At 36.7% G+C, this 117833-nt stretch overlaps 1 protein-coding gene and 1 pseudogene across 3 annotated transcripts; one reads left to right on the forward strand and one right to left on the reverse strand.

Moving 5' to 3' along the window:
* Positions 1–7350: 7350 nt before the first annotated feature.
* Positions 7351–100357, forward strand: RFTN2 (raftlin family member 2). 3 transcript variants are annotated; one of them, XM_074215394.1, is made up of 9 exons: positions 7351–7748; positions 20982–21165; positions 23831–23942; positions 34691–34991; positions 39946–40149; positions 54540–54658; positions 61981–62084; positions 81828–81906; positions 97540–100357. In XM_074215394.1, exons 1-9 carry the CDS (start codon positions 7610–7612, stop codon positions 97804–97806), a joined length of 1509 nt encoding a protein of 502 aa, XP_074071495.1. In that variant the 5' UTR covers positions 7351–7609; the 3' UTR covers positions 97807–100357. The 3 variants fall into 3 exon arrangements, with proteins under 3 accessions (XP_074071495.1, XP_074071496.1, XP_074071494.1); XM_074215393.1 differs by having other exon boundaries at positions 7353–7748; positions 97537–100356; XM_074215395.1 differs by lacking the exon at positions 39946–40149 and having other exon boundaries at positions 97537–100357.
* LOC141510769 (U6atac minor spliceosomal RNA) lies at positions 85565–85635 on the reverse strand (annotated as a pseudogene).
* Positions 100358–117833: the final 17476 nt, after the last annotated feature.

The following is a 117833-nucleotide window of genomic DNA, read 5'->3' on the forward strand; positions in this document are numbered from 1 at the left end:
ACCCAGTGAGGCAGTTCTCCTACTCAAGGTAACCTGGAAAAGAGCAGAAAGGCTCTGCTCTCTGAGATCGGAGAGGTGGCCTGCCAGAGGGGTGGCCCACCAGAACAAAAGAACTTCAGCCTCCCCGAGGCAGCCCCAGGCCAGTGGGAGCCTTAGCTCCCAGCAGCAGGGGAGTCTCCTGAGCTGCACCCCAGGGAGCACCAAGCACAAAGTTGGTGGGAACAGCAGGGGACCTCTGCCAGAACAAGAGCACATGGAGCCCAGCCCTCAGGGCACACAGTGAACAGTAGTCTTTCAGCAGCCCAGATCTGGAAACAGAAGCAGGCGGAGCTGGTAAGCAGGAGCCCCCAGGGCATGAGCCCATTGAGCTGAGGGAGGGGAGTGAAGAGAGACTGCAGAGCTTTGTCCTCTGCCCCTGGAACAGGACTCTGGAGCTCTAACCACATTCAGATCCTGATCGCAGTCTAGGCCCCCCCCATAGAACAGCAGGGCCCCCCCCTCCTCAGCCCCGTGGCAGAGGGGGGCGCTTATGGTCATTCACAGACCAGGAGGGAGGACAGAACCTCACACACTGAGACCCTTGTGGGAGTGCCCCAAAAGCTCAGGAAGCACCCCCAAAAAACAGGCTTAGGCTGGGAAAATGAACAAAGAAACAAGAGGAAGACCATTGAGAAATATTTTGCAAATGAGCCCAAGAAGGATCAAAATACTCAGTCTGAAGATGAGGAAGCACAAGCTCCTGCATCTAAAGACTCCAAGAAAAACAGAAATTGGGCTCGGGCAATGACAGAGCTCAAAAAAGACTTTGAAAATCAAATGAGGAAGTTAGAAGAAAAACTGGGAAAAGAAAGGAGAGAGATGCAGGAAAAACATGAAAATGAAGTCAGCAGCTTAATCAAGGAAATCCAAAAAAATGCTGAAGAAAATAGCATGCTAAAAAACAGCTTAGGTCAAATGGATAAAACAGTTCAAAAAGTTATTGAGAAGAATGCTTTAAAAAGCAAAATTGGCCAGATGGAAAAAGAGATAAGAAAACTCTCTGAGGAGAATAAATCCTTCAGACAAAGAATAGAATTCAGGGAGATTGATGAAATTACCAGAAATGAGGAATCAATACTTCAAAACCAAAAAAATGAAAAATTAGAAGAAAATGTGAAATATCTCATTGAAAAAACAACTGATATGGAAAACAGACAGGAAAGATAATTTGAAAATTATTGGAATACCTGAAAGTCATGATCAGGAAAAGAGCCTTGACATCATTTTCAAAGAATTACTACAGGAAAATTGCCCTGATATTCTAGAAGCAGAGGGCAAAATAGAAATGGAGAGAATCCACCGATCCCCCAGAGAAAGAGATCCCAAAAAACCAACCCCCAGGAATATTATAGCCAAGTTCCAGAATTCCCAAGTCAAAGAGAAAATATTACAAGCAGCTAGAAGGACACAGTTCAAATATCATGGAGCTGCAGTCAGGATCACACAGGACTTAGCAGCAACTACATTGGAAGCTCATAGGACTTGGAATACAATATACTGGAAGGCAAAAGAGCTTAGAATGCAGCCAAGAATGAACTACCCAGCAAGGCTGAATGTCCTCTTCCAGGGAAAAAGATGGACTTTCAATGAACCAGGGGAATTTCAAAGGTTCCTTTTGGAATGGCCAGAGCTGAACAGAAGGTTTGATCTTCAGATACAGGACTCAGGTGAAGCATGGAGATTGGAGGAGAGGGGGAAAATATGAGGGACTTAATGAGGATGAACTGCATGTATAGAAAAATGATACTGATAATATTCATATGAACCATCTCAGTTAATAGAGCAGGTAGAGGGAGCTTTTATAGTTGAAGCACAGGAGAAAGCTGAATCCAAAGATAAAATATGGTGTAAAAATGGAGTCAATAAGAAAAAAAGGGAAATGGAATGGGAGAAAGAAAAAAGGAGAGGGGGAATAGTCCAAGCTATTTCACATAATAAGATTTTTTTTATTACAATGAGTTATTGCAATGATATGGAAGGGGGGGAGGCAAGGGGGAATGAGGGAACCTTTGCTCTCATCAGAGATGGCTAGGAGAGGAAACAGCAAATATACTCAATGGGGTATAGACAACTGGAGTAAGAAGGAGGGGGGGAGCAGGGGGAAGGGGTGGGGATGTGAATAAAGGAGGAGAGGATGGACCATGGGGGGACAGTGGTCAGATATAACACATTTTCTTTTTTTACTTCTTGCAAGGGGCTGGGATTGGATGGCCTACCCAGGACCATAGGGCCAGATGGATTCTGGGCCTAAGGGGTGGTATGGAGGCTCAGGGCTTCTTGGCCCCGGGACCAGGGATCTGTCTGCTGTGCCACTCAGCAACCCTACAGCAGAGTCAGAGTGAAAGGAGAGAGAAAATAGAGTACATGTTAGTGAAGAAATAAGAAAGGAGGGAGTTGCGATCAGCAATGGCAAGGTTGGAAAAATATGGAAGTAACTTTTGTGATGGACTTATCATAAAGAATGTGATCCACTCATGACAGAGTTGATGGTGTTGGAACAAAGACTGGAACACATTTTTTGTTATGATTATTTGGGGGAGGGTGCAGGGCAAATGGGGCTGGGTGGCCTGCCTGGGGCCACATAGCAGGGTGATCATTGGGTGTCTGGGGCCGGATTCGGACCCAGGTGCTCCTGGCTCAAGGGCCAATGCTCTGTCCACCACCCAGCCACCCCTACTATTGTTACTATTTTATTTTATTTTGGGTCTTTTTTTCCCCTTCTTTTTGGTTTTTGCAGGGCAGTGGGGATCGGGTGGCTTGCATGTCACATGGCTGGGTGATTATTGGGTTTACGAGGCTGGATATGGACTCGGGTGCTTGTGGCTCCAGGGCTGGTGCTTCGTCCATTGCACCACCTGGCCATACCTACAATTATTACTATTATTTTTTTAATTTTAATTTTTTCTCCCCCCTTTACTTTTTTGCCCAAGCAAGTCTATCTATATTCATGGGGGGAGGGGTATTTTGTTTACTTGCAAACAAGTATATTTTATTAATGTAAAGAAAAACATTTGTACAAAATGAGAATAAAAAATAAATTTAAAAAAACTATAAAAAAAATCTGACCCCAGACACTTAATTACCTAGCTGTGTGGCCTTGGGCAAGCCACTTAATCCCATTTGCCTTGCAAAAGCCTTAAAAAAAAAACAACAGAGAAAGGCTCACTGTAGTAGAAGGTAGGATTTTTGTTGAAGGAGGCCTGGAAAGCTTCAGTCATTGTGAAATAAGTCACCTTTTTTTTTTTCAAGGTAATGGGGTTGTGGGGAGGTTGAATTTGAACTCAGGTCCTCCTGACTCCAGGACTGGTGTTCTATCTACCTAACTACCCCTCCATCAACTCTTGAACATAAAACCTATACTTCATGTTATGGTAAAAGGGAGAATAATATCAAAGTTCTCCATATCAGGAAAGTACAGTTTTACAATCCAACCATAAACCTGGGTACACTCTCCCATAGTTGCACACAATGTCCATGGAGAAAGTGGACATACACTTACATACACTTAGAGATCCCTGAGGAGGCCCGTGAGTCTAGAGGTTATGTGTCCCCTGGTGGTACAGTGGTGAGAGAACCAGGCCTGGGTCAAGAAAGCAAGTTCAAATGATGTGACCCTGGGGAAGTCACTTAAGGTTAGTTTTCTCTACTGTAAACCTGGGATGATATGCTTATCACAATGCCTAATACACAGTCAGCATTCTGTAAATGTTTATCACCTTTTCAGGTGCTCAGACCAGCTCACAACTAGAAACAACCTTAGAGTCTTGTTCCCTCAGCATTTATCTGTGCAGTATGAAACCCCTTCTCTTCCCTTCAGATCCTGACCACTTTCCTGTAGGGCAGATTCTTCTCATGCTAATGGAAAAAGTGACAAGTTCTTTCATTCACTTACCAGCCTTAAAACCATTACCTTAATCCAGAGAACTGCAAAAACTTCAACAGAACAAACTCAACCAGCTTTTCCCTCTGTAAAAGTCTACCTTAATCCTATCACTTTCGAATCTCTTCTTAAGCAAAGAAGGTTTTACAGGGTCTTTCCCTTCTTCCCAACTAAAGAAATCAGTAAGGAACCAGATAGGAGCTTTGAGAAGTTTCCCGTTCTCAAACAGTAGGTGGCACAGGAGAGCAACAGAGCTAACTGCTGAAGTTCGGGCCCCTTTCATTGAGTGCCCCTGCTTTTTCATTTTAGTCACTCCTCTCCTCCAATCAACACTGGGTGTTCTAACACAGCAGCTGGAACCTTCTGGTCAACTCACTCTCCTCCTGGCTTTCCTACACACTTGTTGACTTCTTTGTGCTAGCATTTCCTCCAGTTCCAGCCTTCCGGTGGTCAGTGACTCACCTTTCTATGAGTTAGAAAACTTATTTAATCTTCTTATAAACTCCAAATATTTGATTTACTACTCTGTGAATTATGATCTTCAAAACTGCAAAAACTAATCACATTATTACCTGAGGACCACCATGCCCTAAAGCTCCAATCATTTCTCTGCCCTTAAATAAGTCCTTTCAGGCCATTCATCTGGGGGACAGTTGTCTAACCAGTCCTCCTAAAAGTCTTTGTCAATCATTCTCCCCACATTTGATCTGAAAACTTTCTTCATACATGGGTTTTATTCATTTTTTTCATTCACAAAAGCCCCTTTGTCCCTTTTAAGTCATAATGTTCATATATGATAGGACCATTATTTTACAAAATGTTGACAAAAACTGATTTGGAAGTGGTCTCTAGTCCAAGCTTTCATAGCCACAAAGTGGCCCAACTGGATTCAAACTCAAGTCTTCTAGTTTAAGGACTTTTTATTTACTGGACCTGGGTCAATGTTATTTCCCACACACCAACCTGACTCATTTCTACCTCCCCTTACCTTAGGTGACTGAAACCACACTTTTCTACTATTTCCTGGCTATTTCCACAAAAATTGTGCCTACACTCTAACCATCCTCCTTAACCACCACCAACTAGAACTTTGGAATCTGCCCCTGGGAAGCCAGTCTCTGTAGGTGAGTTTTTGACTGTGCCCAAATTTAAGACATTAAAACCTTATGTGTTCCGAAATCAAATCTCCCAGTCATTTTCAAATCATGCCCTATATGTGTACATTCTTTCTCACCTTTTTATGCATTGTGTTAGAAGATAAGCTCCTTAAGGGTGGGAACTGTCTTTCCTGCATCTATTTTCATTTTCATCATTTAGCATTGCACTATTAGTCAATAAAGAGTGCTGAATATAAGGTAGGCCATTAAGAAAGTTTTTAAAATCATTTTTAGTTTTTAAAAAATTTTTACTCACTACACTACTGTAACTTAAAAAGTTTTTAAAATCATTTTCAAAAATTCAAAACCCTAAGCCAAGTGATCAAAGTTAAATGCTTCAAAGTGTTCTGCCACAAGAGTGACCTGTGTCACAAATACACCATGCAAAACATTTTCATTTGATCTAGAACTGGGGTTGTAGAAATCATCTAGATCAGGTGAATCCAACCCATAACCTGTGGGCCTCAAAAGCCTTTCACATTAAAAATAGCATGTTTTTATTTTTTGTTTTAGAAAGTATGTAATTATACTCATTTTTATTATACTTTATTATATTATTTTATTCTTATATTCATTGATAATTTGGGTTCATTGTAGTCATAAATAAATATTAAATTCTGTTTGCAACCCTTGACAAGTTTTTGTTGGACCAGAAGAGCTAAGGCTAGACACCCATAATCTAGTTCAATCTTCTCGGTTTACAAGTGAAGAAACTGAGGTCATAGAAGGGGAAGTAACTTTGTTCAATGTGACATGGAGGCAATAAATGTCAGAGCCAAAATTTAAACTCAATTCTTCCTATTCCAAATCAGTCATTCAGTAAATCAACATTTATACAGTGCTATCAAGAGCTAGGTATACAAACACTAAAAAAGAAAGACAGTCCCTGCCCACAAGGAAATTATCATCTAATGGGAGAAAACACACAGGAGGAAACTGAAAAGCAGAGAAGGGAAGAAGGTACCCAGGGCTGAAGCATGACCCTGTGGGAAATGTAGAGATGTTAGGACTTGGACACCGTCCAAGCAGAGGGGAAGAGAGGACTGGTAAGACTTGAGTACCTTGGCTTAGTGGATCTCACAAGGTGATATTTTCCAATGATGATGTTCCAAGGGAACTTGATGGAAAAGTCCAAAGAACCCCAGAGGAATGCAGCCATATAGGAAATGAAGAAATCTGGGACTCTTTCCATTACATGTTTCAGATCTGTAAGCTTTGCTAAATTATCCTCTAGAAACTGAAACTTGATTTTGACTATTAAGTATAAGCTAATTAGAATAATGTAGATGTAGTTATAAACAGTTGAGATCTTATCAAATTCAGAATCTGACAAGCTATGTGACCCTGTATATTCCCTGAGCCTCAGTTTTGCTATACTTGCATTTCTTATTTTGCATCGTTATTTTTAAGAAAAGGACTTGTAAACCTTAAATGCCCTTTTGATATTTGGTATCTAATTATTTAAAATATTTTTTACTAAAATTTTCATTTCATTCCCCTATATAAAAATGTAACAGTCTTCTCCGCAGATAATAAAACGAAATCAATAGTCTTTACTATCGATCCAACATAAATTGTGCCTGGTCAAAATTAAAAATCTGCCAGTGTTCATTAACAATGATACTTCTGATACTATAGGGTTGTGATTAAGTATCCTAAGAGGTTTGGTAATAGAGAAGTACTAGTCTATTTTGAGGAATGGGGGGGGCATTTGGAGGAGAATCAACAAAACTCTCTCCTTTGAAATGAAGTTGTTCTAATGTCCACACTTCCATTAAGTTTGAGATTTTCATCATTCTTATTCTTAAGTGTGATAAGGGTATAAGCTGGGCCTTCCAAGCAAAAAGGAAATCCATGTGAGAAAAAAAAACAGGAAACAAATTCTCCAATTTCAAGCAGGGACTGAAATATTTTTCTTTTCTCTCCTTTGCAAGGCAAGAAACTGTTTCCTCTTAAAACCGACTTCCTTTCTGGAAATGATCTTCATTTCCAATCACGTTGAAAATCTGTTTTTTTCATCCCTTCACTCCCACTAAGCCTTCTCCCCCCACCCTTGCCCCCTTGGTGGTGTAGAAAGGGAAGAAGGGGTGGGAGGGGAGGAAGAGGGGAAGGCAGGTAGTGATCCCCAAGCCTCCTCTCGCCTCCCTCTCGCATCGCGGCGGCACCCCGGAGGACTCCGCCAGCGCGGACGGGACAAAGCGCTCTCAGTGCGCGGCGCGGCCGGGCCCCCGCCCCCTCGGGAGGGGGCTGGCTACAACTTGACGTGGCATGGAAAATCTGGGCCGAGTGGCCCCGGCCAGCGCTCCAGGGGCCGGCCTCGGCATCATGGGCTCCGTGCCGCTGCCTCAAGATGGGTAGAAGGCGCCGTCGGCGTCCTGCCGGGGCCCCCAGAGCCTTCTCCCTGGGCTGTTATGGCTTGGCCCTAAGCGAGAGCCGAGCGTCCCCGTCGGCGACCCTCTCCCCGCCGCCCGAACGGTGGCACGGGCAGCGCCCCCCTCGCCTCCCCGCAGTTTAGCTCCTCGCAGACCCTGCCATGGGGTGCGGACTTCGAAAACTGGAAGACCCCGAGGACAGCAGCCCGGGAAAAATATTCTCGACCCTGAAGAGACCCCAAGTGGAAACAAAGGCAGACTTTGCTTATGAATATGTGTTGCTGGATTTTACTTTAGAAGGTATTTTCCATCTACTTTTTGTCTCCTGTTTCCAAGAGAAGCCGCTACTGATTTGTCAGAGGTTTGGTTTATGCTTGTTGTTGTTTTGGGGGGGTTTCTTAGCCAGATAGATAGGCACATCCTGCTGGGTCATTCCCATCGCGTTGGTGTGAGCCATCTTCTGAAGTCTTCTTTTACACTAGTTTAAGTCGTGCTTTCTAGAAGTTGAGCCAAAGCCCGTGTACTTAAGGTCCGACCACTTTCAGGAGTGTCCAGGTAGATGTTCAGTAACCTAGTGACAGCCTGAGAGAGAGAGAGAGAGAGAGAGAGAGAGAGAGAAGCCCGAGATGCATTTTCCCGCAGCCTTGCCAAAAAAAAAACGCTTCTAAAGGTTTTAAAATTGGTTCCTTTTTCTCAGCGTAATTAGCCTTGTAAGGGACCATTTCGTGCCTGGACTAAGGTAAACTCCGGAGTTCATCCGGATGGCTTAGCTCGGGGTAGGGTGCTTCCTTTTGCGGGTGTCCTGTCTGCAACAGAGAAATTCCCTGTCCCAGAAAGTTGAAAACACAAATAAACAGCCCCAGATGGCAGCCCTCTGGGAACGAGGCTGCTCTACTCCACAGATTCGCTATTTCTCCAGCGGCGGATGGTGCTGATGAAAGTGACCATTGGGGGACTTTCTTAAAGCTAAAATTATTGGGGGATGGTGAATTTTCAGATTATAGCGATTTTACAACTTTTACAGCAAAGGTTTCTGTTGTTAAATTTTAACCCACTATACAATTATTGATCCATGATGCTTAATACTAAGCTAAATGATCACAACAGTCACAAAATATTAACTTTTCTCAAAATAAGAGCATATTATTAATTTGCTTGATTTCTCAGGAAACAACACGCCTTTGTGCAAGAGTAATTCCTTACTACTACTACTACTACTACTATTACTACTACTACTACTATTACTATCAATGGTATTAGTGCCCTATGTTTCCTTGTCAAAAATTTGATTGGCTAGTATACAAATTCCATTATAGTGTTTTGCTATAAATAATGGTTAAATGCATGTAGATACCTATATGTATACAGGGTTTTCAAAAACCACACTAAAACTTTTGAAACAACCTGTATTTTTTAAGGTATATTTAAAAGTGCCTGTTTTATTTTAACTGTAAAAGTTCTGATGATTGTAGTCAATTGTAAATGAGAGATTTGGGCACTAAAGTACATTTTTTTCTAAAATAATGCATAAATTTTCCATAATGTTTTTCCCAGAAATATCACATATGGGAAAAATTATAATATTGTTTATATTTTAAAAGTTGCTCTTTGAAATTTAAGAGTAGTTTTCCTAACACAAGAGTGTACCTATTCACATTCAGTAACCCTCAAGAAATTTCAACTATTTATAAGAATGGGGCTAGAACTATCTTGAAATGGCACTTTAGGACTAGTTATTTGCTTTTTCCCTTATGAAATTTAACATCTAGCTCAAAATCTCCTGTGAAGGCTTCAAACTTGTCCCAGATGCAGCATAACAATCTTAAACAAGTTTGTGTTAATATGAGCTATCCTAGGATCAAAAATATGAATGTAAACCATTCTCCCTGGAAACTGTAATTCCTATCTTTGGAGATTAATAGGCTATTTAAAGGAAAATGATGCTCTTTGTCATTAAGGGGTGGAGTGCAGGTTTCCATATGAACATATACATACATGCATGGATGCCTATGACTACTGACCTTTAATGCATGCACTCACATGTACACCTGGTTCCCATCTGGTACAGGCGCCTAACTCTGCATTCCTCACATTACCTCTTCCATATATGATTTTTTTTTCATGTTGGCCCATGCCTGCAAATTGGAAAGTATTATCTAGGTCTCACAACTTTCCCATTCCATACATTGTCTGAGCTTTTGCTAACCTGTTCTATTTACAACTGCCCAACCTTACCTCTATGGACAAAATGGAAATGGAGAGATGTGTTTAAAAATCACTGCTTTCTATTGTTTACTGAGCAGAGAGGTCCATGTGGCAAATTCAGTATTTCAATATGTTCTCAATTACACAAAAATGGATTATTGTGACAGCTGCTGTCAGTCAGTCAAAGACTGATTTTAGAGCAACCTTTTGGGAAGCAAAAGAGATAGTTTACACCTTTGAGCAAACTGAACCTACTTCCACCTCATTCTGCTTCATCATCCTTATCAGCCTGGGCTAGCTTTTCCTTCTCCACTCTTCATTCCAAAAGGCAAGGCTAGGCCTGGGCTCCCAAAGAAGGCAACCTGCCTTTTGAAACTCCAATCATCATATGTTGTTTTGATCATAATTTCAATGAATTGTTTATTTTTTAATCTGTTCCATGGCCTTTGGCTTTGTCAACTGTTACAGGTTAAATTTCTGATAAAATTAAATGAAGTTTCCACTGTGCTATTTTGAATGAATGAAATGTTTCATCATTTTTAACACATAATTTCCTATAAGGCATTAAAGTCTAGAGAGGTTCATAACTGTCTTTAAAAAAATCAAACCTGGGGTGGCTAGGTGAGATAGAGCACCTGCCCTGGAGTCAGGAGTACCTGAGTTCAAATCCAGCCTCAGACACTTAATAATTACCTAGCTGTGTGGCCTCCGGCAAGCCACTTAACCCCATTGCCTTGCAAAGAAAAACTAAAAAAAAAAAAAAAAAAAAAAAAAACAAACAAACTTAAACTCCCTCATCATCTATTTTTGAGCAGATATATACACTGACAGAGCATTTGTTACTCATGCTACACCCCTTCCCAATACTTCCCACTCTGGAAATTCCCTTTAATTCCCAGTACATGTCTATATTCTACTGCAACCAGAAAACCTCCTTACCAAGGAAAAGACTTAAACTGCAGTCTACCAGTGTCTTCTGCCCTTAAGTTATTTATTTATCCTTTCAGAATATTCTTCTGACTTCTCTCCTCCTTCAAAACTCAGGTCTTCCAAGAGATCATTTTATATTAATCTTTCTTTGTCAAAGCTGTCCAATTACTATTACTTTTATACTCTTGTTCATTTATAATTATTTATATGTCTCTTTAAAGTATGCCTTTTGTTGGAGGAACTCTTTTTCTTTCACTTAACATTCACTTACCAAACATTTGAGTATTTCCTAATGGAATAAAATTAGATGCTGGGAAGCTTATTCAGAAGTTTGAGAAAATAGTATCCATGTCCTCAAGGAGTTCAGAGCAGGATCATTGTAGATCTACTTTGCCTTAAGTTATATGCCAGTTGATACCATCCTAATTTGATTACTGGAAAACATTGGTTTTCCAAAATGCAGGTTCTTGGTTCTTTATTAATCCTTTTCTGACAATATACTTTCAAGATAGCAGAATGCAGTGATAGCTTTTAAGTTCTCATTTATTAAAGGAGATTGTGAGAGAACTGTTTGCCAAATAGAGGGATTTGATATTGGAATATTACTCAGTAACACTGCAAAATAGCCCATATATTCGTGTGTCCTCATTTTTCTTCTTCAAACTAGATTTCCAGAATGTAGTTGATCATAGCAAAATTAGATATATGATTGTTTGTCTTTAGAATTTTTATAAATATTCATTAGCTGCTGAAGCAGACATAGGACATAATAAAAGATCAGATCATAGGTTCCTTTTTCTGGCTTTTAGGAAACATAAAATCCACTAAATGAAATATTACTAAGCTTCTAATTTTCTCCATTTGAAGTAAAACAAATTCTCATCATCATTAGCAACAATAAAAATTAAAGAAATCGTTTATAGATAAAGCATTGTGCTAAACACAGGAGAATACAAATGAGTAAAACACATGACTGACTGCCTTCAAGAATTTTAGATTACATAGCAGAAGAGGCAGAACCCATATGTGAAAAATATATTGTAGCATATAAGTGCCAAATAAATATACATAAAGTGTGCCCCAGGAATTCAGGAAATGAAGCTATCGTTGTGAGCTCAGATAATTAAGAAAGACTTCATAACAAAATCGGAACTTGAATTGGCCTTTGGAAGAAGAGTAGAATGAAGTTGTTTGTCAAGGCCAGAGTTGTATAAAAGAAGTAGTGAGAAGTAAGGTTAGTTAGTTAGTTGGATCAGATTGTGAAAGGCTTTGAATGACAAGTTTAAGGATTTGGATTTTCTTCTTTAAGCAATGTTTCTAGAAATCATAGTTATAAAATTAATAGCAACCTGAAATATTATTTGTTCCTTTTCTTAAAGAATTGTGAAAATAGGTGGTCATTGTTGAATTCACAAGGGCAAAGGGGCTTATATACTTAGCACATTCCAGCCAAAAGAACTTATTCCTCAGTTTTCCACTATTTGAAAAAAGAGTCATTCAGTGATGTTGTTAGCATAGAATTAAGATTATTAAGTAAAAGGCTCAGACTTACATGTAGATCCTTTTATAAAGAAGTGAACATTTTGATGGACTTTGATGTCTTCTTTTCACCTACCAATGCCTTGTATCCTTCCACTTCTGCACACCTTCATTCCCACTAAATCTTTTCTTTTTGTCTGCTTGTTTGGTTTTGGTTTTTACAAGGCAATGGGGCTAAGTGACTTGCCCAAGGTCGAAGATAGGTAATTATTAAATGTCTGAGACTGGATTTGAACTCAGGTCCTCCTGACTCCAGGGCCCATGCTCTATCTACTGTGCCACCTAGCAGCCCCAGAATCTATTCTTCACTCTTACAGTAACTGCATCCGGTCCTACTCTGCCTTTCCTTGGCTTCAGACCCAGCCTTGATCCCATAGTTGCCACTGTAATTTTTCACAAGCTGCCGCCATAGAATCCATACCCATGCTTGCCCCATCCCTGCCATTCCAAAGTTTCATCTATGGGTAATGCTTGCCATCCAATTTCTCTGCTCCTGCTAAAAGAGCTGCTGATGGGCATGCTGTAGAAAACTGGAATCGAGCTGACCCACTACAAATTCATGCCCTGTACAAAGTCTGGCCTTTCAATTCAGGAATATCTTGATACTAAGACTGCTTGTAACATACTAACTGTGTGACTCTCATTACCCCCTGGCAACTCTAATCCTGTGAATTATAGATGAATTGAAGATCTATATCAATGGAGAGGGTTTCCACACTGGAAGTGCTCCACAATGATGAAATCTCTCTCTCTCTCTCTCTCTCACATACACACACACACACACACACACACACCCCCTTCAATTCTTTCTACTGCCTGATAATCTTTCCATGATTATCTTTAACTTTCTATCCCATTCCCCATAGGAATTGTTCCATCCTTTGTTTCTTAATGCTAGCTAATACCTTGGACCCAAACTCAGAGTATATAGCCTAGATGTCTGCTTTACTGAAAAGACTGAGATGAGACATCTAAAGTGAACTTCTTCAATTGCCTTCCTCTGTTTCTCAGAACTACTCAGCTTCAACAGATTGATATACCCTTTGCTTTCTTACCTCTAGATAGAATCCCTTTTTTCCACCAAATCTAATCACTCTACCTGTACCCTTGATTCTATTCATTCCTTCCTTCCCTAGGTCCTGGGTGCAGCTGACATTTTCTGTTTGTGTGTGTCTTTCTCTGTTTCTCCAACTCTCCCTTCACCTGTTTCTTTCCACCTTCTCTTTACTTCTCTTTCATATCTTCAGTCTCTACTTTTCCATTAGCTTTTTCTTCTTTTAAATATTTTCGTCTCCCCATCTTTAAAAAAAAAATTCTCTCTTTGGTACTTTCTACCCTATCAATATACCATCCCCTTCAGTGTAAAATATTTTTATACCCAATCCTTCATCTTCCCTGCATTATTACTGAAATTTCTTTTGCAAAAGTCAGGGATAACCTCTAAATCACCAAATCCAATTATTTTTTTTTCAGTCCTCATCCTTGTTCTCTGTAGCTTTTGATACTTTTGATCATTCCTTCCTTCCAGATAACTTTCTTCTCTTTTGGCTTCAGAAACTTACCTCACCTGATTCTCCTTTATCCTCTCTCTCTCTACTTACTCTGTCCTTCCCTGGGGGAGGGTCCTCATCCTCCCAACAAGTCCTTAACTTCAAAGTCTGTTCCTGACCTTCCCACATCCTGAGCAATGTGATTCACTTCAATAACTACCTCTTTGCAGATAACTCTCAAAATTTAACTCTCCAATTCTGATCTCTCTCTTATTTATTAACTTTGGACCTCCATCTCCATTGCCTTTAGAAATTTCTTTCTTGTTGAGTTGGCACAGTGAATAGAGCACCGGCCTTGGAGTCAGGAGTACCTGGGTTCAAATGCAGTCTCAGACACTTAATAATTACTTAGCTGTGTGGCCTTGGGCAAGCCACTTAATCTCATTTGCCTTGCGCAAAAAAAAAACCTAAAGAAATTTCTTTCTTGTCTATCTCACCAAGATCTCAAATTCAACAGCTATAAAATAAAACTTACAAACTTTGCCTCTAAACTTGTTCCTCTTCCTGAATCTATTTCTGTCTGTGACAACATCATTAATCATTCTTCACATGTTCAGAATCTTGGGATTATTATTGACTTACTTCTTCCTTGTCTTTCATATCCAACAAATTATCATGTCCTATAAATTCTGTCTCCAAAATATCTCTCACATTTATCCCATTCCCTCTATTGTACCTTCCACTAAATGATTAACCAGCTGAATCTTTTCAAGAGTCTTCTTACAAAATAGATGCTTTTGTGATTTTAAGGTTTGGAATTAAGAACCATTACTGGGGACATTTGCTCCATGTCACCCAGTTCTTTGTCAGATCCTGTTTTATAAATTGATGATAACAAATATTATATTCAAACTAAATATTTTTCATTTGTTCATTCATTTGATAAGCATTTATTGATGTTTATCTATGTATTATGTACATTATTCTATACCAGGATCAAATCAGGGGAAGGATATAATAAGAAAAAGAAAGTTCTCTAGAGCTTATAACATAATTGAGAAATAAGCAGCACATAAGGGAAATGTTTTAGTAATCATGTAAAACTATTTGTGGCTAAGAACCAAAGTGAATGATTTCTCTGTGATTGTTAAATACAAGGTATTTCTGGCATGAGCAACATTTTTTCATTCAGGTACTCATAAAAATTCTTTAGTTTATTGAGAACTATAAGGAGATATGAACTCAACAAAGAGAGACAACGTTATCTCCATTGCAATCCCCAAGAACCATAGCACAATAAGTGCTTAAACAAATGCTTGTTAGCTACCTTGACTCACTTAACTTTTATCAGAATTACTGAACAATAAGGGGCTCTATCTGAATGAATTTTTCCATATAACTGATGTTATTCTTTAAAAACCATTTTACTGGGCCTTAACTAAGATATATAATATTGACTTTTAGACTTCTGCAATGGAAAATATTGAACGTAACTGTTAGGAGAGAAATACAAATTATGTGGATCCAAACTGTGTCAGTAACAGAGTTCAAACATAGTTATTAATGGGAAGGTATCAATTTGTAGCATATTATTTACTGGACTGGGGCAAGAGATCTGTGGTTTTGTGTTATTCAGCATTTTTGTCATTAAAGCATAGATAACATATTTATCCAATTTGAAGATGGTGCAGAACTAGAAGGGATAGCAAACATGAAGGGTGGCAGAATAAAGATCCAAAGAAAATCTTGATAGTTAAGAACATAATAAGATGAAATTTGACATGGATAAAGGTGACCTGAAAAAATCAACTATTCAAATGTGAGATGGGAAAAGAACGGTTAGATAATAGTCTGAGGAAACAATCTGATTCTCTGCATACTTTGGTAATGACACTATGACATGGCAAGCAAAAAAACTAACAAATTCTTTGATTATTTTTCAGAAATTAAGGGTACAAAACAAGGTAGTGATAACCTGACTGCATTCTTCCCAGGTCAAAACCTGTCTGGAATATCCTTTTTGGTTCTAGATATCATATACTAGAAATTATGTTAGCCAAGCTAGAGCATGTCCAGAAGAAGGCACCCATAATGGTGAGGATCCTAGAACTAATGCCATCTGGAGACCAGTGAAAGGAAATAGTGCTATTTAGTCTAGAAGAGTGAAGGTATTATATCTAAATATATTATATTATTCAGAAGAGGAATGATGATGATGATGATGATGATGATGGTTTTCCTTTGTTCTCAAGACATCAGGAGGTGATACCATGACAAGTATATTAATTAGATTTGAGTGAAGGGGGTGCTTTGCTAAGTCACCAGTGGATTTACTGACCAGATATGAATCAGAGCAACTGGAAATGTCCCTGGATGCAAGGCAATCAGGGTTAAGTGACTTGCCCAAGCTGGTAAGTATCAAGTATCTGAGGCTGGATTTGAACTTGCATCCTCCTGATTCCCTGGCCAGTGCTCTATACTGTGCCATCCAAAGCCATCTCCAGTTGTCCTGATACATATCTGGCCACTGGACTCAGATGGATCTGGAGGAGAAAGTGAGCACAGCACCCCCTCACTCAAATCCAATTCTTGTGCTTGTCATGATATCACCTCCCTGATGTTATGGTCTTCCTCAAGAACAAGAAAAGAGGAATTAAACTTGGCACCAGAAGACAGAAGTAGGAGTAGTGGGGTGGAATTGAAACATTTAGCATGATGAAAAAATTTTCAACAAGAATATCAATATTTTTCTCATACCTCATTTGTTGTAATTATTTTTATTACTTACCCCCAATTCTCTACTGCCTCTTTCACTCACTTTACCTACCTTCTGTAAATTAGAGGTGCCCTTTGGCTCTTTGGCCATTACCAGTATTTCCAAATGAGTAAAAGTAGATTAGGCAGGTATGTCTTAAAGCATCACAGTTGCCCTCTCTTTTTGACTATTCTTTCTCAATTATTGGCATGGCAGTACATAATGCAGATGGGTAAATACATTCATATAATAGCAGAATTTAGGACTGAGACCTTACTGATCAAAAAAGCTTATATGGAGGAAATCTTGTTATAATCTAATTCATCTTAATACTACCAAATTCCTTCTGCAAAATCCCTGACAGATTGTATCTATTCTCTACTAGAAGAACACCAGTGATGGAGAGCTCACTATTTTGCAAAACATCCCATTCCTTTGTTGGTCAATTCTAATCACTAGAAACTTCTTTCCCATATTTAGCCAAATCTACCTTCCTATAAAGTCCAGCTGTTGAGTCTAGGTTATCCCCCAGACCAATATAAAAAAAAAAAGCCCTCTATCATACAACCCTTCAATTATTTGATTACTATTATCATATGTCCCATAAGTCTTATCTTTTGTTCAGTCATTTGCAGTAATGTACAACTCTAGAGTGGTTTGCCATTTCCTATTCATTTTATAGATGAGGAAAATGAGGTAGAGTTAAGTGATTTCCTAGGGTCACACAGCTAGTGAGTGTCTGAGGCCAGATTCAAACTCAGGAAGAGGAATCTTCCTGAATGAAGGCCTCTGCTCTTTCACTATAGCACTTAACTATCCAATCTTATCTTTATCATGCCAGATATCCCCATTTTCCATAACTATTCTTTGTGTGACATGGTATTCAAAGCTACTCTCCATCCTCATTTCCCTCCTTTAGAGTTACTCCAATATGTCAATACCCATCTTAAAAATGTGGCTTTCACAACACTGGTCACAACAACCTGAATGGGATCTGAAGTAATGTAGTGTATTATGGAACTATTATTTCCCTTGGTCTGAATGCTTTCTTCAAAGGTTCTGCGATTTCATCTTCTGCCAGCAAAGATGGAGACACTTCTCTGTTTTTTCTCCCTGTCTCATTTTTGTCTGCACTTTCCCATAACACTTTCATTCATGCAAGTCTCTGGAGACTCTTCTTTGTGCTTTTTGTATCTCGTGCATAACAATGTACCAATACCAATTTTCATTCGTTCTTTCTCCTCCCTTGGTTTCCCTGACATGGTGCTCTCCTGGTAATTTTCTCCAGTTCCTTTGGGTGCTCCTCCATCTTCTTGGCTGGTCCTCTTCTTCATCTTATCTACAGGGTATGGGCTCTCTTTTCTTCTCTCCTCTTCTTTTCTCCCTGCATTCTTTCTCTTGGCAGTTGTCCCCTCCCCTGGTTTTAGTTATGACCTCCTTGCAGATGAAGCCCAGTTCTCTCTGAGACAGATAAACAGAACCTTCTGAGTCTGAAACCAGGGAGACCCGAGTTCAAATTTGACCTTAGCAGTGCAAATCTCAGCGAGTCGTTTAACTTAAGTCTCCTTAAGGAGATAATATTTGTAAAGAGGTTTGACTAGCACTTAGTAGACACCATATAAAAGCTTATACCTTTAAGTTGCCTTTTCCTTTCTCTATCTCTAGGCTACTTGGATGTCTCTCAAAAAGAAATTATCCTTCACTCTTTGAATCTCTTAGACTGTTCCGTTTGATTTTTTCCTATGAATTTAAACATTTACCAAGTAGTATCAGTTATTTACATTTATGCCTCATTCCTCTCCCCAATCCTTCTGGATTGTAAACTTCTTAGGGGCATAAACGGTATCATTTCTATCACAGTAACAAGGAGAAATTGGTACCTTCTCTAATTAACCTCTGAGAAAGAGCAACACTCAGAGTATAGCAGTCTTTTTACTCTCCTGTCAAATTTTAGCATAATTGTTTTCATTTTGAAGATCCAAGAGTTTGATTGGAGTTCAACTGTTTGTTTTCTCTCTTTACATATTGCACGTTGGTGGACTCCCAACTAGGCTATATGCCAAGATTGAGAGGTGCTTCAAAGGCCCTTAGAGATCAAAATACAGAAAAGGAGTAAAATAACTAGGCTGACATCCAGGAGGGATTCTGAGCCCAGTCTAATGAACAATTATAGCAAAGTACACCCACTTGTATAACCAGCTTAATACAAATGGCCAGCAACAAGGGTGGTATTTATGAGAGCCAGAAGACATATAGTAATTATAAGCAGCTTTTCCAAAAGTAATATTAACTCTTATTATTTTTCTAATTTTTATATACATATTTTGTAATCTCAGCTGCCTAGTAAGCTGAAATAACAAGTATTTTTTAAAAGAATCAAATTTCTTTTAAAAGCATATGGGTTTTTTTTTTAAACTTAAAATGAAGTTGGCTATTTCAGCACTTCAAAGATCTGTGATCGGGGCAGCTAGGTGGCACAGTGGATAAAGCATCGGCCCTGGAGTCAGGAGTACCTGGTTTCAAATCTGGTCTCAGACACTTAATCACCTAGCTGTGTGACCTTGGGCAAGCCACTTAACCCCATTTGCCTTGCAAAAAAAAAAAAAAAGAGATCCGTGATTTAATCAATGTAGATCTTCCCTCCACCCACCAACTCACAACTCCTTGGCTTTAGCAGTCTTTGTGAGTTGCTGTAACCAAAAAGAATTATTATCCTGTGGACATTTGGGTAATGAGAGTATCCCAGTTTAGCTAGGCTGGTTCTCAGTCATCACACACAAGTTATTCCAAGCTCACACTTTAAATCCTTCCAAGTTAGTAGAGAATGCCAGACTTGTGCTTTGTTGGTATGGTTTTTAAGAAGCCAAGACTTGGGCCACCCTTGCCATGAAGTAGGACTTTAGGTGCCATGGTGCATCTTAAAATATATCCATTATCCAACAGTTTTAATTGAGTCATAAAAGTTATATGATAGATGCATAGTAATTGAAATACAGATCTAACTGTTGGAGCAAATAAAAATACATCATACTTGAAAACATTTTTAAATAGCCTGTATTTGCTAAGATCCTATGGTGCTTTCTTTGGCTATCATATGTTCTTAAAGTCAGTTTTTTACATTTTTTCCCTTAATCAACCACGACTATGCTTTAGTTCTTTTTTTTTTTTTTTTGGTTTTAAATGTATTTATAAATCAGGGCCAATACAACCCAAAGTAAAAACAAATGGATATTTTAAAGAATGTAACTATAACCAAACAGGGCTGCCTTATTTAAATGAAGCCCAGCTGCTTCTTAAAAGTCCAACATTTTCTCTTTGTTTTCATTTCTGCTGCTAATGATGAAGAGGAAATACTTAAATACACAATTACTTTAAAGCAAAAAAAAAAGTGATTAAAAGTTGTGGGAAATGGAGAAGCCTGGGTTGATATGGCTTTCTGTTTTGGATGTTTGTGAAGGTTCAGCAGAAGTTGGTATATACTCCAATTGGTGATGGCTTTCTACTTCAATTGCATGGGTCAGAATTCATGGGTGTTGGATGGGTGGTAGGAGGGGGTGGAGTATTTCCTCTGATCCTTTTTTCCTCATCTGTTCCTTAACCTCCTTCCTGTGCTAATGCATCCAACAGCATTTCTTTGCTATATGGCACTGGCAGTGCTTCATGGGGCAATGTCTTAGATGACTTTACCTGGAAATTATTTCATGTTTTATTATTCAAAGAGATCATAAAATTTCAATTCTATTTCCAGACACTGGTTCTTGATTATTTTCCAGGATAATTAAAAACTCTGCTAGGGCTTTTTTTTTTAAAGTTGTTTTTTTTTTAAAAAAAAAGTTGTTTTTGTAGTTGCATTGCTGGCATAATATTCAGAACATTTTCTCTAATTTTATAGCCTTCCTGTTTTGTATTTTATAGATAGTGCTAAGTATAGCTACCTAAGGTGTTAGTTAAATTGTATATTATATACATTTATATTCCTTTGTATATAGAATTATGACTTATTGAAAAGTACTTAATGAGATTTTTTTTATTGAAAATTATTCAGGGGTGTCTAGGTGGTGCAGTGGATAAAGCACCAGCCCTGGAGTCAGGAGTACCTGGGTTCAAATCCAGTCTCAGACACTTAATAATTACCTAGCCGTGTGGTCTTGGGCAAGCCACTTAACCCCATTTGCCTTGCAAAATACCTTAAAAAAAAAGAAAATTATTCAGGCCCTTTTTTAGATTTTCTAGAACAAATTACCAGTTGGATCCGTATTTCAATTACTTTTTTCATTATAACCTAATTTGAAATTATGGTGCATCTGTGGCAGTCATATGCCATAGATTTGCCAGCACTATGTACACAGTTCAAGAGAGAAAGTGTACCTTTAAGAAGAAAACATTTGTCAGACTATGTGTCCTGATTTTTTAGTTAAAAAAAATATGATCACTGTAACCATGTTGAAATTTCTCTTTTGTTATTATAGATACAGACAATATTGTATAATCAGATTTTATGACTACTTTATGACTATGATACTTTACACATTTAGATTGCTTAATCAATATTGAATTGAACTGAATAGAATAGAACTGAACTATGATGTTTTATCTTTTCTTTGCATATTTCAGCATCCTCAAATCCAGAAGTTATCAAGATCAGCTCAATTCTGGATATAGTGCCAAAAGTTGAAGAATATTACGTTAAAGGCTATATTGTAGGAGCTGTTCATCCTGTTATCTTATCTGTTGGACGAAGAAGACTTTTGCCAGCAAGTCATCTGTATAGAGTTGTACTGTCTCGTTTAAAATTAAGGTATGTTATGCCAGAAATAAGAATTATTCCAAAATGCCATTACTTATTTTTAATTGGAAGAAATGATGAATTTCTACAAATCCATTTCATAATGCAAAGATTATCTTATAGATCCTTTCTTCTCTTGACCCAGTGATAGCTATTACGGTGATGCTCAATGTTCTACCATTGAATATCATTAATCTACTTTATTCCCAAGCCTTGGTTATCCATTATTCCCATCCTGCTGACACCCATCATTTCCATCTCCACTCTCACATGAGATCAGTCAAATGCTTCTAGAGAGAATTAAGAAACTATGAGAAGTCAGTCTTCTGCAGATCTGTGCAGTTTGACTTCAATAGATCTTCATTGCTCTGGGACAACCCTTGTATTTCTTTTATAGAAACTATTCCTCTTTCCTCAAGTCTACAACTAGATTCTCTTTCTCCTCATTCTTAGTTGAGTTTCCTCAAATCACCTCCTGACTTGCTGTGTTTTGAGAAAGAGGAATGAATGTTCCTGCAACTGGTCAGTATAGGGGTTAAACTCTAATGACGTTTCGACAGTTGTAATAACTTGTAATAAATTGTAATAACTTGTCTCTTGGTTACCACTCTCTTTAACCTTATTCATATTGCTACTCCAATAATCTTCCAAATGCTCAGTTCTGATTACTTCCCTCATTAAAATAACCTTCAATGGCTCCTAATTATCTACATAATAAATTACAAATCCTTAACCTGCATCCAACATCCCCCTTTTACTCTAACCTACTTTTCCATCTATAGTTAATACTGCTCTGCCTCACATATTCTATATTATAGCCAAAGTAGACTATTCCCTATTCTCTTCTCTTATTATGTTCTCTTTCATTTCCAAACCTTTGTTATTATCCCTAAAGCCTTCAATCACTGCCATTTCCCCCTGTCAAAATCCTGTGTTTCCTTCAGAGTTCAACTCAGGTGCCATCTTCTTGCAAAAACCTTTTGTGATCTTATTCCAACCCCTTCCAAAGTTCTCACAGAACTTTACAAAGCAATTATCACATTCTAATTAATATTGTATGATTTATGTGTGTGTCTTATTTTCCCTGCTCAATGTTTTTACTTGACATCTGAGAATGTGACTTTTGTTTATGTGTGCAATTCCAATGCCCATCATAGAGTCTTATTCTTTGTAAGAGCCTAATAGGGTAGCTAAGTGGCACAGTGAACAGAATACCAGCCCTGGAGTCACAAGGGCCTGAGTTCAAATTTGACTTTAGACACTTAATACTTACTTAGCTGTTTACCCTTGGGCAAGTCACTTAACCCCATTGCCTTGAAAAAAACAGAGTCTAATAGATGTGTTTAATTGAATTGAATTAAATAGTCACAACTGAAATTAGCTTTAAATTATAAAATTAATTCATTGAACTAATGAGAAATTTCAGATTTTTGCAAATATAGATTAAAACTCAATTTGGCTTATTTTCCCAGTATAGGTTACAAGGGGCAGCTAGGTGGTGCAGTGAATAGAGCACTGACCCTGGAGTCAGGAGGTCCTGAGTTCAAATCCTACCTCAGACACTTACTAATTACCTAGCTGTGTGACCTTGAGCAAGTCACTTAATCCTGTTGCCTTGGGAAAAAAACGCAATATAGGATACAAAAAAAATTACCCATCATATTTAGAAAATGATTTACTTTCAAACTTTTTTTACTTTTTTTTTACTTTTTTTACTCGTACACAGTTAACAATCTCTATAGGAAAATAATAAAAATCTATCATAATAATTAGTCCCAAGCCTAGGTACATATCTGAATTTAACAGTTTTTTAAACACAATTACTCAGATTTCATCTAAAAATCCATGGCAAACCCTTCAGATTTTGTTTAGAGGAAGGATTAGCAACCTCTTTAGCCAAGAATAACCTTGTGGCCCTGAGCAACATCCTTATGCAGCCCAGCAATAGGAAAGAAAGAGGAAAAAATGGAGAGGGAAAAGAGAGGACAAAAAGAAAAACAGAAGAGGATAAAAACAAAATCTGGAAATATTTTTGGTAAAGACTTTTATGAATTAAGTTGTTATCCTTTTAAGGAGGATTATTTTTCATTAAATGATTTCCTATTTATCTACATAATTATGCTTCATCTTCCAATAGAATACTGGGTCCTAACATATATAAAGTAACTCAAGCTTTACTAAACAAACATGACACAGTAGCAATGCTTGTGTCCTAATTACAAATCTGATCAGTGATGTATAAATAATTTTTCCATTCTGATTTCAAATAAATTATTTCCACATAAAATCTTCCTCTGTGTCTAAGTAGCATTTTATTTATACTCTTGATTCATTTTATTATATGAAGATTAGACATTGGTCTTAAAATTTAGTCAGAAGTTTTTTGATTTTTTTTAAATATTGGAGTATTAGATTTGAAATCAGCTTGGTTTAGAAAATGGAAAGGTTTTAAGCATTATTATGATGTGTTTTTAAGATGTTTCCAATAAGAGTGTGACTTCATCAAATCATGTATAGAATAATGGAAAAACTAATGCTAGGATTTTATGTATAAATTGGTCTACAGATAATTCCTAGGAATGTAAGCATTCATCTATAAATATAAGTATTTTGATGGGCAAATGTTAGTTGAAAGGCAGCAATAGAGCTCTAACCCAAGATCTTCTCTCTGTCACAGCCAGACACAGACAACACCCAAAGGACAAGGCCGACCCAGGCTCGTAATCGAGGAATATCCCTTGACATATGAAACTCTAACAAATGAAGGAGCGAAGGGGTTGATAGAAAAGGTACTGCTATTTGTCTTGGCCATTTCTATTCTTTTGTGATATTTTTTCTATTTCCATTGTGATTTTTTTAACTTTAAAAAAGGTCAACCTCCATTACAAAAGATTTCCAAACTCTAGTTGTTCTCTCATTTTAAACATTATTTAAAATAACAGAATTTTAAAATTTAATTTAATGTAATATTAATTTAATTTAATAAAAATTTTTTAAAAACTTCAACTGTCCTTAGAGTTTAATGTAATGAAATTTAGCCTGTAAGGACAACAATATCACACATTAAATCCTACTTCATTACCTCATCCCACCTAGAGGTGTCCTGGGGGTCCTAGAATACCATGAGACCATAGTTCAAGCTTGAGAGTTCTACCCTGCTGGAAAGACTTCAAGCATGGTCCCAATAACAGACTGACTAATTCCTGAGGACTGACCTATGACCTAACTCACCACAGAGACTCATCAGCAGGGGCAAGTCATAGAGCCTTTGACCATGACCAAGCATGAGACCAAAATATAAAATGACCTCCAGAGTCAGGTGGCTTTTTTTCACTTTTGCAGTTGTAAGGCCTCCCCTATCTAACTCTCCCCATACACTAATAGAATGGATTCCCAAATGGTAGTTAACTACTCCTGCACTTATCCTATTGGTAATTCAGAGGACTTATGCTTTCTTGCACTCTATCCCAAGTCTCCATCATGTATGGCTCTGCCCATCCCAAGGGATAGAAAGGAGAGGAAAAAAGATCTCCATATGGGATATAACTCCACTTTTTGTCCATACTCAGACCCAGGAAGAGTGGGTTCAAGCTGAAAGTATAAAGATATCTTAAGAACAAGTCTATATCATGATTCTGGCTCAAGGAGTCCCTTCTTCCCCTTTATGGAAGCCCCAGCAGTCTCTCTTCCAGGTGTGAGATCATTGGTAAATGAGTAGTTTCTTACTCATCTGGATTAGCTCCTTTTTGAATTCCATGTTTGGACTAACAGGACAATCCTCTATTAGGCTGAGTCAAGCAGATCATTCCTTAGGCCTGGATCCTTATGAAACTAAACTGGTGCTGTTGCCAAACCCAGGGGTCTTTGCTACCAACTCAGATTGCTCTGGGGATCTTTTGAGGGTTTTTTCTAACATGTCAGTGCTCATAAAGTTATGACCTGGTCATTTCTATCTCCAGATATTCATTCACTTGTGATTAAGAAAGGATAAACACAAAAGAGACAGAAGAAATATGGGTGTATTATGGGGTGGGGGGAGGGAGGAATGGGGCTCATATGCAAAAACCCTGAAAGGTCATCTCCTTAAACTTTTTGTATGCACCCTTAGGCAATTAGGAGATGTTTAATTACAATAATACTAGATACTCTAACATTCATGATCAAAATAAACACATCAAGTCTCTAAGATTGGTCAATTTGTTCACTGAACAGCAATTGAAGTAATTGAAACAATTGAAAAGGAACAGAGGATACTAAGAATCACATAATTTTCAGGGAAAAAAAGATACTGGGGAGTTGTAGAGATTTCTGTGACAGGGGCAGTTAGGTGGCACAGTGGATAGAGTACCAGCCCTGGAGTCAGGAGTACCTAAGTTCAAATCTGGCCTCAGACACTTAATAATTACCTAGCTGTGTGGCCTTGGGCAAGTCACTTAACCCCATTGCCTTGCCAAAAAAAAGAAGAGAGAGAGAGAGAGAGAGAGATTTCTATGACAAACTTCCCATCAGTGACAGTGGAGCTACCCCATTTAGATTCTAGCATCACAATCCCAAATATGCTGAATCAAGAAGTAGAAAAAGCAGTCAAGAGAACAATGATGGAAAGAGAGACTAAAGCTATACATAAAGTACATTTTGCTAAAGATAAAAACAATCTGGAAGATTCTGAGGAATGAATCCTCATGACATTGAAAAGAGAGTAAAGTGCCAGACGATTTGGGTGTGGGAAGGACTCATAGACTTTATTATTGTCCCCAAAAGGATAATCAAAAAACTAAAAATTCCTGACCTCTTCACCATTTCTTCAAAATATTTATGAGATATACCTGCATACTTGCCAGGAGCATTCTTGATAAAATTCAAGAAATGAACAATCACTTTTGCAAGCAATATTCTATAGCAGTCTACAACTTTGCAATCCCTAATTGGCTGAAAGGTATAAAGAATATAAGAACCTACTGCATTTATTGTTGATTTTTAAAAATAGTTGATTTGATGGAGCAAAATGTCATCCTACACAGCAAATGTCCCATGGATATGTCGAAATCATACAATGTTTCTTGCATGACATAGCAATATTTAGAACTCTGTTCAACAACTCTATGATTATTAACATCAATCAAGATAAAAATCAGAAATGTGTGTGCTTGCCAAAGGTATTTGCCACTGTCATAGATTATGTCCAGGGCAGATCTTACATGAAAGATTCTCTGCAGATGACAGCATCCTCCAGGTGTTGTTGTAGCGAGCTACAAATCATTGTAGTGCTATATTTGTATACATGTGCACATGTATCTGTCTATATACGTATGTGTATTAGGCTCTGTAATATATGTGTCTATGTCTTTATCTATTTCTATATGTTATAGAAAGACATAAATATAGATATAAATTCACAAATGTGTGTGTGGACAGTGTGTGTTGTGCAGTTCTTTTCATGACAATCTCCTACTACCACCCCCATTACTACTAAGGTTTCTCCCCAAAACAAAGCCTCCATCTTTTTAACAATATTCTTCTGATGATGCTTTATGTGGGATATCACAAAGTCCAAAAATTAGTTTTATCTTATTCAAAAGGAATTCTAAAGGGACATGGTGAGTGTGAATAGGACGCCACATATTATCAGTGAAGAAAACATAGGAGTGGCAGCATAAAGAGTGTCATGAGGAAGTTTTTATACTTGGAAAAAAAGAGGGGTCAATCATGTAGTTGGAGCAGAGAATAACTGATGAATAGACTTTGTGCTCCACTGGTATCCCTTTCCAACTAAACTTCCAAGCATTTAAATGTTACTACAGAGAGTGCAACTACTATGGGCTGGCCATGTTGTTAGAATGCTTACCAAAAAGACTATTTTATGTAGAACTCACACAGGGAAAGTGCTCACAGCAGGATTAGAAGAAGCAATACCAGGGGGCAGCTAGGTGGCACAGTGAATAGAGAATGGACCCTGGAATCAGGAGGACCTGAGTTCAAATCTGAACTCAGACACTTAATAATTACCTAGCTAGGTGACCTTGAGCAAGTCACTTAACCCCATTGCCTTGCAAAAGAAGGAGGAGGAGGAGGGAGAATAGATACCAGGATACCCTCCAAGTTCTCTCTTAAGAAGTTTAGAATTGATTATCCAAGGGGGAACTAGCACAGGACTGCCCAGCATGGCGCACCCTCATCAGAGGGCATTACTAATAGTAATCCTCTATGAGGAAATCAGAATTGAAGCAGCTCAAAGGAAACATGATATGCAAGTTTAGAATAAATACTCCAAGTGTTCATATGGACTATTTATGCCTGACCTTTGATAGAACATTCTGAGTTCATGTTGATCTGATCAGCCTCAGTCAGACACATTGTAATTTGTCTCAAACATAGTGATATCATTTTGGTGTTCTTCGAAAACAAGGGACAAGAGCCAATCAATCTCATCCCAAGAGATCTAGAGGAATGTACCCATGACATTGAGTAGAGGATTTATAGGAGAATATGAACAAGAATCACACAGGATGAGACGGAATGAAAGGGTTGCAATCTGTTCCACTGAAAAGAGTACTTACCTTGATGAAATCCCAAGTCCATCAAAGTACTTTTGTTCACTCTCCCTGTGTTTTTTTATGTCATAAGCTGCTAGATTTCATGGGCAGTGTTTAATATTTTAATATTATTGCACCATGTGTTTAATAAATGCTTTTGATTGTGATTTTAAAATGTGATTTAATTCATATTTTGGTGGATGGCAAAAACTCCTGAGGTTTTTGTTTTCTAGGTGAGAAAGAAGTGTGACATTTTCCTATAATTTTGTGTTTCTGTTGTTCCTTTGACTTAGATGAAGATAAGTAAAAGGTATCAATAGAAAGATATATACATATGAACATATAGTCGTAACTGGTGGTAGCTAAAATGTGATGGCTATCAGTACATATGTATATGCTTCTACTGTGGAAATGAAAATTATATTTACAAATATTTGGGAAACACATTAGAGTAATACATGAAACATGAGATTAATCACTATAAATAAGATGCTCATGAAGATAAACTCATCATGTCTGAAAATGTTTATCTCTTGGAAGAAAATGTCCATTTGAACAAAAATTTATTTGAATTTTGAAAACTGAACTCCTAAAATATTCCTAGTGGAACAAACTCAGAGACCTTATTTTATCTCTAACTTCCTGAACATAGTTGAAGACATATTTAAACAGGAAATTATTGTTATTTCAGCATTTATAATAATGTAATTATCCCAGAAAGAAAGACATTTCAGGAAATGAAGTACATAAAACATTTGAACATCTCTAAGTATATGACTAATAGTAATGGATTTCAGCCATTTAACATCTTAGGAAAACAATATTGTATAAGGCAATTAAATTCTAAGATAGGATTTAACCTCATATTTATACCACTTAATTTTGAAAAGTCAGAATAAGGTAATTATACAATATTCTTAAAAGAAAATAAAATTATTGAATAATATTAATGTTCTATGGTTAAAAATGAAAAGGAATTAGCATTGTTTCTTTATCAATACCCAAAGTAAAACAGGCTACCCTTAGAGTATTTTGTCACTCAAAGTTATGAACTTAACATTGTAGAAAATAAACATAAAATGAAATATCTCTACTTACAGCATTTCTCTACCTTCCCCTTTATTTTCTGATTCCTCCCCTTTCCCATTTTAGGTACATTTCTATCATTAGGAGAGAAAAGTCTTCATGAATTGTTCTATTTTCAATTTTTCCATTTGCTATAAGAAAATGATGATAACCTACTATAATTCTTTGTCTACTCCATTTATTCTATCCCCTTTTATTTTCTGCAATTCCTCCTTTCTTCCTGAGTTCTCTCCAACTTTACCTTCTTTTTTCACCCCTACCCAATTTCATCCCATTCTCCTTTTTCCTTTCCCCTTCACTTCTTTTTTTTTTTTAGGTTTTTGCAAGGCAAATGGGGTTAAGTGGCTTGCCCAAGGCCACACAGCTAGGTAATTATTAAGTGTCTGAGACCGGATTTGAACCCAGGTACTCCTGACTCCAGGGCCGGTGCTTTATCTACTACGCCACCTAGCCGCCCTTACCCCTTCATTTCTAAAAGTGTGATAGACCCACTGTACTCTGCCCTATATGGACCATATCTGGAGTATTATGTTCAGATCTGGATACCACATTTAGTGAAAAACATTGATAATCTGGAAATTGAACAGGGCAACTAGGATGGTGAAGGACCTTGAGATTATATAACATGAGATTCAGTTAAAGGAACTAGAGGTATTTAGCCTAGAGAAGAGAAACTCCCATTTAGAAGACAGTTTGGGATAATAGGGCATAGGACTTGGAGTCAAGAAGACATAAATATAGAGAGAAATCTTTTAAGCTAGTAAAAAGTGGGTAATGAAAAGTTAAAATTTTTTCATTCTAGGGAAGGTTTCAAGGAAGAGAAAGACTTAAACGAATATTGATGGCAGTGGGAGGGAAGTTCATCTTAAGGTTGGGGAATCAATATGAAGAAAAAACATGGAGACAAGGGTTAGACAACACAAGAAGAAAGACCAAAAGTTGTCCCATGACCAGTAGTCTCATGTTCCTGGAACATAAAGTATATGAAAAGGAATAGCATGAAATAAGACTGGAAAGGTAGGTTGGAACCTGACTCTGGCAACCCTTTATTGCCAGGGTAAGAAATTTATACTTGATTCAATAGCTATTGGAGAACCATTGAAGGATTTTAAGTAAAGTTATGACAAGATATGCCACTTGCTACCTGTGTGACCTCAGATAAATCATTTCAATTTCCTGATTCCCAAGTCCCTCCCTGAAAATGCTATAGCCTTCCTTCCAAATTCTACCTTGTATTTTTTTTTATTTATTGTCTGACTCCATTTCATCAACTGTAAAATGAGGATGATAATATTACCTTCCTCCCAAGGTGATTATGAGAATCAAATGGTGTATTTGTAAAGTACTTAGCACAGTGCCTAGCACATTGTAGATGTGCTATTATCATCATTATCTTCTTCATCATCATCCTCTTCAAAATCATTATTACCATTACTACTGTTATCATTATCTATGCTTTTTGTGTATATGTTACAATGTAATTTGGGGGATAGAGACTGTTCAATTTTTGTCTTTGTAAGTGCTTAATAAATGATTGTTGATTTATTGACTGAAGATAAGGACTATGCATTAGAATGATTATTCAGACAGCAATAAGAAAGCTTGAAGAGAGAAAAGATTGCTAGTAGGAAGAATGGTTATAGTGCTATTACAATAGTCTACGTAAAGGGGCGGCTAGGTGGCGTAGTGGATAAAGCACTGGCCTTGGAGTCAGGAGTACCTGGGTTCAAATCTGGTCTCAGACACTTAATAATTGCCTAGCTGTGTGGCCTTGGGCAAGCCACTTAACCCCGTTTGCCCTGAAAAAAAAAAAACAATAGTCTAAGTAAGAAGAAATGAAGACCTGAACAAGGGATGTTGCAATGGAAATCATTGGAGAGTTATTTCAGAGGTAGACTTACTAATATATGCAATTGACTGAAATTTGGTATTTGAGAAAAGAAAAAGTCACAGGTAACAAAAGGTTTTGGGGCAGCTAGGTGGCACAGTAGATAGAGCACTGGCCCTGAAGTCAGTAGGACCTGAGTTCAAATTCAGATTCAGACACTTAATGATTACCTAGCTGTATGACCTTGGGCAAGTCACTTAACACCATTGCCTTGCAAAAAGCAAAAAAACAAACAAACCAAAATAAAAAGGTTTTAAGCTTGAATGACTGGCAGGGTGTTAGTATTATCAACAGAAAAGGAAGAAGGAGCAAGAATTTTGTTGAGTTTGAGATGCCAATCGAATTTCCAGATGGTGCTATCTAGTAGGTAGTTTGATATATATGATTAGATCTCTGAGGAAGCTTTTTGCTCATTCATTTCAGTTGTGTCCAATTCTTCTGGGGTTTTCTTGGCAAAGATATTGGAGTGGTTTGCCATTTCTTTCTCCAGTTCATTTTTCAGGTGAGGAAACTGAGGCAAATAGGGTTAAGTGATTTGCTCAAGGTCACACAGCTCTTAAGTGTCTGAGACCAGATTTAAATTCAGGAAGATGAGTCTACCTGACTTCAGGCCTGGCACCCTATCCACTGAGCACTTAACTGCCTTACAAGGGGAAGCTAGAAAAGATTAAGATTAGTGAAGAATCTATGAGCAAGTGATCATTGAAGCCATGGAAATAGATGAAAGTAGCAAAATACATAGTATTGAAGGTGAAAAGAAGCAGGGAAGGACAGAACCTACACTACACATCCAGAATTAAGTGCCATCATAAGAGACAGAGTATGTCACTCAGAAACTTACAAATATAGTAACACTACAATATCATGAGAGCCAAAAAGGGGGGAAAAAAGTGAAACTTGGTGATAAAGAAGGTTATTAATGGCCTTAGAGAGAGCAGCTTCAGTGAAATGGGAAGATAAATGATAAGGTGTTAAAGAGTAAGCTGATATTAAGAAAATAGAATCTAATTGTTTATGTGAATAGTAGAATCAAGTAAGGAATGATCTGTTTCATTTTTTTATTTGTTTTTTAGGTTAGAGAAGTCCTAAACATATTTTTAACATACAGACAAGAACCAGTAAAATGGGAGATATTGAAACTAAATGGGAGAAAAGGAGAATGATTGATGGATCTGGGTAATTATTTTTAGAAGTTTGGAAGAGAGTTGAGGAAATTAAAATCAGATGATTTTAATCTCTTCATTAAAATAGGAATTGAGATCATCTCCCGAAAATGAAAATGGAGTGGGTGAATCAAGTTGAAGTCATGAGGAAAGAAGTGAAGGCACCTGTTGTGGAGAATGTATAAGGAGTGAATACAAAGATTGCTATGTTAGCCATGAAGGCCTACTTGAGATTAGAGAGAACAGCTTTGTAGTGGACAGTGGTCTTGTGTTTTTTTTCTCCAGCAACATTTTTGCTACTTGAGAATAGAAGTAAATTGAAATTAAATAAACATCTATTAAGAACCTACCTATACCAAACACTATGGATACAAAGAAAAAAATAACCTGTCCCCAAGGACTTTACATTCTAATGAGAAGACAACACATGTACAAACAAATGAATAATAAATAATTTGGAAAAGGAAAGAACAATAACATTTATCATGGAAAGTTTCATGAAAATCATGGAAGGGAAGTGGTCCTGGTCTGGACCAAACTAATGATTCTAAGAAATAGGTGAGGAGGAAGTAAATTCCAGGTAAGAGAGAGGGAAGATAACTTGTAAAAAGGAATGTAGGTGGGGTGGCGTAGTGGCGTAGTGGCATAGTGGCTAAAGCACCTGCCTTGGAGTCAGAAGTACCTGGGTTCAAATCCAGTGTCAGACACTTAATAATTACCTAGCTGTGTGGCCTTGGGCAAGCCACTTAACCCCATTTGTGTTGCAAAAAAAACCTAAAAATAATTTAAAAAAAGGAATCTAGGTACACAATACAATACCTAAACTGAATGAAAAGCATCAAGTTGGCTAGTTTGGCTGAAACATAAAGTGTAAAAAGGAGAATAAAGTGAAATCAGTCTGGAACTAGGCAGTGAAGACTTTAAATACTAAATTAAGAATTTTCATACTTTACCCTAGAGGTAATAAGGAGCCATTAAAAATTCTTGAGTGATATTGTCAGACCCATGCTTTAGGATAATTATTTTTAACACTTATGTGGAAGAAAGATTGAAGAAATTAGAATTTGGGATCAGGGAGACCAATTAAGAGGCTATTGCAATAATGCAAGTGGAAAAGTTAATGAGGTAGATGGTGTCTATGTTAACAGAGGAAAGTAGAGCTAGAATTGGCAAGACTACATATATGTATATATATATATATATATATATATATATATATATATATACATATGTGTGTTATATAACCTATATCAACTTACTTGCCTTCTCAATACGGGGAGTGAGGAAGGAATTTGGTACTCAAAAATTTTACAAATCAATATTGAAAATTGTTTTACTACTAAGTGGGGAAAATAAAACACTTTAATTTTTTTAATTGCATATGTGTGATGAAGGATATTAAAGAATTAATTAATAACTCCAAGGTTACAGAGCTGGGGATTAGCAAGATAAGGAAAGATGGGAAGAAGGAAGGTCAAGAGCTTTTAGTGTGGAGGAAGGAACAGAACTAAAATAGCTAATCACTGAGTTAAGACTTGGATAGGGAAGCAAGAACAGGAAAAAAATGGGATTATTCATTATTAAATGCTTAATTCTTTTGGTTTCAAGAATGACTGATTTCATTACTTTGATTTCATTGAAGCAAATAACAAGATCTATACACCCTAAAAGACAGTTATCATAAGTTGTTCTGACCAAAACCAAAGTTTATCATCTGGCAGCCAATTTTCTGGGAATGAAGAACATTTTAAGGATTTAGCTAGACTGTTTCTTAGGCCATTATCAAGAATATACTTGAAACCTTCCCAACTTTTTATATAAGATCTTTTGAAACTTAGACTCCATTGGCTTAGTCAAAAACCCATTGTGTGTGTGTGTGTGTGTGTGTGTGTGTGTGTGTGTGTGTGTGTGTTTTGCTAAGTTCAAGAGAATTTGGCATCCTGGGGCGTAAACCTCTCCAATACAATGCTCCCTAAAGCTGCCTTTCCTCAGTTTGTCCTCTCTCACTACCCAACTGAAAGCATTGGTTGTTATTGGTTTGTTTTTTTAGATGACATAGATAATTAGAAAGATAAGAGGGGGGGAGAGAGAGGAGAATGCTACTTTCCCTCAGAACTCTCTCCCCACCTCCTTTTACTTACCTCTGGTTATAAAAACAAGAATCTGCCTGCTCAAAATGCATTCCCAAAGCTTGCTCTTGAAGCAATTGTTGGAATCATATCCTCTCTTATATACATAGATCCACAGCTGTATCTAACTCTTTCTTTCATGTATTCTTTTTTTTTTTTTTTTAGGTTTTTGCAAGGCAAAAGGGGTTAAGTGGCTTGCCCAAGGCCACACAGCTAGGTAATTATTAAGTGTCTGAGACCAGATTTGAACCCAGGTACTCCTGACTCCAGGGCCAGTGCTTTATCCACTGCGCCACCTAGCTGCTCCTGTATCTAACTCTTTCAACCAATCCCAATATAGCTTTTTTAAAAGTCTGGTTTCACCCAGTGGTTAAATTTTTTTACTCCTTCACATGTTAACTACATTTTTCCCCTCATCTAGTTTATGCTTTTGATTTTATTTCTCAATCAAAGGGGAAATTTCACTAGATGAATATGTCAGGGCATAGCAAATCTCATGAGTTATATTAATTGGGATATATAATAAGAGATACCCCACCCCTGTAAAGGAATTATAAAGTAAAGAGACTTAATAGAGAAATCTACTTGGTAAAGATACTCAATAGCTAACAAAGATCGGTAGACTCTGATCTATTCCATGACAAGTTCTAATTTTATTAATAAAGTGTTTATTAGCAAAATGAAAACAGGTATATAAGTGTTATTCATTTTCATTATTCATCTTATTTAAAAATACAGATAAATGAAGCTGCTAAAAGAGGAATGAAATTTGTTGGATTTGTAACACAACATTGTACTCAGTCTAAAGTTTGCAATGGTACCAGCCCTGATGGAGATGTAGAATCAGAGCAAACTCTATGCAGAATTCAAGGGCACCAGAGACACAATTCAGACGAAAACTGTAAAATTTGGAATGAAGGAACTTTGAGTGGGCAGTCTTCTGAAAGTGGAATTGAAGAAGAAATTCATCATGAAAGTGGACCATGGCAAATGGGAAGAGAAGAAAGTCCTATTCCCTCTAAATCAAGAAAAGGAGAAGGTGAGGAGAAAGGGAATAGGATACTTTCCTAAGTTAAATTTAGAAAAATGTAATTTTTTTAAAAGGGGGAGGAGGCAAATGGGTAAGAGAATGAAGTTTGAAAGATTTTTTTAAATTGATATTTATGTATTAATCCTTCATGTACATAATTTCATTTAGTGCTCACCCTACTCCTGACACAGAAAAGTACTACTATGATAATCCCCAATTTACAGATGAAAAAAATAAGGCTGAGTGATTAAATAACTCATCTATGATGACCCAGCTAGTAAACTAAGAGACAAGACCCAACTACTGGTCTCTACAGACTCCAGTATTGTCCTTTCACAAGTTCTAAGCAGTTTGGGGGTTTTTTAGGCTTTTGCAAGGCAAATGGGGTTAAGTGGCTTGCCCAAGGCCACACAGCTAGGTAATGATTAAGTGTCTGAGACCGGATTTGAACCCAGGTACTCCTGACTCCAGGGCCAGTGCTTTATCCACTGCGCCACCTAGCCGCCCCTTCTAAACAGTTTTAAAATACTCAGAACTGAAAGGAACCTTAAAAAATCTCATATACAACCTCTTCATTTTATAGACAATACAATGTTTGTTCTTCATTCTCAAAGAAGACATGAAATCAGGGAGGTGATGCCATGACAAGCAAATTAATTAGATTTGAGTGAGGTGGTGCTGTGCTAAGTCATCAACCTCACTTTTTCCTCCAGAATCATATGGGTCCCATGTCCAGATATGAATCAGAATGACTTCATATGGCCCTGGATGTGGGGCAGTCAGAGGAATAATGTTTTATCCAAGGTCACACATCTAGTAGGTGTCAAGTCTATTTTTGAACTCCTGACTCCTAGGCTGGCACTCTATTCACTGTGCCACCTAACCGCCTTCAGGAGTGTTTTGCTAGAGATCCTAGGGAAGGGGGCCTCCTGATTTCCGCCAGGTCTCAATGTAAACCTCTGGGCTTTTTAAAAAAGCTATTACAGGGGCAGTTAAGTGAAGAGAACACTGGCTCTAGAGTCAGGAGGATCTGAGTTCAAATTTGATCTCAGACACTTAATAATTATTTAGCTATATGACCTTGGGCAAATCACTTAACCCCATTGCCTAATTTAAAAAAAACAACAAAAAAGTCATTATAATCAAAAAGTAGATCTCTTTATCATGCTTTTTTTTCAAGTTAGCTCCATTTATAAATATACATAATAGGCAGCTGTGGCCCATGTAAAATAATTGTTCTTCAAAATTTCACTAACTGACCTGTGTAACTTGTATATCATATACAAAAAAAAAAAGAAATTACACTATTCTGAAGAAAATTTAGGTTTGTCACTAATGTTCAATCTTGTAAAGTCAATTTTTTAAAAAACTGGTATGACTTCACAAAGATCTTTTTAACACTAATTTAATTTAAGAATACTTCAAGGGGCAGCTAGGAAGCACAGTGAGTAGAGCACTGGCCCTGGGGTCAGGAGGACCTGAGTTCCAATTTGGCTTCAGACACACACTTAATACTTACTTAGCTGTGTGATTTTGGGCAAGTCACTTAACCCCATTGCCTTATTAAAAAAATGCTTCAAAGCATTGAACTATATCATTTGGGGCAGTTCATTGGGGGTTTTTTTAATAACCATAAGGCAAAGAAAATAGAAATAATGGAATGAAAATTGTTATTTTAAAGTAAAATTATAACATCTGCTTATAATTATTTGCATTTAAATAAATTTGCATAAATAGTAGAATTTATAGTAAAAATTAAGAAATAATTGTTTTTAAAATTTATGCATCAATTAACACAATTGTTGCAACACTTAGGATTTTTTAACTATACCTTTATCAAGATGGAGAATAGCTGCAAAGCAGGAAGGAATTTTAGTCTCTTTCCAGGAAAGATTTGCCTCCTATATGCATTTGTCTTGTGCATATGTGCCAAAGGAAACTGTATTAGAGAAATGGAGAAAAGGAAGAAGTGAATCAAAAAGACTAAGATATTCTGAAACTCAATGCCATTCTAGAAGAATGCTCATGTTTAAAATTTGGGATTTGATTACAAAGAGAAACTTAGGGTTATGAAAAACATTGCATGCTTTCCCATAATAATCAAGACTATTGTCTTTTTCAGGTCTGGGTACAAATAATTTTCAGCTTCTGCCAAGATTGGGTTACTCATGGATTAGCTCTATCAGTTGTCTATCCAATTGCATGTTATAGGCATTTTTTACTCATTCATTTGATTTTTCCTATGTGCACTGGCAGGGAGAACTTTTTCAACATGTATTTAATTTTGGATGGACAGCTGATAGAGCTGGTCCATAAGTAGCCAAATCTTAAGCAGAAGTTGCAGGAGGACAATGATTTGCCAACTCCTGCCTGGACCACTATTAGTGTTCCCTTTTCTTTGAAGTTCTTTTTCACACTTATAAAAGTCAAAAGGGCAAATACATAACCCCACTCCCTACCTTTTTCTTGCTGGAAGCCTTTTTTTCCTCCAATTCCACTGATATTGTCCAATTGCCAGAGTTTCTTCTTTATCTCGAGGCCCAGGATTTGTGAAGTCAGGTTAGAGATCAAATCCTAACTTTGCTGCTACTCTGGGTCTGAGATCAGTTTCTTTACCTCTCTGGGCCTCAGTTTCTTCATCTTTAAAATGAGGAGGTCTAGACTAGATGATTTATAAAATCTCTTCCCACTCTAAATTCATGGTTCCATAATTCTGAAATGCAACTTTTAGGACTGCATTTATTATTCATAAGGTCTCCCACTTGATAAATAATTTTCATACCCTTCCCTAGATTTATTGGCATTCTGTGAATATTAAGCAAAACATAAAAACACTAAAAACTATTTGAAGAAATATCTAGTCTGGATTTCAGATCCATCTAAAAGGATTTAAATATGTAACATGAGCTCTGGACTCCTCTTCTAAGTTGCTACCTCAGGGTTCAAGTGTACCCTGAGGGGTTGAGGGGCAATCTTCTTTCAGTTGCTATAGACTCAATCCTCCACCTTCTGAGTTCTTCCCTTTTTAGACCAATGACTAGTACCTCAATTGGTTTTTACATTTAGAGTTTCAAAGATATAGCAAGAACAAACCTTTCCCTGAACTCCTCAGGTCAAAATCCCTCCCAACACAGCCCCCACCCACTCCCTAGCTCCCACACACACTATCTCAGTGGGTGGAGGCAGGGGAGAATTAAGCTAAACATTTCACTCAATCCCTTGATTCTACCAAATTTACACAAAAGTTCCATCAGCCCAGAGGGACTGGAGTTTGAATATGACCTCAGACACTTGACTCTCACTTGCTCTGTGACCTTGGCAAGTTACTTAACCCTGATTGCCTCACATCCAGGGCCATCTCCAGTCATCCTGATTCATATCTGACCACTGGACCCAGATGACTCTGGAGGAGAAAGTGAGGTTGGTGACTGAGCACAGCACCCCCTCACTCAAATCCAATTCACCTGCTTGTCATGGCAATCACCTCCCTGATGCTGTGGTCATTTCCTCCACTGGGTTCCTCTCACTCCCAAAGACCTTCCCCTTTTCTGATACTTGAGTGGTTACAACACCCAGCTTGGAATTTAATCCCATATTCCTGTAATTCACTCTCCTGGCTCAGATCTGAGATTTCACTTCCTATACCTATAAGAGAAAAGACTGAAGGTGGAAAGGCACCAAAAGAGAGGCAAAGAGGAAGTTGTGGAAACTGCAAAGCCTTGTTTAGTTCTCCAAAGCCAATCAAAAACCTTCCCTTCACTGTGTGGATTAACCAAACTGAACCAGTTACTACAGATCCATGCTTCTGTTTCCAAAGCCCTTCCTTCCCTTCCATGTCATCATGATACTCAAAAGTTGATGTGCCATACCTGAATTATGGTTGATTTTTGGGCTTTGCTTCCAGTGATCAAGAATGACCAGCTTTCCCTGAAATGGAAAATACTGAATATACATATATTATCAATTGTTTAGGGGTACCTAGTTTCTCCTTTAGCATGAAAGAAAATACCCTTTTAAAAAATCAAAGGTTAAAGTAAACTGATATTGTTTCCAGATGATCTCATGGAATTTTATTATAATGCTAGTACTGATAGTTGAAAGCAACATTTAAATCATAAAATTTCTGAATCACAGTGAGAAAAATATACTGTAAATCATTATTCATGAAGGAGGCTTGATTTGACCTTCAGTATCCTTATATCAAGAGTATAGCTTAGTCCTTCTATAAATTAAAAATCAATAAAAATGAAAAATTAAAAGAGCTCTCTCCCAAACTTTACTCTCTATCAACTATACATCTGTCCATTTTTCAGTCACTACCCACCACTCTCCCAGCTCTGCCTACCTCACTGCATCTCCCTCTCTGAACTTTCTTTTTCCCTGGATTCTTTTTTTTTGGATTATGTAACCAAATAGAGTCACTCAGGAATGTAAGAGTCAAAGGGCATGTTCAGAGAGAGTGTCATCCCTCCTTCCCATACCTCATTTAATCCTATATCAGTTTTTTTGGCCTCATCATCAACATCCATTTCTGATTACTATAAAACCAATATTTTCTATTTCTTTCTATTGTAAATCCAAGATGTTGCTGATTTAATCGAAAACTTCCGGAAACCATTTACCAGAGTTGTCATTGTTCAGTCATGTTTGACTCTTTGTGACCCATGAGTCAACTGTCCATGGGATTTTCTTGGCAAAAATTCTGGAGTAGTTTGCCATTTCTTGCTCTAGTTTTATGTAGCCAGGGGTTAAATAACTTGCTCAGGGTCATACAGCTAGTAAATGGCTGAGATCAAATCTGAACTCTGAACTTTCTGACTCCAGTTCCAGAGCTCTGTCCACTGTGCCACCTAGCTGCCATTTGTTAAAGTAGCTTGCTTTTGTTTAAATTACTTTTGACAGATTTCCTTAAAAGATGCAGTTGTTTATTTTTCTTTTTCCTCTCTTGGATATTTATCCTCAGATAATAAATTATATACAGTCTTCAATGTTTTTGATGATGAATCAACATGTTGGACTTATCAGGAAGGCATTCTATCAATGAAAGTCACAAGAAAAGGATCTGTAATTAGTACACTAGATGCTGACTGGCTGGAACTGACTACATTTTATTATAAACAAGGATTGTCCTTAATTGATTCTTTTGTATCCTGGGAGACTTCTAGAGGTAAGACTTATTTCAGAAGGTAATCTTATGTTATAAAAATATTTTGCAACTCTGTCAAAAATTGTATTTTAATCAGCTTTAAGTGCTTAAGGGCAGAAACTGTTAGATTTTTTTTTTCTTTTTTTGGACTTTGGTCTCATTTAGTCTTATCACCTAACATATTGCCTTTTACATGGCAAGTTCTTAATAAATGTTAAATGAATGAAGTACTATGACCAATATGAGGAGATGTAATTTTTTTTTTAGGTTTTTGCAAGGCAAATGGGGTTAAGTGGCTTGCCCAAGGCCACACGGCTAGGTAATTACTAAGTGTCTGAGGCCAGATTTGAACCCAGGTACTCCTGACTCCAGGGCCGGTGCTCTATCCATTGTGCCACCTAGCCACCCAGAGGAGATGTAATTTTTAAGGGAATTACATGGCCAATTACACAGATGTATGCAGATTTAATTCAACAATTCCTTCAACTGCTATGGCTAGCAAAATAGACATCTGTTAAACAGGGGAGCACTTATTTCTAATATATACTTGCCATTTGATAATTTCTTTTTTTAAATAAACAGACCACTGACCAAAACAGGTGAAGTTGGGGTGGCTAGGTGGCACAGTGGATAGAGCACCGGCCCTGGAGTCAGGAGTACCTGGGTTCAAATCTGGCCTCAGACACATAATAATTACCTAGCCGTGTGGCCTTGGGCAAGCCACTTAACCCCCACTGCCTTGCAAAAGCTAAAAAAAGAAAAGAAAAGAAAAAAAAACAGGTGAAGTTACAATAGCCCCAACTAATGAGTCATCACCAACACTTCAGTCAAGAATTCATAAACTATAATGACTTGGGGGCGGCTAGGTGGCTCAATGAATAGAGTACCGGCCCTGGAGTCAGGAGTACCAGGTTCAAATTTGACCTCAGACACTTAATAATTACCTAGCCCTGTGGCCTTGGGCAAGTCACTTAACCCCATTTCCTTGAAAAATCTAAAAAACAAAAAACAAAAAAAACCTATAATGACTTGAAAATTGAAAGCTATTGATCTAGAAGATAATTAGGTTAAATAAAACTCATTATCCTGGTTTTAAGTATTTTGAATTGAACCTTTTTAATTTAGAGGTTTAGTTGTACCCTCCTTGAAGAAGTTTTGCTTTTCTTTCTTTCTTTTCATTTTTAAAAAATTTTAAGAGAGCTTATGTTAGAATAATGAATAATTGTCTTTGGAGCCTTTATGAAATAACTCAGTATAGAGACTACTTGTCTCTATACTTTTAATCTAGGGAATTATCCTAGGTCAAATTGTCTTTATGAATGTTTTATCATGCATGTATCACCATATGTAGTAATTAATTCCAAGTCTATAATATTATCCAGAGTTTGGAGATGTTTATGTTATATTATAGTTGATAGTTGATGTTTGACCTTTTCTATAAATTGGATTTTAAATGTAAGTATTGGTGAAGAACATTTAGTTCAAGGTGTGACCTTTGAAGCTGCTTTCCTTCCTTTTTCTTAATCTATCAGTATCTCAAAAAACCCTAAGTGATTTTTTTTAAGAGAAAATGTGAAAAAAAGCAAAAATTGGTCAGGTGGGTGAGGAGATTCAGAGGTAGTGGGGAGGTTAGAAATGTGAATAGAGATACATAGTAGCAAATAGAATTACAGTTAGGCCTTATGGTTTTGATCCCTACTCCGATAGCTGTGTGACCTTAAAACAATTACTTATTCTATCTAGGTTTCATTTCTTCATCATAAATTGATGCACTACATTTCACAGGATACTGTTAGGAAGGATCCCAATTATGAGTTGTTATTATTCTAATTGAAAATAAAGAAAAGCAGGATAGGAGCATTATCTCAGTGATGATAAAGGGATTAATGAAAAAGTTAATTAAATTAGAACAACCCAATTTGCATTGCAAAGTTAGTTGCAGATTTATTTAAATAGAAATATTTTACATTAGTGTAACTTAAAAATTTTAGAAGTCAGTATTTAAAACTGACAAACATTCACAGTTCAGTACATCCTTCTGTTCAGTAACTAAAACTCATGTATGAAGCCTTTAATAGGATGAAATATATAAATAACATATTCCAGACAGGAGACTGCTGACCAGTAAAGAACTTTTCTATTAGGGCCTTTTAGGACATGAAGCTGAAATATTTCTATTCACAGATCATCTAGTTAGACAACTGTTTACCTTTCATAAAATGACACGCACAATTCAAGAGTCAAATTGGTGGCCTCTTTAGTTAGTTTCCTAATTTTGGGAGATGATCTTTTTTTCCCTGAAGAAAAGTATTCCCTGCTGACTCTCTCCCGTGGCCCTTGCTTTGGTTCCTTGTCTGATTGCAACAAAATTAGCCTCAGCAGATGCCTCCCAAAGAGGCTCTGTGGGTCCTTTGTGTTTGAAAACCTCCCAAGCTATTTACAGTCAGGGCTTAAGGGAAAATCATCACTCTCAGAAGCTATGGAATGTCTCATTAGACACTTGACATAGCTTGCTTTACAAGAGTGGAGGCCCTAACTAGCCTCAGCCTTTTGGCAGTTTGACTATTGGGTGTGTCATTAGGGACTTCACTGAGAATGTGTAAAGAGTCTCCAGATGCCCCATTATGGAGGGAGACTGTGAAAAAATGTGGGGGACATCTGGAAAAGAACTTTAAAGGGACCACAGCTGAACTCAGTTACTGAATTCAGTGTTGTTTGATATTCTGTCACTGAAAACTACCTGGGTGAGCTATTCATTCATATTTTCTACTATTTGTTTCAGGACTCATGAGCTGTACTGTAAAAGAGTTAAATTAATGGATGTTAGCAAAGTTAGCCCATTATGCAATAAATATTTCATGTCATGATAAGATCAAAAAACCTGATATTGTCTTTAAGATTAAATCTATTTCTCTTAAAACCTTTGACCCTGGGGCAGCTAGGTGGTGCAGTGCATAAAGCACCGGCCCTGGTGTCAGGAGGATCTGAGCTCAAATCTGACCTCAGACACCTAATAATTACCTAGCTGTGTGGCCTTGGGCAAGTCACTTAACCCTACTGCCTTGCAAAAATAAAAAAAGAAACCCTTCAACTCTATGTGGAGTGTCTGGGAAGTAGGAAGACCTGCAACCAAAATGGGATGTTTTCCCTCCCTTCTCACCTTTCCCCTTCACTGCTTTCCCCAACCTGGACCACCATCTTAGCTGCTTTACAATTCATGAAATTTGGATGAGAAGAACTACCAAAGGCTAACACTATTTCCTAAAATTCTCCAGACCTTAGCCTCTCCTCTGATTCTATGCCCTGAAGACCCCTAGCATTGTTATCTGACTCTCTGATGTAATTTAATGACCCTGGGCCTGCCATATGCCCCTCCACTGAGAGACCCTTTCAAGTAGCTCTAATTCTGAGCTTTCTTTGATGTGTTGTCTCCCTCAATTAACGTGTGGTTCTTTGAGAGCAGGGACTGTTTTTGATTCTTCTGTCTTTATAATCAGTCCTTAACCTAATGTGAGACACATAGTAAATGCTTTAATAAAGGTCTTTTTACTCATTCATCCTCTTTTCAAAAAACAATTCTTTCTCATATGTGATGACTTTTTAGGAGAGGAAGGAGAGATACAAGTGAAAATGTAGGCAATGTAAATACAAAAGATATTAATAAAAATTTGTTTTAAAAAGGAAGAGAATTTTGAAGTGTGCTTTATTAGATCAAAAGCTTTTTAAAAAAATTTATTGGTATAATAGTGTCTTGTGTCTCCTCTACAATTGTCATTTAAGGTAGACTGGTACAATATGGAGTGTCATTTGGGAAAAATCTAGCTATTCTATATAGGGGTTGGTTTGTTCAGTCATTTCAGTTGTATTCTCTTCTTTGTGACTCCTATTTAGTTTTCTTGACAAAGATACTAGAATGGTTTGCCATTTCCTTCTCCAGTTCATTTTATAAAGGAAACTGAAGCAAACAGGGCTAAGTGATTTGCCCAGGGTCAAATAAAACTAGGAAGTTTCTGAGTTCAGTGAGTTCATATTTGAACTCAGATCCTCCCGACTCCAATCCAGCACACCACCTAACTGCCCCATAGGGGTTGGTAACTATTGATGTTTTCTGAATTTCAGTTTTTTTAGAGAGCAATAAGATTTATGATTTTTTTCCCCAAACACTTGGTATCCTCTTTTCTCTCAAATATCTTAAGAATCAAAACCTGAATGTCCTCAGAATTGTGTCATCTTAAACTTCCTTTGTACTTGGTTCTTCTTGTCTTTGTTTTCTTTTGTGCAATTTCTGCTTCTTCTGTAGCTCTTAAAGTCCTATGATATTAGAATCCAAATAGGGTGTTTCCACTATCATGATGGAGAACATGTGATAATAATTTTGATAGATTTTTGCCACATTTTGTATCTTCCTTCCAGATTTTTGACCTTTTAACCTTTAAGGTTAAATACTTGAGTATTTATATTGAATACATTGAATTGAATATATTATATTGAAATTATATATTTAACCTTAATGATCTAACATAATTGAGTTTCTTACAAGTATTTCATAAAGTTATGTTTCTCTCTCCCACCTCTCACTGTGCTTGCTTTGATGGCTTTCATATTTCATTGTTGTGGATGTTGCCTCCAATGAGATCGATATTCTGTCATGGTTCTGATTAGCTGTAGTTCTTCCTGAGGGATCTGATGCAATCAACACTGTTATTCTTGACAATGGTGCAGATTGCAGCTTATTCATACTTTCTCATCCTCTGCAACTTTTATTCCTTGTCCTCCCATAAATCCTTTAGAAGGGATCCATTCAGCCTACTAGAAGACTTCCTCTAGATCTCTTGACTTTGAGGTCCACCACCAATCATCTCTCACTCTCACTGTGTGAGATAAATGCTTACTTCCTTTTGTAGTCATACTTTAAGATCCTTTATATCAGTTACATTGCACAATCATCATTGGTCATTCATAGTAACTAACTCACCCTGATGCTTTTGCCTTGGAGAACTCTGAATTTACAATCAATAAAGACTGGAAGATTTCATGACCAAAAGGATCATGAGAAAATATAGTTAGGCCTTTGCATGAAGGAGGAGCCCTAACAACTAGGGCTTCATTTTGCCCATTTAAAATAATTTCCCTTCAAAGTTTCTCTTGATGTTTATTTCCACTTAGTTTCAGTCTACCTCAATTCAGTCAGCAGAGATTTATTAATCACCCTATGTGGCTAAGATGTTCTGGTAGATGCTTGGGGTACAGAAATGAAAAGCAATATACTTCTTGCCCTTTAAGGATCAAATAGGGGGTGGAGCCAAGATGTCCATAGGAGAAGAGCCTCTCTTAGGTGCTCTCTCTCAAAACTCATAAGGATTCTAACTAAATTTTCGAGAGACAGAACCCAAAGAAAGATCTAGTGAGGCAGTTCTTCGGCCCAAGGTAATATGGAAAATAGTAGAAAGGCTCCGCTCCATGGGGTTAGAAGGGCAGCCTGCCAGAGTGAAGGAACTTCAGCCTCCCGGAGGCAGCCTCAGGGTGCCTGGGAGCCACAGCTCACAGCAGGGGGGGGGGGGGGGCAGTTTCCTGACCTACACCCCAGGGAGCACTGAGCATAACTTGGAAGATTGGGGGGGGGGCGCCTCATGAAACCCAGCCTTCAGGGCACTAGGCAAGCAGAGTGGCTGCAGCAGCCCAGATCCAGGAAATGAAGCAGGCAGAGCCAGTAAGCCACAACCCCCAGGCAACTGAGCCTCAGCTTAGCAAAGGGAATGGAGAGAGGCTTCTGAGGTCTGTCCTCTGTCCCTGGAACAGGACTCTGGGGCTCTGACCACATTCAGATCTTGATCACAGTCTAGGAGCCCCATAGAACAGCTACCCCTCCCCCCCACCTCAGCCCTGTGGAAGAGGGGTGTGCTTGTGGTCTTTCACAGAGCAGGAGGGAGGACAGAGCTTCATACACTGAGATCCTTGTGGGGGGGGGGGGTCCCAATGATACTCAAAAGCTCAGGAAGCACTCCAAAACCAGGCACAGGCTGAAGAAATGAGTAAACAGAGAAAAAAAAGAGGAACACCACTGAGAAATACATTGTCTATGATCCCAAGAAGGATCAAAATACTTAGTTTGAAGATGAAGAAGTACAAGCTCCTGCATCTAAAGACTGCAAGAAAAATGGAAATTGGGCTCAGACTATGACAGGGCTCAAAAAAGATTTTGAAAACCAAGTGAGGAAGATAGAAGAAAAATTGAGAAAAGAAATGAGAGAGATGCAGGAAAAACATGAAAAAGAAGTCAGCAGCTTAGTCAAGGAGATCCAAAAAAATGCCAAAGAAAATAACATGTTAAAAACCAGCATAGAGCAAATGGATAAAACAGTTCAAAAAGTTATTGAGGAAAAGAATGCTTTAAAAAGCAGAATTGGCCAGATGGAAAAAAGAGATAAGAAAGCTCTCTGAGGAAAACAAATCCTTCAGAAGTAGAATGGAACTAAAGGAAGCTGCTGACTTTATGAGAAGTTAAGACATAATACTTGAAAAACCAAAAGAATGAAAAATTAGAAGAAAATGTGAAACATCTCATTGAAAAAACAACTGATCTGGAAAACAGATTCAGGGAAGATAATTTTAAAATTATTGGGATACCTGAAAGTCATGATTAGGAAAAGAGCCTTGACATCATTTTTAAAGAATTCCTACAGGAAAATTGCCCAGATATCCTAGAAGCAGAGGGCAAAGTAGAAATTGAGAGAATCCACTGATCTCCCCCAGAAAGAAATCCCCCCCAAAAAAAAACAACCCTCAGGAATATTATAGCCAAGTTCCAGAACTCTCAAGTCAAAGAGAAAATATTACAAGCAGCCAGAAGGACACAATTCAAATATCATGGAGCTGCAGTCAGGATCACACAGGACTTAGCAGCAACTACATTAAAGGCTCATAGGGCTTGGAATATAATATTCCAGAAGGCAAAAGAGCTCAGAATGCAACTGAGAATCAACTACATCCTCTTCCAGGGAAAAAGATGAACTTTCAATGAGCCAGGGGAATTTCAAATGTTCCTGTTAAGATGGCCAGAGCTGAACAGAAAGTTTCCTCTTCAAATATAGGACTCAGGTGAAACATAGAGAGTGGAGAAAGGTAAAATATAAGGGACTTAATGATGATGAACTACATGTATTCCTGCATAGAAAAATAATACTGATCATACTCATAAGAAACTTTTCATTTAATAGAGCAGGTAGAAGGAGCTTTTATGGATGAGGCACAGGAGAGAGCTGAGTTTGAAGCTATAATATATTGTAAAAATGGAGTCAATGGGGGCAGCTAGGTGGCGTAGTGGATAAAGCACCGGCCCTAGAGTCAGGAGTACCTGGGTTCAAATCCAGTCTCAGATACTTAATAATTACCTAGCTGTGTGGCCTTGGGCAAGCCACTTAACCCCGTTTGCCTTGCAAAAACCTAAAAAGATAAAAAATAAAAAAATGGAGTCAATGGCTAAAAGGGAAATGTAATGGGAGTAAGACAAAGGAGAGGTGGAATAGGCTAAGATATTTCATATATGATTTTTTTTTAATTACAATGAGCTAATGGGGGAGAAGGTGAGGGGGAATGAGGGAACCTTCACTCTCATCAGAGGTGGCTAGGAGAGGAAACAGCATATATGGGACATAGACATCTAGAGTAAGAAGGAGAGAAGAGGGATGAGGGAAGGGGTGGACCATGGGGGAGAGTTGTCAGATATAACACATTTTCTTTTTCACTTCTTGCAGGGGGCTGGATTTAGATGGCCTGTCTAGGACCACATGACCAAGTGGTTGCTGGGCCTTAGGGGTGGTAGGTGGGCTCGGGGCCTCTTGGCCCCAGGGCCAGTGATCAGTCTGTTGTGCCACTCAGCTACCCTACAACACATTTAAGAAGAGGTACAGAGTGAAAGGGGAGAGAAAATATAGTATATGGTAGTGGAGAAGTATGAGTTGTGATCCCACAATGGCAACAGTGGAAAAATATGGAAGTAGCTTTTGTGATGGACTTATCATAAAGAATGTGATCCATCCATGACAGAGCTGGTGGTGTTGGAATACAGTCTGAAGCACATTTATTATTATTATTATTATTATTATTATTATTATTATTATTATTATTATTATTATTTGGGGGGGTTGCAGGGCAAATGGGGTTGGGTGACTTGCCCAGGGCCGCACAACTTGGTGGTTGTTGGATGTCTGAGGCTGGATTTGAGCCCTGGGGCTCCGGGCTCCGGGACTGATGCTCTCTGTCCACTGCACCACCTAGCTGCCCATATCATCATCATCATCATCATCATCATCATTATCATTATTATTACTATCATTTTATTTTATTTTTGGTTTTTGCAGGGCAAGTGAGGTTGGGGTGACTTGCCCAGGGTCACACAACTAGGTGATTGTTGGGTATCTGCGGCCAAATTTGGGCTCAGGTGCTTCTGACTCCAGGGCTGGTGCTCTGCCCACTGCACCACCTAGCTGCCCCTATCATTATTATTATTATTATTATCATTATCATTATTATTATTTAATTTTAATTTTTGTCTTTACTTTATTGCTCATGAGGGTCTATATTTTAGGGGGAGGGGTATTATGTTTACTCTTAAGAATATTTCAGTAATGCATAAAAAAATCAATTGTGCAAAGAAATAAATAAAACTAAAAAAAGGAAAAAAAAAGAAATTTAAAAAAGGATCAAATAAAATAATGTTTGAAAAGCTTTTACTACAATGTCTGGCAAGCAAAAGGTGCTTTAAAATGCTGTTCCCAGGGGCAGCTAGGTGGCACAGTAGATAGAGCACTGGCCCTGGAGTCAGGAGTACCTGAGTTCAAATCCAACCTCAGACACTTAATAATTACCTAACTGCTGGGCAAGCCCCTTAACCCCATTGCCTTGCAAAAAAAAAAAAAATGCTGTTCCCAATTGTAAAACTCAAAATAAAGAAAAACTTTGATACTAAAAATGCTGTTCCCTCTCCTATCAATTGAGGAACAGACATGTATAAATCAAAGGTATAAATAAAGTGAAATGTGATAGTGGTACATAAGAGATTCAAAGTACCCTAAGAAAATCTGAGTAGGAGAGAACATTTTCAACTTGGGGCCTCAAAGATGGCTTTATGGAGAGGGTGGAAGAAGTAAGGAAGAGAAATATTTCAACAGGTGGATATACACAAATGCATGATATGGAAGAGGACAAGACAGGGAAAGGACTGTAGTCCATTTGTCAAGAATGTAGATTATATAAAGTGAATTTATATAATATATAATTTATATAAATTATATGATAAGACTGGAAAGGTAGGTTATCACCAGCTTGTGGGGGGCCTTAACTGCCAGGCTAAATGATTTGGTTATCATGCCTTAGATAACAGGGAACCACCAAATGTTTTTCAGCAATGAAATAATATGATCATATACCTGGGCATTTTAAAAATCATTTTGACAATTGTATATGGAATGTCCATTTTATAATTGCTATGAAATCTTTATAATAATGATTTATATACATATGGAAGACATTCTTAATGATAATATGAAAAAGCAGGCTTTCCAAAGTGATTTTCTACAGCAGAAGATATTCTTATTAACATCTAGTTAATTGACTGAAAGTATTTCAAATCTAAGATCTTGCTGCATTTATTACTTACTGATTTTTAAAAGAATTTGACTTACAGCAAAATGAAACTTTTTTGAGTCCTCTAGCAAAGTATCTCCTATACTTATCAAAAATCATATGATTCTTTGATAAATGAATGCTCATTAATATCAAATGAGGAATAAAACAGAAAAATTTATATTCACTAGTAGCAGATTTTCTTTGTAAAAAATGCCCTATGCAGACCTGAAATAAGAGAAGGATTTTCCATGATGGTTAGAGCATCTAAATGTTTTTGTTTGCAGGAGAGAGAGAGAGAGAGAGAGAGAGAGAGAGAGAGAGAGAGAGAGAGAGAGAGAGAGAAGTTATATTTATTTATTTTGAATTTTACAATTTTTCCTCCTAATTTCACTTCCCTCCCCCCACCCCCCACAGAAGGCAACAGAAGGCAGTCTGTTTCCATGGTATACATTGATCTAAGTTGAATGTGATAAGAGAGAAATCATATCCTTTTTTTTTTTTAGGTTTTTGCAAGGCCAATGGGGTTAAGTGGCTTGCCCAAGGCCACACAGCTAGGTAATTATTAAGTGTCTGAGACCGGATTTGAACCCCTGTACTCCTGACTCCAGGGCCGGTGCTTTATCCACTGTGCCACCTAGCCACCCCAAGAAATCATATCCTTAAGGAAAAAAATAAAGTATAAGAGATAGAAAAATTACATAATAAAATAACAGTTTTTTTTTTTTAAATTAAAGGTAATAGTCTTTGGTCTTTGTTTAAACTCCACAATTCTTTCTCTGGGTACAGATGGTATTCTCCATTTCAGATATACCAAAATTGTGCCTGATTGTTGTACTGATGGAATGAGCGAGTCCATTAGGGTTGATCATCACCCCCATGTTACTCTTAGGATGTACAGTGTTTTTCTGGTTCTGCTCATCTCACTCAGCATCAGTTCATGCAAATCCTTCCAGGCTTCCCTGAATTCCCATCCCTCCTGGTTTCTAATAAAACAATAGCATTCTATCACATACATATACCACAGTTTATTAAGCCATTCCCCAATTGAAGGACATTCACTTAATTTCCAATTCTTTGCCACCACAAATAGGGCTGCTATGAATATTTTTTGTACAAGTGATGGAAAAACTATCTTTTTAACCTTGATATTATTACTACTACAAATCAGAGAGGACTACCATCACCAAAGAATAAGAATTCTTTTGTTTTGCTTTATTTCACAAGGCAATGGGGTTAATTAACTTGCTCAAGGTCATATAGCTAGATAATTATTAAGTGTCTGAGGCCAGATTTGAACTCCCAAGAATCAGTATTCTAAATGACCCTGCATTATTAGTGACTTACAGTGAAGATGCACATTCAAGAATTAGATACAAAAGATATCATCCAGGAACTGTATAATCAGAAAAGAAAGTGAACCAATTCATGTTAGCAAGAGCAAGGAATGGGTAGACTACTACCTGAGGGACTATCCTAGTATCCACAGAATGCTTTTTTTTTCAAGTCTAGAAAAACATCTTCAGATCATGAAATCATAGGATCATAGCAATTTGAGCTCCAAGGGACCTTAAAATTTTAGAGAACCACATTTTAGAGCTATGAAAACTGAGGCACAGAGAGACTAGATGAAATGTCTCAATGCCATGCAACTAACAAGTAGCAGAGATTTAGATATACCCTGAATCTAAAAACAGTTCACTTCCACACTATGGTTGGTCCTTTATGACACATTTCTAAGATAAGAATGAAATAGATGGAGTATAATCTGTACCACTTGAAAGTTTAACCATAATGATGAGATTACATATTCACTAAAATATAAGGGATAGACTAGAGAAGGCAAAAGCTAAAGGTAGGTTGACCATTGTGGAGTCTATTAAAATATAATCCAAATAAAAGAAGAGATGAGAGCCCAAAGTAGAGTGACGATAGTACGAGTAAAGAAAAGGGCCAGGTATGAGAGGCACTATGGAGATGTCTTCTCAAAAAACTTAGTTTTTTGACTTCCTTTTCTTTAACTTAGTTTACAACTGATTTACACAATTTAAACAATTTGGTCTACAGTCCCAAGGAGATCTTTTTAACCTTGATATTGTACTGCTACGATTCAGGTAAGACTACCATTACTAAAGAATCAACCTTCTGAGTGAGTTGTAAACTCGGTTAACAAAAAAGGAAGAATCAAATGTGATTCTGAAAGTTCTGAGCTGAAATGACTTGGAGGATGGTGGTGTCATTAATAGAAAAATTAGGTTAATTTGGAGGATAGAAATTCAAGTTGGGAAGAGGTTAAGTTTGGAACCTAGAATCATTTGAGCTGGAAAAAACCATCCAATCCAGGCCATTTATTCTACAAATAAAGAAATTAAAGACCTCTTGGAGTTGGACCTATGGCTAACACAATATCCAGGATGGAGATACCTAGTCTTGGGCATATAAATTTGGAAATCAGCTATAATTCAACCTTACAATGAAATCATTTAGGGAGAGCAAAAATGAAAGAGAGACCATAGACTAAAAAATGGGTAACTTTCCAGCTTTGAGCAGGAAGAGAATGATAAAGCAATGGAGACAAAGAAGCATTCATATAGGTACAAGAGCCAGAAGATGGCAGCGTAACAGAGGCCATGGGAAAAAAATATTTAGGAGGGAAAAAACCATGGGTCAACCCTATCAAATGCTTCAGAAAGGTCAAAGGGGATGAATATTGAGAAACGTTCATTGTATTTTTCATTTGAAAGGTTACTACTATGACCTTGAAGAGATCAATTTCAGAAGAATGGTACAGTCAGATGGCAATGGGTTGAGGAGTGAAATGGGGATAAGGAGATAGGGTAGATATTGTAGGCATTTCTTTCTAGAATTTTAGTAGTAAAAGGAAGGAAGGTAATGGAAACAACAGCTATGGGTTGTTATGCAAAAAAAAATTAAGGATCTAATAAGGGGAAAGGGAAGAAAAAGGAGGTATGCATTGAGTGACATATACCAGCATAGTGACAGTCTTTGTATAAGGATATCTATGCGATATATAATACCAAAAGTTTCTCTGTTATGAATTCAAAATAGCATTTTGTTACCATTAATAAAATTATTTTCACTGCCAGCCAGTCAAATCTTAAATAATTTTCTTTCAAATAATTTTATTAGATTAAATGTTTGAGAAAATTATTCTACTTTTTTGAGAATTCATTACACAGAGTAGAGAAATTCATCATTTTGGAGAGACCCCAAAACTGAGAAACTGTCCCTTTTTCATATATCATCCTGGTGACCTGAGGAGTCAATTTAATTTTCAACATACCCAATAATTATATGTGTTTATGGAGCCCCAAATGTTAATCTCCCCACAAGGCTTGGCCTACTATCACCCCTGCCCTGACTCTACTCATTTGCTAACATTTCCTTTTTTTTTTTTTAAATCCTAATGAAAATAAAGTCCTACAAGTTCCTGTACTACCCTATCCCAGGGATGGAGTGAGTCAACTTGCTGCAGATTTTTCTCAAGTATGCAGACTTGTTCTTCCAAACAGGAGACAGATATCTCCTACTGAGATTAAATCACTTCTTTTCAACAAAATCAGAACTCCCAGTGTTGAAAAATATACAAACCTGAGGATGAAGGCCATAAGACCTTTATCTTCACAACATATAATATCAAACAAGAGGCATATTACATACAGCTGCATAAATGTCAAAATATATATTGTAATGGCATCCTAGAAAAATTTCAAGCCCATACTAAAAAATAAAAATTGACAACTCTGGTAATCTTTGATGTGGCACTAGAAATTGCACTTAAGGAAGAAGGTTATCTGCTGTATTTAAGAAACATACTAAGAGACCAAATCAAACTCCTTCCCAAAAACCTGCAGATTCTTTTTGGTATTCAACTCTGACTGAGACATGTCAAACAGAAATGATTTCTTCTTCATGTCTGTGGCCAATTGATGAAAAATTAAAACTAGAAATTATTTTAAAGTATTTTAGTCACAAATAAAAAGTCCTTAAGGTTATAGGATTATATATATGATTGTAAATAACCAGTTTTGATAAAAAAAAAAACCTTTAGAATACTCACCATCCTATAAAAGACAAAAATCTTACCCAGAATTTAGACACTAATTCACTAATGCTGGCTCTATAGAAAACAAAGGGACTTCCATGAAATGGATCTAGTTTAGGACAGCTGGTTACAATTGACTGTTCAAGAAACAAGTCAGAGAGGCACTCCCTTATAACTTCCTTCCCATCAGGAATCCGTCTGACAATGATTTCTGCTTAGAGTCTTCCTGTTGCTATTGTCAATGCTTTTTATTAGGCTCATTGAATTAAATACTGTCTTTTGTGTTTGTGGATTTTGAATTAATTTTGCTTTAGTATTATTTGTAACATCATTATATCATTTCAAAGATTGGGGGAGGCGAGGAAGGAAGATTTTTGGTGTTTCTCTTTACTGGCCTAAATAATAAATAACCAAAGTATGCCACATGGACCAAAATCTTTTCTCACGTTGAAAGATATTTCCTGTTGTTTCTAATTTCAGAAGACCTCTTTAGGAGACCTGATACTCTTTGTCTGACTCCTTTTGAAGAAAAGGGAAAATAACTAAAATTTAACTGAAAAGAAGAAGGATATAATTGGGGCAACCAAAATAAGTACCTATTAACCAATTGGTTTTTTTTCCTTTGTAGTCTTTTGTAAGTTTATATAAGAATGATAATAGTATGATGGGAAGCTACATATTGAAAGTCTTTCATTAGTGTATCTATCCTTTGTTTCCACAGATCATCTGTCCAAATCTTTAGAAGGATTATTTATCTATGAAGAAGAAGGTTCTGGAGTTCCAGGTTCTAACAGGAAAGGAAATGATGCAATTGTAGTGGAACAATGGACTGTCATTGAGGTAAATGCAATTATCTGGCAATAATAACTTTATTTGTACTTATCATTCTCTAGATTAGCCTTTCTTTTTTGCTGCCTCATTATTCCTAGATATGTGTTCATTTACAGTGGAAATTCATCAAGAATTGTTTGGCAGTCTTCTCTCAGATTTAAATCATTTGTTTTATATACCTATTTATGGTCAGATATAGCAAAATTAAACTTTTATAAGAAACACAAATATTTAACTGACATTCTAACATAAAATCAAAAGTCTCTTGGCACTTAGGCTATCTTTACTCAACGTCACAAGAAATTATTAAAAAGTAACATGATAAGGAGCAGTTACATGGTGCAGTGAATAGAGCAACAGTCCTGGAATCAGGAGGATCTGAGTTCAAATCCAACCTCAGCTGCTTAATAATTACCTAATTGTGTGACCTTGAGCAAGCCACTTTATCCCATTGCCTTGCAGAACCCTCCCCCCAATAACATGTCACTAAGTCACTACTACTTGATTTGTATAATAATAATAATAATAATTATAATTATAATAATAATTATTATTATTATTATTATCACTGTTTTAAATAATAGCTCATTTGATTCACACAACTACCCTGGGAAGTGGGTGATATTATTATCCCCCCTTTTATAGTTAGGGAGACTGAGGCAAAGAGAGGTTAAATGACTTGCCCAGAATCACAAGCTAGTAAATGTCTGAGGCCAGATTTATCAAAGATATTTCTGACTGCAAACCCATATTCTATTGACAGCTCTATCCCTGTTTAATCAGTCTGATTTTTTAAAATATGTGTATTCAGTTGACAGGTTGTTTCTGTATCATTAGAGGTACAATTTAAAGACCTTGGAATTAAACATATATTCTCTCTTTTGTCTGGCATAGAAACTTACACATAACATCATGCTTCCCAATCAAGTAGGACATTGCTGAGGATCCTGTGCACTCTAAAGGACAGGATGACCCTGAGATGTCAAGGGACTGGCTAGCAAGAATTTTCCAGCCCAAGTATACTCTGTTGTGCATCCAAGACCATTTCTTTCAAGACCTATCATTTGTAGTTCTGCTTATTTAATAGACTATCTATTTTTGATACTTTAATAGCTCTGTAGTTTCATTAATATAGGTTTCTTTCTTTCTTTCTTTCTTTAGGTTTTTGCAAGGCAAATGGGGTTAAGTGGCTTGCCCAAAGTCACACAGCTAGGTATAAGTGTCTGAGGTCAGATTTGAACTCAGATACTCCTGACTCCAGGGCCAGTGCTCTATCCACTGTGCCACCTAGCCTCCCCAATATCTATTCTTTCTAATGATTCACATTGCATCCCAATCATGCTTTTTTTATCCTATATGAATCTTGCCAATTTATTCTTAGAAAAATCTTCCAGGGCAGCTAGGTGGCTAATATTTGGCTACCTGCAAAACTGTGCAGCCAAATATTAGCATCAGAAGAGTATTGTTGTTTCAAAACTGAAACCCTATTTTATTTTAGGAAGACTCTTGGGATTACTAAAACCACTAAAAAATTTCCCAAAGGCAATCCAGCCTTCAGTCTCCTTCCTATTCAATTCTAAACCTAATATATTATTCATCTGTAATGTGTCTACAAGATATATAGAGGTTTATTTCCCCATTGCTTCTCACCATATTGTTTCACCAAATTCTATTATATTTTACAAACCAGTTTAATCTAAACCATTGTTGTATTTGACTGTCACATTTACTCATTCAGTGGAGAAATCAAATGTTGGGGGCAATTAGGTGGCTCAGTGGAGGGGGGCAGCTAGGTGTCTCAGTGGAGTCCTGGAGTCAGGAGGACCTGAGTTCAAATCCAGCCTCAGATACGTAATAGTTACCTAGTTGTGTGACCTTAGGCAAGTCACTTAACCATTGCCTTGCAAAAAGAAAAATCAAATGTTTGTGAGATGAAGTGATTTCTACATTTTTTTATCTTTTTGTTATGGTGATGAATTTACCTAAGTTAAAATTCCTGAGAACATCGTACTATCTCTATCCTTTTACCTATTTTTTGATTTTCATCATCCTAACATAGCTTATGTCACATTGGAATTGCCTCAAATTACATGTAATATCTTCACATTTTTACATTTCTTCTAATTTGGTATTGTTTGATCTTTTATCTAACAAGTCAGTAGTCTATATAATAACAGTTACTTGAAGAAAGTTTTCTCATATCAGTGATCAATCACTTTCTGACTGTTAGGATATAATCAATTTCATTTTGTTTTTTAGTGTCTACCATGTTTCTTAGCTCCTTTTAAAAAATATTTTATTCATATTCTTTTCTTTCTTTTTCAATATCTCTGTCTCATCTCTATATTACTAATTCTCAGATCTACCTGTCCTGTCCCAACTTATCTGCTGACCTCCAATTTCCCATCTCCAACTGCCTTCCAAACCATCTTGAACTGGATGTCCCCTAAACATCTTAAACTCAATTTATCCAAAACAACTTGGTATCTTTTCCTCTAAATCCCCCCTCTCCTACTTCCTTATAAAAGGTAACACCATTTCCTCAGTAATTTAGGTTTACAACCTAGACATCATCCTGGATTCTCTCACATCCACCCATATTCAAGCTGCTGCCAAAGCCTGTTGAGTTCACCTTTGCAGCACCTCTTGACTACATCCCCTTCTCTGCTCTGACACTGTCACCACCTCAGGCTTGGATTATTATAATAGTCTGCTTGACTCATTTCTCTCCAATCCAATAATCCTCTACTGAATCACCAAAAAGATTGTACTGAAATGAAGAACTGGCAATGCCATACACCTACCACCCCCCAATCCCTGACTCAATAAACTCCAATTACTCCCTGCCACTTCCAGGATCAAATATAAAATGTTCTGTTTAGCATTCAAAGTCCTTAGCATTCAGAGTCTTTCATAACCCAGCCCCCTCCTACTTTTCCAGTCTTCTTACACCTTGTTCTCTGACAAGTAGTCTTCCATCCAATGACATTGACCTCTAAGAACAAAACATTTTATCACCCAGTTCCTGGAGCACTCTCCTCATCTCTGCCTACTGGATTCCCTAACTTTCTTTAAGACCCAACTAATATCTCATATTTTATTGGAGTCATTGCCCAATTACTCTTAATTTTTAATTCCCTTAATTCCAACCCTCTTTTAAAAAAATATTTGCTATTTATCCTGTGTATAATAACTTATTTCATTTATATAGTTGTATTTTTTCTCCATCTCTTAGATTGTAAACTCCTTGAGGGAAGGGATTATCTTTTGCCTCTTTTTTGTATCCCTAGAGTTTAGCACAGTGTCTTGCACCAAGTAGGTATTTAATAAGTGTTTATTGATTGGCAACTAGGTGGTACAGTGAATTAGGTGGCACACCAGCCCTGGAGTCAGGAGGACTTGAATTCAAATCCAGTCTCAGACATTTAATAATTACCTACCTGTGTGACCTTAGGCAAGTCACTTAACCCCTTTCCTTGGAGGGGGGAATTGATTTATTGCTCTTGGATAAAATATCCAAATTAATGCAGTCATAGATACATTTATATTTTTGAGAGTCACTTCCTACTGACTTCCCCCACCTCATAAAGGCCTCCTTTATAATAAATAAGAAAAGTCAAGCAAAATAAATCAATACTATTTCTGAAAACAGATCCCTCATTTTACCCCTATAATGTATCACTTCTCTGCTGACCTACACCTCTTCTTGATGAATATATTCACAATGTATAGGTGTGGATCTCTGTATAAGGCTACAAGACTTGACCCTTCTCATTTCTTACTTCAAAGCCATATTAGTTAGGTTAGCCCTTGTAGAGCAGTCTATTTCTGAAACCACAGTCAACAACTTTCTAACATGGTAGACCTTTCCAGACTTTGCAGTCTTCTAGTATAACCTTTAAAAACTTAGGATCATCACCTCACCACACCAGAGTAGGACTTTATGGAGGATGCATTTTTCTTTTTTAAAAATTGATACATCTTGTCCCCCTACAATCCTTAACACATGCACATACATACATATGCATACTAACTTCCCATAAAAAGTGAAATAAAGTTATCTAATATAGCTAAAACTAGAATTAGGAATGACTAAGGAGAACTTTGCCACTAGGGACTGAATTTATAACAGGCAAAAAAAAATTAAACTTAGTACCTCATTAATTAAAACAATAATAATCCAGTAGAATTGCAAGGTATCAATTTGCTGAACATAATTACTCATCTCCCTAGGGCCACAGCTCTTTCCTGACTGAGCTTTTCTCCTTGTAGAAGCTTCCCTCAGGGTGTCCCAAAGTTTTCATGAACTGTGGTCCAAGGTCTCTAGATTTTAAAAGTACATATAGGGGCAGCTAGGCTGGTACAGTGGATAGAATACTGACTCTGAAGTCAGGAGGACCTGAATTCAAATACAGCCTTAGACTCTTGATACTTACTATCTATGTGACCTTGGGTAAGTCACTTAATCCCATTACCCCACAAAAAAAAAATGTAGTTTTCAGAGTGGTTGTCTTACCATTTACACCACATTTTTTTTGATGCTAGCCTTAGTACTATAATCACTAGTTATAGTTTTGATTGTAGAGCTTATGACTGACAGCAAATGTAACTTTCCATTCTAGTAGTTTACAAAAAGGATGGGAATGTGTTTTAACTTCAGTCGTCTGGAACCTATATTGAACATTGTGCTTGACCTGAATTCTATTATTTTTTAGTGTCTTCTTTCATTTTTTTTGTAGTCAATGAATATTGATCCTATCTTCTTTGCTCTGCCTGAGCTCATGCAAGTCTTTCTAGTTTTCTCAGAATTGTTCAGATTCATCATTCCTTGTGGCCCAATATTATTCCATCATATTCATATACCACAATTTCTTTATCCATTTCCCCAGTCAGTTAGTTCATAATTTATTTCCCACTTATTTCTATTGTGAATGATACTATTTTTTGATATACCATATTTTACATTATATGAGATTTATTTGTATTATTAACCTTCACAAGCTATATGTCTAGAAAATTATATTCCAAATAGTAAAATAAATGTAGAAGATCTATTTTTGATGAAATTAGAAAATATATAGGAAGTATTGAGGACTTTTCAACCAAGTTTGTACATACAGTGAAAGAGATCCTCATCCAATCTCTCTCTCATCTGGTCTTGGCCTCTTTCCCAGTCTAGAATTCCTTTTGAAAATCAAAGAGGGCAGCCAAAGCCTCAGGGAACAAAATGAAATTCTTCCTTCCCTCAGTTTCCCTAAATTTTACCCCAGCCTAGCCATTCCTGGAGGATCATAGGATCATAAATTTAAAATTGTAAGAGATCATTGAGGTTGTCTGATCCAACCTCTTATAGCCTCACCGATAAGACATAGAGAGAGGTGTCCCAAAAGTTTAGTGTAGTTTTAAACTTTAATAAATTAAATACAAATAAACAAGATTTTATAGAATTACACTAAGATTTTTTGGGAAACTTAATATATGAAAAGAGAAAATGAAAAATAATATATTTAGCAGTTCAGAGAAAGGAGAAATTGAAAGAGACTAAAGTTAACCAGGAAAAGTTTCCCAGAGAAGGCAAAATTTTATCCTATCCTTGAAAGAATCAGTAGAATGTCAACAGGAAATTCAGAACCTAAGTTATTAGGTAGTGTAGTGTAGTGGATAGAGTCAAGAAAACTCATCTTTCTGAGTTCAAATGTGGCCTCAGACACTTAAGTAGCTGTGTGATCCAGGATAAGTCACTTAACCTTGTTCACCTCAGCTCCTCATCTGTGAAATAAGATCAAAAAGGAAATGCAAACCACTCCAGTATCTCTGCCAGGAGAGCCCCCTACATGACTGAAAAAATGACTGAAATATATGTATATCTATATGTACAATACCTATATGTATGTTTCTTTTCATACTTCACCCAAGTTTTGAAACTAAAAATTCTTCTATAGACAGATGAAATTAGATGAAACAAATCTATAAATTCTAAATAAATATCAATCAAAAACTAGATGAATCAATTTGCAAAATATTTGCAGGCTCTCCAGCTTTACTGTCTAGCTTTCAGTCCTTCACAGAGTCAGTCAGATAAGAGAAAAATAATGCCATTCATAGCTCTCCTCACAGGTGCACATGACTAAGGCTCTGGAATTCTTTATCATAATTTATCTAGAAAGTCAGAACCAAATGTAACTCTTTTGTAATCTTTATGTAATAAAACAAATTACGAAAGACTCTGTATCTCTGAATCCTTTGACTCAGGGGTCTTGCTAATAGGCATATATTCAAAGAAGGAAAAAAAAGAGCTAAAATATGCCCAAAATATTTATAGTATCATTTTAGTAATAGCAAAGAATTAGAAACAAAATAGATGCATTTTGATGGGGGAAATGACTAAACAAATTATGGAATATTATTGAACCAAAAGAAATGACAATAAAAAATTCAGAAAGTCAGAGGAATGATCAGGAAAATATTCTACATGATAACTAAAAAACTTGAAAAATAGAACAACAGCAGCAAAAAAATTAGATTGAATGTTGTATGGTAATAACTAAGCTTAGGAGCTGGGTGACATTGTAGATGGAGTGTTGAGTCTGGAGTCAGGAAGTGCTGAGTCCAAATTGAGCCTCAGACCCTTACTAGGTGTGTGACCCTGGGAAAGTCACTTGACTTCTGTCTGCTTCAGTTCTTCAACTATAAAATAGTCATCATAAATAGCATCTACCTCATATGTTAGTCATGGGGATCAATTAAGTTATTATTTGTAAAGTATACAGTACCTAGTTAATGGTAGGTACTTCATAAGTGCTTGTTTCCTTCCCTCAATAAAAGCTCTGAGAATGCAATTTCACCTCCTTGCCTTGATTAAAGAGGTGAAGGATTCATGTACTATTGGATTTGATTAATGCTTTCTTCTTTCTTTTTTATGAGGAAATCACTTTCTGGATGGACAGACAGGAAAAATATATTGGGGAAATTAAGGTGATATGAAAAGATATCAATGATTTTTTAAATAAAACAGATATTCCATGTTCCAAGACAACTTGACTTGGGACTAGGGTAAAAGGGAGTAGAAAAGTGAAAGTTTATGTAGTGCACCCTCCTAATAGTTTCTTGAAGAAAAATAGTTGTTAGATACAAACAAGGTAATTAATAGTAATTATTTTTCAATGTATTATGTTAGCTACTTTGAATTATATATGTTTACACAGTTCTCATGGACATGATCTAAGTATACCTATTATCCATTAGTGACCATTGTTTTATATAATATATATTTAATTACTTGATGTTATTCGATATCAAGAATATTTACATTTCTATGTTTATTTATGCAGGGCTGTGAAATTAAAACTGATTATGGTCCCCTACTGCATACTCTGGCTGAGTTTGGATGGCTTTTGACGAGTGTACTTCCGACACCCATATTAAGACATGACAGGTACCATGAAAGTATATTTCAACATTAGCATTATATTCTAAAATTTAATCATAAGTAATTTCATAGAGACCGATATTTCACAGAACTTTTTCAATCAATTTCATAGAGTTTGAAATGTGAAAGAGATAATAACTATCAACTAGTCTTGTTTTCAATCATGTCCAAGTCTTCATGATCCCATTTGGGGTTTTCTTGTCAGAAATACTGGAGTGATTTGGCATTTCCTTCTCCAGTTCATTTTACAGATGAGGAAACTGAGTCAATGGGGTTAAGTGATTTGCCCAGGGTAAAGTGACTGAGATCAATAAATGTCTGAGGTCAGATTTGAACTCAAGATGAGTCAGTCTGACACTCTATGGCACCATCTAGCTGATTATAATCTAGTTTACTTCTTTCATTTTATAAGAAATTAAAACTCAGAGAAGTTCATTCATTAGCAGAATCAGGGATAAAACTCTTCTTGGTCCAGAGCTCTTTCTACTCAGCTATACTGCCTCTTCAGTTTCCTTTTCCATAGGGATTTGAAACAAACAGATTGATTGTGAAACACTAATATAAAATTGAACCTTAATTTTTCCAATTGAAGAATCTGAACAAAGAACTATTAGAAAATTGGAAATTGGAAAAAATTGGAAAAATGTATCCATCCCCAGAACACACAATGATCTGGTATCCTACACTATAGCTACCAAGTTCTGTGTCCATCCTCTTTCTCAGAACAAAATTGTTCAGTTTGGGAGTCCGACATAAATCTGAAGAGAAGATTTTAGAGAAACAGGCAGCATAAGGACCGTGTTGGTGAACTGTTCTGCTCTAAGTTGACCCTAGCTTCATGTGTACATTTAACTTCTGAATTCCTAAGAGTAATGTTATGAATATTATGCCTCACTTACTACTTTACTACATTTTTATATGTTAAAATTTCATAGATCTGTATTGTCCAATTTCTATTTCCCTTCTCTGAGTCTACCATTATTGCTTTCTGGAAACACTATAGAGCTGAGTCAAGAAAACAATTCATTTTTATTTTTTCTTTTGAACTTGAACAGAAGAGGCCTAATTAGAAAATTTTTCATCTAAAGCAAAAACACTTTAGCATGTAGGGAAAAAAGGAAGGACACAGAGAATAATCAAACCATAACTGGTGAAAGTGGCCAAAGATGTAGTGATGGGACCCCAAGTGTGTCAGCTGAAAGGTAGTAGGAACCCACAAAAGGAAATGAAAGAACAGTAGGCCCCATGGGGAATCAGTGAATTCCTCCCCACCCTAGAGCAGAGTCCCATTCATTCTATCCTAATTATTTTTTAGAGCTTTTTTCTCTTTTGCTCATTGAAGGGACTAATTCTGCTCCCTGGATACAAAGCCTAAGCTGGTTCAGTTCTAAAGTTTTCTGTCCCATAAACAAGTAATTTTTCTAGTATAGTTATTTGCATATATATTTGAACACCCTCCTAGACTATAAGTTTCATGAGAGCAAGGGTCATGCCTAATTCATTCTTTGTACCTATCTCAATACAGAAGCTAGAAGGAGTCAGAGATAATTTGGTCCAAACAGCTACTTCACCTTTACAATTTAAGAAACAGAAACCCAAGGAAATGAAATGATTTGTCCAGAATAGCACAGAAAGTAATTTATATAGGCAAGATTTTAGACCAGTTCATTCAGATTCTTTCCATCCTATCACCTGAAGGCATTTAATAAATTGGTGCTAAAGTTGAAGAGACAAGTCAGGACACCCACCTTCTACTTTCCTATTCAGCAGAATCAATGAAGAAATCATAGCTGTTTCACCTGCCTCCACCTCAGGGGACAGCCACTCTCTAGCCAGCTTAAGCAAGGCAAGCACTACAATGGAGTGGTCTTTACTTTCAAGGGCTTACAAAATGATTTAGAAACCTATAACATGCTTTCTCTTGCCCAGTGACAGTTTGAGTTCACTGTTCTTGAATGAAAAGACCTACATTTGGAGATAAGAAGGAAATTAAGGATCATTGGTTAACAAAATATTGCTCAATGAACTCAGATTTTCAATATCCAGGGTTGTTTGTGAAGCCTTTCTCAAAATGAAGGTTGTAGTCCCATAGCATTTCCCAGTTTTTCCCAGTACATTATGATAATAGTAATAATTCATATTTATATGGCACTTTAAGGTTTATAAAGTGATTGTTATTATTATACATTATTCTCATTTGATCTTCCTTACAACCTTATGAGGTAGGCAGTGAAAGCACTTTTCTTTAATTCTCAATTTATAGATGGGGAACCAAACTTAGCAAAACTAGGTGAATTGTATATACTTGCCTAGCTAATTAATGCAGCAAGTAGAACTTGATCCCAGGTTGGGACCATACCAACCCAATGCCACCTGTCATCACATGGTAGGATTAAGCATGGAAAGAAGCCCTCTCCCCCATACCAAATTATCCATAGGTCTAGTATCTGTCTATCCTGATCCCCATTTCCTCTAATCATTATTTGGAGGTACACAGTCACCATATTCCTTCTATCTAATTAATCCATAAGGAAGTTTAAAAAAAACCCTTCTCTTGGTGCCCTCTCCCAAGTGTCCCTCTTATGGTATATTCCTTCCATATTACTTTTCCAATAACACATTGTGCTCTGGACTTTTCCTTATTCATGCCAAGCAGTCTTTCCCCATCTTTCTCCCCTATCCCCAGGTGGAGATGAGAGAGAGAGAGAGAGAGAGAGAGAGAGAGAGAGAGAGAGAGAGAGATTATTTAATATATTATATACAATTTTATATATAAAAGAAATGCAATTGATTGTGTTGAATATATGGGTGTATTTCATTTTTTAATGTTTCTCTGCTCTCCACTAATTTAATATAAATTTCTCAGTATGAGATGATTATGTGTTGAAACTTTTACCCTAAATATATTTATTTAGGGTATTATGAAAAAAAGTATTGATGGAGATATTTCCTTATCTTTGTTGCTTCCCTCTACTACAAACCTGAATCCATTTTGTTCCTTTTTTTTGTTAACAAATACCATTTTCCAGTTCTTTGTATGTATTAAGATAGATATTTATTCCATATTACTTTTCCCCATTAGCTATTCTTTTTCTGACATATAAAGTGTGCTCAGCAAATATTAATTGAATTGAATTTATTAGGATCATAGATCAAGAGAAGAAAGGGACCTCAGAGACCAATTATTCCAACTCTTTCACTTTATATGAGGAAACTGAGGCTCCAAAGGGTTAATACAGTACCAGAACCAAGGTTTTCTGACTCCAGAGTTGGGGCTCAAACCACAGTACCTTATTTTAATTTTGGTGTCAAAAAGATGTTCTTGGGAGGAAAGATCTTATTAACTGATTTCTATTTTCTTCCTCCCCAAGAAGTATCACTATTTGGGATTCTTTTTACTTGAGAGGTGGAGATGTCCAACAGGGAATTACACTGTCTTGACAACAGGAGAGTGGCTCTATCAGTATATCAGGTTACATTCTTCCCTGAATGTCACTCACTTCCTAGAATTGTTTGGAGGTGTTTTGCAAGTGACTCTAAATTGCTTTCCAGTTCTAGAATACTATGATGGTCTCTACCCCTTGGGAAAGTTAAATACCATGCTTAGTTCATTTCCTCTTCAGAAGTCTTTAGGACCATTGACTAAATTATACCTTATGAGCCCCTGTGAAGCTGGTTATTTTACTGGTAAGAATTGGTGGGGTAATTTTGCCACTATAAAACTAAGTTAGAAATTAACTGAACAATTGTAATTATAGGTGCTTTGCATCAATAGAATCTGTTTCTAGGTTGGCCAGATTCCAAATCTCAGTAGTTTACTCATTTCAAATTTCCTCCCAGTAATTTCTTGGAGATAAAAGTGCCTTTTAGTGACATGATTCCACAAATAGTGTTCTTCCTTATCTAAACTGATATTTACTATTTTTCCAACTGATTGACTTCTCAGCCCCCTCATAGAAGGGAACTGAAAGGAATAAAAACAAAATCAGTCTGAGATGTATGATGTTAAAAAGGGCATGCTAGGGCCAGTTGCACAGTCCCACACCTTAGGGACCAGTGAGGCTGAGCCAGCTACTGAGTATTTGGTGATTAGTGATTCCACAGGTAGGCTTGCCAACTTCTTTATTTTTCCCTTTGAGAGGTGGAAGCCTTTTAGATACTCTGAAGAATTATTTAAAACCCCTTTATATATTCTAAAGAATACCTACTCACAAAGAACTATGCCTCCAAAGTGCCCATGAATAAGGAAAATCTAGGGTAAGGGACATCACCTTTATGTGTATATATATATATATATATATATATATATATATATATTCATAACCATGCTAAGCATAAATCCATATTAGACATGTGAGAGAAGAATCAATTCCAAATAGTAAAAGTAATAGTAAAAATATCAGAAAGAAAAAATGACATAAAACATAAGACAACTTCTAAAAATTGAAGATAATAAGCTTTGATTGTCATTGAAATTCCACAATTCCTTCTCTGGATATGGATGATATTTTCCATCACAAGTCTTTTAAAATTATTCCTGATTATTGTATTGCTGAAATGAACGAGTCCATCAAGGTTGATCATCTCCCCATGTTGTTGTTAGGGTATACACTGTTCTTCTGGTTCTGCTTATTTCCCTCAACATCAATTCATGCAAGTCTTTTCAGGCTTTTCTGAAATCCCACACCTCATGATTTCAGTCATTTCCCAATTGATGGACATCCCTTCAATTTCCAATTCTTTGCCACCACAAACAGAGCTTCTATGAGAATTTTTCTGCATGTGGGGTTTTTACCCTTTTTCATGATCTCTTCAGGGTATAGACCCAGTATAGGTATTGATGGAACAAAGTGTATGCATTTTTATTGTCCTTTGGGCATAATTCAAAATTGCTCTCCAGAAAGGTTGGATGAGTTCACAGCTCCACCAACAATGTATTAGTGTCCCAGATTTCCCATATCCCTTCTAACAATGATCATTTTCCTTTCTGGTCATATTGGTCAATCTGAGAGGTGTGAGGTGAAATGCTTTAATTTGCATTTCTCTAATCATTAATAATTTAGAGCAATTTTTCATATGACTATGATTTCTTTGTCTGAGAATAAGGCATATCATCTTTCTGGGGAATCAGTCCAAATACATGTAGAAGAAAAATGTTGAACAAGAACTCAGGAAACCTAGACCTAATATTGGCTCTTTCCCTAACTAACCTTGGGCAAATTCAGTTCTCTCTGGATCTGTTTCTTTATCTATTAAATGAGGGGGTTGGATTAGATCAGGGTTCTTATGCTTCCTTAAGGGATCTGTGGAGAGATGCGACATGTTTTCTTTTCTGTACTTTAAAAACATCATTCTGGGGCAGCTAGGTGGCGTAGTGGATAAAGTACCGGCCTTGGAGTCAGGAGTACCTGGGTTCAAATCCGATCTCAGACATTAATAATTACCTAGCTGTGTGGCCTTGGGCAAGCCATTTAACCCCATTTGCCTTGCAAAAAAAAAAACTAAAAAAAAAGAACATCATTCTGATGGCCTTCACCAGATTGTCAAAGAGGTCCATGACATTAAAAAGGTTCAGAACCCTTCTTTCAAGATGATTCTTATGCAGTCCCTTTCAAAGCTAAAATTCTATGTGTCTATATTTGCCTTTTTTTAGTTTAATTCCAGAGTCCATTTCAAGGATAACAACATCCCTGATTATAAAGAGTTTCTTCTACACATGCTTTGCAAAATAAATTCCTCTCCAGCAGGTGTTGAATTTTGAATTTGGTATTGAGCTGCTTTAAAAAGGACTTTTGATAATATCCACTCTGGCTCAGTAGTTTAAAAAGAAATAGAAGTAAGTTAATGTGAATAGTTGATTTCTTACTAGTGATTGGTATGTCTGTGTTCACTGAATTCATTAACAAGAGAGTGAGACCAGCCTCAGTAGACATGCCGTGATTTGTGGTAATAGGGTGCCCTAAGAATGCTTGTTCAGTGTAGATTTACAGAAGGTGGCTTTGTAGACTCTAAAACAGGGATTCTTTTTTGAGGCTTTGGGCCTTAAAGGCCAGATGGAATATTAAAGGCTCTTAGAAATACCAGTTAAGAGAGCTAATCTATAAAATTTACTGACTGTGATTTTCTTTTTCTATACCCCATGGAACAGTTATTTTTGGTGTGTGTTAGGAATGCCAACAAATGTAAGCCTGGGACAAATGAGTCTGACCAGGACATTGTGTACAAATAATGATTTAACAGTAACATACATTAGATTCTTTAAAGCAAATAACTGCAATCAATACTCAAAGCAACATTAAAACTCAGGCTAAGATATGCATTTAGACATAAAAATAAAGCTTCCCCCTGAGTCCTTCCAGAAACAGGAATTTAACAACAATAAAATTTCAAGAAATTATTCAGTTGTTGAAGAGCTAATTGGTAGGTTGGCTTTAGGACTCTTATTAGCAGGAGCAATCTGAAAATAAATCGCCATGCTATGTTAGATGTTTTGACTGAGCTCTCCACCAGTTGTCTGTCTCTAACAAAAGTACTCTAGGTCTTGCGGCGGCTAGATGGCGCAGTGGATAAAGCACCAGCCCAAGAGTCAGGAGTACCTGAGTTCAAATCCAGCCTCAGACACTTAATAATTACTTAGTTGTGTGGCCTTGGGCAATCCACTTAACCCCATTGCCTTGCAAAAACCTAAAAAAAAAGTACTCTAGGTCTTACAGAAGAGTAGAACAACCTGTTTTGATGGATTTTGAGATAAGGAATATGCTACAAACATACCTGAGTTTACCTATGTCACTCATGATTATTTCCTTTCCCAGCCATCATACTCCTGCATCCAGATTTTGGTGTGCCCTCAGTAGGAAGCTTTTTTCTTTCCTTGATCCTTTCCATATGTTTTTCTCTGGATCCTTTCTGGTTCTATGATGCAACCAACAAATATTCATTAACCACCTATTATGTGTCCAGCACTGCACTAGGGACTGGGGATATAAATACAATGAGTGGAATAGCCCTACTCACAAGGAGTTTACATTCTAGAGGGGGTGAAGTAAGCGAGCCACATGCAGTGTTTTAGATGAGACTCTGCTATGGTGTTGAATCTGTCTTGATGACGCTCAGAATTTTATTGTTCTGACTATAGCAAGGTTAATCTCTGCAAGAAACATTCTACAGTGACTCCCAGTTCCTATTTTTTTTAGTGATAACCAATAGTTCAAAGATTGATCACTGAAGTGAGACCCATTGAGGAGATAGGTCTCATTGCTAAGTAAGGATTGAACATTCCTGTTTATTGGCTGAAGTGATGCAAATGTAAAAGGGGGGAAGAAATTGTATCATATATAAAATTTAAAACGCTGCAGAGATTTCTGATTGATGATGAGAAAAAAGATGGCATAATCAATAGAGGAATAACCCTGGAGTCACAAACAGCTAAGTCAAGTATTAACTCTGACAGATGCTAACTGCTCAAGTCACTTGATCTCTCATTGTTCTCAAATGACTCCCTAAGATTATAAATTATACTAGAGTCATCAGTCAGAGCCAATGGAAGTATTGTGGGTTAAAATGAAGCTGGTCAAGCCTAGCTCCCCTAAGAAACTCCACAGAAAAGAGCTTAGAATAGTGACAAGTGAAACAATTCTCAAAAACCCAAGGGGGAAACCTAAACCCCCTCCATTTAGTCCAGACCTTCATAAGATTATTGCAAACCTACAGGTGCTCTGTACCATTTGGGGGAGTGAGGGTAAGAGTGGGCAGAGGCTAGCTCAATTTCCAGGAAATATGGCCTGAAGACAACAGGACCTTCATCCTTGTCTTTTGGAGCTGCAATAAGAGGACAAAGCCAGCCCCCAATAAGTATATCTAAGGAATTGGAGACAGGGAAAAGGCATTCAAGCCTATCCCTGAGCATCCTCAGAACCTATCAAGAGATCTAAAGCCAGGCCAATCTCTAAGGCTTTGTTAGAACCCAGTTTGAGCCTACTTATGGAAATGAAAAAGGGATAGAGGTATCCTGGCTACCTGACTGAGAGTACTTCAGTAGACCTGAATCCAGTGTATTCTTCAATATTGGTGCGATCCTCAACTTGAATGAATCAAGATGGAATGAGATTGAGATGGTTTTCCCATCTCCCACTAGGAGACCTAACACCAACATAAGCTCCCATATTTTATTAGGGAAGACCATGGCAGCAACCAAGTCACAGATTGAAAAAGTAAGAACTAAAGGGAGATATATGAGGCTAGCACCAGAGTTAGGCTACCAGAAGACAGAGTAAAAAAGGCAGAGATTAAGCAGAGGGCCTTGCATAATCCTAGCTCTTGGCCCAGCTCTGAGTTCCAGGCCAGGGTTGTAGAAGAACTAAAAGATCATAAGATCATAGATGTAGAGTCATTTTCCTGGCTTTGGGGGCTATATAGTTCAACCCTCTCATTTTACAGGTAGAGAAACAGGTAGAGATCAGAAATAAACCTCCCTATCTACAACCACAACCAGGCATGAGCAGTAGTATCCAGACTATAAAGAAGATAAAACTAGGGGGCAGCTAGGTGGCCCAGTGGATAGAGTACTGACGAGGAGAACCTGAGTTCAAATGCTGCCTCAGACACTTAATAATTACTTAGCTTTGTGACCTTGAGCAAGTCACTTAACCCCATTGCCTTACCCCCCCAAAATAAGATTTATAGAGCACTTAAAAATATTTATCTCCTTTAAAAAAAAAGAAGATAAAACCAAATCCAACCCCAGCATATAAGGGTACTAGAGAAGGTAGGTATGACACAAAATCTCAATCTGAGAACTCAGAGACATGAATAAACAGAAGAAAATACCATATCCATGGAGAATTGAGAAGCCTAAAAGGGAAACCAAAAAAAAAAAAAAAAAAGGGAATGTAGCTCTGTAAGTCCAAGAGGAGTTTGACTTAGCCACAAGGACTATAAAAGTATGGATGAAACAGAAGGAATTTTGATATTAGTAATTTTCTATACCTTTGAAATCACAGGGTCCTTCTAAAAAAACTCATCAAAAAAAGACAGGTAAATAATAATTGAATCATTAAAACTATGGACATTTCTATTTCTATACTAGGAATGCTAAGAGGCACAATGAGGCAAAACATCATTCAGTCAGTTTTTTAGATTTTCACTATCAATAGTTTTATATTGTGATTTGGTCTAGTTTAACATAATGTAATTCAAGCAGTAATGTTTGGAATATTTTCAATTTTATGGGAAATTTTTACTATTTCTTTAAAATATCATTATAAGGAGTTTGATTCATTTTTAAGTATTATTTTATCATAACCAAGAGCCAGAATTTTTCTGTTGCAATACATTTTTAACTTTAAAATGGAAATTAATGGGAAAATATGACTCACACTTTGCTGAATTATTTTTCTTCTATTAAATGAAGCATACTTAATGCTCCTAGACTTATTTGCCTGCATATCCTGGGAAAAGAAGTACTAGTAGTAAGAAGACTGATTTTTCCCAGTGCCAAGTCCTGAAATAAATCAAAGCCATGAGTTATGGAATAAAGTATCTTTAATTGAGAAAACAGGGCAGCAAACCTGCCACCCCAGGGGATATCCTATGAGTACAGAGTAGGAATATAAAGATATTACTATAATTCTGACATTACTAGAGAAGAGCAAATAACATTATATTTGGTATTAATATTTTTCTGTCATTATATTAATAATTACATTAACAATTTTATATCACCAGTCTTTACTCTTATGCTTAAAACTACAGTTCCTTACCACATCGGGTCCCCTAACTCCACTTGGGGCACATACATATAGGTGCTTTATCCATAGGAATCTAATTTTTGATTACCATATTTTATAAATTATTTTGGGGCTTGGGGACTAGATTTTTTTTTCTTAAAAGCTGAGACAATTTATTTTTTGTCCTGTGAGTTTTCGTTTAGGATTCCTTGAAATATAGCTCTGACACAGTGGATAGAGCACCAGCCCTAAGTCAGGAGGACCTGAGTTCAAATCCGACCTCAGACACTTAATAATCACCTGGCTGTGTAACCGTGGATAAATCACTTAATCCCATTGCCTTACAAAAAAAGAAAAGAAAAAGAAATGTAGCTCTGAAAATACAGGTTTTTTTTAAAAATTGGTTTTTAAAGGAATCCAGTGATTCACTGGCTCATTGTGTTTCAAATGTAGCTACTTAACTAGCTCTTCAGGGTTGAATAATGAATAACAGCTCCCAACTCAAGCCTCTATAGGCCATCATTTTAGGTTTTAGTGATTTAGAATGATTATAAATAGTAATTGCTTTCTGTTTTAGTCAGAAACTTTGAGGCTCTTCCCCTTCAAGTTTGATATTTTTGTGATGGCAAATGAAGTCAACTTTTGTTTCAGTTCTTAAAGAGCCCTTAGTCATTGAATAAACCTTATTTCAAACCAACTGAATCTTGGAAAAGACATTAATTTAGAAAAGCAAAGGTCATCATCCATTACATCCTTAACCTCATCAGTCCTCTTGACTTTTGTCTCAGGTATTCCTGACTCCAGGCCATCTTCTCTATTCACTGTGTCACCTAGTTGGCCATGCTTTCACTATGAATGGTTCAAAAAATCTTCAGTTTCCTCTGAGGGAATGTTCCCTCCACTGCCATACTCCATTTCATAGAACATCTTTGTAGGGTTCATTGGCAGAAATTATGATGATGACCAGGGTTCTGGTAAAAGACCTCTCTGAACTTAGACTGATCCTCAGACAACAGCCATCACTAGGCCTGTACAAATTTTGAGAACCCAGTGTCTCCCCCCTGGGGCCACAGTTAAACATCTGAGTAGGATGTTAATGAAGAGATCCCTACACTTTAAACAAATAATGAGATCCACTCCAAGAACACAATATAAGCAAGAAGGGCAAATTCAACTCTTCACAATGATGTCAGTAGACATTGTCTTCTTATCAGAACAAGTTATTGCCCTCATAGGAGGAAAAAGGGCAGTCTTACACTTCAGAATCCATGTACAGAAAAATATAAAATTAACTTTTCAGCTCTAGCAGACTATCCGCTTAACCAAGTATATAGCTAATAGCTTCACCTCAGTTTTCATGTGATAGTCTAAGAGAAAGATTACATTTTTAAAGAGAGTTGGGAGAATCTAGGAAGTATTATCCTTGGTCTTTTTGATGTTGCTTTTTTTCTTTTCCAATTTAAATTCTTTAAAAATTCAGTGATATATAATTCCTCTGTGAATTAAGCCACAGCAATCTTACTGTGAGAAGAATTTTAATGACTGTTTTTCAAAAAGTCAATTTACCTATTATATGCTCCCAATCTGGTTCTCTTGATTACTGTTCTTCTGAGTTTTTACCTTTTCTTTAAAAGACAGGTATCATCTGTTTTCATCTCTCCAGACTAAGATTTGGGAAATATTACACAAAAATAATGAAATTCTAAGTTCTTGAATAAAGGGGTTTTGTGAAGCTAACCAAATATAAAATAATCATCTTATCCTATAACATAAACTTAGTTTTGGTGCCAGCTGAAATTTTGCTTAAAAACAGTTTTAGAATAACATATATAATATACTGAATTTAGATTTGGTGGATTTGGTTCAAATCTGGTTATCCTACATATATACCTGCATAACCCTGAGCAATTCAGTCTATTACCAGTATGAACCTGTTTCCTTATCTGCAAATGAGGGGTAAAAATTGAAAAAATGTTCAAGATCCCTTCCAATTGTAAATCTTGTCTTCCTGTGAAAGACTTCAATATGGGCAGACCTTAATTTATGACATATTTGGAATCTTTAGAACACTTTGCAATCTGAAACACTATAAAATCCTTCAACCCTGGAATTTCTCCCATTTCTACCAATTTGGCCACCTCTTATTCACCATATCTCTTCCCTCTCTGAGAAATTTGTCCTAATTTATTTAAATCTAAATAATATATGGGTCAAATAAACCTTTTTCCTATGGTCTGAGTCTATTTTTGTCTATGAGAATTCAGGTATCAAATAGATACAAAGCCAATAGTCTGTAATTTGAATTTAGACTTCAAAAAAGTATGTTCCTTACCCACACCTAAGATTCATCTTTGTTTTAAGACATGTCAGCTCAGGATGTGGATTATAAGATAAGGTTTATGAAATATATTTGTTTTTCACTTCATTCTGACTTCCTGTCTAAATTTTCTAAGAAGTCACATTGACTGATTGTCTCAGTTCAAATGACATGGGAACTTAGATGATGAAGTAAACTTCAGGTACTATGGGAAAAAACAGTAGTCAGCTCTTTTTTTTCACATTTCAGATGAAAGGCTAGTGCATAGTCTGATATGTTTTCATATGAATAATGATAGAGTAGGGAAATAAATCACTTTGTAATCTGTTATCCTCCCCAAATCCTGACAATCAAATAGGGCAAATGAGCTATGTATGATGTCAAGAATATCTAAGTTCTTCAGAAAACCCTTAATATCATCAGCATGAGTATTACAACAATACAGATTGCCTTCCCCGTCATGAATTAGACAATTTCCATACAGGGTACTACTGTCCCTCTTCCAGTCAATTATGTTAAAAACCTTGGTGCCATTCTTGACTCCTCTCCTCCTCTCATATATCCAGTCAGTTGTTAAATTTTGTAATTTCTTTCTCTATGTCTTCTTTCATATATTCCCCCTTCTTTTCATTCAGAGTTTAGTCCTTCCTGGACACTTACAATAGTATTTTTTTTAACTTTATTTAATATTTATTTATTTTCATTTTGTACAAATAATGTTTTTATACATTAATAAAATATTTTTGTTTAAGAGTAAACAAAATACCCCTCCCCAAAAAAATATAGACTCGCTTGAGCAATAAAGGGAGAGAAAAAATTAAAATTAAAATTAAAAAAAAAATAGTAATAATTGTAGGTATAGCCAGGTGGCGCAGTGGATGGAGCATCAGCCCTGGAGCCAGGAGCAACCGAGCCCATATCCAGCCCCATACACCCAACAATCACCCAGCTGTGTGACATGCAAGCTGCCCCAACCCCACTGCCCTGCAAAAACCAAAAAAAGAAAAAAAAGACCCAAATTAAAATAAAATAGTAATAATAGTAGGGGCAGCTGGGTGGCAGACAGAGCACTGGCCTTTGAGCCAAGAGCCCCCAGGTCCAAATCCAGCCTCAGACACCCAACGAGCACCCTGATATGCAGCCCCAGGCAGGCCACCCAGCCCCTTTTGCCCTGCACTCCCCCCCAAAATAATAATAATAAAAAATGTGCTTCAGTCTGTGTTCCAATACCACCAACTCTGTCGCGGGTGGATCACATTCTTTATGATAGTCCATCACAAAAGTTACTTCCATATTTTTCTACTGTTGCCATTGCTGATCACAACTCCCTCCTTTCTTATTTCTCCACTACCATGTACTATATTTTCTTTCTCCTTTCACTCTGACTCTGCTGTAGGGTAGCTCAGTGGCACAGCAGACAGATAGCTGGCCCCAGGGCCAAGAGGCCCCAAGCCCCCATACCACCCCTTAGGCCCAGTATCTACCTGGCCATATGGTCCCGAAAAAGTCTTCAAGTCCCAGTCCCTTGCAAGAAGTAAAAAAGAAAATGTGTTATATCTGACCACTCTCCCCCCATGGTCCATCCTTTCCTCCATCATTCACATCCCCTCTCCTTCTTACTCCAGATGTCTATACCCTATTGAGTATATATATATATATATATATATATATATATATGTACTGTTTCCTCTCCTAGCCACCTCTGATGAAAGCGAAGATTTCCTCGTTCCCCCTTGCCTTCTCCCCCTTCCATATCATTGCAATAGCTCATTGTAATAAAGAAAAATCTTATTATATGAAATATCTTGGCCTATTCCCCCTCTCCTTTTTTCTTTCTCCCATTACATTTCCCCTTTTTTCTATTGACTCCATTTTTACACCATATTTTATCTTCAAATTCAGCTTTCTCCTGTGCTTCAACTATAAAAGCTCCCTCTACCTGCTCTATTAACTGAGAACGTTCATATGAGTATTATCAGTGTCATTTTTCTGAACATGATGAGCATGCAGTTCATCATCATTAAGTCCCTCATATTTTCCCCCTCTCCTCCACTCTCTATGCTTTACCTGAGTCCTGTATCTGAAGATCAAACCTTCTGTTCAGCTCTGGCCATTCCAACAGGAACATTTGAAATTTCCCTGGTTCATTGAAAGTCCATCTTTTTCCTGAAGAGGACATTCAATTTTTCTGGGTAGTTGATTCTCAGTTGCATTCTAAGCTCTTTTGCCTTCTGGTATATTATATTCCAAGCCCTATGAGCTTATAATGTAGTTACTGCTAAGTCCAGTGAGATCCTGATTGCACCTCCATGGTATTTGAATTGTGTCCTTCTGGCTGCTTGTAATATTTTCTCTTTGACTTGGGAATTCTGGAACTTGGCTATAATATTCCTGGGGGTTGTTTTTTGGGGATCTCTTTCTCTGGGAGATCGGTGGATTCTCTCCATTTCTATTTTGCCCTCTGCTTCTAGAATATCAGGGCAATTTTCCTGTAGTAATTCTTTGAAAATTATGTCAAGGCTCTTTTCCTGATCATGACTTTCAGGTATTCCAATAATTTTTTCTGTTTTCCATATCAGTTATTTTTTCAATGAGATGTTTCACATTTTCTTCTAATTTTTCATTCTTTTGGTTTTGAAGTATTGAGTTCTGATTTCTCATAAATTTAGCAATCTCCCTGAGTTCTATTCTTTGTCTGAAGGATTTGTTTTCCTCAGAGAGCTTTCTTATCTCTTTTTCCATCTGGCCAATTCTGCTTTTTAAAGCATTCTTCTCCTCAATAACTTTTTGAACTGTTTTATCCATTTCACCTAAGCTGGTTTTTAGCATGCTATTTTCTTCAGCATTTTTTTGGATTTCCTTGACTAAGCTACTAACTTCATTTTCATGTTTTTCCTGTATCTCTCTCATTTCTTTTCCCAATTTTTCCTCTATCTCCTTCATTTGATTTTCAAAGTCTTTTTTGAGCTCTGTCATAGCCTGAGCCCAATTTCTGTTTTTTTCTTAGAGTCTTTAGATGCAGGAGCTTGTGCTTTCTCATCTTCAGACTGAGTGTTTTGATCCTTCTTGGGCTCACAGGCAAAATATTTCTCAATGATGTTCCTCTTTGTTCTCTGCTTGCTCATTTTCCCAGCCTGAGCCTGGTTTTGGGGTGCTTCCTGAGCTTTTGGGACACTCCCACAAGGATCTCTGTGTGTGAGGTTCTGTTCTCCCTCCTGGTCTGTGAATGACTATAAGCACCCCCCTCTGCCACAGGGCTGAGGTGGAGGGGCCCCTGCTGTTCTATGGGGAGACCTAGACTGCGATCAGGATCTGAATGTGGTCAGAACCCCAGTGTCCTGTTTCAGGGGCAGAGGACAGAGCTGGACAGTCTCTCTCTCTTCACTCCCCTCCCTAGTATCAGTGTGCTCATGCCCTGGGGGCTTCTGCTTACTGGCTCCGCCTGCTTCTGTTCCTGGATCTGGGCTGCCCTTGGCCATGCTGCTCGCTGTGTTCCCCGAGGGCTGGGCTTCACGTGCCCTGGGGCTGCCTCTGGGAGGCTGAAGTACTTTTGCTCTGACCCGCCACCCCTCTGGTGTGCTGCCCCTCCAACCCTGGGGGAGCAGAGCCTTTCTGCTCTTTTCTTGAGTAGGAGAACTGCCTCACTGGGTCCCTCTGTGGGTTCTGTCTCTTGAAAATTTACTTAGAGTCCTTAGTTTATAAGTTTTATGAGAGAGCACCTAAGAGATGATCCTCTCTTGTCGCCATCTTGGCTCCACTCCCCTACAATAGCATTCTAAATGGATACCCTTATATAAATTTTTCCCCATTCCAGTACTGTATACTTTTGCCAAAGTGACTTTCCAAAAAAACAAAACAAAACTAACCACACATTCTACTCAATAAACTGTAGTGAATCTTTATTATATCTAATGATCAAATAGAAACTTTTCTATTTGGTATTTAAAGTTCTTCATAACCTGTCTCTTGCCATCTTTTTTATTCTTTATACCATCCATAATGGTCTACTTGCTATTACACACATGCAACACTCCATCTTCCAACCCCATGCCTTTGTTCCAATACCTGGAAAGTTTTCCCTTCTCTCTTCTGACTTTTAGGATTCCTAGTTTCAATTAATACTCACTTCATGTGTTGTGTCCTCCAAAAGATTTTTCCTAATCACCCAGGTGTTTGTGCCTTCCCCTCTAAGAATACTTTCCATTTACTATGGATTTATCTCATATGTAATTATTTCTATATGTTATAATCCCCCTTATGAGAATATAAGCTCTGAAGATATAGACTTTTTGCCTTTCTTTATACCTCCAGTACAGCTCCTAATACATAATTAGTGCTAATAAATTTTTATTGATTGCTTAGTTGATAAATTAGTGTGGGCAAAAAAATTTTCAACTGTCAGTCACCTTTCTATGGATGGCCCTTTCCAAACTGAGGTAGGTTGGTCTTAAGTCATTAGGTTTTTGGTCAAAACATTTTCAGGGGGCAGTTAGGTGGAGCAGTGGATAGAGCACTGGCCCTGGAGTCAGGAGTACCTGGGTTCAAATCTGACCTCAGACATAATTACCTAGCTGTGTGGCCTTGGGCAAGCCACTTAACCCCATTGCCTTGGGGAAAAAAATGTCAGGTTGGTAAGACTTATTACTATAGTTTATCTCGGCTAGCATAGATTTTGAGAACCCAGGCTCACCTCCACATTATAATAAAGCATTGAAACAAGAGTTTAGTGAAGGAATATCAAGAAACTGCACCACATAATCCATGAACATGGAGTTCTCATGTACAAGATCCATTAGTACATCCCACCCACTCAGAGATATGATGTATGTGGATGTACTAGAAAAGAAAATACCATCACCATCTTGGCAGGTCTATTCTCAACTCAAGATCTCTTAAACCTTCTCCCCTACTCTGCGGTTTTCAACCCTATGACACTCATTCATGTCTTCTAATGCCCAAACACAACCCTGAAATATTGCCTAAGACAATCCTTTTCTATCCTCATCATATATACTCTGTTCCCAGACTTCTCCCTTTAAAGTAAGGAGGGTTCTTATTTTTTTTTCAGGAATCCCTTCAGCAATCTGATAAAACCAATAGATTCCCTCTCAGAAAAATGTTTTTAAATGCATAAAATAAATTCATGTTCAATTAAGAGAATTCAACCATTTCAGCATATCTTCAAAAGTCTTATCATTATCTGTTATTTTGAGTTCTCTCCTTATTCATCTAGCATCATGTCAAATGATGATATTGATATTATATTATGTTGAAATACAATTATTGGAGCAGTTGGGGTGACTCAGTGGATAGAACACTGGCCCTGTAGTCAAGAGGACCTGAGTTCAAATTCAGCCTCAAATACTTAATAATTACCTAGTTGTGTGAATGTGGGCAAGTCACTTGACCCCATTGTCTTGCAAAAAGAAACAAAAGAAAGACATACAATTATCAACAAAAGTTGTGGGGGGTTTTTTTAAATTCACAGATCTCAGATTAAGAACCCCTATTGTAAGCATAGGGATGGGAGATGGAGTATTGTGTGTGTGAAGCCTGAGACATTCTTTCCCTGGTCATATTTCACTAAGATATATGTATCTGTTCTATTCCCTTTTAGTAAACTCTTTAGAAGGCCTATGAAAGTTTATATTTCTTTCCATCAAAATAAAGACAAAGAATTGAATTGAATATTATCTTTATTCTTTTGCTAGCTCTGGTCCAAAGGACAAATTTAAAATAGATTAGGGATTTATGTTTATCTACATTATTCAGGGAAAGATGGAGCTATTTAACATTAAACTGCTTTGGTAAATTATGGGATTTTAGATTTTTGTGGAAGTTCTATCCACATTTTAGTTGTATTTCAATGCTGCATTTGTTTTTAAGTAAAAGAGGTTAGGATTGAATCGACATCTGTAATAGTAGGGTTTTGTTTTGACTTTTTGCATAATAAAAGTTGTAACTGAGCAACATTAGCTACAGGCATTCTAACCCACAAATCCATGGAGATGCTGTGAAAAGCATTTCAAGAGGAATCCAGCCTTCTAGCCCTCTTTGGTAAAAGATAATTTGCCATGATGATAGATGAATAAGGAAAGAACTCAGAATGACAGACAATGACAAGACTTTTGAAGATAAATGCTGAAGTGGTTGAATTCTCTCAACTGAACATGCATTCTCAATGTTTCCATGCCTATTTAATATGCTATTGTATATTCATCAGCTGAGATACAGCATTAGATAGAGAGTTGGTTGGCCTTAGATTTAGGAAGACCTGACTTTAAGTAATGCCTGTGACACATATTAGCTCTGTGACCATAGACAGGTCACAACCTCTCTAGACAACCAAATATCTAAAACTATAAGTTAAAGATTCATTTTCAGTCTACAGTGGTAGAGGATTTAGACCCCAGAAGTCCCCTATACTAATGAAGACCAAGAAAATTCCATAACCAATATATTAATGTGTAGAAGACATACAAAATGTATGCATAGATATGCAGCATAATGGAGATAGTGACACAAGTGGAATTAAAGTAAACTGAAGCACAAAGCTCCAAGCAGGATCCATTTATTAGTAAAGCATGTATTTGTCAATAAATGGGGTCTCAGCTTCCTCAGTTAACCCAAGCCCCCAAATAAGAGCTGGTAGATCATTTTTAATAGACAAAAGATGGAACATCAAAAAAAAATCCAGAATCACAGATGGGGAAAACAATATGATTGGTCACAAGATCTGAAACATAGGCCTATGATTGACTGAAAATGGTAAATGTGGGGTTAGTCCCACCTCTCACTAATAAATTCTGATTGATTCAGTGACCCTACATGACTAGTCAATGTCCCAGTGATAACAGGCCAGACTTTCTTGAAGGATAGCCCAGTGATGCAGAGATAACAGACCAAATTCCCTAGCATCCATCTGCATCCTTCAAGGATAACAGATTTCCTTGTCACAAGAATAGAATAGTAATTAGCAGGAAAACTGAACTTCTAAACTTAACTCAGAGCCAGTGAAAGATTTATAGAAAAGCTGAACTTCCAAACTTAATTTAGAGAAGAGTGAACCATAATATAGATACACAAAAAGTCAGAAGTGATATAAAATGAAATTAGTTACTAAATAGAATCACTTTGATTTTCTCAATTTTCAGTTTGAAGTCAAATGATTAGCACAGTGCCTGGCCAGTGACAGACATTTAATAATAAATACCTGTTCTCTTTAAATATCTTTATATATCTTATTATATCTGTTCTTTTCCCTTTCCCTTCCCAACAACTCATAATGATCCACAAATTGTGAAATAATATTGTTATGATATCAAAATATATGACACCCTGGACTTTATAGAAATGTTCCCAAAGTATGAAAGTTTAATTGGCATATGCAATTGTTGTGTCATGTTTATTTTTGATTTTCTTAATCTTAAATTTGAAGTCAAGTGACCTAGGCTCAAATCCAGACTCTGCTATCTACTAGATCTGTGATTCTAAGTCACTTAACTTCTCTGAGGCTTAGTTTCCTCATCTGTAAAAGAAGAGGGAGGGACCAGGGGAGTTTGTAATGGGGGTCCAGGGGGATTGGGTAGAAAGGACTAGGTGACTTCTGAGATTCCTTCTAAACTCTAAATCTATGAATATCCCAATTTGGTATTGACTATGGAGTACTGTCCTCTCTCAAATCCTAATGTCTGTGTTCATTTGCAGTGAAGGAAATCTGGCTACAAAGCAGGTTGTATTCCTTCAAAGGCCTGTTATGTGGAACTCTGCTGTACAAACACCAGAGGTAAATTTAAAAAATTATATTTATGTACATATAAATAAACACATGCATATATATGTGTAAAGATATATTTAGTATGGATCTAACAACAATGTAAATTGTTCATTCAATTAAATTTCATTCCCTCATCTCTGTTTCCTTCTAGCAAATTCAGATAAGAAAGTTGGGCTTCACAAGAAGTTATTCTCCAAACATGAGATAATATTTGTAAAGTGCTTAGCATAGGATCTGACACATAGTAGGCATTATGTTTCCTTCCCTCCCCAAATATGTTAAAGATCAGAGATAAGGGTGGAAGGCTGGGTATAAGATCTAACTTCAGAAACAGTATACCAGAGCTCAAGATTTGCCTCTGATATGTATAACCTGTTGAACCTGGGTAAATCATTTAATCTCTCTGGCTCAAAGGCAACTTTCCAAGACTTAAGTAAAGAAGACATGCTGATGTTCCTAATCTATTTCATGGGAGGAGTTCCCTAAAAAGCAAAAAAATCCAAAGTCTAGATTCACCATCTATGCTCTCCAAAAGGTGAGATATGATTATGTAATCTGGGAAATAATTAGGAAACAAAAAAGTGTTAAACATTCAAATTATTTAAATAAGTCTTCCAGTTATCTTGGTATCAATTCCTCCCAAGAGTGTTATATTTATACTGTCACATCAATGATTAATTTCCATTTCTAGACAGAAAATTTAAATTTATCCATATCTACATGGTGCATTGAATAGAGCACCAAGCCTGTAGTCAGGAACTGAGTTTAACTCCAGTCTCAGTTAGCTGTGTGACCCTGGACAATCACTTAACTTCTTTCTGCCTCTATTCCCTCAACTGCTAAATGGGGATAATGATAACAGCACCTCCCTCCCAGGGTTGTTATGAGGATCAGATGAGAGCATATTTATAAAATGATTAGTACAATGCCTGGCTCATAATGAACATTTAATAAATGCCTGTTCTCTTCCCTTTCCCTTCCCAACTCATAGAATTGTGAAAAATATTATGTTACCAAAATATATTACTTACTTTCTAGATGGTATCAACAAGGATTTTATAGAAATGTCCCCAAAGAATGGAAGTTTAATATGCCTAAATTGGCATATGCAATGTTTAGTTATGCTTGTTCTTCAACTTATTATTTCACTTGGTGATCTTATCTGCTCCCACGGATTTAATTATCATCTCTATGCTGAAGATTCTTAGATTGATTATATACCCAGCCTTCCTGAGCTAAAGTCACGCAACTGCCTATTAGGCATCTTGAACTTTATATCCTGGAAGTATCTCAAATTGAACATATACAAACAAAATGTCATCTTTACCTCCAAACCCTTCTTTTTTTTTCCTTTTAAAGATTTTATTTATTTTGAGTTTTACAATTTTCGCCCTAATCTTGCTTCCCTCCCCCCACTCCCCACAGAAGACAATTGGCCAGTCTTTACATTCTTTCCATGGTATACATTGATCCAAATTGAATGTGATAAGAGACAAGTCATATCCTTAAGGAAGAAAAATAAAATATAAAAGATAGCAAGATTACATAATAAGATATCTGGGGTTTTTTCTAAATTAAAGGTAATAGTCCTTGGTCTTTGTTCAAACTCCACAATTCTTTCTCTGGATACAGATGTATTCTCCATTGCAGACAGCCCCAAATTGTCCCTGATCATTGTACTGATGGAATGAGCAAGTCCATCAAGGTTGATCATCCACCCCCATGTTGCTGTTAGGGTGTACAGTGTTTTTCTGGTTCTGCTCATCTTGCTCAGCATCAGTTCATGCAAATTGCCCCAGGCTTCCCTGAATTCCCATCCCTCCTGGTTTCTAATAGAACAATAGTGTTCCATGGTATACATATACCACAGTTTGTTAAGCCACTCCCCAACTGAAGCACATTTACTTGATTTCCAATTCTTTGCCACTACAAACAGGGCTGCTATGAATATTTTTGTACAAGTGATGTTTTTACCCTTTTTCATCATCTCTTCAGGGTACAGATCCAGTAGTGGTATTGTTAGATTTTGATCAGGGTATGCACATTTTTGTTGCCTTTTGGGTGTAATTCCAAATTATTCTCCAGAAAGGCTGGATGAGTTCACAGCATCACCAACAATGTTTTAGTGTCCTAGATTTCCCACATTCCTCCCAACATTGATCTTTGTCATTTCTGGTCATATTGGTGGGTCTGAGAGGTGTGACATGGTACCTCAGCGGTGCTTTAATTTGCATTTCTCTAATAATTAATGATTTAGAGCAATTTTTTCATATGACTATGGATTACTTTGATCTCCTCATCTGTAAATTGCCTTTGCATATCCTTTGACCATTTGTCAATTGGAGAATGGCTTGTTTTTTTTTAAATTTGACTCAGTTCTCTGTATATTTTAGAAATGAGTCCTTTGTCAGAAATACTAGTTGTAAAGACTGTTTCCCAGTTTACTACATTTCTTTTAAGCCCTTCTTTTAAAAAATATTTTGTTTCCCCCAATTATGTGAAAAGATTATTATTTTTTTTAGATTTTTTTCAAGGCAATGGGTTTAAGTGGCTTGCCCAAGGCCACACGGCTAGGTAATTATTAAGTGTCTGAGGTTGGATTTGAACCCAGGTATTCCTGACTCCAAGGCCGCTGCTCTATTCACTGCGCCACCTAGCCACCCTTGAAAAGATTATTTTAACAATTAATTTTAAAAAATATTGATTTCCAAATTTTATCTTTTCCTTCATTACCTCTCCCCTCCTAAGACCATTTGTGCTATTATATTTTATATTATATGTGCTATTATGTAAAATGCTTCCATATTAGTTATATTTTGAAAGAAGAAAAAAGCACGTTGTAAAAAAACAAAAAAAATTAAAAAAATTAAATGAAAAAAGAGTATGCTTTGATCTGTAGCCAGATCATCAGTTCTTTCCTCTGGCTATGGATAGCATTTTTCATCATGAATCTTACAGAGTTACCTTGGATCATTGTATTGCTGAGAAAAGCTAAATCAATCAAAGTTGATATCATACAATATTGCTATTACTGTGTCCAGTATGCTCTTGGTTCTGTCTGCTCACTTTGCATCAGTTCATGCAAGTTCTTCAAGGTTCTTCTGAAATCAGTCTACTCATTATTTTTTTTTTTTGGAAGGCAATGGGGTTAAGTGGCTTGCCTAAGGCCACATGGCTAGGTAATTATTAAGTGTCTGAGGTTGGATTTGAACCCAGGTACTCCTGACACCAGGGCTGGTGCTTTATCCACTGCACCACCTAGCCACCCCTGCTCATTATTTCTTATAGCACAAAAAAATTCCATTATTATCATATACCACAACTTGGTTGGCCATTCCCCAATTAATGAATATCCTATTTTTTTGTCACTACAAAAAAGAGCTGCTATAAATATTTTTGTACGTGTGGGTCCTTTTCCTTTTTAAAAAAAAAATTTTTTTGTGATACAGACCTAGTAGTGGTATTGCTGAATCAAAGAGTATGCACAGTGTGATTGCCCTTTGGACATAGTTCTAAATTGCTCTCAAGAATGGTTGAATTATTTCACAAGTCCACTCATAGTACACTACTGTTTTAATTTTTCCACATAAAACCATATTTAGATATGTATATATGTGTGTGTTTGTGTGTGTGTGTGTGTGTGTGTGTGTGTGTGTGTGTGTGTGTTATAAAGGCTATTTAGGATGTCTTTCATCCTTATCAAGAGGAGTGCTAACTTTTTCTCCTTTGGCACAACACCAAACTCTCTTTTTCCCAACTTTCCTATTATTGTCAAGGGAACCACCATTTGCTCAGTTATTCAGGTTTGCAGTCTTAGAGTCATATATAACTCCTCACTCACCTCATATATCTAATTTTGTCATTTCTATCTTTACAACATCTCATATACATTCCCTTTATTCTACATAGTTTAAGCCCTCATCACCTCTTGCCTAGAATACTAAAATTTTGTTTGTCCTTCATTTTCTTTTTAAAAAAAATTTTTTTAAACTCATAAGCTAAGGACTCTTACTAAATTTCCAAGAGGCAGAACCCACAGAGGAACCCAGGGAGGCAGTTCTCCTACTCAAGGTAACCTGGAAAAGAGCAGAAAGGCTCCCTGGGGTCAGAGGGGCAGCCTGCCAGAAGGGTGGCCTGCCAGAGGGAAAGAACTTCAGCCTCCCGGAGGCAGCCCCAGGGCACTGGGAGCCACAGCTCACAGCAGCTGGGGAGTCTCCTGAGCTACACCCCGGGGAGCACTGGGCACAAATTGGGACGGCAGGGGACCTCTGCCAGAGTGAGCACATGAAGTCCAGCCCTCAAGGCTGGATTTGGACCCGGGTGCTCCTGACTCAAGGGCCAATGCTCTGTCTGCCACCCAGCCACCCCTACTATTATTACTATTTTATTTTATTTTGGGTCTTTTTTTTCTTTTTTTTTGGTTTTTGCAGGGCAGTGGGGTTGGGGTTGCTTGCATGTCACATGGCTGGGTGATTGTTGGGTGTATGGGGCCAGATATGGGCTCGGGTGCTCCTGGTTCTAGGGCTGGGGCTCTGTCCATTGTACCACCTGGCCATACCTACAATTATTACTATTATTTTTTTTTATTTTAATTTTTTCTCTCCCCTTTATCGCCCAAGCGAGTCTATATTTTGTGGGGGGAGGGGGTATTCTGTTTACTCTTAAACAAGAATATTTCATTAATGTATAAAAAAAATTGTACAAAAAGAGAATAAATAAGTATTAAAATAAAAAAAAATAAAGTGAAGAAGTGGAAAGTTTCTGAGAAATAAAGAAATAAGAATAAAAAATTTTTTTTTAATTATTTAAGGCAATTGGGTTAAGTCACTTGCCCAAGGTTACTACACTACTTTTCCTGCTTTTCTTTAACTTTACTCCCCTCCCTATACCATATGATCCAGATAACTGACTCACCTACTCTTCTTCTAACACAAAATACTCCATCTCTTTTTCTTTGCCTTCACATTAACTGCCTTCCTTTTTCCTGCCCTCCCTCCCATCAATGATTTGCCCACTCCCCTCTATGTCTTATGTCCTTAGTTTCCTTCAAAATTCAGCTCAAATTCTCCTTCTGTAGAAGATCTTTCCTTGTTCCCCCAGCTATAATGCCTTCCCCTTTCAGATAATCTACCATCTACTCTCTACATATCTTATATTTACTTAGCTATTTGTATGCTGTTTCTTCCAAATGAATATAGGCACCTTGAATGGTTATCTTTTTTGTATCCCCAGTGCTTAGCATAGTGTTTATTAAGTGCTTATAATTAATTATTATAACTAAAGCCCATAAATTATGTATTATGAAATGAAGGTAACCTTGAGGTTTTTTTAATTGTCAGTTAACAAAAATCTATTTTCTCTCCTTCTCTCCCCACCCAAAGAAAAATAAAACTTTGAAACTAATATGCATAGTCAAGCAAACTAATTTCCACAATGGCTAAAAATCATGTCTCAATCTGTATCCCAAATCCATCATCTTTCTGTCAGGAGGTGAGTAATTTGCTTCATCATAGGCCCTTTGAAATTGTGGTTAGTAACTGATTTCACCAGAGTTCTTAAATTTTTAAAAGTTGAATATCTTTACAATATTATTATTGTATAAATTGTTCTCCTGATTCTTTTTCTTTTTCTTTTTTTTTTTTTTTTAGTTTTTGCAAGGCAGGGTCACACATTTATTATAAGTGTCTGAAGTTGGATTTGAATTCAGGTCCTCCTGACTCCGGGGTCCATATGCTGCACTGTGCCACCTAGCTGCCCCTGGTCTCTTGATTCTGCTCCCTTCATTTTGTACCAGTTCAAATAAATCTTCCCAGATTTCTCTGAAACCATTCCCTTCATCTTTTCTTATAAGCACAATAGTATTGTGTTCATATACTCTAACATGTCCATTCCCTAATTGATGAGCATTCCCTTATTTTTACAATTCTTTGCCACCACAAAAAAAAGCTACTATAAACATTTTTATATTTATGGGGGTGACCTTGAGTTCTCAAAATCAATGTTTGTGGATGGTGCACAATCCCTGGTCAAGTCCTAACAAGCTGAAAAGTACCTAGGAGTTTGAAGGGAGTCTCATTTTCTCACTTTCTAGATAGAAAAACTGAGACCACAAGAAGTAGGTGATTTACCAAAGATCTCAGAGCTACTAAAGGTCTAAATTATCCTATTCTGAATCCAGTGCTCTTTAAGCACACAAATATTTGCATTGGTAGTGGAATCTTCTTCACCTAAGAGTTCCTAATCACAATGAAATAATAGGGCCAGCCTCTATCTCTATTGTTGAGATTTGTAGAAAGTAGATCTGGGGATTCAAAGTTTCTAAACATATCAGAGTCAATATTTACATAGTTTCCTTCACTGGAAACATTTGTGTTTGTTGTCCTTTAATTATTGTAATGGCCCATGGTTCAATGAAAGTTTTCTTTGTAGCCTTTACACTTATATCCTTTAGGATACAACTTTGAAGTTTGTTATTTAATATTTTAAAATTCTACATAAAACTGATATTTTAAATATGAAGGAAGTATATAGAGGTTATTTATAGACATTTCACAAAGTGGAATAAGTATATATTAAAACAAGGTTCAGTTTCTAAATAAACTTAATTTACCTAGTTTTAATGAATGAATGTTTAATTTTCCTAACAGGAAATCACAATCTGCTTAGATTATTACAATATGGCACATGTGGGTGGTTCACACTGGAGAGAACATATCTTGACAATTATAATAGAAAGACTTTTATAAAGTCCATTTTTCCTCAATTTAAATATAATTTTCTTTCAAGTTTTTTTAGAATGTTATTTTTCCATTTCCTTCTAACATGTTCTTTGTTCTGTAAATTTCTGTAACACATTTAGTTGTAGGTCATATTGTGCCAGGCTATCAATGCTCCAGCTAAAAAAATCTTGGTAGTGGAGGATGAAAGCTACATTATCAGACCCAGTATTGCAAAAATCCTTTTTAGAGTGTCATCGGGAATTAAAACCAAACCACTCCCACCCTCCTTTAAACAAAATGGGTGAAGAGGAGAAGAAAATTTTAAAAATCATACAATTAAAATCATAATGCACCATTGGGTATGGCAAGGACTCAGTTTATAGAGAAGACCAAAGACAGTAATATTTTTCTAATTTTAAACAGGATATTTTTAATGTCAAAACTACAGATAAAATTGTAAGTCACTACACGACATGTTGTAAAGACATAATAAATGTTTATTGAATTAATGAATAAAGAAATGCCATTGACACTCAAGAAATTAGACTATACATCTCATAATTTTAAGTTAGTTAAAATTCATGTTACCTCTCTAGGAGTCCCAGGTATATTGTAGGAATTGCATTCATTATTATTATTGCTTTTATTTTATTATTAGCAGTTCTCTTTGCAGTGACAAAGAAATGGAAATTGAAGGGATGTCCATCAGTGGGGGAATGGCTGACAAGTTGCAGTATATGGTTATGATGGAATACTACTCTTATAATAAATGATGAGCTCACTGATTTTAGAAAAACATGGAAAGACTTGCACAATATAATGAAGAGCAGAACCAAAAGAGCATTGTATGCAGTACAGTAACAGCAATATTGTTTAAGAACAACTTTGAGTGACTAAGTTATTTTTTTCCTAGATAGAGCACTGGCCCTGGAGTCAGGAGGACCTGAGTTCAAATGTGGCCTCAGATACTTAATAATTGCCTAGCTGTGTGACCTTGGGCAAGTCATTTAACCCCATTGCTTTAAATAAATTTAAAAAAATTTAAATAAATAAATACTCAAATTAACTATAGAGGACATATGAAGAAAGAACTGATAAATAGATGTATGTATAGAATAATTTTACATAAATACATTTATGTATGTATATATGTATATATACCTATTTATTTATAATGGTAGCCATCTCTAGAATGGGGGGGAAGAAGGAAGGTACAAAATAATTTGTTTATATATGAAAGGAATAGTAACTTGTATATAGTAGAGTTACAGTTTCATATACATTTATCTTTTTTATTGTATTATGGAAATTCTTGTTTTGTTACATAAATTAAATATAATAATTTATAATTATCTAAATCATTAATAAATAAATACACATTAAAACAACTCTGTGGGACATCTATTAGACTGGCTAACATGCAGAAAAGGCAAATGATAACTGCTGGAGGGGATATGAAAAAAATGACACCGATACACTGTTGGTGAAATTTTGCACTTTCCAACCATTCTGGAGAACAATTTAGAACTATGCCCAACAGGTTATAAAACTATGGATACCCTTTGAACCAATAATACTAGGTAGACTATATTCCAAAGATATTACAAAAAAGCCATCTATACACAAAAAGATTCTTAACAGCTCTTTCTCTAGTGGCAAAGAATTGAAAATTGAGGGGATGCCCATCAATTGGGAAATAGCTGAACAAGTCATGGTATTTGATCATGATTGAATACAATTGTGCTGTAAGAAATGACAAGGGAGGGGTGGCTAGGTGGCGCAGTAGATAGAGCACTGGCCCTGGAGTCAGGAGTACCTGAGTTCAAATCCGACCTCAGACACTTAATTACCTAGCTGTTTGGTCCTGGGCAAGCCACTTAGCCCCATTTGCCTTACAAAAAACAAAAAATGACAAGGGGGATGACTTCAGAAAAACTTGGGAAGACTTACATGAAATTATGCAAAGTAAAATATACAACATTGTGTGCAAGAGCATTATTGTAAGGATGATTAAATGTGAAAGACTTAGCAACTCTCATCAATAAAATGACCTAAGACAATTCCAAAGGATTCATGTTGAAAAATGTTATTTGCATCCAAAGAAAGATCTGTGAACTCTTAAGTGAAGATTGATGTATATTTTTTTCACTTTACTTTTCTTGCTTCTTTTTTTTGCAACATGGCTAATATGAAAATATACTTTGTATGACTCACATGTGTAAAGGGTATCATATTGCTTGCCTTCTCACTAGGTAGGGGAAGAGCTATAGGGAGGGAGAGAATTCAGAATTGTAAATTTTTAAAAATAAATGCTAAAATTCAACAAATCAATTTTAATTTTATTTTATCTTATTTTTAATTTACATACAAAAATAGTTTTCAACACTCAACTTTTTGTAAGCTGTTTTCTACCTCCCTCTCTTCATTCCTCCCCTCCCCTTGATAGTGTGTAATCTGAATAAATAAATTATTTAATTTTTTAAAATTGCATTTATAAGATGAGGAAGGGCCTAGTAATGGGCAGCATTCATTGATTATTTCTTTTAGTAGTGTAGCTTATTCTTTTTTCTAACTCACTCATAGTATTCTTCAGAGAATTTTTGTGTCCTTAGTCCTAAAGTCAATTAATTGAAAGATATAGGGAAGAGAATAAGCATTTATTCCTCACCTATTATGTATCAGGCTACTTAAATATTCTTGCTTGATCCTCACAATAACCCTGTGAAATAGATGCTATTATCTCCATTTTACAGTTGAGGACACTGACACATATAGCCATTCAATGACTTGCTGAGGGTCACACATGTAATAATTGTCACAGTCTAGATTTGAATTCAGGACTTCCTGACTCTAGACCTATTGTTCTGTCTACTTGGAGACCAGGAGAAATTTGAGATAACACCATTATCATCTTTGCCCTGGAATCTGTACTAAATTTAGGTTTAAATGATCAATCCATGAGCCACACAGATGGACATATATATATATGTGAAGTAATAAGTCAGAAGGAAAAATGTGTTAGAACACTTAGAGGGTGTGATGACTATTCTTCTCTATTATCCCCAAGAATAGACTATCCTTGTAGAGTGTGCCAAAAACTCAGGGCCATCTCCACAGTGCAAAGTCATTTGTGGAGACTTTTGATGAGGCATTCTCTTTATAGCAAATCAAAAATATTGCTTTTTCTTCTCTTTTTTTTAATGATTTAAAAATATACATTTAGATCACTCTTGTAATAGTCAGGACTCACTGAGACAGATCAAGTCCCTCGGGTTCAAAATCAAAAAAAAGGGAAACCATTTTAGTTCATTTCAGCAGCATCAAGGAAAGGGTTGTGATACTGCTGAAGCCCAAGGCAGCTTCCCTCGACTGGATCTGGATCTCCTCCAGAGGAGCCACAGCCCCTTGTGTTCTGGCCCTTTTGTCCTCAGATGACCAGGAAATTCCTTCAAAGTGGAAACCTTCAGTTTTTTCCTGTGCCAATTAAACCTCAAGGACAGTTGCAATACCTTTTAAGGGAAAAAAAACTTAGCTTTTCATGATAGAGAGCAAAACTAGTCTAGAGATCCAGGCTGTTGTGGTGTGAACCCAAATTTCATCATGAGAATATCTACTTTTCCCAATACCATTTGAGATCAAAGATGTAAGATTAGAAGGGACTATATGAGGACATCCCCTCATTTTACAGATTGAGAAACTGAGGTCCAGGGAAGTTAAGTGATTTTCTCAAGTTCATACAGAGAGTAATCAGTAGAGATGGGATTTGAACCCCAGTCCTCTAACTTAAGAATCAACTAGTGATCGCATTCTCTATTATTTTAAGCAAAGGTTTATCAAATGTTAGCCTCTTTAGGGGTTTCTGATCTATCCCATTTATTTGTTTATTTTCCAAATACTAATTTTTATAATTATTGCTTTAGAGTACTTTACTTTTTTCTTCTTAATCTTCTTGCCCTTCTGCTTCTCTCGATTTTTTTATTCCAAACTTAAAATCCAAATAAAACAAGCATCTCTATTATACAAAGTAGAAAAGAAATTTATTCATGAAATTGAGAAAATTTACTATTTAAAGTAAATTTACTATTTAAAGTAAAACTTACTTTTCCTTTTACATATATAAATAACCTTTTGCTTTCAAAGCTATTCTGCTTGTTTGTGCTTTCCGTCTGACCTTCTTCCATTCTCTTCTATACTCCTATTTTCTATAAATTATAAAGACTTTATTTTATTCCATGAAATATACTGCTGTAATATGTTAAATCTGTTATCTGTAATATGTTAAATCTTTAAACTCGTTTGAAAAGTAAAGGCATTTTTCTATATTGACTTGGCTTAACCTTGGATAAGTATTGCCTGCTATTGTTTCATTCTTGTCTGATTTCTGTCAAAATAATTTTGATGTCTATTATGTTTTGAAAAGTACATGCTGAAATTTTGTATATCTTTGTCATAATTATAAATGATATTTATCCATTTTCCTCAGTTCTATATGGGTCTATAGATTATTCAGATTTTTCTTACATTTAAAAAAATTCCAACATTAAAAATATTATTAACTTTTTAAAAAGAAAAACAAAGCCATGAAAAAATTACTAAAATCAAGAATTATTCTTTACATGTCCTTTGAAATCCTCAAGTTGCATAAGAACATTGCCTAAAAGCACTAATAAAAATGTCAGAAACAAGGAAACCAAAAAAATTCTAAGATTTTTATATAGAGCTATATAGATTCAGGCTTTCTGAATCCAACACCATTGCCTAAAAAAAGTTAAGAATCTAAAGGAAGGCCTTTGGCATATTGTCTGAGTCCTCTCTAGAGATTGGAGGAGGAACCATAAACAAAAGACATAGGGTGACATGGTAGACAGAGAACCCAACTTCAAGTCCTTGTGACCATAGGTAAGATCCTGCACCTACTGTATCCAAGGCAACTCTCTAAACCTATAAAGTATAGTTATACACATGCATCCCATCAGAAGAAAAAGGATGAATGCATTGTAATCAATGCAATGGAAAGAGCACCTGCCTCAATAAGGATTTGCTTATTTTTACTATGTGCTAACCATGATAATAAGCATTGGGGAAAGGCGAAAGAGTCTGTTTTTAAGGAGCTCACATTCTCAAAGAGGAGACCCCCATGTTAAAAAAAATTGTACAAGACCTTAAAATTTTAGGGTTAAAATAAAATGACAGAAAATAGAGGTTAGACTTGAAGTTTATTCTCTAAGATTTACCAAGAAAGCTATAGGTGGAGGTCATCTATCCAAGATGACCATCCCAACAAAAGGAGAAAGAGGGAGGGAGTGAGTATTTATCCACAAACAAAGGTTAAGGGAAATCTTTAAGTTCTTTAGGAATCTGTCAGGTAGAATATGAAGATGAATTATTATCTCTTCCTGGATTTAAAGTAGAATGAGGTCAGAACAAATTTTCCAACTTCCTAATCACTTGTCTTCAGGAGTTTGTAATTAACATATGGAGAGATAACATTCCATTCTTACATCAGAAAGAAATCAGACTTTTTACCAGGAATATAGCTTTGAAATTCTTTTTTTTTTTTTTTAATTTTTCGAGGCAATGGGTTTAAGCGGCTTGCCCAAGGCCACACAGCTAGGCAATTATTAATTGTCTGAGGTCGGATTTGAACCCAGGTACTCCTGACTCCAAGGCCGCTGCTCTATTCACTGAGCCACCTAGCCGCCCCATTCACTGTGCCACCTAGCCGCCCCAGCTTTGAAATTCTTAATAAATTTTCTCAATCCTGTACTGTGGAAATGGAAAGTTGTTGTTTGTCCTTCCTTCTCTAAGAGTATCATAATGTCAGGAAGATGATGTCATGACATTCTAGTGAATTGGATTTAAGTGAGGAAGGGCTTTGCAAAGTTACCAGCTTCACTGCAGTCATTTGGGTCCAGTGGCAAGATAATAAATTGGTACAACTGCTGCAATGGTATGCAATGAGAGACCTTGACCTTTTTAAGCTAAATGCTTTCCCAGATCACAGTTCAATTTAAGCAATACCCATTCAGTGCTTAAGGCAGGATAAGAAATGAGACAAAGAATGGCCTCTTTCACCTCGTCAAAAAAAAATCAATCTGGAAGGGGAAAACTCTCTGGTTTCTGACCAAAACAGAAATAAGTGCTATTTATACTCACTCTGAGCTAACAGGGCCAAAAACAATGAAGGAAGACCCTAGAAGTGGAGAGGTGGGAAAAGCTTTCTGCATAAGGTGGAATTGGAGCTTCTAGAAGGAAACCAGGGAAACCCAGAGGCAGAGGAAAAGCACTTCAAGCATAGGAGATGTTAATATTATGAACAACAACAACAATAATAATAATGATATTTATATAGATCCTGCTCTGTTGCCAGGCACTTTGCAAATATTATCTCATTTGATCCTCTAACAACCCTGGAAGGGAGGTGTGATAATTATCCCTACTTTACAGGTGAGGAAATTGAGGCAACTGGGCTAAGTGACCTGGATGTACAATTCAGGTCTTACATATATTAGGCCCAGCACTTTATTCATCATGCCATCTAGCTGCTCCATGTCCAATGAAAAGGCAAGAGACCATAAAACTCCATGTCCTATGGAAGCATATGGCAGGAAAATCAGTGGTCCTGGATCTTTTTCTAAAACATGGCTCTCTGAACCCTCAAACTTAGGAAAACTCTAAACACAGCCTCTAAGGCTGGTGCTGCCTAAGAAACCTCCTATCCCAAATTCAGGGAAGCCTGGAGGGATTTGCACGAACTGTTGCTGAGTGAGATGAGCAGAACCAGAAAAACACTGTATACCCTAACAGCAACATGGGGGTGATGATCAACCTTGAAGGACTCATTCATTCCATCAGTGCAACAATCGGGAACAATTTTGGGCTGTCTGCAAAGGAGAGTGCCATCTCTATCCAGATAAGGAGCTATGGAGTTTGAACAAAGTTCAAGGACTATTCCCTTTAATTTAGAAAAACACAGATAGCTTATTGTCTGACTTCTTGTCTCTTCTTTAAGGATATGATTTCTCTCTCATCACACGCAATTTGGATCAAGGTACAACATGGAAACAAAGTAAAGACTGACAGCGCTTTCTGTAGGGGGGTGGGGGAGGGAAGCAAGATGGGGGGAGGAATTGTAAAACTCAAATAATATCTTTAATAAAAATAAATTTAAAAAAAGAAAAAAGAAACTTCCCATCCCAAGGTGACCATGACAGTAACATTAGTCATAACCAAAATATTTAAACAAATGTGTATGTTGTATCTTGTTCAGTCATTTCAGTCATGTCTGATTCTTCATGATCCCATTTGAGTTTTCTTTTTTTTTAAAGTTTTTGCAAGGCAATGGGGTCAAGAGGCTTGCCCAAGGCCATATAGCTAGGTAATTATTAAGTTTCTGAGGTAGGATTTGAACTCAGGTACTCCTGACTCCAGGGCCGGTGCTCTATCCACTGCACCACCTAGCTGCCCCCCATTTGAGTTTTCTTAACAAAGATTATTGGAGTGGTCTGCCATTTCCTTCTTCAGATCATTTTACAGATGAGGAAACTGAGGCAAATAGGGTTAAGTGACTTGCTCAGGATCGCACAGCTAGTAAATGTCTGAGTTCAGATTTGATTCCAAGGCTGGCATTCTAGCTACTGTGTTACCTACCTAAACTTAAAGGTTATACACATATATGTATGTATGTATGTATATTTATTGATGCTCTCATTTGTATGTAATTAGTATTTATATAATTAATGATCTTATAATTAATAAGTTAACATGTATTTAAATATAAGTAAATGTGATTACTAACAGGAAATAGATTAGCGGGTCCTCAGGAACTACAGTTTTAGTGGTACAGCCACTCACAAGGGTGACCCCTAGAATCTAATCATTCTGCTGTGAAGTCTGAGTTGGAGGGGAGTGAGCCTACAGAAGGTGTCTCATAAGCATGATGTCTACTACATATGCACAAAATCCATGTTGGCATAGCTGGAAAGTCCTTTGAACTGAGTATTTGCAAGAGCATGTTGAATCCTCATATTTTCAGTCCCAGTACTGCATTTACGGTTATAATGTGGGATGAGTACCCAACTGGGTTAGAAGACCCCAGTTAGGATCAAGGCCTCACTCTGACCTTGGCTTTGACCACTCTGAGCTTCAGTTTCCCTAGCAATCCTTCAACCAGTAAACATTTATTAAATGCCTACGATGTTTCCCAGACCATAAATTAGGAGTCTCAGGACTTGTACTGCCTACCCAAAGAACTGCTGTTAAAGGAAAGCACTCTATAAATGTGAGTTAGCATGAATAAGTGATTCTTCAACCTTCCCTCTCCTTTCATTAGGTTGTTTTTCTTGCTTAGATTGGTATCCTTAGCAGAGACCTTGTAATGTTCTGAACAAGTCCAAGGATGCTATGAGCACTCACCAAATATTTATTATTAAGGTTAGGCACAGAGGACAGAGTGTTCTAGAGCCCTGGCCATATCATGGTGCTTGAGGACCCCATTTTGCCAGATAGAAAGTGTGTAAAGAATCAGGTTTGGAGGCCCATTTGGGCCCCATGACTGAGCAGACTAAAGCAGATCCCGGTTAGCCTGACCTGTCATCCTGGGCTAAGGCCTATCATATACAAATGAGAACACCAATAAAGATACATAGGCCTGAGAGTCTAGACTACTTGATCGGCAGATCATCAATTTAGACTGGGATGAGTCTCTCAGGGATCCCTTTAGCACTAACCAGCACTCAATCAACAAGGTCATCAAGGCCAGACCTCTTATTTTACAGGTGAGGAATATGAAGTTTAGAGAGATATATGACTTCCCCAGGGCTCCCCCAGGCGATGAGCATCTTATATAGGTTCTCTTTGCCCTTTCAATGGATGCCAACTGTCTTGTTATAACCCTGTGTGAACATCTCTTGTGTTTCAGAAGAAGTCCATGAGGCAGATAAAAACAAGGGAAGAGAAAAACAAGGTAACCAGCCGGAGCATTGGCCTGGACACAGCTACTTCTCACCCTGCAGAAAGAAGACCCCCACCGGAGGAATGTCATCTTTCTCAAGACCCTTGGACCAGAGAAGGCATGCTGGCACCCTACAGCAGCTTCTCGGGGGTCAGCAGCAGTGACAGTGTTCTGAGGGAATTAGATGATGGCCAATATGATCAGGAGGACGGGGTGACACAGGTCACTTGTATGTGAGCCGGGAGATACCTGAATTCAAAGAACCATAAATAATCATGGAGATTTCATTCAAGACTGAATCACGTACCTTACTTCCCTTTGATGCAATGCTCTGTGTTTCTCTGTACTCACGCTTCTCCTTTATGATGGTTTTGGCTACTGCTTCTAAATTCTGAAGAACTATTATTAGTAAATTCATTAATTAGAATTGTGTTTATACTCGGGTCAACTAAGAACATCTGCTCAAAGTGAGATGTAATTAGTTTATTAAGAAATAATATCCTTCCATTTTAATCTTTGTTTGAATTTCATCCTTCAACATTTTTAGTCAACTGCTGTTCCAGAATAATAGTCCTTTGGAAAAGTACTCATCACTGCCCCCTCTCCCCACAAAAAGTCCTAGAAATTGTTTCAAAATTAAAGAATTTCCTAGAAGTTATTTTCTTATATGTAGAAATTCATCAGTTTATCTTTAGTTACAGTATATATATATATATACATGTACTTTATAGCAACCCCCTACTCAAATATTTCTGTAAAACAATATTTCTTTGCATGCATCTTTGCTTCTAAAAGAATGCCATATTATTAAATGATTTCATTTATCTGAGGTACTGCTTCTCCAGAAATCCAGAAAATAACCATAGCAGAGTGATATTCATTTAACAGTAATCCAAAAACAATCCATGGTTTCAAAATCAGGGGAGGGGGAGGGAATTTAGGGATGAGTGTAATTTTTCTTTTTCAAAACATTGGAGAATAAAAAACTAAGCAACAAATGATAAGTGAAACCTTTGTCTTTAGAATGTAATAACTTTCTCCTTTGCTTCTCTTTATCTAAATCAAGAAATGTTTGAAACTTAAAGTTCTCAGGCCTGGAAGTTCTACTACAAAAGTTGATTGTATTGATAAAATACTTTGACTTGTCATTTCAAACCGCTGATTTTTCTTGCCTCCAGTAATATAAGTGGTTGTATTTGCCATTGTTCAAACTCAACCCTGGACTCATGAAGATTAAACTTATGAAAAAGAATCTTTATACACTTATGGCAGGAGAAAGAGTGAGAGTTGGGAGTCAGAATTCAAGGTATTACAGAACCTGCAAGAGAATTCCAACTTAGTCTTACCTTTGTGGATTTCTGATTGCTGTATTTTGTAATATGAAAATATTACATGCATATTGAGTATCATGGAGCAGCTAAGTGACACAGTGGATAGAGCACTGGCCCTGGAGTCAGGAGGACCTGAGTTTAAATGTGACCTCAGACACTTGATACTTACTAGCTGTGTGACCCTGGGTAAGTCACTTAACCCTGATTGCCTGGCATCCAGCACCATCCCCCATTGTCCTGATTCATATCTGGCCACTGGACCCATATGGCTCTAGAGGAAAAAGTGAGGCTGGTGACTTAGCACACTCACTCAAATACAATTCACTTATTTGTCATGGCATCACTTCCCTGTCATGGTCTTTTTTGAGAATGAAGGATAAACATCATCATCATATTGTTTACTTCTCAAAGTGAGAAGAGTCAGAAAAGAGGGAGACAATCTGAAAGTTAAAATGTTTTTAAATGAATGTTTAAAAAATTTACACATAATTGGGAAATATTTAACAAAATAAATATGAATGTATTTGAAAACAAAAACAGAGGCCTAGAACAGCAGTAGGAAATTGTGTGAATGTTCACCGCTAGTCTGGTGTTTCTGGCTTCAGAACACTACCTAGATCTTTCTTGTCACATTGTCAGCAAAGAAGAAAACATTGCCTCCCATTTAAAAGTTGTTTCTTTACCCTCCTGTCCTTCACTGGTTGAGTTTTTTGTCAGTCAGCATCAGACTGGCTCAGCATGGAACAAAAAACATTTCAAGTTGCACCTGCCTCCATTTCTTCCCTACTGTAAGTGTGGGAAATGGCATCTTATGTCAGATGTTTTGGCTTGAAGTTCAGCCAACCTGTAACATGATTAGAAAGGGGAAATAGAAATAATCTCCCTCCTCCAAACCTGCACCTACACACACACACACACACATACACCGACACATACACATACACACACATACACAAACACACACTCACAAAGTATTTGTACCTCTTAATTTCTTAAGCCTCTGCACAGAAGTCTTGAAACATTTGTACTCCAGATAATGGATTCAAAAGGAAATCCATGTCTGGAGTGGTAGACAGATTTTTATACCCTTCCTATACCCTGAGTATTATTTCAGAAGTCTCACTGACTACAGAAAGGAGTTCCACAGACTGAAGAGAGACGGCTGGCACAGGACGATGACCCCCCAAGAGGAAGCTCTGGATAGGAAAGAAAGAAACCAAGTTACTTTATGTTATGTTTGTTTGGCATAGACTTATTCAAGGATACAAGAATGAGGAATCCAAAGACTCACCTTGAAGAACAAAATAATTGGAAATTACCATATAAGTTTCAATCTTGTCCTAAGTGATATTTCACATGGAGTTGCCATCACTCTGGAATATTGCTCCCACCTAAAATTGGCTAATGATGAGGAAAGGTGATACCCCAAGGGTGGGACAGAAAATATACAAGCAACTCTTTCTAGTATTCCATTATATTTGATTGTTTCTGGAGCAGAGTATTAAGGTTAAGACCTTGGGTCTGCAAGAGAATTCTCAATGTTTTATGGATAAAGTTGATAGGGGTTCATGAACTTGGATAAGAAAAAAAAGCCATCTTTTTTCTCTACTAACTCATGGTTTCCTTTATAATCCAAAATGATTTATTTTATGAAGTTAATAACTTGATTCTGAGGAATCCATAGGCTTCACCAGGCTGTAAAGGCATCCTTGTTATACACAAACACACACACACACACACACACACACAAACACACACACACACACACACACACACACACACACACACACACACACACACACAAACAGTTTAGCACCACTGCTCTAGAGGAAATAACGACATGCCATACCATTACAATTCTTGTTTTTATGGGAACAAAAATCTTCACTTCATTTTAATAAATACTATTATGCTGGAAGGAAGACAGACTTGAGTTTTGTTTCTGCTTAAATGGAGAGAAAAGCATCTCTGTCTTCATTCCTTTAATTAATACCAAATTCAATTTAAGGATTTAATTGTTTCTTTTTTCTCTTCAAGGCTTAGGACATCTGAGGATTAGGGTTGAATGTTTCATTCTGTTTCTACCAACAACAGATCCTCCACCATGAAAAAAGCCCTTTTGAATTTATTCTTCTAAGAAATAACAAATGACAAAATATGCTTCCTTTTTTTAACACACACATTATTGATGAGTATTTGAGTTTTCTAAAACATTCAGCTGTGTGATGCAGCTGGAGCCAGGTTTTGCCACCAAACAGTTGGCCACTTTATTTGTGGTTCTCTTTATATGTTCCTCTTATTTCTATAAATACTTTTCCACAGACTTTCATCTGCCTCACTGGAGATAGGGTGCTGAGGAATATTTATTTTGTTTTGCTTTGTGTTTTAGATTGGTTTCCCTATCTCACGGAAGTGGGAAGTTCAGTGGCCTCTCACAGCTTTAACCCCCCCCCCCCCCCCATCCCCTGCAGAACAGCATGGAAGCTTTGACCTGCTCTGGTTACAATCTTGACTGGTCATCCCCTCTTCCTGGGAGCTCCCAGACTCAGAATAAATATCAAATATCCTTTTAGTTTGTTTGTTTGTTTGTTTGTGGATGGGAAGATCATTGAATTAATTTGTTTATTCATAACTTATTGATGCCTTTTTTACTCACATTTCCTACCCAATGTTTTCCAGTGTATGCCTTTCCCTTTTCCATTACAATAATAACAACAAAATGCTAAGCAAAATCAAATGACACAGCAAGTGTCAGATAGCAAAGGCCTATACTTGTAGTCAACCACACATCTCCCAAGAAGAGGGAATAATGTTTCATCATTTGTCCTCTGGATCATAAGGGTCATTGCAGTTTTAAAAATTTAACTGATTTTTTGTTTTTGACACACAATCATTTCCTGGTATATAATTCCTCAAAACCTTCCACAACCCCTATTAATTCTAGTGCCTTTCCTCTGTTTATTAGTATTTCTTCTTTATCCTCTACATAGCTTGCTTTATACATATTTGTTTATATGTTCTCTCATTTGGTTTTAAGTTCTTCAGGCGTAGAGGCTGTCTTTTGCCTCCTTTTGTGTTGCTCCATTTAGCATAGTGTCTGACCCATAACAGGCATTTAATAAATGTTTATTGATTGATAATAAAGAAAAAAGTAAAGCAAAATCTAACTGATGAAACATCCATGTGGCAACATTCCATCCTCATCATCCTCTACCTCTCAACCAAGTATTTTTCATCTTCTGACCTTTGAGATTGCCATTAATCTAAATCCAATAATCTTTAGTGTCATTTTAAATTACAATATCATCATAATTGTGTATATTATCCTCTTAGAGCATCCTCTTCACTGGGTATCAGTTCGTACTGTTCTGCCCATGTGTCTCTGGATTACAAATAGTTGTCATGTCATATTGTACTCCTCTGCCACATGCCAGCTTAAGTTCTCAAGCTATTGGTTCAAACAGTGAACACTACATGTTATTCACTGTCCCCAAGTTGGAGAAAAAGCAGTAGGGAGCAGGCAGTGGGGAGATTCAAGGTCTGGAAGGGCTGTGCAACTTCAGATGGTGTATGAGGAAAGAATCCGTAATTTTCATCTTGCAAAGAGGGCTCCTGTTTAGGAACATGAGAAGAATAGGAAATAAGAAAATGCCTGAGGAAACACAGCAAAACCAGGGTAACCATGGAAGCTGGAACCAGCCCAGGGGCTTCACTACAATGTGCCCAGAAAATCCTGAGAGCAGACAAGCTGGCCAAACAAATTCACCCTGTTTGAAAATGCAGCTTGTATTCCTGAACTGATTTAAGATTCAAGGTGAGGCCTGCTGCAAAAGTCTTGGCTGAATTAAAAGAAAACAATTTATCCTTCAATTTTGAAAACTCCTTCCTTTCCCTTTGACCCTACTCAGAAATCCTTCCAGCCAAAAACACAGTACAAAATCCTCACCTATTCATCTTCAGAACCCAGAGGGGCACCCCAAACGGAATAACTGGCTAAGCCACTTATCATGCATGGTTACCAAAAATGTATGCTTGTGATTTGTTTAGGGGTTTGGAGTAAGCTCCAAGATTAGTACAAAGAAGGGGAAGATGCTCTCTCTATATACACTTTGGTGGAGAACAATTTTCAGGATATGACAAAACATAATAGACAGGAATATAAAACTTCAAAAGGTTTCCCAAATGTAGCTAAAAATACAGGCAATGTGTATAAGCTTCAAGGATGCTCCTTGGCTGTTATTTATTGTTATAAGAGTTCTGGGTCCTATTGGATTATTTCTAGGTGATACTGACTCTCAGAAGCAGACCCTGGGGAAGCTCATGAAGGGAACACGAGCCACCAAAGGAGCATGCATCCTCTCTTATTTTTTCTGCATGGTTTAAATGGGAAGACAGGGATCTGAAGCCTCAAGATAAAGTATAAACCATAGGCCAAAAATGATCTATACTTCTTTTTCTTATGTCCCCACTGATATTCCTAGTCCTCAATTTGTGAGTTTGTGTGTGTGTGTGTGTGTGTGTGTGTGTGTGTGTGTGCACACGTGTGTGTATTTGAGACAAAGAGAGACAGAAACAGACACAGAGATGGAGAATAGAGAGGGGAAGGAAGGAAGGAAGGAAGGAAGGAAAGGAAGGAAGGAAGGAAGGAAGGAAGGAAGGAAGGAAGGAAGGAAGGAAGGAAGGAAGGCAGGGAGGGAGGGAGGGAGAAAGGCAGGCAGGGAGGGAGGGAGGAAGGAAGGGAGGCAGGAAGAAGGAAGAGTCAGAGTAGAAGAAGGTAGGAGATGGCAGAAGAGGGAAGATAAAGAGTGGAAGAGGAGGAGACATCACAGGGTATTCAAAACTGCCCAAGGACTATTTTGTCTGGAAACTGTTTGCAAATGAACTGAGAACCCAAGTTGTTATTATTGACAGACTATTCACCTGAGAAGCTCAGCAATTTGGAATTAAAGTATTGACTTCAAGTTCAAACTCTAACACAACATCATCCTTATCATCGTCATCATTATCCCAGGAAGACAGGGTTTCCTCAGTTCTGCCTCTGAGCATCCCAACCTTCCTCCAAAGCTCACCTCAAAGCCCAGCTCCTACCCAAAGCCTTTCCAGATCTCTTTTCCCTTTTGGCTACTGGTGCCTCACCTCCAAAATTCCTTTATTTTTTAATTTATTTTGAATATTTTGTTGCAGATACTTGCATATATAAATACTGTCTTCCTCAATATGAATGCAAGTTGCTTGAGGGCAGAAATTTTTTCCATTTAGGTCTTTATAATTCTATTGTGTAAAAGGGTGAGGTGTTTAATGCATTACTGATTAAAGGATATTCATCAGCATCATAATAACCCACACTAATAGAGTGCTTTCCATACATCATTTCACCAGTCCTTCACCACAATCCTAAGAAGTTAAATGTTATCATTCCCATTTGACAAATAAGGAAACTAAGGTTAAGTGATTTATCCAAGGTCACACAAATGTTAAATGTTCACAAGTAGGGGGCAGCTAGGTGCCGCAGTGGATAGAGCACTGGCCCTGGAGTCAGGAGTACCTGAGTTCAAATCCAACCTCAGACACTTAATAATTACCTAGCTGTGTGGCCTTGGGCAAGCCACTTTTAACCCCACTTACCTTGCAAAAGAAAAAGTTTATGAGTGAATTTAAAATCAGATTTTCCTGACTCTATATCCTTTTTGACTGCACTATATCTTTATCCATGTATTAGCTGTATAATTATGGTCAGGTCACATAGCCCCAGACAATTCTCTAGACCTTAAGTCTATATAAATTTAAGGTCCCTCTTCTGATTAGTGAGTTTTTGCCTAGAATCTCTATTTCATGAAGAACCCAGGCTCACTTCTATCTCATATCTATTTATGACACCAGACTATTCTACCTTACCCATAGGTATACTTCCTTAGATCCTCTCTCCTTCCCTTTCCATCTCCTTTTTATGTGTTTTCCCCATTAGCCTGTATTAAAAATTATTTTATATATAATTGGAAAAAATAAAATATACACAAAAATATGCACATAGCTTATATGGACATACAAATAAACACCTTGTACATATGTGTATACACATAAATGTACATATGTCTTGACCTGGATAATTCAGGAATTCGTTTTTCCGTACTATACATATTTGTACTTGGCCTTATTTTTCTTGTCTTTTCAAGGGTGGAAAAGAGCAGATGGAAGTGAGAGAATTTATAGTTATTTCAGTGGTGTCCAGCTCTTTGTGACTGACTCCATTTGGGGTTTTCTTGGCAAAGATACTGCTTTTTGCTGTTTAACATTTCCTTCTCCAGTTCATTTTTACAGATAAGGAACTGAGGCAAGCAAGGTTAAGTGACTTGCCCAGATGCTAAGTGTTTGAGTCCAGATTTGAATTCATGGAGATGGGTCTTCCTGATTTCGAATCCTGTGCTCCATCCACTGCACCACCTAGCTGCCCTATGAGAATTTGCAACTGAATATAAAACAAATATAACATATTTTATTTGTGACTAAATATAAAACAAATATAAAATATTTTATTTTTAACTGAACATAAAACAAAATTTAAACAAAAAGAATGAATGTAGCTAAATTATAACAAGCTCAGCCTTAAAGAAGATAATTGAAGACCCCTTATCCCTTGACAAAAACAGGATCGGAATTGACCAACAGGTGTGAAACATTACAACTGACATCAGATTTTTTTCTACATCCATTGGTTTTCCCAGTATTTTTTCTTTTCTTCATGTTTTTTTAAAAATATTTCTTATAAAATACTTATAAAATATTTATAAAATACTTTTAAAATACTTATAGTTTTGTTATATATGAATAATTCATTTAAAGTTGTTAAGTGATAGTTCTCTAAGAAGAGATAATATAAAGGAAAATAAAGGAAAGCATAAATTATGTAAAAAAAGTGTCTAGACAAAATCCACACAAACATTATACATAATGTAAATCACAATCAATAGAAGTACCCCATTGGGATGATTTTTAAACCTCAAGGATTTGTAATTTTCCTAATATATTCCTATCCATTGGTGCAGATCAAAAGTGATGAACATAGCCAGCAACACTGCTGAGTGGCCAAAATATATTTGTGAAATATTTAAACAAATTAATAAAAATATAATAGATCAGAGAGATTCTATGTTAATATGCAGCCAGCAGGGATTCTTATGTACAGTTTAGTGGTCCCATTTCTATTAGAGTTTGACATCACTGGGGTAAAGGAAATTGATTGTCCTGTGACAATTGGGGAAAGGTGGAGTAGTGAGCTCTTAGTCATTGCTGGCAAGATTCTTCTTTAATAAGTTGATCCTTCACCTGGAGGATGGTCACCTACCTGAGAGCCAGAGTGGCTTTCTTTTGAAAGGGCCTAGAAACAGTCAATTTGGTGTTTGCTGCTCAACAAGTCCAGTAGAAATGCCAGGAACAAAACAGAGGTTTGTTCATAATATTTGTACCACAGCCTTTGATAGGATCAGTCATGAGGGCTTATGGAAAATTATGTCAAAAACTGAGAAGTCCATGAATATTGTACATCAATTTCACAATGGCATGCTTGCCCAGTTTTGAATAACGGATGATGCTCTTGAGTTTTCCCAGTCACTGTGGAGTGAAACAAGGATGTGTCCTTGCTCCCATACTTTTTAGCATAATGTTCTCAGCCATGTAGTCAAATACCATCAATGAGGATGAACACAGTTTCAAGGTCAGCTACTGAATTGGTAAATTCTTCAACTTGAAAAGGCTACAAGCCAAGATCAAAGTGGAAGGAGTGTTGCTACATAATTTTTTGTTCATAGATGCAGTCTCTGAAGCTGAGATACAACAAAGGATGGATGGATTCTCTGATGCTTGTACTCATTTTGGTCTAATAATTAACACCAAGAAAATACAGGTACTTCCTCAGCCAGCACCACATATGGAACTATCAGAACAAATGGAGAAGTATTGAATACTGTGTATAAGTTCACTTGCCTGGACAGTATACATTCCATAGATGGACAGTTTGCTAATGAGATTGACACACACATTGCCAGAGCTAGCCCAGTGTTTGGAAGGCTCCAAAGGAAAGGGTAGGAAAGAAGAAATATTACCAAACTGAAGATTAGAGACTCAGAATTGCATGCCTGTGAAATCCAGGCAGTCTACCAGACCATGCCAGGAAACAGAATCACTTCCATTTGAATCGTCTTAGGAAGATTCTGGATCACCCAACAAGATAAGATACTGGACACAGAGGGCCTCTCTCAAGCTGATCTGTTAAGCCTTCAAACTCTACTACAGAGAGTGCAATTCCAATGGGATGGCTACCATGTTCAAATGCCAAACATTCCTTTGCCATGGAGAAGTCACACAGTGCTAGCTAGCTTAGCAATTATATGATGGTCAGAAAAAGCAATACAAATACACTCACTCTCAGTCTCACTTAAGAACTTTGGAATTGATTGGGAGACATGGGAGACATGGAATGGGACTGCCCAAAATATGAGCAAAGCAGAATTGAAGTAGCTCAAAAGAAATGTGATATTTGCACCATAGAGTGAATCCTACCCAAAAATTTATACAGACTACTTGTGCCCCATCTGTGGTAAGGCATTCTGAACTTGTATTGGTCTGATCAGTCAGTCAGACACACTCTAACTTGACTCTAATGTAGCAAGGTCATTTTGGTCTTCTTTGATAATGTAGTAGAAAGAGTTGTCACCTTTCAGCCAACATGGTGATGAGTCTCCTTAAATTTAGGTGAATCCTTGGATGACAGTTATATAGTCATTCCATCACCAATATCCATTACACTGGATATACTCAGTCTTGAATAATATAGTATTTTAAATTCTCAACAAGATAGTCAAAGTTTGGGACAGCTAGGTGGTGCAGTGGTTAGAGCACAGGCCCTGGAGTCAGGAGGACCTGAGTTCAAATCTGACCTCAAACACTTAATAATTGCCTAGCTGTGTGACCTTGGTCAAGTCACTAAACCCCATTGCCTTAAATAAATTTTAAAAAGAAGAAAAAAAGATAGTCAAAGTTCATCAATATTCATTTCATACTATTGAAGATTCTCCTGACTTAGGATCTTATCATATCAAAACTGGAAAAGACATTAGAGATCACCTAGTCCAACTCTTATTTTACATATCAGAATACTGAGACCCAGAGAGAGAAAGAGAGAGAGAGAGAGAGAGAGAGAGAGAGAGAGAGAGAGACAGAGACAGAGACAGAGACAGAGACAGAGACAGAGACAGAGAATGCTCAAGGTCACTCAAATAGAAGGCAAAGTCAGAATATGAATCCTGGTCTTCTGACTCCAAATCAAGTCTTTCAACTGCATCATGGTGCTTCCTTCATCACATAAATTACCAATATCTCAAATTCTACAGCTCTTTGAAGATGGAGGCTGAAATTAAAGGGTTTCAAGATTTCAATCCCAGGCTCAGTCTAATAGAGACTTACTCTCTTGAATAAGGAATGGATTTCTCACTTATTAAACCAAAAAGAAAGATGATTTATAAGCATACCTTATACCTGGTGCACAGGTGACAATCACAGAGATCCTACAAACTCTGTGATTCTTTTGAATCACATTGTAACAAAGCAAATGTAGACATAAGCCCAACTTACGTTGTTCATTGGTTCTACAGAAATACAATACTGGGCGAAACCATTTTAGCAGGCAGAGTTAACTCCATAGACACAATTTTATAAGCTCTGATAGAGTAGGAAATGCTTAATTTATGTCCTTCTATCCCTTGTACCTGTATGTAGTAGGCACTAATACTTATTGAATGAATGAACAAATAAACAAAAAGTCTTCTCTATGATAATCTACTTAGTTTTATCTAAAATTGGCATCCCTCATTATTGCAAAAGGACCATAAATCCTCAAACTCTATATGCCAGCAACATGTGTGCTCGAAGATCCTACCAAGATGGAGAGGTTTTGAATATAGTCTTGTGGTGAACTGTAGTTAGTTGCCCAAGGATCAACCCAACCAAGTTCAGAAAGGTTCCTGACAAGGATAGTCACAGGATCATGAATTACTTGGCCACACTCAAGTAATGGAATACTATCATTACTGATGAAGAGTCAATGAGATTACAGTCATGAAATATCAAACCAATCGGAATGACTGGGTGACCAGGTAGATAGCATAGCTGACTCTGAAGTCAGAAAGACTCATCTTCCTGAGTTCAAATCTGGCCTCAGATACTTACTAGCTGTGTGACCCTAGACAAGTCACTTAACGTCATTTACCTCAGTTTCCTCCTCTGTAAAATGTGCTAGAGAAGAAAAAGGCAAACCATTCCAGGTTGTCTGCCAAGAAAAGCCCAATGGAGTCACAAAGAGTTGGACACAAATGAAATGTCTGAACAAAAAATGTTACAGAGGAGAATAACAGAAAGGTGAAACTAGGAATATAAAAGTAGCTGTCAGAGGTAGTTGTGATATTAGTCAATTTTGCTTCATCATTTTTCTGTTTGGTTTCAATGAGATTGACATATTAAGAACAAAGAATAGCAATAAAATTATAGATCATCATTTTGTATTGAAAGTTAGTTTTTTTTTAAAGAAATCTTAATGCTAAAGTCACAGAAGAAAAACACTATGATTGTCTATTGGCTTTTTTATTTTCTTATACAACCATTGTCTATTGCATATGCCAACAATTCCAAGTGGGATCAATGTTGTAGGAAAGGGATGTTCTAAAGTAATGTTACCAGGGAGGAATGATACTGCTGTTATGTGCCTCTATTTAATTACAATTGGATGTTCTTAATAAAAATAAAAATTTTTAAAACTGAACTATAGAAGACTAGGGATTTTTAAAAATGAATTCTTTCCAGCTATTGGTATTGTCTAGTGTCTAAAAGGGCCAAATTTTTTGGATATCAGTTTGGAATTATGCAAAAAAAAATTACTGAACAGACCATACCCTTTGATCTCAAAACACTACTACTACTGCAAATATCCCAAGATGCAAAGGTTCAAGATGACAAAACATTTATAGCAGCCCTAGTAGGAAAGGCCTAGAAACAAAAATAGATGCTCATTGATTAGGGAATAGTTGAAAGAACTATTATGGTAAATGTAATGACATTAGGACAATAAGAAATGATGAATACAGGAATTCAAAAAAACAAAGTTTTTTTGAATGAATGCATGGTTAACTAGTAAAATAAGAGCAGTTAGGTGGTAAAGTAGATGGAGAGCCAGATGTGGAATCAAGAAGACTCATTTTCCTGAGTTCAAATCTGGTCTCAACATTTACTAGTTGTGATTCTGAGCAAGCCACTTAACCCCTTTTGCCTCACTTTCCTCCGCTAAACGAACTGGAAAAGGAAATGGCAAACTACTCCAGTTTCTTTGCCAAGAAAATTCCAAATGGAATCATGAAAAGTCAGACACAACTGAAATGATTCAACAAAATAGTAAAATAATGAGAACAAAGACAATATAGATAATGATTCCCAGAATATAAATTACAAGATCACTAGAGGGTTGCATAGTTTTGAATTGGCTTCAACCAGTGAAGGTCTCCAAGAAGATATAAGGTAATAAGCCACTTTCCTAGGACAAACTCTGATGTCAAAGCTGCTCACTTGATTTTTTTTGCTTGTTTTTTCATTGAAAGTTCACTGTGTGGGGTGGCGTAGTGGCATAGTGGCTAAAGCACCAGCCATGGAGTCAGGAGTACCTGGGTTCAAATCCGGTCTCAGACACTTAATAATTACCTAGCCGTGTGGCCTTGGGCAAGCCACTTAACCCTGTTTGCCTTGCAAAAACCTAAAAAAAAAAAAAAGTTCACTGTGAACAGGGAGAGAAGACTTTCTTTTTTTTCCAGAAAGGCCTGTGATTTAAAGACAAAAAAAGCATCAATAAAAGATAGTTCTTGTATAAATGTGGGCAAGTTAAATTTTACTTCTGATATTAATTAGGAAACTATGAGCAAACCTCTCTGAGCCTTTGGTATCTTAATAGCTTTCTGTTCTCTTCCCCTGTTAGACTGTACACTCTTTGAAGGCAGTGACTATCGTTTTCCTATTTGTTTTCCCAGCACTTAACATACTACTTTGAACATTCTAGGCACCTAATTGAGTGGAATATTCCCTCTTTAGAGTTAATATTCCTGGGGTGGCTAGGTGGCGCAGTGGATAGAGAACCAGCCCTGGAGTCAGGAGTACCTGAGTTCAAATCCAGCCTCAGACACTCAGTAATTACCTAGCCGTGTGGCCTTGGGCAAGCCACTTAACCCCATTGCCTTAAAAAAAAAAGTTAACATTCCTAGTGAAATCCTCTCAGGGTTAAAAATCATTAAAACAAAGAAAGACTATTACTCTTAGACTATTCTTAGAAGAAAGAGGGAGAGAGGCCTTGTATTCCTCCTTGTATTCCCAGTCAGACACCCTTTCAGACACAGCAATTCTGTTAGGGAAGGAAATAGTGGAATACTTCCTGAGAAGAGACTTTGCATTCTTAGTTAGCCACCTATTTGATGGTAGACTGGGAGAACAGTAGACTGCCTCATCTTGCTTAAGGACTAAGAAGACCTTGCATACTCATTAATTCATTTAGATAGACATTAATTCATTTAGATAGACCACAGAAGGTCATTAGAAGTCTTCTTCCCATATCCTCACCATCTGGATGGTGAGATAATATTCTATGAAAATATTTTATTCTTCTCTTTGTTACTGGGTAGATTTTCACGTAAAGATTGTAACTCTGAAAACCTTAACCAATCAGGTTGGAAGAGAAGGGGCTGGGGGGGGAATCATGCTAGGTCATATAATCTTGCCTTGAAATTCACTACCTTGTGAGACTTGGAGTGTGTTTATTTAAACCCTTTTTTGTTCAGAAGTCTCTATTTTTTTTTTAGGTTTTTGAAAGGCAAATGGGGTTAAGTGGCTTGCCCAAGGCCACACGGCTAGGTAATTATTAATTATTAATTATTAAGAGGTCAAATTTGAACTCAGGTACTCATGACTCCAGGGCTGGTGCTCTATTCATTGCACCACCTAGCTGCCCTTCTATATTTTTTTAAGTGGATTTTTATCCCACACATAATCTTTATGACTGAACAAATAAGACAATGAAGACCCAAATGCCTCAGCCATCTGAAGCCTGCCACTACGCTCACATTTTCATTTACTCATTCATTCACTCATTCTTTGAGGCTACAAACTCTAAGGGCAGAGAACATGTCTCATCTAAACTCTATCTCCCCTAGCATAGTGAAATGAACTCAGATGATGTCCAGAGTCAGATACAGATTTGAACCTCAGCTCTGCCATTACCTACCTATGTGACAATGGGCAAAGCAATTAACCATTCTGGGCCTCAATTTTTTCATCTGTGAATTGAGAGAGGTAGCCTAGCTCTAAATCTATAGTCCTAGAATCTTTCTTTGTATTACATGATAGGTTCTCCCTATCTTGAATTAGTGATTATTAAGATTATATTATTTTTAATCCTTTTCAGTAATTTATTAAAAGAAAATATTTAAGATTAGAAAGTCTTATCTAACAATAGCCAACAAGAATTTTTCACCTCCCTTTTTGTTTCCTCAAAAAAACCCCCAACACATCTTCTAAAAAAAGGCCAGATTTTTTAAAAATACATATTAAACACTGTATATATATATATATTGAATGCTGTATTCAAAATAGTTACTTTACATTAATTCAGTACTGAAAGGAAAAAATTAAAATTAAATAGGTTGATTGCTAAGTGAACAGGTATTCATACATTTTGCTTTAAGAAGGTTGACACAGAATGTGTTGTGTCCATGTGACTGAAGTTATTCTGAAGAGTAGCCAGGACTGGAAAAAGTCTTCTTTGTATTAGACTAGATGTCTCAATGAAATTTTTGGGGGTTTTTTTAGGTTTTTACAAGGCAATGGGGTTAAGTGGCTTGCCCAAGGCCACACAGCTAGGTAATTATTAAGTGTCTGAGACCAGATTTGAACCCAGGTACTCCTGACTCTGGGGCAAGTTACTTAACCCCATTGCCTTAAATAAACAAAATTTTAAAAAAGAATTTAATACATGGTGCCTTAGAGAAGTCATATAATTGAATTGTTAAAGCCAGATGGGAACTAAGATCAGTAGTAAAGAATATTGAATTTGGAGTCAAAAGACCTATGTTAGAATACTGGTTCTGTTTCTTACCTGTTACCTTAGGCATATTACTACCTAATGTTACACTCTGGGTCTCAGTTTCCTTATCTGTAAAAAAGAAAATTTCTAAGATTCCTCTCTACCTCTAAATCCATTAACATATGAAGTCTAGTTTAACTTGTTATTTTACAGTTGAGAAAACTAAGGATTTATGTTTAAAGTTTTAATCTATCATCTCTATAAAACTTAGGAAAACCACATACAAAATAAAGGAAGGCATAATTGGGGCATATTATGTAAGAAAAAAAAGCAGTACTGCTATCAACAGTGTCTATTTTGAGGATCTACAGGCAAGAACATGGAGGATCTTTTGAGATACAAAACTTATCAAATACTTTGCAAATCAGAATTATGAACCAAATTTGAAGACTGGTAGAATTGTTCAGGATGTTCAAGTATATGAATTAATGACTCCCATGTAGAGATAATTAACTGTTCTCAATCTACACTGGTAATAGAACAAAGAGGTAGTGATGTAATGGCTAGAATTGTGGAGATGACTTGAATTCAAATTCTGTCTCATACTCACTGTGTGACTGAGCAAATTACTCAACCTCATATATTCCAGAGACCTATTAAGACTATAAAGTTGCAGAGAAAGTAATCATCTGCACTGATAAAACAGAGGCAGTCTCCCCAATGGGAGTTCCTTACACCAATGAAATATTTTATAACTGGAACAGGAAGGAATTAAACAAAGATTTGACAAAGAAGAGCAGTAGAGGCAAACCCTCTGTCAAAGCAGCAAAGAGAAAAAGGAGGTGAAAAAGATGGCAGCAGCAGTTTAGCATCTAGGATGCTTCCATAGATCAAAAAACCCAGTATCAGTATGGTGCTATTGCAAACTCCTTAGGCCTTGAGTAGGTATGATTCCCAGCTCAACATCTATAAAATATAGGGCACAATATGCAACCATTAATACAACTTTTATGTGTTTCTATAAAGATGAGATTTACAAATTTGTCTTATTATTCCCCAACCAAAAATTTATCAGATTCAAGGACAGGCAGTGATACCTTTCAAAATCAAAGGAAGGCTAATTTTTTTATCATATCTGGAAATAATGACTTCAAATTTTAAAAGGTAGCTTAATAGAGATAAGAAGGAAGGCAAAAATAACATCCTATCCTCAAAATCCAGAGTCTATTACCCTATCTAAACCCAAGCAAAAAGTGAGTTAATTTCTTAAAGATTTTCATATTTCCATTAAACTATAACTCCTACTAAACTATAAAAACAAAAGCATTACAGAAAAAATCCTTTAAATCAGTACATGAAAAATATTAACATTTTATAAGTCATTTCTATATTAAAGTTCCCTTATTATCTTACACAGTAGCCACAAACTAGGCCCCCCAAATCCCCTCATTGCAACATAATTGTTACTTGAAAAACTAAGATTTCATAAGTTATAAGGGTTATAGTAAAACTTACTTATACAACCCTTGCTCTTAGGGAAAAATGCAGCAACTATAGGAAAATATTATTTATAGGAATACCATACAATGTTCATACAATTTATAAGAAAAATGTTAGAGAGGCAGCAAGGTGGTGTAAGAATATCAGCCCTGGGGGCAGCTAGGTGGTATAGTGGATAAAGCACTGGCCTTGGAGTCAGGAGTACCTGGGTTCAAATCCAGTCTCAGACATTTAATAATTACCTAGCTGTGTGGCCTTGGGCAAGCCACTTAACCCAATTTGCCTTGCAAAAAAAAAAAAAAAGAATATCAGCCCTGGAGTCAGGAGGACCTGAGTTCAAATTTAACCTCAGATACATAATAATTACCTAGCTGTGTGACCTTGGGCAAGTCACTTTAGCCCCATTGCCTTGCCAAAAAAAAAGAAAAATCTTAGAAAAAGGTTATTTTTTTAAATGGTTTTGAAAATGGATATTTTTCATAAATCCTGGAGGAAGTCTGAAATTTAGATTACAGTGTTAATATCTTAACATATATATTCATCTTTTATGAATTCATAATACTTATGAAAATTTAGTCTTCTGTTCATTCAACTCCATTATTTGTTTTTACACTTGATACAAAATAAAACATTGTGCATAATGAAGGGAGAAATAAAAACAACAGCAGACATTTACATAAAGTACTGCTGGAAGATGCATAGTTCCAAGTATAAAAAGAGCCCCTCTCTAAATTTTAAAGAGGAATTTCTACTTTTAAAGAGAAGTGAGTACCCCCTAGTGGATCTACTTGGAAGCACTGTATATAACACTAACTTATAGTGTTAATTAGGACAATGATCAAGGTGATGATTCAGCTAATTTGATATTCTTATTGACAAGATTCAGGAAAGTCACTGAACTGGTCAATAGTATTACAACAAATAAAGCTGTACTCAGATTACCTATCAAATAGCTTCGTACTAAAAATGAAAGGCAACTTTAAAATTTCTTTAGGTTTTTTTAGGATTTTGGTTTGTTTTTTTTTTTGCAAGGCAAATGGGATTAAGTAGTTTGCCCAAGGCCACACAAGCTGGGTAATTATTAAGTGTCTGAGGCCAGTAACTCTAAAATTTCTAACACAAACTACATGGTAAAAATAACTAAGAAGCTTGCAGCAATAACAAACAAGAATTTGTGTATTTAAAATTTTATAGACATTTCCAGCAAAAACATGACAAAAAAATAAACAACTCAGTTTTTACTATAGGGACAAAACATTTATAGCTCTATACTGCTCAAAAGGCTCTTCTATTGCAATGGACTATTCACAATTAATCAAAGTTCTCAAATTAAATATAGGTCATTTGCAAAATTCTGGTTAAGAAAAACCACTGAATAAATGCTAAATTACAATTATGTCCAAGGTATTTAGGGGTAAATGTTAAACAATAAATTGATTTTAAAAATTGTGTTTACTGATTAGACTTTTAAAAGAGGCTTAATCCTACTGTCCCACAAAAAGAAAAAAAGATTAATTATCACTTAGTTCTTATCCACTAAGCACATTGAAAAATTGAAAGAATAACTGTTTTTGCATGGATTAAAATACCGGTAAGACAAATATTGTTCTATTAGACTTAATCTTGTTTCTACAGAATTTAGGGGATGTTAAAGTCTCTGAGGATAAGAGCACTGGACCTGAAGTCAGGATGACCTAAGTTCAAACCCTGTCTCAGGCACTATTTTTGTGACCCTGGGCAAATCATTTAACCCTGTTTGCCTCAGATTCCTGTTTGCTTCAGTTTTCTCATCTGTAAAATGATCTTGAGAAGGAAATGGCAAACCAATCCAGCATACCAAATGGAGTCTTAGACATGACTGAAATGACTGAATAACAACAAATAGAATTTAGGTAAATCTCATAGAACAAAATTGACTTTACTAGTCATGAAAAATCAACACCTTAAACTAGAAAAAAGAAAAAAAAAGAAATACTGAACAGAACTAGAATGAATCATTTATAGAAACATGAATTATCATAAGTCACATCTACTTTCGCAGGCATGATAAAAGATAAAGAGAAGAGTGAGCCACATAGCCAAATATGGAAAGTCAGCATAGAAAGTAAGAAATTTAATTTAAACTCTTGACCTTTATGACATAATTTAAAATGGAACCTAATTTCCTATCACATAAGGGTTTTAAGTTCACAAATTTCCCTCTTAAACACTATATAAAGTTGATGGCTGGCCAGGCTCATTAAACTCTTGTACAAATAGATTTTAAGTTAAATTCAGTAAACAACATCAAGAAAAAAAGGAACTGTTTCACTTAGGTGTTTTATACTCAGGCTACATAGCATAATAAATCAACTTCACAAAACAACATATATGAATGAGAAGTTAATGTGAACACAAAACTGTTGCAAGAATTTTGTTTGGACATGGTTTTGGGTTTTTTTTTAAGATCAACTCCAAACACACAGTATATGAAAAATGGAATAAATGGAAAAGGAGCCTTAGGTATTTCCCCAGTGTGGTGAGCTATACTATTGAAAATATTAAGTAAATAATGTTATTAGATCACCTCTCTTAGTCATTGCCTTAGTTCAAAACTGCCAAGATATATCAAGTCACAGAAATTCATTAGGATGTCCATTGCTAAAGTTAAGCTACATTATTTAGCAATTTTACTACTTCAGCTGGCTTACAGTGAGATTAAAAGAAATGGAAAATTTCAAAGCTAATATTCTTTTTATCATATATAATAAAAGATATCCTTAAAGATAGAACTACAGGTAGAACAAAATATTTTCATAGAAAAATGACTACTAGAACATACTATACAGTCAAGTCTAAACAAAAGGCAGATTTTAAAAGGAAAAAATCTCTACATAAACACCCTCTATACCATGTACTATCCCACATTTCCTCATTGTACATTTTATAATATCATATTTACCCTCAAGTGTGGAATAAATGGTGATACAACAATGAATGCATTTCACTTTTATTTCCAAACAACCCTAACTTCTACAATCAAAAATATTTCTCTTCTGGACACTTAAAACTGCCCAAAAGCCTGTCTTTAGATATTTTTTTCACAGTCTATACACTCTCTTAAAGCCTATATTTTAATGCCTCTAAACAATACAATTTGATATAAATGAAACAAGATTTTTTTAAAAGATTGCATTCAGTTACACCACTCATATTATCAAATCTGAAGTTCTATCCTTAAGGCATTTCATTTTAAAGAGGTCCAACCAGTGCAATACCATTAGGTAACACTCATGGATCCTGTGAATTATTGCAAATAATCTCACATGCACACACAATTCAAATATAAG

The sequence above is a fragment of the Macrotis lagotis genome, chromosome 1 (genome assembly GCF_037893015.1).
Source record: "Macrotis lagotis isolate mMagLag1 chromosome 1, bilby.v1.9.chrom.fasta, whole genome shotgun sequence".
Lineage (NCBI taxonomy): Eukaryota > Metazoa > Chordata > Mammalia > Peramelemorphia > Peramelidae > Macrotis > Macrotis lagotis.

What these genes read in the sequence shown, in the direction of transcription:
- RFTN2 (XM_074215393.1), top strand. Translation starts at nt 7,610, where the DNA reads ATGGGGTGCGGACTTCGAAAACTGGAAGACCCCGAGGACAGCAGCCCG. An exon ending in ATCCTGGGAGACTTCTAGAG is followed by an intron (nt 40,150 to 54,539) that starts GTAAGACTTATT and finishes TTGTTTCCACAG; the next exon opens with ATCATCTGTCCAAATCTTTA. An exon ending in CTGCTGTACAAACACCAGAG is followed by an intron (nt 81,907 to 97,536) that starts GTAAATTTAAAA and finishes CTTGTGTTTCAG; the next exon opens with AAGAAGTCCATGAGGCAGAT.